Source organism: Sturnira hondurensis, unplaced genomic scaffold, assembly GCF_014824575.4.
Source record: "Sturnira hondurensis isolate 20B ecotype Veracruz unplaced genomic scaffold, ASM1482457v3 Scaffold0021632, whole genome shotgun sequence".
Classification (NCBI taxonomy): Eukaryota; Metazoa; Chordata; class Mammalia; order Chiroptera; family Phyllostomidae; genus Sturnira; species Sturnira hondurensis.
The window spans coordinates 883,317-1,009,681 of record NW_028094263.1 but is presented as its reverse complement, the minus strand read 5'-3'; the positions used below and the strand labels follow the sequence as shown (position 1 = coordinate 1,009,681).

The 126,365-nt window shown below is 54.6% G+C and overlaps 7 protein-coding genes and 1 non-coding gene across 21 annotated transcripts; 2 read left to right on the top strand and 6 right to left on the bottom strand.

The window, feature by feature from the left end:
• Positions 1–8,248: 8,248 nt before the first annotated feature.
• Positions 8,249–29,826, bottom strand: JUP (junction plakoglobin). Of its 6 annotated transcripts, none has more exons than XM_037033284.1 (15): positions 29,690–29,826; positions 19,810–20,025; positions 18,068–18,327; positions 17,560–17,798; positions 16,604–16,805; positions 15,706–15,850; positions 15,476–15,579; positions 13,896–14,234; positions 11,635–11,790; positions 11,303–11,422; positions 10,690–10,840; positions 10,428–10,549; positions 9,811–9,850; positions 9,373–9,538; positions 8,249–9,042 (listed from the first exon to the last, which is right to left on the bottom strand). In XM_037033284.1, exons 2-14 carry the CDS (start codon positions 20,015–20,017, stop codon positions 9,387–9,389), a joined length of 2,238 nt encoding a protein of 745 aa, XP_036889179.1. In that variant the 5' UTR covers positions 20,018–20,025; positions 29,690–29,826; the 3' UTR covers positions 8,249–9,042; positions 9,373–9,386. The 6 variants fall into 6 exon arrangements, with proteins under 6 accessions (XP_036889179.1, XP_036889180.1, XP_036889181.1 ...); XM_037033285.1 differs by having other exon boundaries at positions 19,810–20,022; XM_037033286.1 differs by having other exon boundaries at positions 29,607–29,690.
• A 9,513-nt stretch (positions 29,827–39,339) lies between these two features.
• P3H4 (prolyl 3-hydroxylase family member 4 (inactive)) lies at positions 39,340–45,287 on the bottom strand. Its single transcript, XM_037033443.1, has 8 exons — positions 44,716–45,287; positions 44,379–44,531; positions 44,122–44,293; positions 43,339–43,467; positions 42,398–42,543; positions 41,665–41,748; positions 40,096–40,240; positions 39,340–39,775 (listed from the first exon to the last, which is right to left on the bottom strand). The coding sequence occupies exons 1-8, from the start codon at positions 45,193–45,195 to the stop codon at positions 39,753–39,755; spliced, it is 1,332 nt and encodes a 443-aa protein (XP_036889338.1). The 5' UTR covers positions 45,196–45,287; the 3' UTR covers positions 39,340–39,752.
• A 971-nt stretch (positions 45,288–46,258) lies between these two features.
• Positions 46,259–53,508, top strand: FKBP10 (FKBP prolyl isomerase 10). The gene is made up of 10 exons (XM_037033317.1): positions 46,259–46,569; positions 49,000–49,145; positions 49,447–49,636; positions 49,744–49,889; positions 50,244–50,433; positions 50,608–50,753; positions 51,263–51,455; positions 51,759–51,901; positions 52,101–52,264; positions 52,513–53,508. The coding sequence occupies exons 1-10, from the start codon at positions 46,325–46,327 to the stop codon at positions 52,696–52,698; spliced, it is 1,749 nt and encodes a 582-aa protein (XP_036889212.1). The 5' UTR covers positions 46,259–46,324; the 3' UTR covers positions 52,699–53,508.
• A 2,327-nt stretch (positions 53,509–55,835) lies between these two features.
• NT5C3B (5'-nucleotidase, cytosolic IIIB) lies at positions 55,836–64,657 on the bottom strand. Of its 7 annotated transcripts, none has more exons than XM_037033319.1 (9): positions 64,380–64,623; positions 63,616–63,685; positions 63,483–63,529; positions 61,713–61,920; positions 61,074–61,159; positions 60,411–60,500; positions 58,267–58,429; positions 57,167–57,367; positions 55,836–56,329 (listed from the first exon to the last, which is right to left on the bottom strand). In XM_037033319.1, exons 2-9 carry the CDS (start codon positions 63,640–63,642, stop codon positions 56,195–56,197), a joined length of 957 nt encoding a protein of 318 aa, XP_036889214.1. In that variant the 5' UTR covers positions 63,643–63,685; positions 64,380–64,623; the 3' UTR covers positions 55,836–56,194. The 7 variants fall into 7 exon arrangements, with proteins under 7 accessions (XP_036889214.1, XP_036889213.1, XP_036889216.1 ...); XM_037033318.1 differs by lacking the exon at positions 64,380–64,623 and adding an exon at positions 64,281–64,368; XM_037033320.1 differs by lacking the exon at positions 61,713–61,920 and adding an exon at positions 64,281–64,379 and having other exon boundaries at positions 56,195–56,329; positions 64,584–64,657.
• A 649-nt stretch (positions 64,658–65,306) lies between these two features.
• Positions 65,307–72,374, top strand: KLHL10 (kelch like family member 10). Its single transcript, XM_037033242.1, has 5 exons — positions 65,307–65,683; positions 68,830–69,319; positions 70,124–70,741; positions 71,324–71,473; positions 71,687–72,374. Exons 1-5 carry the CDS (start codon positions 65,382–65,384, stop codon positions 72,059–72,061), a joined length of 1,935 nt encoding a protein of 644 aa, XP_036889137.1. The 5' UTR covers positions 65,307–65,381; the 3' UTR covers positions 72,062–72,374.
• On the bottom strand, positions 67,489–67,623 carry LOC118978243 (small nucleolar RNA SNORA43). Its single transcript, XR_005064670.1, has one exon. It is a non-coding gene; the product is annotated as a small nucleolar RNA SNORA43 (small nucleolar RNA).
• On the bottom strand, positions 72,271–84,494 carry KLHL11 (kelch like family member 11). Its single transcript, XM_037033241.1, has 2 exons — positions 83,895–84,494; positions 72,271–77,942 (listed from the first exon to the last, which is right to left on the bottom strand). Exons 1-2 carry the CDS (start codon positions 84,437–84,439, stop codon positions 76,361–76,363), a joined length of 2,127 nt encoding a protein of 708 aa, XP_036889136.1. The 5' UTR covers positions 84,440–84,494; the 3' UTR covers positions 72,271–76,360.
• A 1,076-nt stretch (positions 84,495–85,570) lies between these two features.
• Positions 85,571–126,115, bottom strand: ACLY (ATP citrate lyase). Of its 3 annotated transcripts, none has more exons than XM_037033473.1 (29): positions 125,990–126,115; positions 121,748–121,938; positions 120,421–120,543; positions 118,429–118,491; positions 117,773–117,963; positions 117,241–117,320; positions 115,817–115,947; positions 114,916–115,034; positions 114,134–114,270; positions 113,435–113,496; positions 111,872–111,989; positions 110,084–110,238; positions 109,537–109,627; positions 108,421–108,450; positions 105,349–105,490; positions 104,905–105,073; positions 103,062–103,166; positions 101,955–102,151; positions 99,935–100,016; positions 99,174–99,284; positions 96,044–96,171; positions 95,393–95,486; positions 93,293–93,447; positions 92,061–92,211; positions 91,721–91,864; positions 89,539–89,652; positions 89,104–89,186; positions 86,947–87,023; positions 85,571–86,551 (listed from the first exon to the last, which is right to left on the bottom strand). In XM_037033473.1, exons 2-29 carry the CDS (start codon positions 121,904–121,906, stop codon positions 86,457–86,459), a joined length of 3,306 nt encoding a protein of 1,101 aa, XP_036889368.1. In that variant the 5' UTR covers positions 121,907–121,938; positions 125,990–126,115; the 3' UTR covers positions 85,571–86,456. The 3 variants fall into 3 exon arrangements, with proteins under 3 accessions (XP_036889368.1, XP_036889367.1, XP_036889369.1); XM_037033472.1 differs by having other exon boundaries at positions 121,748–121,929; positions 125,990–126,114; XM_037033474.1 differs by lacking the exon at positions 108,421–108,450 and having other exon boundaries at positions 121,748–121,929; positions 125,990–126,114.
• Positions 126,116–126,365: the final 250 nt, after the last annotated feature.

Genomic DNA, 126,365 nt, shown 5'->3' with positions numbered 1-126,365 from the left:
CCTGAGTGAACTGTAGGCGACAGAAGAGTCCAGTGGCCATTTCTAAGCCTTGGGACTGGGGCAACCTGCGGGCCCAAAAAGAGATGGCCGGACAATACTTCTTTGAAAACGTTGGGGTGGATCTTGGCGCCCCAGTTCCCTTCTCTTCAGTACCCAATCAGTCGCCAAGTCCGGCTCAATTTACCGCCTAGATAGTTCCGGTGCCTCCCCGCTAAAGTCCTCTGCGAGGAGGCCTCTCCCCAGACAGGGTGCTAACCTCCGCCCGGCACCCTCCATCGATGTGGCTCCATCTCTAGTCCACCCCTCCCACTCCCGTCGAGCCTAAGAAATTCCAGGAGCTCCTTCCCCAGACCCAGCCACCACTCCGAGCCTGAGCCCAGGCCAGGGCCCCGAGGTGCGTGTGGGGCGGAGGCTTGCTGACCCAGGTGCCTTCAGGGTCAGTCGCCCAGGTCACGGCAGGGACAAGAGACACAACCCAGAAAGGAGGATCAGAGTACCCTGCCCATCCGCCCACCCTCCGGGGGAGCGTTGTGGTCAGAACGTTTCCTTCTATCTGCGCTCATTTATTCATTCACGGATATTGATTACTCCATCAATATAAATACCAGGCTCTGAGCCTCAGTTCCTTCCAGCTGCTACAACAAAATGTTACAGACTGGGTGGCTCCCAAACCACAAAACTTTATTTCTCATGGTTCTGGAGGCTGGAAGTCCAAGACCCACTTCCCGGTTCATAGATGACCACCTTTTCCCGTGGGGTCTTCCCATAGCAGAAGGGGGGAGGGAGAGCTCTAGGGTCTTTTTAAGACCACAGTTCCTTTTCATGAGAGTTCATGACCTAATCACTCCCCAAAGGTCTCGCCTCCTAATACCATCACACAGGGGGTTAGGGTTTCAACACACCAACTTGGGGGACACAAACATTTAGTCCATAACAACCCTATCCCTCTTTTTTAAAAAAAGCTACAAGTGCCCTGGCTGGTGTGGCTCAGTGGACTGAGCGCAGCCTGCAAAGCAAAGGGTGGACAGTTCGATTCCCAGTCAGGGCACATGCCTGGGTTGCAGGCCAGGTCCCCAGTAGGGTGAAAAGCAAGCACACATTGATATTTCTCTCCCTCTCTTTCTCCTTCTCTTCCCCTCTCTCTAAAAATGAATAAATAAAATATGAAAAAAAATAAAACAGCTGTAATTTGCATACCATAAAGTTTAGCACTTAAAAGTGTCCAGTCAGTGGTTTTCAGTATACTCACAGAAATGTGCGGCCACCACCACCATCTGATTCGGAACCTTTCATCTCCCAGAATGAGACCCCCCACCCCACTGGCAGGGCTAAAAGTGGTTGAAGTACTAACACACAGACACCCGTCACCCCTGGCGACTCCCCATCTTCTACAAGAAGGACTGAAAATCAGCTGTCAGCCCTCCTTCCAATCTCCCATAGTTTTACCGTCACCATGCCAACAGGGGTCGACGTTCCGGCACCACATCCACACTCTCCCCGCTCGGGGTCCCACCTGCACCTCTGCCGTCCCCTCCCCTCCAGCCCCACAGGACTCCCGGCTCTTGGACAGTGTCATACTCTCATTCATTGTGAAGCAGGCGCTCCCCACTAGCCGGGCAGTCTCCCCGTGTCCGCGAGAGCTCTGCAGGCCAACTCCCGGTGCAGACAGAGAGGGCCATCCAGCGCCTGCTGAATGGACACGTTTGCTGAACCGATTTTCCCTCCTCGTGAGAAAGCAGTCCTGGGGCCCCTGGGAAGTTTGGGGTGAAGAAGGAGAAATGGAGTGGAGAAGACAGAGAGATGAAGAGGACCCGGCCCATCCCCAGAGGGCGGCATCGTCTGGGTCCAGGCACAGGCGCCCAGCCACTCCAGCTCCAGCCACCAGAGAGCAGTGCCACCCACATCATGCCACCACCTCCCAGCTCCCTCATGGACAAGGTCAGTCGGTCACCCCACGGAAGAGGCAGAGCAGGCAAAGCGGCCCATTTCACAGACAGAGAAACCAAGGCTCAGGCCCTGGGTTGCTCTTCCAGTAAAGGTTTTGGCCCAGCCGATGTCTGCCATAGCCCAGAAGGCCCCGCAGGCACTGCTGAAGTGGCGTCTTTGAGTCACGTGCCCCTTCCCATCCAGTCGCTGCTCTGACCCGAGAGGTCAGCAGGGCCAGTCCCTCAGCCTCCTGCCCTCCCTCCCCATACACACCCTCCAACTCCTGCTGGACCAGGTGCACCCCCCATGGAGCCATAAGCTTAGGGCACAGTCACTCTGACGCCCAGCCTTGGGCAGTGCACACCTGGCTCTGGCCACCTCCCAGGGCCCGACCTGGGAAAAAATCACCTGGGACAGGGTACCCCATGGCAAGAGTCTAGACCCCAGTGCCAGGGGTCTAGGCAGGGCCAGGCTCAAGAACTATCTTCCGTGCCCTACTGGGGAGCAGGACAGAGAGGGTGTCCTGGATGGGGGCACCCCCATCCAGGTGAGAACCGCCCCCACCACACACACACACACACACACACACTCCCACTCATCCCTGGCAGGCCCCAGGGCCCCCTCTCTCCTTTACACCCTCCGAGGCCCCTGGCCAGACCCCTGGGGCACTAAGATTCCAAGCCCTTCCTCTGGCCTGGGGCAAGGATAGGGAATATCCTGGGGACCTGAGCAGCCTGCTGTCTTGTTTTCTAGGACCCCCTGGCAGGGACAGGGGAGGGAGAGAGGCAGGGGGGTCACCTGGGTGACAGTGAGGGGTAGGGCTCGGGGGGGGGGCAGGATCTTAGGGAGAGAGCCATGTCCGCTGCTCTGACCCAGACACACTCTCTCCGGCCTGGAGGCTCTTGTCTTTACGGCACCCACACGGCCTTTAGACCCCCTCCTGCTCACCTCAGGCTGAGGTGCTGAGGTCGGGCCCCTCTGGGAAGCCCCCCTGCTCCCAGATCTCTGTGGCATCCTCTCCTGCTTCTCACTGTAAGATTCTATTACTTACAAGAGGATTGTTTATTATTTTATTTTATTTATTTATTTTTAGAAAGAGGGGAAGGGAGGGAGAAGAAAAAGGAAGAGAAACATCGATAGGCAAAAAATACCTGCATCCCAGGCATGTGCCCCAACTGGGAATCGAACCAGCGGCCTTTTGGTCTGCAGGACGGCACACAATCCAGAGTCACACCAGCCAGGGCACAAGAGGATCGTTTATGGAACATGGAGGGCAGTGTCTGTTCTGCATCCTTAGGACTCCAGTTTCAGTGGACACTCAGTTCTCGTCGAATGAACACAATGGATTTTTCTGGTGACTCTGAGGTGGGGGTAGTAACCAACAAAAGCTCCAGAGAAGGCTGACCTGCCTGCCCTCTCAGGGTGACAGCTTCGAGCTCTGGGCTCCAGGACCAGGACTCCTCCATCCCCAGGGCAGGTCAGCCCCACCGGGAAGGCTCCAGGGTGCACCGGGTGGGAGACGAAGAATTCCGGCAAGGACAGGAGCTGCAGGCCCTGGGTGGGGCACCCCCAGCACAATCAACTCCCCCCACTTCTCATTCAGAGCCCCCTCAGCTCAGCCCCCACTCGCTTTCTCAAGGAGCCAAAGGTGGAGGCCTCCGTGAGCTATGGAGCCTCGTCCCCCAGGCAGGCAGGTCACAGGGCCCGGCCTGACCTGGGAGGCTCCACTGGGAGCAGCTGGGAGTGAAGGGAAGGGACCCACAGCGCCCTCCGTGCGGGGGGCCGGGGCAGTTAGCAGTGTCCAGCTCGTGGGGAGGCAATGCCTGTGAGCCGTGGTGTTCTTTGGCCCTTGGGCCTCCTGAGCTACCTCCAGCCCCGGGGAGAAGACTGAGGGGCCCCTCACTCTCTGACTTCTGTCCCCGGAGTCAGCAGCTTCCTCTGGGTTCGTGCCCAGATGCTAAGCCTTTCCCAGGGCAATTCATGGGGTTGCAGGGAGTGAGGGAGGAACACAGTCACTGAGCCGCCCTAGGTCCATGCTTTGTGTTATTTTATTTTATTGCCCCTGGAAGGAGGTTACAGAGGACTAACAGGCCCAGAGAGGGCCAGTGGTTATCCTAGGCCACGTGACTTATCCAAGGTCACAGAACAGGAAGCATCAGGGACAAAGGATCACGAGGTCTGTCCGACCAAGACCTCCTGGGCCGCCACTCTCCAGTCTCCCAGTTCAGGGAAGGTGCAGGGGAGCCTGCGCCCCATCATCAGGGCTGGCTACACCTGCTGGACTTCCGTCCCTATAACGGTGGCGACAGGCCTGCTGTTAGACCTTATAAGGTGATGTATTAACAGGGGCACCCACGCACCACCATGGCCTCCCACATTTAAAATACTTCCATCACAGCCCTGGCTGGTGTAGCTCAGTGGATTGAGTGTGGGCCTGCAAAGTACATGATCGCGGTTCGATTCCCAGTCAGGGCACATGCCTGGGTTGCAGGCCAGTTCTTAGCAGGGGACTCACAAGAGGCAACCATACATTGATATTTCTCTCCTTCTCTCTCCTTCCCTTCCCCTCTAAAGATAAATAAATAAAATCTTTAAAAAAATATATAAAATACTTCCATTGCTGTATCTCAGTATAATAGATTTATATTGTGTATATGTGATAGGCTTCCTTTACCATCGTACACGTCTTATCTTGGGCATTTGAAAACGCTATTCCCAGAAGGGACCCGCAGACGTCCCCTGACACACAAAAGCAGTTCGAGACCCCTGGGCTACAGAAACCCCTGATGTACTTCCAAGTGACACCCCAGGTGTCTGATTTTGCTTAAACACACTTAACAAGATGAGGCTGGTGGAGGGGACGAGAAGGGGAGAAGGTTGGTGACGATTGAGGCTGGGTGACAGGGGCGTGGAGACTCTTGGTTCTACTTGTACGTATGTTTGGTCGTTTTCCCACAGAAAGATCTGGTGGAGGTATTCAGACATTCGTAAGGGACAAGATAGCATTCCTTAAAAGTAGATAAGCAAAACGGTTATAAGCCGCCTGTGGTTCTGCGGCCACCCGGAGTGACCGCTATTGAGTTTGCCAGCATATACTTTGAGTTTTGTTTCGGCTTTGTTTGTGTTGTGGGTGACACATTTTCCATGCTGATAAGTGGCTCTGAGTCTCAGTTCAGTGACCCCCAGGAAGTCAATAACCACTTGGTGAGTGACTCAGCCGATGAGGGGAGCCAGCCCGTGGACAGGCCGTGCGGATCGCTGACCCCAGGCTATTCCTCAAGGCCCAGGTCTCCCCAGAATCCTCGTCCAGGAAGCCAAGAGGGTTCTCTGCCTTCTCCACCTGCATCACTGTCACGGGACTCCAGGAGGGCCGTGGGCTGGGCATTTAAGTCTTGGGTGGTTAGTTAACTTTTCCTGTGTGAAGTGTTTGTGCGAGGGCTCTCCATGTGCTCGAGGTCACCCCACTGGAATGCCTTGCACCTGGCAGGGGCTCCAGAAAGGTGTGTGGGCGCCTTAGTCCTGTTAGAGGGCAGTCACAACACACATGGGGCATGGCAGTGCTGGGAATGCACAGGCAGGGCCAGGTCTGTGTGCCCAGAGAGGGTGGCGGTGCCCACACCTGCCCTGAGCGCTCAGCACCCACTCAACAAAGGACGTCACAGAGAGCCTTGGCAGAGAGAAAGCTCTGTCTGGACCTCAGGGCTCCTCATCTGTGAAATGGGCTTAATGGATCAAGGAACTGCTGAGCAGGGACTTCATGCCTTGTAGCAGGTGTTTCAGCAAGTGACCTCAGGGGTCACCTCTCAAGACCAGAAACAGGTGGCTCTGGGGGAGTGAGCCCAGGGAACAAAGACTCTCATCCCTTCCCCTCGGGGGCTGCAGAGAAAAGAGCAGGGACTTGTTTTTAGAATTTTCTAGTGCGGGCCTTACTTTAATAACTCGTTGTTTTTAGTAACTTACTCCTGTTTCACTGACAGGCTGTTTTTAAGAGAAGTTTTGGGTTCACAAATGATAACTCGTTTCTAAGACTTGTTTCAGTGACTGGTTACTGAAATCCCACCGTGCTGGACGCTGCCCCCCATCCCAGCTTGCCCCCAATTTTTCAGGCCTTGGTTGTGCCATCAAGAGAGGAAGCGCCCCTTGCCATCACCAGCGTGGCCCCTGCCATTGTGCCAGGTCAGTATCTGTCTCCACTGGCATTGCCGACACCCACAGAGAGGTGGACGTGTCGGTGGCAGAGACCCGCCCCCAGAGAGACAGAGGAATCGGGTGTGGCTCCTCAGCCAGGTCTGCCCACCCCACTGAGCCTGCCTACAAGGGTGAGGTTGCTCAGGTCTCATTCCTAGTCACTCCATGTCTACCCATGTCTCCTATGTCCCTTTTCACTCTACTATCAGAACCTGGGTTTTTATCAAGGGGGCAATGTGTGCAGCTGAAATATTTTCAATTTCCCAGCTTCCCAGGCAATAAGGGAGGGCCATGTGACAACTTCCAGCCAATACCCAGCTCTGTCCCTGGGTAGATGTTCTTCTTTTCCCTGGCATCCCTCTGTTTTCTCATCTCATCTTCACATTCAGTAGGCAGAGAAGTTATTATACCCATTTCATAGGTGAGGAAACTGAGGTTCAGATAAGTGAATTGAACTTTCTCAAGGTCACAAGTCTCAGACAGCTCCTACTTGAAAACTGAAGAATCAGCCAACTCACTCCATTGAGATGAACTTTGTTTCCCTTTTCGCCCAGGCTACCAGGATGCTCAGCCCCTAATATGAAGCTGCCATGGCTAGCACTAACCCCTAACATGGATGCTTTGCTGCCCTTCCCTCCTACTATTAAATTTTGGGGAGCAACCCTTCCTTATCGGTTGTCTCCAGTCCTCTTTTGGAAAGACTGGCCAGGGAGAGGGGAGGTCTTTCACCGGCCTCACCAGACCCTTTGCAATCTGTCTCTACCAAATCCTCCAAGCTGAGTGTTTTCTCCCAGGGTCCCCTGATGGACTGAAGGTTTGTGTTCCTCTAAACGCACATGTCGAAGCCTCAGTGTGATGGTATCTGGGGGCAGGGCCTTCGGGACATAGTTATGATGAAGTCATGAGGGTGGCCCCTCAATGATGGGCTCAGCGCCCTTATGAGAGACATTCCGCTCTCTTCGGAGCGTGCACCTCAGAAAGGCCACAGGAACACGCTGATCTGAAAGCCAGCGAGAGGGCTCCCGCCAGACCCTGAGTCTGCTGACACCCGGATCTTGAACTTCTAGCTTCCTGAACTGAGACATGTGTGTCATGTAAGCCATCAGCCTATGGTCATTTGTCATAGCAGCGAGAACAGACTAAGACAGGCCCTGAATGAAGTACAAAGTGCACCTTTCAAAGACCTCTGAAAACTCTGTCCCCTCCTGTCCCGTGGTTCCTCGAAGTGGTGCTCAGCTTGGCCACTTACCACCAGCTCCCTCTGCCTCCAAAGGGGCTCCCTGCCCTCCTCTAGGCAGCACATCTGGGCAACAAGGTCATGGCCTCCCTCCACTGCCCGAGCTCCAGGCAACAGAAATGCAGCAACAGGCCCAGCAGGAGCATGGGAGCCAGAGGTCTCAGGCTTGGCGGATGCTGTAACCTGCTGTTTCCAGGAGGGGGAATTTGGAGATGCGGGTGGGGGACTGTCACATCAGCTCAGTCACACCAGTGTGACAAGAGGGATGATGGCCTTGCACAGGGCACCCTGGAGCAGAGAAGGGGCAGCAGCTCCGTCTGGAGGGGAGCAGGGAGGTCCTGGAGCAAGAGCTAAATGGGATCCCAATGGGTGAGTAGGTGAGGGCATTCCAGGCAGAGGGAACAACACAGACAAAAATCAGGAGGCGAGAACCAATGTGGAGGATGCTGGCTGAGGGGGCAGGGCCAGTGGGCAGGGGCTGGGGTGCGCCCACCACAGACCACAGAGGGGCCTGGACTCCAAGCCACGGGACACAGGGAGTGTTATGCCCAGGGGAAATCCACCATATGTACATTCAGGCCAGAGGGGGCAGGGCTGGAGGCTGAGAGGCCAGGGAGGCGGTGGCCCATGGGAAACAATAAGGCCTGGTGTCCCTGAAGGTCATCTCTTAGCCCCTCTAAGCCTCCTAAGGCTCCAAGTTGGAGCCCTATGGGTTTGGATTAAACTAAATCGACTCTGTCTCCCTAAACGTTCCTTTCTCCAACCCTCCTCTCTCCGCGTGTCTTTCCTGCAAACAAGGTGGCCGTGAGGACACTTGGGATCAAGCCAAGGAGGTCACGAGGCTGCTAAGAAAGCCCCCATCTCCCCACCCCATGCCCCCAAATAGCCTCCTCTGGATCTGTGTGTTAGTTTTATTTTCATTGCTTTGGTTTATACAAAAAAACCAATAACCAAAAACATAAAGCGATAATAAAACTCCGCAGGGATCTCTCCCAGCCCCCTACCCATGTGCAAGAGGTTGGGGGTGGGGTGAAAGAGGAAGGGGAGGAGAAAGCCCCTCACCGCACACCAGAGGGGTCAGCCAAGAGCACTTCTCAGGTCAGGCAGGGCAGTCGTGTGGGCAGGGCGGGGTGTGAGGGATCTGTCCCCGGGGCACCCCCAGGAGGGGGCCAAAGCCAGCCGAGCATCCTGGGGACAGAGGCAGGCAGGGTCCTGGAGTGGGGGACTCACTCTCCACATCACCGTCCCCTTCTCCCTGGACAGCCCCGGAACTTCTCAAGGGGAGCTTTGGATTCTGGGGCTTTGGGCCTTGAACCTGGATCCTGGAGACCCTAGGGGTTCAGGACAGTTGGTCACGTGGAGTTCAGTGAGAAAACCAGACCCAGAGAAGGAACCAAAGCCCTGTGGGCCCCGGGCGGCTGGAGATCTAGGCAGCCAGGGCAGGGACGGGGCACTGCTGGGGGACAGAATCTAAAGCTTCAGTGGCAGGGCCACAGGGTTGGGGAGGGCCATCGGGCCGCCGTCGACCCACAGCCCAGAGGAGAAAAGCAGGAGCGTGTCACCATCCCAAGAAAGACCCTATGGAGGCACGGGGTTCGGCAGGAAGTCACGGCCCCGGCCCCCCAGGCTCAGGCACTTTTCTGTCTTGCCCCATCGTCTGCACCGAGAGTCTCTCAGATGAGGAGCTGCACCTGGGGGGCAGGACAGACACAGAGGGTTCAGGGCAGGCCTGTGTCCCCTAGAAGCTTGTGCCACTCCCACGACACCCACCCACCACCCAGGGAAGGGGCAGAACTCCGCGTCCCGGCAAAGATGAAAGAATCAAGGCAGGCCCAGGCACACCTCCCCTGGGGTGGGGGAGCTCAAAGCAACCGGCCCCACACTCCTTCTCTCCCACAAGGAACCAGAGTTTCAACAGACAGGTGAGGGGCCCTCCAGGAGGAGGAGGTCCGGGAGGCAAGGGGAAGGGTCCTCAGCAGGCCACAGGCACGAGGGAGGCTACAAAGCGGGAAGTGCCTTACTGAGGGGGAGCGGGCTAGGCCAGCATGTGGTCCGCAGTGGGGTAGGGGGGCCGGAGGCCATCACTGTAGGTGTCGATGGGATAGTCCCCGTCCATGTCCATGTGCATCTCCATGGGGTCCAGGGGCATGTCACTTGAGTACATGGGGCGGTAGGTGGCATCCATGTCTGGGAAGGAGAAGGGGGACTCTGTCCAGGGTCCGAAGGCCACCCGGTGGGGAGGCCCGGACAGCCCTCAGCCACCTCCTCTACCTCTGCCTGACCCGGTGGGCCTGACCCGCTCCCCTAAACTCCACGCCAGGGGACCTGGGCAGGAGCTCATGTGGACACTACATGGTAGCTGCCACGGGCCTTTGGCCCTGGAGACACAGGGCACCCCCCTCACACGCCCATGCCCCTCCCCCGCTCCCTGAGGCCCTGAGAACTCTGCACCCACTTACCATCTGCATAAGGTTCATTGATGGGGATCATGCTCTGGGCCTGAGGAAGGAGACAGAGAGACACTGAGGGTGGGGGAGGGTGGAAAACACGGGGACTGAGGCAGGCGGCTAGAGATGCTTCTATAAAGGGGCCAGGGGGGAAGCCAAGGCCCTGTGTGGGGACAGAAATGGGGCCACCCAGTATCCTGATCACCTCCTCTCCGCAGGCACCCCACCTCAGGGGGAAGGGTCCCACCAATCATGCTTGGGGCCACCCACAATAACAGCCCCGAGAAGGGGACTGGAAGGGAAAAGACTCAAGAATGGCTGCCAGGCCCTGGCTGGTGTGGCTCAGTGGATTGAGCACTGGCCTGCGCACCCAAAGGCTGCCGGTTCGATTCCTGGTCAGGGCACGTGCCTGGTTTGCAGGCCGGATCCTGCCTCAACACTTTATATTAGTGTGGGCAAAATTAAATTGCCATTTGGGTTGGTCAAAAACACATAGACGGTTCAACCTACTCTTTCCACCTCCTGAGAATCACCCTAAATGACCCAACTGAGAAATAAAAACCTACGACGCTACCAGATGTCAGGTCCCCCATGAAAGTGCTGTCCCCAGCCCACCCTGGGATACTCACGGCCTCCCAGGCGGCCGGGTCATGCTTGAAGAGGGAGTTGGTGAGCTCCACAGACACGCGCTTGCGGTAGTCTGGGTTCTTGTCCTCGGAGATTCGGAACAAGACAGCCGCGGCATAGGTGGCTGAGCAGAGGGGAAAGGCCCCGTCAGGCACCTGCCTCCGCCTAGGCTCGGTGGCGGGGGCCAGGGGGCGAGGGGACAAGGCCCCAAGGGACAAGGCCCAGCCCCTCCCTCGCCCCCCAACCCCCAGCGCAGCCTCTCACCAGTGCCCTCATTGCGGCAGTGAAGTAGCTCCATGAGTGGGGACGAGGCCCCCTCGGCATCAATGGCGTCAGCTGCCTCCTTGTCCTGGGCCAGCTCACACAGGACCCCAGCGGCCACACGCTGGATGTTCTCCACCGGCGAGTACAGGAGCTGGGGGAGGGGGTGCGGGGTCGGGTAAGGCAGGTGTCAACGCACCGCAGAGCCCTGCCCATCCCCGCCCCCCCTTTCTGGACGTAACCCAAGCTCAGCCTAGAAACCATAGAAAGTCTAAGAAAAGCAGGAATCACCAGAAAAGAAAGCCAGCCACAAATCCCCACCTAGACTGACACAGCCTCTGTTCACACGTTGGTGTATTTCAGGCATCTGTGCACCCTATCTTTCCACTCAACATAGCGTGGAGCATTTTCTATATTACTAAAAACTTTTCCTAAAGATCTGTGAGTTCACACGGATACAGAAGGAAGGAAGGAAGGAAGGAAGGAAGGAAGCTACAAAGCAAAACAATCGCCACAGCACATCCATCACCTGACCCGTGGCTGCCAACCTTCCCAGCTCAGGAGTGGGGACCAGCGGGGTCGGGGGGACCACTCCTGCCCACCTGCCCAGCCTCACCTGCACGAACAGGGGGATGGTGTTGAGCCGGAAGATCTCCATGCGGTTCATGGGGTCCCGGGCGAGGATGTGCAAGGCTCCAGTGCAGCCCTCCTCGATCTCTTCCATCCTCACACCATCCTGCACAAGAGGGGGCATTGAGGCACGGCAACAGGCGACCCTTGCATGTGACCTCACAGCCCCCAGCACTCTTGACAAGACCTCGCTGGTCCTTAGAGGGGCATCGGTTGTAACTTGCCTCCCTGAGTGTACATACTCACGTGCACACATGTGCACACAGAGGCCATCCTGCCCCCTGGGAGGGCAGACACAGGCACCACCAGCCCGCTCACCGTGTAGGGCTGCTGGGTGCCTGCAGCCACGTGGCGCTGGGCATCCTGATGGGCCTTGACCAGCAGCTGGACGAGGCGAGGAATGACCGCTGCCTCCTGCAGCGGGGCATGGTTGGCTGGGCACAGGGCCAGGTTCCTGATCAGGCCGATGGTTGCCTGGCAAGAAAAGGGACCACAACCAGGGTTGTTTCTTGGGTGCCTGGAGGACCCGTTTCCCAGCATCATCTCCTCCTGCCCCTCCTGTCATCTCTCCGTCCCCCAGGCCAGACATGAATGCACTGGAAGGTCTCCAGAGAATGAGCCCACCCCAGCCCATGTCCCTTATTCCATAGGATCTGTGAATTCTCACCTATCTCTACTAGCCCCTGCTAAAACGACACTGAATTCCAGAACATTCTGCCAGCCCCCCTGCCCTGACCCCAAACCCTGACTATCAGGAGACCTCGCTACAGTCGAGCCCAAAGCCTCCTCCCTTGGGGACGCCCACACAGAAATCCATCCCCAGCAGGACTGTGCTCTCCTCCCCAGGGTCCCCCGACTCCCGGGAGGCACTCTGGCTTCCAAGGGTCCCTCAGGGTCTTGCAAGGCAATTTATCACCTAATTTGATCCTCAAAACAAGAAGCCTGGGGGGCAGGGATGAAAGCCATGTGAGCGGTGGGAAGACGGGCACAGGGCAGACGAGCTGCCATAGTCGCCTGTCAGTTAGCTGCTGGGCCAGGGTGCAAACCCCTCCCCACCTTGGGCTTGTAGCAGGTGCCAAGCCCAGCGAGGGGCCACGAGCTGCCCTTTTCAGTCTCACTATGAACTTTTTAAAAATGCACATAATCAGCCCTGGCTGGTGTAGCTCAGTGGATTGAGCGTGGGCCTGCGAACCAGAGGATCGCAGTTCGAATCCCAGTCAGGGCACATGCCTGGGTTGCAGGCCAGTTCCCAGTAGGGGATGCAGTTCCCAGCAGGAGGCGCATGAGAGGCAACCATACATTGATATTTCTCTCTCTCTCTCTTTCCCTTCCCCTCTAAAGATAAATAAATAAAATCTTTAAAAAAAATGTACATAATCACTTATAGTCATTCTTGTCCTGTTAAATTGTCTAAAATACAGCGAGTGCCAGCTGGCTCTCCTGAGAAGGCCCTGCCCCTTCACACTCAGGATTGCTTGTGGCAGGTACCAGGTATCCCCCAGCATCCTCTCAATCCCTTGTCCTTTTTAGCATCACTAGCATCTGAGTTAACAGACAGACACATGGTCCTCTGACACATTGCTAGTCCCTTTGTGCTTACATGTAGCCAAATGACCGAGTTCCAGGGTGTGGGCTAAAGTAACGTGTCCCACTTCCTGGTCACTGCTCGTCTCCCACGTTTCTGGGACCAGAATGCATTGGGTGGAACGACACAGCCCAACCACTGCTGTGAGCACGACTCTCTTGTTCAGACCTTCTCCAGTAAGAAGTGAGCTCTGGCCCTGGCTGGTGCAGCTCAGTGGATTGAGCGCGGGCTGTGAACCAAAGGGTAGTGGTTCGATTCCCAGTCAGGGCATATGCTAGGGTTGCGGGCAGTCCCCAGTGGGGGGCATGTGAGAGGCAACCACACATTGATATTTCTCTCCTTCTCTTTCTCCTTCCCTTCCCCTCTCTCTAAAAATAAAAAATAAAAAATAAAAATAATTTTAAAAAAAAGAAGTGAGCTCTGTGGACAGGCAGCAACACCCAGGAGCTTGTTAGAAAATGCAGAATCTGCCCTAGCGGCTGTGGCCTGGTGGATTGAGCACTGCCCTATGAACCAAAGGGCTGCTGGTTCAATTCCCAGTCAGGGCACATGCTTGGGTTGCGAGTCAGGTCACCAGTAGGGGGTGCTTGAGAGGCAACCACACATTGATGTTTCGCTCCCTCTCTTTCTCCCTCCCTTTTCCTCTCTAAAAATAAATAAAAATATTTTTTAAAAAAAGAAAATGCAGACCCTCCCTTCCCCTCCCCTCCTTCCCTTAAAAAAAAGAAAGAAAATGCAGAATCTCACCAAAGCCTACCAAATCAAAACCTGCTGTTTAATGACAAAGCCCACAAGCCAATGGGGGTGGCCAAGCTACAAGAAAAAAGATTCTGGCTCCCAGGAGCAGAGCCTCTGTGTAGGTCTAACCATTCCATGAGAAAGGGACAAATTTCTTGCTCAGGGCCTCTCTGTCACAGCAGCTTTGTCTAGGCACCTAATCCTGGCTGCGGAGCGCTCTCTCCCCGCACTACCCGCCCCACAGCAGCGGCTGTACCTTGACCAGTGGCCACTGGTTGGGCTGATTGAGCAGCTTGACAATGGCTGGGATGCCATAGTTGAGGCGCACAGAGTTCTGGGCCATCTCGGCCTCAGGGTGGCGGCTGGTGAGGTGGCGCAGGGCGCAGACGGCAGGCTCCGTGATGTCGTCCTTGTCGCCGGCGCGCAGGATGGCATGAACGAGAGCCTCCACACCGCTATTCTGCGTCACCAGTGTCTTGTTCTTGCTGTTGTTGCATGTCAGGTTGGACAGCGTGCCCGTGGCACAGGTGAGGACGTTGACATCGTCCACGCTCAGCTGGTTCACCAGAATCTTCAGCACGCTCTCCAGTCCCTCCTAGGGTCGGGGGAAGGCAGTGATACGTGAGAGGGACTCCCAATGGCTCCCATGTATGGCCCAGGGGAGAGAGATGACCTGACGGGGTTGGGGGTGTGGAGAGAGAGCGGTCCGAAGCCCTCTCAGCTGATAGGCAAGGGGCCCCGCCTCTGCTCTGGGCCAGGGCACCTTCATCTCTGCGATCCTGCTGACGCCTGTGAGAACAGCGCCCCCTTGTGGGCGAGTGAGACAGAGAGATTGTGTGGCTTGCCCCGGGACCCACGGTGGGCCAGCTGGATCTGAACCCAGGCCTATCTCTAAGCTCCAGGCTCTTTCCTCCAGGCCCCTGCTCCTCCCTCTGAATGCTCAGACGCAGGCAAAGTCCCACTCAGGCCAAGGGTGGCAGCCCCCAGGCCAGGAGGAGACTGAGGAGGAGGCCACAGGAGCAGAGCCATTGGGAGCCACAGGAGCAGGCTTCAATGGCCCAGCCGACCCATTTTATATGCTTCTACCTTTCTGGGTCCGGCTGCCTCCTCAGTGATCCCCAAGCCAAATCTGCTTTCAGGAAACCTAGCTTCTCCTAGGGGGTGGGGAGCATGTGGGCTATGTGGTGGAGCAGGAAGACCCCGGGCTCTGGGGACAGGCAGTCCTGAGTTCACATCCCACCCTGCCGTTTCTTAGCCGTGACCAAGGGCCTTAGTTAACTCCCCGAGCCTCTGTTTCTCCATCTGAACAACCCATCCCACCCTCTGCCTCCAGTCCTGGGAGGGGCAACGGAGACTATGTCTGAGAGTCCAGCATGCGGCTGGTGCTCACGAAACAGCCTGTGGACAGGGCTCTTAGGAACGATAGTCAGGTTGTAAGGAGGGACCAAGAGACTTGTCCTGAAACTGTTTTGGGGTTTTTTCCCCCTTAAACTGCGTTTTGGCCACTGGGGCTTCCAAGCTGTCTCTTAGCGCCCTGCTGCTCCCTGTCCCGGGGTCCTGGTCAAAGCTGTTCCCCTGGTGCCACAAGAAACCCAGCTTAGAGAAGCAGCCCCCTTCACTGATTCCCCTTCCTGGGTTCCTGATAGACAGCAGAGCCTCAAGCTAAAGGGGTGAAGCACTCCGGGCCACTTCCAGCCTCCGCCATAACAGGGCAAGATTTAGAGGCCTGAGGCCTCCCAGGGCTCCTAGGCTCAAACCTAGCCTGGAGGCTGGACTCAGTAAGACAGGAGGACGAGGGGGCCGCAGGGCTAACCCAGGCCCGAGCCGTTTCCTCACCTGCTTGGTGGCCACATCTGAGAGGTTGCGCAGGGTCCAGAGGCAGTTCTGCACGAGGCGGGGGCTGTTGCTCGTCAGGTGTTTGCCCAGAGCCTGCATCCCACCTGTGGTGGGGGACAAGGGTCACGTCAGCCACAGGGGAGCACGGCTAACTGAGCCGGGCCACTAGACCAGGACCCGCCCTGCCCCTCCCAGCCACACAGGCCTCTGTCACAGGCCACGTTCCTCACCAGCTTCCACGATGGCAGGCTTATTGCTGGGACACACCGATAGCACCTTAAGCACGCGGCTGGTGGTCCAGAGCAGCTTCTCATAACTGTAGTTGCGCATGATCTGCACGAGGGCCTGGGGTCCTCCGTTGGCCAAGATGATGAGCTTTGAGGAGAGGGGGAGAAGGAGTGAGTGGCAGACAGGGAGTATGACAACGAACAAGACAGGGAAAGGGGGCTGACTGCGCTGCCATTACCGGACTTCAGCTAAGACCTGAAGAGACTGTGACTATTAAATAAGTCCAAACCTTGAAAACAGGATAATACACAATGCCGGCAAGGATGAGGTGAAAGTGTACAAATAAACATTGCCACTGATGACACTGTGAAGAACACAATCACTTTAGAAAGCAATCTGCCAATCGGAAGAAAAGCCCAGAAATACTAAAAAACAGCCCTGGCTGGTGTAGCTCAGTGGATTGAGCATGGGCCTGCGAACCACATGATCGCGGTTCGATTCCCAGTCAGGGCACATGCCTGGGTTGCAGGCCGGTTCCCTGCAGGCCAGTTCCCAGCAGGGGATGCACGAAAGGCAACCGTACATTGACGTTTCTCTCCCTCTCTCCTTCCCTTCCCCTCTAAAGGTAAATAAATAAAATCTAAAAAATTAAAAATAAAATAAATAAAATAAAGCGCCCACAGGACAGCACCGGAGGAAGCCCATCAAAATAACAACGGCTGTGGGAGGATAATGGGTTTTCCTTCTCCTTATCCCCAAAACAGCTATGTAGTAAAATAACTGCACGTGCATATCTGTTTAACCTAAAAGCGGTCAGGAGGCGGCGGTCTGAGGCCGCAGAGGGACGGAAGGGATGGAGTGGGGAATCGTGAGCCCTGGCTGGGGGCGGGGAGGGCCCACCTTGCTCTCCTGGTTGCCATAGGCCAGCAGCTGCAGGCAGTCGGTGGTGATGGCCAGGAACTTGGGGTTGTTCTTGTTGAGCAGGGGCACCATCTTCTGCAGCCCGTCGGCCAGGCGCACCGCCATCTTGGCGCCCTCCTGGTTGAGCAGCAGGTTGTGCAGCGTGGTGATGGCGTAGAACAGGACCGACTCCACGGGGGAGCTGGGGTGGAGGGCAGGGGGCTCGGGTCAGTCGGGTCCCAGGGCCCTGACGTGATGTAGGCAGCCCCCAGCACGAGCCTTCTCCGGTGCCGACACCCCCTGGGAACCGCCCTTTGCTAACGTCTGATCGTCCCTGAACCCAGCCCACGTTTACGCACAGGGCACACAGCACCTGTCCTCTCCCCACGGGGACCATGACCATCCCTGCTCCCAGGCTCCCAGCCTGTAGCTGGACAGAGGCTAGGTCCCCTTGACACCTGTCCCTACCATGTAGAGTAACTACTACATGGAAACCACATGCCAGACAGGCCTGCAAGGGGCTCAGAAAGGAGTGAGACCACAGTCTACCCTCGAGGAACTCGCCACCCGGCACAGGGAAGAGGGAAGAGGAAAGAGGCCAATCAACATTTCGAGGCCAGAAAGATAAAGGTGGCGCGGGAACACGCTGTTCCCTCCCCTGGAACACTCTTCCCTTCACTCCCAACAGCCGAACCGCACTCGTCCACCAGCCTTGCTGGTGGAGTCAGCAGCTTCCCAGAGGTCTGAACAGTGTCAGACACCCGCTGCCCCAGAACGCGCTGTGGCCTCATCACTAACCTGCTCGTGACATGACCAGCTACGCACCAAGACTGGCTGTGGTTCTGCACCTGGCCCATAGTAGGTGCTCAATGAATGTCGTATGGCAGCCCAGGGACGGGAGGGGGAGGCCAGGTCAGGGAGGCCCTGGGCCCCCGCCATGAGCACAGCGCAGGTACCTGAGCATGCGAACCAGGGCAGGGATGCCGCCAGACTTGAAGATGGCAAGTAGCCCCTCACGGTGGTGGGAGAGGTTGTGCAGGATGCTGGTGGTACAGCGGGCCGTGTCCAGGTCGCTGGTGTTCTGCATGGTACGCACGACGGCAGCCACCAGCTGGGGTGAGCTCATCAGAGCCCGCCGAGACGCCTCCTTCTTTGACAGCTGATTCACGATCATGGCCGCCTTGGTCACCACCACCTGGAGGGGCAGACGCAAGGATGGAAGTGAGCAGACCCGCCAGGTCCAGCTGCCACCGTGAGAGGGAGGTGACCAGGGGACCCCTGCACAAAGCTCATGGGGACCTAGGTCAAGCTCTCCCTGCTGATGGGGCTCTGGGTCAATGACCTCCCTCTGTCCCAGGTAGGACCCCTCTGTGGGCGCCTCTGTGGACGCCTCTGCCCCCTCTGTGGATGCCTGTCCTCTCCCTCCCCTGTCTGCCCCCAACCCCAGCTAGGCCCCTCACGGACCGGGTCCTCATCGTTGAGCAGTTTGGTGAGCTCCGGCAGGGCCCGGGTGGCCAGTTCGGCATCATCCTGGTAGTTGATCAGATGTACGATGGCCGACTTCAGCAGCTGGGACGGCTCGGCCAGCCGCTGCAGGTTGGTGGTCTGCCCCTCCACCTGGGTGGTCAGCAGTAGTGAGCTGTCCTCCCCTGCCATGCCAGGACACATGGCCTCCCGTACCCGCTTGGCTCGGGCCGTGGTGGACATCTGGTACTCCAGGTCACCTAGGGACCAAAGGACATGGACTGAGCTGCCGAAGCCTGAGAAGAGGCCAAGAAGGAGAGCGGGGTGGGCTGTGCAAAGAGCCCCCAGGGATTCTCCGGGCTGCCTCCCAATCCGACCGAAGGCCCAGCACGCCACCTAAAACGCTGCCTGTAACCAGTGCCCTTGGGCATCACCTCAGTTAGGTCATCTGTGAGAACACCATCTGTTCTGTTGACCGCAGGGAATTCTTATGGGAATTAAATGAGATAATAGTCGTGAACTGCCCTGGAAAGGATTCGTGGGTCTGGCACATCCCACTGCAAACACGTTGGTGATTGCTGTTATTAGTAGGCACAGCTAACACTTTCGGAGGATTTATTATGTACCTGGCAGTGAATTACACATTTTTTCTTGTATTTTCTCATTTAATCTTACAACTCTACAAGATAAGTACTATTATTATCTCCACTTTATAGATGGAAGAACTGAGTCACAGAGGTTACAGGAACCCAGCCTGGAATCTGAACTCAGACAATCTGACTCCAGAGCCCAAACCTCGACTCCGGGGCCCCTCCCTTAACAACCGGGTCAAGGTCAAGCGAGACAACCTGCTTCCCTTCAGCCCTGAAATCTCCTGATTCTAATTATACTCCCACCACCCCCAAAGGAGGCAACTCCCCCATTACACAGACAGGCAAATCAAGCCTCAGAGGCAGGAGACACCCAGTGACAGACAGCTGATCGGAGGCAAAGTCAGGACAGCCGGTTTCAGAAAGCCGAAAATGGGTCCTTAGCTCAGACTCCAGGTTCCGCCTCCGGGTGGACCTGGGAGTCCCACAAACAGCTACCCAGGCTTCCCAGGCAGCCCTGCCCTGGCCAGCGCCCTGGGGAGAGGGAGGCAGAGTCTCCACCCTCCAATTAATTGGGGAGGAGACCCCGACCTGGCTCTCCCACCTGCATGCCAGTGGGGGCATCCGTGTCCCTAACCCCCGGGGCTGGCTCGGTCACTTCGCCCCCTGGCCCTGGCCCCTTTCCATGTCGGAATGCTCCACATGCCGGGCCTGATGCCTCCCCGCCCCCACCCCAGGAGCTCTCAGGCTTGAGAACTGCACCTCCTCTTCCAGACTGGGGGCTCCCTGAGGGCTGGGGCTTGGCCTCCCCATCAACCTTGACGGTCCTAGAACAGAAGGCCGATGCATTTCTACAGCCCCTGGGTTTCGGAGGGTGAAGGTGACACCCCCCACCATTCTGTAAACGGGCAGAAGCCAAAGGCGGTGTCACCCCCTTCAGACGGGTGGGCAGGGCCTGTCCCTCCCCTCCATTTCTGAGGCTCACAAGGTGGAACTTGCCTCTCTCCCAGGTCGGGGGGGGGGGGGGGACCGAAGGCAGCTGTGCCTCTTCCTTCAGACTGGGAGGCCCTAAAGTCCTTTCCCCTCAAACCCCCTGCAGGGCCCAAGACTCTGCTGGAGTATTCCCAAGGCACCGTGCCCGGGGCTCCCGACCTTGGCTCTGAGGCACGCCCTGGGTGTACGTGGTGGTCTTCTTGACTGTGTACTGGCGCCCGCAGGCCTCCTCCTCCTCCATGATGCCCTTGCTGCTGATCGAGGGCACGCAGGTGTTGGCACCCGAGTGGATGCCCGAGTCATAGGTATAGGTCTGCTGCCACTCCGTCACCTTGATGGGCTGTTCGATCAGGTTCATCACATCCATGGTAGCTGCTGGGGACACAAAGAAGGGGCAAGAAATCAGTTGGCCCCACTGGGGCATCCCGTTAACCGGCCCAGCCCCCAGCTTGCCCACTGCCCCTTCCTCCCAAGGCACGCCCAAGGGCCTCAGTGGGCTGCGGTGAGGAGCTGGGGGCCAGAAGGGCACCAGGCCCAGGGAGGGACATCCCCACGTGTGTGAGTTCTGGGCTTGCGTCTCTGACCTCCAGCCAGGGTGGGGGGAACCCCAAGGATGGTAGGGCAGTAAAAAGCCAGATGCCCCAACCCAGCCCTGGTCTCCCCCACCTTGCTTGACCCTTCCCAACACCCCCAGAGGGGAAGCACTCAAGGCCTCCAACAGCTCCTGGGGTCCCGCAGACCCCATCCACCCACTGGGGCCCCCTGGGAAGGCTGCTGGAGGTGAGGTCACTGCACCAGGAGCCGGCTGGTCGGACAGGGAAGCAGTGAGAAGGCTTTCTCTGGGGAGCTGGGGAGGCTGCTGAAAGCAGCAGAGGCGCCAGGACCCCTCAGGGTCTCACTTCTGCAGCCGGTTCAGGACGGCAAGAGGCCCCGGAGGCCCAGGCCCAACAGTCCCCGTCTCTCTAGCAGCCTAGTCCCCGAAACCTTCTCCAGAATTCTGAGTCCCACCGACAGCTTCAAATTTCAGCCACTCACCACCAGGCCGATCCACCTGCCTGCTGAGCCTCAGTGTCCCCACCCATAAAGTGGGGTAGCACCACCTCCCCAGCAGGTTGTCATGAGGACCATGTTTGTAAAGGACCCAGCATGGTGCCCGGCTCACAGTGGGGACAGAGTTGGGGACAGTGGCCGTGTATCGGCACCGCCTCCACCCTACAGGTGTTTGCACACCTTCTGGCCTCCTCCAGCCCAGGCCAGGGATGAGGAGCGAGGCAGGCACCCCTCCTTCTGTCTGCAGAGACTTGGGCCACTTGAGGGCAGTGAAGAGCTGGGCCCTACTCAGTCCCAGGGGGGCGAATCCCCACCTGCTGTCTGGCTCCCTGTCAGGGAAGCCAGGCTCAAGTGAGGGCTGACCCGGTGTCAGACCTTCCACCAACGCGCCATCCTCACAAGCGGTCTCGAAACACACACTCTGCTTCCTCACTCACAGATGTGGGAACTGAGGCCCCCCACCCGGCAAGGGGGCACAGCACGGAAATGGCAGAGCTGGGACCAGGCGCAAGCATGAGTGACACCCGAGTCTGCAGCCTTGCAGACCCAGGGTGGCCTCCATCAGCAAAAAGACTACAGGCTGGTCCACCCCTGTGGCTGGGCAGCACCCAGCACCTTAAACCCACTGTGTGGGGAGACCAGCCCACTGTGTGAGAACGAGGGATGGATGGCCGGTGCAGCCTGGCCCCACCCCAGCAGCCAAGATCACGAGGGATCTGACCTCCCAGGGATGCCTGGCTGGTGCCACCCTCTCAGAGAAAAGATGACAAAGGGCCCTTCAGGTTTCACTGCCTTTTATGGTGACGCCTGGCTCCTCCCCTGGCCCAGAGCACACCTGGAACAGGCAGCAGCGGGAGCCAGAGCCGCCCCTCCCCTCCCCCATCACATCACTGCGTGACTCAGAGTTTCGGGCTGCTGAACAGAAGCAGGCCCAGATCCCCAGGCAGCCGGCTCGGCTCGGTGCCACCAGATGTGCCAGCCGCTTCCCAGGCACTGACGAGTGTGGCCTTCACGGGGAGCCCCTGCCCCTCCACCACCACACCGCCCTGCCAGCACTCCTGCCTTCCCTGGAGAGAGGGAACACAGGAGAGCTGGGGAGGCGCATGCCTGTCATGGAACCAGGAGACGGAAGGTGAAGCTGCCTCGGGAAATAAGCTGCATTAGCGCTGTAAATAAACACCCCTCGGCCAGGAGGACGGCTGAGCCAACGCCAAGTCCACTTGGGGACAAGCTGGGCATCTCTGGGCCTGATCGTCAAAACACCCACCACTACAGCTGGAAAAGCCCCCCGCCCCTGCAGAGGCAACTGCCTACCCCTGGTGCTTCCAGCCAGAAGCTGGCAGGCTTCACCCAGCACCACAGGCACCATCCCTTCACCTGCCTGCTGCCCAAACCTGGCACAGGAGGGGTGCTTCCTCAGCATGCCCCCCACCAGCCCAAGGGGACCAGAGTCCTCACAGAGATCAGAGGGTCCCTAAGACAGAGGGCATCTCCCTGCCTTTACTAAGTTCAAATGAACCTCATTCTTCCCCCCATGCAACCCCGGCAGGCATTTTATTACTCCCAGTTTCCAGGTGACGAAATTGAGGCTGGACCAGGAGGACGCAGGGGTCGCTCTGCTCAAACTCAGGTCAGCCTCACTGCAGACCAGCCTCCATCACTAACCAGAGCTGCTCCCCTGGCTCCTGTTGGGGGATCAGGGAAAGAAGGACCCCTGCGGTCGAGGAGAGAGGGCCAGACCCACAGCTGCAGGAGAGGGGAGGGGCCGAGCCCCTCACCAAAGGGAGAAGCAGCAGCTGAGGTCAAGGGTTGGAGGCAGCGCACTGGCTGGGAAAACAGGCATCCCAGGTTTAGTCCCAGCTCCTCCACCAACTCCCTGAGCGTCCTTGGCCAATTATTTTTCCTCTCTGTGCTTCTGTCTCAGGGGGATGCTGGTGTCCAGGATTCTAGGAATAAGAAGCCAGGATTGCTGTGGCAGGCAAGAGGAGGCTGAGGATGGGCAGAACCAAAAAGCAATTCAGAAAGGTCACACACCAGATCACGGGAGAGCTATTCCCACAACAGGAAGGCTAGAAAGACAGACATCATACCTCAGGCGGGGACGGACAACCAGCCCCACCTTCCCCCACCTACTTCCCAGGAGAGCCAGGGAAATTCTCCCATAAGAAACAAAAGTGCTGTTTTTGCAGTTCCCAGGGTGGAGAGGGCCGCACCCAGCTCGGTCTCACCGCTCTCCACCCTGGACCTGGAGGAGACGGGCCAGTGCCCCTGGACAGCGCCAGGGTGGAAGTGGGCGAGACAGACGCAGGCCCTGCCCTCGAGCCCTGGACAGAGACGGGCAGAGCCAGACACAGGGCGGTTTTCTGAGCTGAATGGGGGGCCTTTGTTTCCAGTAGCATGCGCTATTCTTGGCATCTCAGGAGGAAGAGGCCAGCTCAGAGATCACAGGGTGGGGTGGGGGACAGCACAAGGGAAGGAAGAGAGGAGACAGGGCCCTGGGGAGGGTGTGTGAAGGAGCCTTCCCCCACCAGCCCACACTGGGGAGGAATCCGCGAGGAAGCAACCAGGCTGCGGTGGTCGTCCTCTTGCCCTTCATTTTTGCTGCCTCCTCGGCACGGCCTATCCAGCAGGCTGGCACTGGGCACCCTGAATCCCTGACATTAAAAATAACTCCCACCAGAGCTACATCAGGCTCCTGCTCCTACCAGCACCCACTGTCTGTGACAGGCATCGCTGGACTGCGCTGCAGGTGCCAAGTGTCAGTGAGACACCTGGAAACAAGGCCAGGCGCAGGCCACCCAGCGGGGCGGGAACCAGGCTGGAGAAGCAGGCTGGGCGAGCCCCAGAGGCTCCTCGGGCCAGAGGCTGGGCCCTTTGCAGACTCAAATCATGGGCTCAGAAGGAGAGAGAAAGGGAGCTGTGGGCAGGGTGGGAGAGCGTGGAGTCAGGCGAGGGGCTCCAGCCCCCCACTGGGTGGGTGCCCACGGGCCATCACGCCATGTCCCTAAACCTCATGCCCCTCACCTACAAAGTGGAGATGATTGTGCTTCTTCAGACTACTGTGTGGACCAAACACAGTAGTGACTGTGGAAGCCCTCTGTGGACCGGAAAGACGCAGGCAAGCATCCTTCCATTAAGGAAGCAAAGAAATGGTGGAGGAGGAGGCCAGCAGAGACAGCAGGCTGGGCAAGGTGGCTGGCAGCCAGCCTGCTCTTTGGGACCCAGACCCTGAGCCCTCTGATGAGGGTCCCAGGGGTGAGGTGGGGCATGGCTGGGGACTAAGTGCCGTATCTACATCCCGGGAAGGGAGGCCAGGTGGGGTCGCCGTGCAGCCCGCCTCCCCAGTCACATGCACTGCCTTCTGCAGCCAGGGTGGTCAGCCGTCAGGCATGGACATTCTCCACATAGCAGCCCCGGGGCAGAGGCTGGGCTCGGCAGGTCACCAGCCCCCACCCTCCCCCACTCTGTCTCTGGCTCCAGCTGAGATCTGGCCAGCAGCATGGACGGAAACAGACTCTGGAGAGGTGCAGAGACAGACAGGACTGCTTCACTCGAGAGCCCTGCCTCCCTCATCGGGCCGGGGCTTCCCAGCCAGGCCTCTCCCCGCAGACTAGTGGCCCCGGGAGGAAACCCCCGGCAGATTCGATGTCCTGGGCACCATAATCTTCCCCATCAAGGTGGTCATGCCAAGTGGACAGAGACTGAAGCAGGGGCTAGGTATGGCCAGGGCGGCCCTGGGGACAGGAGAAGGCAGGAGCCCATCTGGAGCTTCCGGAGCAACACCCTCATTTCCTGTCTGGAGGGCACCCAAGCAGTGGCCACAGGACCAGCTCGGGTCAGGCTGACCCGGCTGCTGGCTGCTTTATACCTTCTGGGCTCCTGCCCAAAGCAAACACCCAGGGTAGGAAGATGCAGGGGGACCCGGAGGACAGGGAAATGCCAGGCCAGGTGGCGCGACCCGGCAGCCTCGACTCCCCCCGGAAAGGACTCCAGCTGGGGCTCCATTCCCTGCTGGTGACCTGAGTGGGCACAATCCCGAACCGGCAGGCGACCCCAAACCTGGACTCTGGGGAGTGCAAAAACACTTCACCCAGCCTCAGGAAACAGCAACATGCCAGCGATGTATCTCCATGCACAAGGGCTGGCTGCCCCCTCTGCCCACCCCCACCGCACCCACCCGGGGGCTTGGACTGCCCGACGGCCCCAGCTGGGGTCACTCCTCAGGTGTGACTCACCAGGGTTCATCCTACAAGGCTGGTGGCCTGGCCCTCTCCTGGGAGGGCAGGAAAGACCCCCACTGTCAACCCCTGTTCAGCCTTTGCTGGCAAAAATGAGGATTTGGAAAACAATTGCGTTGAAATTCGGTATTTTAAACAGAGCATGAGATCCCCAAGACGAAGGCTGTGACACACGAGGGTGCTAAGAAGAGAGAAGGGAAAAATATTTCCAGTGGCCGCCTCGGTTTCTTTTCTTCCCCCGTAGACTTTTCTAACTCTCCAGTCGTTTTTATTGCAATGATCAGATGGGGTCCTGTTTCAGTCAAGAAGGAGGGGAGTCCAACCTCCTCCTCGCCCCCAAACAAGCAGCACATCCATTGCCCAGCGGGGCCCAACTCTCCCCTCGGCCTGCCAACCCATGCTTCAGGGCTGCAACCCACACTTCACAGGTCACAGGAAGCTGAGCTCTCTGCCCTGAGGGCTTTAAAGGCTGAGGTGCCGGAGGCTGGGCAAAGGGGAGTGGTCAACCAACTTTCTCTTCAGGCCTGGCCAAGGAAGTTGCTGGAAACTGGGGCAGCCCATGTCCCCGCCCCTCAGACCTCCACCAGATGCAATCATGTCCCAGGAGAGAGGCCTCAAGGTCTCGCTTGCAGGGACACAAACCCCGATGACCTGCCCCAGACACGCTTCCCCTTCTCTTCACGGGGGTGACTGGGCCAGCTGGCGGCGCAGGGACACCTGCCCGTCTCACGGACACCTGCCCGTCTCACGGACAGGTCTCTTCTCCTGGAAGGCACGAGACTGAGAGTTTCCCCAGGGACCCCAACAGACCTCAGACTCACCCCAAAGGCTCGTGACAGCTGCCTGCCCTCCTGGTCCTCCCCCGGCACACAGGGCCCTGCTTCATCTTCTTCAGAGAATAGTCAACTCTGAGCCTCCATCTCTCTCTCTCTCCTGTTCTTCAACTCACAATCTCATCTCTAACGCACAGGAATTCCTTCCTCCTGTCTAGCCACATCCGTTCCGTGAAAGCTTCGGTCGGCCTTGTATGCTCACGGGTGAGGAAAAACGGCAAGGCCCTCACCCTCTTTATAGCTAACAGCCAGGACTAAGTTCCTTCTCTCTCACTTCAAGTCTCCTCAGCCTTCTCTCCTCCAGCATCAATACTTCCCATGCCTGGGGTCCCCCCTGCCCTCAAGGGATGCAGAAGCCCAGTGCTGATAGGCTTTTACAGAAACCCCTATTTCCCAGGCCCATTCTGGAGTCAGGTGCCCTGTTGGCATAGGTGCCAGAGCTGGGCAGGTCTGAAAGGACAGTGTCACCAGCCCCTCCCTCAAGCCCCACCAGCCCCGTCACCAGAAAGGCCCTCCAGCAGCCCAAACAATCCCACACTGCAGTCCCCCAGACCCCTGGGCCCCAAAGCAAAGGATAGATAGCCGGCTCCACGCCCAAAAGCAGTCTGGCAGGACTGCCCAGTGCAATCCAGCAAGACGTGGGCCCAGTCCTAAACCTGACTCTCATTTCTCCCCACTCTCCAGGGAGTAGCACCCTCCCCCTTGTCTTGGCAGAGGCCCAGCCCCCAGCAAAGCTGGCAGCTCCCACTTCCTATACAGGGACAAGCCCAGAACAACCCACAGCTCTGGCCAGGAGGCAGCAGCAGCTTTGACCATTGCTCTCCTCCTCCCTCCCCCAACCTCCTCCACACACCCTCAACAGACCCCGGGCCTGGAGGAGACTCCGCTGCCACCGCCAGGAACTCAAAACCAAGTCACGCGGGAGGTTTCAGAAAGCTGGAGGCTACAACGTGAGTCACCCCTATCTGACAAAGCTGCCCCTACCTGCACCACCCATCTGTAGTTTCCTGGGCCCTTCCGGTGTCTCTCCTTCCCAAACCCCTGAGCAAAGGCTCTCAAAGGGAGTAGCAGAAAACCTCTTCCCAGAACCTCACCGGGGCGATACACCAGGACGGGCTCTGGGTTTGGAGCCAGAGAACCTAAATGCCCGCCTTGGCTCTGCTTCAGTCTCGAGGCGCAGCCAGGAAGTTAGTTAACTTCCTCGAGTTTCAGGTCCTCGTCTGTAGAATGGGATCCTGACACCTGCCACTTGGCCAGTCATGAGGATTAGGTGAGAAGAGTTCATGGAAGTTCTGGGCATCTGCAGAGTCCTCCCTTGCTTAAGTTACCATTTATCAGTACTTTACTGGGCAGGTAGATATCATTATCCCCATTTTACCCAGGGGGTCACGAAGGCTCAGGAGGTACAGTGCCGGGACCAAGGCCCCAGAGTTACATGAGTGACATAGCTAGGATTCAAACCCTGCTCAGTCCAGCCCCATGGTCACACCTCTCCAAGTAAATAGCCCTTTTGTTGAGGAGTCTATCACCCCATCTCATTCTCAGGTGGCCCCTCTCCTCATCCTTTCCAGGCCAGGGAGTGACCGCCTCACTGGTACCTTCCCCACGGGCCTCCAGGAGGGATGCAGACAGCAGCCCCAGCCTCCTCTGCCTTCATTCCTGCAGGCTGCCTTCTCAGAGCCTCAGCCCTGGCAGCCCAAACAGCCTCCAAAAGGAATGGGGTGGAGCTGAGGGGGGAGGGGGAGAAGACTCTTGTCACCCAAGCTAGGGCTTGATCTAGCAAGAAATGACTAATTGGATCCAACCTTCCCCCCTCCCCACTTCCATCCAGGAAGTAGCCAGTTTTCACCAGGCACTTCCTAGCAATCCCTCCTCAGCATTATCTTTTCATCAGAGCCGCAAACCAGATTAGCTAAACTAATCATTTAACCAATGTGATTACCATGCCTTCCCCTCCTCTACTTTGGCACTGAGAAGGAAAACAGATGACTTGGGCCCAAATTCCATGCCCTGCTGGCTCCCCACAGGTACACCACCGGCTAGAGCAGAAGGGGAGATGGGGAGGAAGCCGGATCCTTCCGGGTGTGGGGCACTCCGTGGGGTCTGACCCCAGCCCCGACTGTCTCATCCACCGACAGGAGGCCCTTGAGTTCCGACAAGCAGCCCTGATCCCCCCAAACTTCCCTTCACCCTAGGATGGAGGGAGAACCTGACTCACATTTCCCCCTCTGTTCCCCAAAGAGCTGGGCCCCAGGTCCCTGCAAAAAGACCACTTCAGACTTTTAAAAACCACTGCTGGAAGCTTGGTGGAGATCCCCAACTCTGGCCAGGGGACGGGCTCTCAGAAAGTTGGGCGCACCGAGGCGCTAATGCAGCTCTGCCTGAAAAACCTTCCCCCAGCAGCCTTCCTTCTGCCCCACTTTCCCCATCAGACTCCCTGAGGACAAGGGGTGGGAGGGGAACGGACAGCGAAAGCCTCCAGAAGGAATGCACCTTCAAAATCCAGAAATCGACTGGCAATCAACCTCCGCTGCTCCGTGTTTTTTGCCCTCAATTCCCAGCCTGCTACATAACGTGGGGAACCAGGTAAGGGGGGGGGGGGAAAGACCTGAACAGTCGCTTCCACCACGATAGTCATTTGGCCCGGCCCTGCCCCACCCCCATTCCTGGGGAGGGGGCAGAGCTTGGGCGAGAGCCAGCAGCGCAGGCTTCTAGTGAGGGGGTGTGGTGGTCCCCAGAGGCAGGAAGAGAAGGAAGAAGCTGCTTCCCCTTCGGCCCACCCCACCCCCACCTCAAGCCCCAGAGGCCCAGCCAACAGGACGGAGGTGGAGGCAGGGAGGACAGGGTCAGAGCGCAAGCACTGGCCCTGGATCAGCCTGGCCAGCTGGGGGATGGGGTTTTGCTCCCAGAAGGACCCTACAAACCTGGGGTAAACCCTGGGGAAGGAGGCAGGAAAATCCCCAGAAAAAGCTACCACGAATACTTCTGGAAAGTTTGTTTTGGGTGATTCCCCGCCCCCCTGCCATAAGAGGTTAGGAGAGATGGTAGTCCTATCCCCATATGAACGCTCTGGAAGCCGCAGCTACTGGAAATTGGGCGGGTGAATTCTCCACCCGTGCACGACGCCTCCGCCCAGACCCCAGTTCGAGCCACGGGTGCCAGACACCCGCTGGGCGCAGCGCCGGCCCTGCACGAGTGCCACTGTCATCCCATCCCACATCCGCTGGTGAGCCCTCGCCCGGCACCCCCCAGAGCCGGAACCCCCCGGAGCGGAAAGAGGCGCTGCAGGTACAGTGCTGGTGAGGCTCCGGGAGCTAGAGGACTGGGCCTCTGGACTCCGAGTGCTCACCTGCTGGGCAGGTAGGGCCCGCATCCCTGGGAAAATGTGCGCTCGGCCCGACAGCTGGGCAAACCGGGCGCAGACAATAGGGCCCCACCCAGGCCTGGGGGAGTAGAGAGGGAGGGAAAGCAAGGATGACGCGTGAGGTGGGGTGAGGGTGGCCCCAAAGAGACCAGCTGCAGCAAGTTTCCCAAACAGTGAATTCCTAACCAGATGAGCCCTGGGACGCAGGCGAAACAGGTCAAAGTCTCCCACGCAAGAGTCAGGCGAGAGTCAGGGACGCGGCGTCGGGCGAGCTACGCGGGCCCTGGGGAAGGAGCAATTCCCGAGGCACCTGCCCTGACCACTTCCCGCCCTTCGCAGATCACCGGCTCGCGGGGCCAGCAAGCACACTCTGCCCGAGCCTTGTGCCCCCTTATAAGGTCGCCGCGCCCAGGACCCCGGCGCGCCCCCTGCCGCCGGTGCAGGGTGAGGTTTCTCGGCTCCCACCCTCACCTGCCCTAAAACGGAGGTTTCGGCCTCTCCGCCGCTTGCAGCCCTTCCCTCGCCCCAGCGATACTAGCCGCGATCGTCCGCACCTGCGTTGGGAGCCTGGCCGGGCTGGGTAGGGGTCAGGCCGGGCTGGGAGCCGGCGCGGGCAGCGAACTAAGCTCGGCGCGTTCGGGCGGCGGCTGCTCCGGACTCTGGCCAAGGAAGCAACTCAGTAACTGAACAAAAGGCGAAGGGACCTGACAGCCAAGCCACGCCCCTCGCCCCCTCAAAGCTCCGCCCCTGGAGGACACGCCCACCCTCTGATGCGGGTTCACTGGCTGCCTCGCCTGACTGTCCCGTCGAGGGGCGGAGCCTCGCCCACAATCTTCTTTCACCGCCTCCTCTGTTTATCCACTAGCCATTGGCCCCAAGGACTGCCATTCGGCTCTGGGGACGGCCTCCAATTTAAGGTTCCATCGTAACTCTGTACCTATTGGCAAATATAAGGTTACTTCCCCCTGATTGGGCAAGCCACTGTCAGTAAGCCTAAGGAAAGAACCAATGGGAATAATGGGGTGTGTCTTGTCCCACCCTACGTCTGAGCAGGTGAGACTCAGTACTATCCCCTTCCCCCTACCTGTCCAACAGGTGAGTCAGAGGGCGCCAAAGGAAAGGACAGATACCTTCACAGGCCAGCCAACTCAGCGTCAGGTATGATGCTTTTCTGGGCTTATTCACCTTTGCCACAAAGTCGTAATAACATTTGTACAGCATTTCATAGGCTTTTTCTGGGTTGGGATTTTCCCTCCAAAGGTGGAGTGTCCATGAGATTTAGAATAAAACGCCAGGGTTTGAGTTCAGCCCTTCAGTAGTTGCATCATCTTAGGCACATTACTTCATCTTTCATCGTTTCTCCTCATCTGTATAATGGGTACATTAGCTATATCTTTCACAGGACTGTGTGTGGGAATCACTTGGACAACTGCTCAATGTTAGAATTTAAATAAATGATACCAGGTTTTAAAAATTCTTACGACGACTCTGAAAAATCATTACCACAACAAAATGACCTGCATTTCAAAGAAGAGGAAACTGAGGGTCAGAGAGTTCACCAAACTGGAAAATGGCACATCCTACATGAGAACCCCTTCTAATTTCAAGGCCTGCTAAGCCACATGCTCTCCTGGGAGAATCGGGACATAGGTGTAAAATGTCAGAGTACTGGGGAGGGGAGGAGCGGGGGGAGGGGAAAGGCGAAAACAAATATTCTGGGTAGAGACAGAAGAGCAGTGATTTGGAGAAAACCGTTTGTGCGAAATCAGGCCGCGGATCTAAAGGAACTCAGCGCTGGCATAAAAGGAAGTGGGGGGGCTTGTTAGAGGGAGACTCTGGGTTACTTATCAGAAAGAACTCCCCAATAGGCAACTTAAGAAGACAACGGTCTTTCCTTTGTGTGGTTGACGGACTGAATGCCTGCTGGTGGCCGTACAGCATGCCAAGGTTGCTCCATTCATTCACCAACACTTAAGAATTGAGTGCCAAGTGTATGCTAAGCACTGGGTTAGACCCTGATGACATGGAAAATCAAAACAATCCCGACCTTCAAAGGACTTCCAAAGGGCTAAATGTGAACAGGTAGCCTGGGCCCCTCTGTGTATGGGAATGTTGGGGCGTGGTTGTTCTGGAAAGGGGCCTTCCTCCGAAGAGCTTTGTAACCCCCACGCTAGCACCCAGGACGGGCTCAGTGAAGATGCCCCAGCAGCGTTCTTGACCATTTTCCCCACCAGAGAAAGCAAGGGTGGCTAAACAGTCACTTCCAAAGGCCTGTGCCACCCAAGAAGTCTTCTGGGAGGGGACCAGGGGACGTCAACGTTCCCAACTAGTTACCACCCCACACGCCATGGCCGGGACCACTGCCCTTTGCCTTGTCTCCCTCACTCCCCCTCCTCCAGCCTACCTCAGTGTCTTGCCCCCTCCCTTACCCCTGCCCCACCTGCTGCTTGCCATCCTGCCCCAGCTCAGTGGCCAGTCCCCTGCTGGGGAGGAAAAGAGCTCACAACCCTAGGCTGCTGCACACTTCCTCCCTCCCACCTCTTACCCTCCCCTGCCCACCGCCCCACCCCCAACCCTGTACACTGACACACTTCCCATGCCCAGCACTGGCTGAACCCGACTTTCTCCTGACTTCGGCGCTGCAGGCAGGGCAGAACTCATGGATGGCAGAAGGGTGGAGGAGCTGGAATGGAGTGGAGTGGAGGGGTAGAAATAAGGCTTCAAACAAGCCTCTGTGTGTATGTGTGTGTGTGTGTGTGCGTGTTCCCAGAATGCTCCCTGCCTGTCAGCCTGGGACCTGCTGCAACACGATGGTCTGGGAGCCAAGCACTTGGGCTGGGGCTGGGTGGACGCACCATCCCAGCAGCAGGAAAGACCGGAATAAGAGTTGACTCTCCTCCCAGCTCAAGAAGCCTCTGCACTTTTATTAAGTGCCTATAATGCGCCTGCCGGGCATGGAGGGTACAGAAAGGGATCAGAAACTGATGTCTACTATCATCAGCTGTCTGCATGGGGCACGTGGTCTCACGGGGTGAGGAGGGGCCTAGGGTTAAGGATAAGGGGTCAGACGAGAGTTGCTGTGGCCACAGTCCCCTGTGTAGCTTGAACTTGAAGGAAGGGCCACAAGACCACCTTACCCAGTCCCCAGCCTCCAAGCCTTCAAAGGCGGGAATTTCTGTTGGCCAGATCTCCAGAAAAGGGGACTCTCCATCCCCCCTTATGGGGGGGGGGTGTCTCCTCATTCTGACACAGGTCAGTTCCTTCTGGTGTTTGGCCTCCATTCACATTTCTGCAGTTTAAACTCATTTCTCTTGCCCAAAGCCTAGCGGAAGCAGAGTTCTTGGGCTGCTAAGAACACATCTGGTTTATTCAACCTTGCAGTTTTCTGAGGCCTCAGAGTAAAGAAGGAAAGAGCATTGAGTGGCCCACCCCCAGCTGCTCCACAGACAGAATTTACTGGCAAACAGGGGTCGTCGGATGAGGGGCTGATTGGGGAGGGAGGGGAGGTGGGGAAAGATGGGAGGAGGCACTGCCCTGGGGGAAGATGAGCGACAGCCAGGGGCTTCCTCCACTCGTCTGCTTCCCTGGTCCTCCCCAGGCCTCTGGGCCATATAAGGACGTGGAAGGGATTCTGTGCTCTGTTCAGACCCAGCCCTTTTTCTGCGGGGACCCCTTCCCCAGACAGGCAGGCAGAGGTGTAGGTCTGTACACATCACACACACATCCGCCCACAGCATCCGTGCCCCGGCCTTGGGGATATACACTCAGGGGCACAGATTCAGATACACGCACGCCAGCCCTGTCAGCTCCCTCCCCAACATACACACACACACACACACTTCCCTCCTCTTGGGCCTAAGCTGGCCTCAGGAACGGCAACCTCTACCATGAAAGACTGGGTGAGCTGATGGGCTGATAAACTTCAGGCTGATGGCGGTCCCTTTTCATCACACAGCAGCTCTCCCTGGCATCACAGCAGTGGGAAGGAGACAGACGGCTGGACTGTCCCCACGGCAGGCTGGAATCAAAGGCAATGCAAAAATTCAAGAGGCATCTTTAAGAAATATATATCTTATTAATTTATTTTTACAGAGAAGTCAAGGGAGGAAGAGAGGGAGAGAAACATTGGGGTGAGAGAGAGACATCGATCACCTGCCTCTCACATGTCCCCAACATGGCCCACAACCCAGGCAGGTGCCCCAACAGAGAATCGAACCAGTGAACTCTCGGTTTGCAGCCTGGTGCTCAATCCACTGAGCCACACCAGCCAGGGCAAGAGGCACCTGAAGGACGGGCTTGCTCTCAGCCAGGGGAGAGCCCTCTGCAGACCCGGGAAGGGGCTTCTGCCCTGGCTCCTGCCCTTGGGACACCCCCGCACTGGTCCTCCTGGGCTTGCACCCTCCACGTGGGGCCAGGAAAAACAAGCCTACACAGAGTTCATGCATCTCCCCTTCGAGACCACATTCTGGGTACCCGACACTCTTGGGAATTCCTTGCCCAGCACCCACCCTTCCTTGTGTAGGCCCCACAGGCCCCTTACACTAGCCCTGCCTCCCGCAGATGGAGAGAGGCACCACGCACTGTACGGGCAAAGGGTGACGAGGGACAATGATGGGGGAGGGATGGACGCAGCACAGACCTGCGAGTGGGGGAATCTGCATGTGTGTCCTGGAGGCCCTCCGCAGTGGGGGGGGGCCAGGACGCGAAGGGAAGGGGAGACGGTTCGGGGGGGGGGGCAGGAGACCATCATCCCCGACTGCCATGTTCCAAGGTCAGAATTTTAGTTCCGTCCTGGCCCTTCCGTTCCTTGTGGATGTCCATCTTCTTCACCAGTCTGTTAGCCTTGCTCTGCAAGGCGTTTAGATCTCTGGGTATGAGACTCCCTTTACACTCCTGCCCCTGCCCTCGGAGTCAGGCTAGGAAGACTTGCTCAGAGTGACCCCTGAGCCGGGACAGGACGCTGGCTGTTGCAGGAGAGCCTCTGAACCCCCAGACTCTTCTGGCAGGAGGGGTACCAGCTTCCCCCAGAGCAGGAGAAGGGTAGAAGGGTACCGGGCCCTGAGGTAGGGGTACCAGGCTCCTGCCTTTTTGCCGCCCTTTGTCCAGGGGAGGAGCCTGGAGGCCAGAGGCTGCCCAGAGCCAGGGTCTGGTCCTTTGGGTGTGTGCCCATCCAGGGGTGGGGTTGGGGGCTTAATTATAGAGGTAACTCCAGCAACACTTCACTCACTGTAAGATGGGTAGGCGGGGATGGAATGTTGAAGGGAAAACAGGGAGACAAGAAAACGGAGATAAGGACGGGCCAGAAATAGCGCAGGCCAGCGGGAGATACCAGGGGCTGGTGGTGGCGAGGGGGCGCTGGGGGAAGGTCAGGACCTCCCCAGGGAAGGTCTGTCCTGGGTTTGCTCTCCCTGGCCCACCCCAGCGCCCCCACAGTGCCATTCCAGGACCTCAGGAGCCCAATGGGGTGGGCCGAAACATCAGGATTGCATTCTGGTCCTGGGTCTCCCCATCTCTCCGAGCACCCCTCCCCCTCCTGAGTGATTGAGTCGGGGGAGGAACAGGGAAGGCCTTTCCACCTGAGTCACCCCCTTTCCTGCTCCTGGCTGGGCAACTCCACGCACAGGCTGACGCTGCAGGGCCCCACCCACCCCGCCAGCCTGCCGGCCCCTCCCTCCCCCACAAGCCAGGAGAGATGCCTGCCCTGACAGGCGCCCTTGCCCAGAGAGGCACCCCTCCACACACACACACACACACACACACACACACACACACACACGCACGAACGCACGCACGCAGGATCACGGCAGGAATGTCTTTTCTCCCCCACCTGCCCCACCTCTTCGGGAAGAAAAAGAAGGAATAGTCTAATCAGCCTCCTTCCTTTCCATATGTGGGGAAACTGAGACTGGAGTCAGGAGACAAAGGAACTTCCCTGAAAACCACACCAGCACGTTCCTGGCTGGGCCGGGACCTGGAGCTTTGTCACCCGCCCGCCAGCTCTGCCCTCCAGCTCCCCTCAGGGGTCTGAATCAGCAACCTCCCTTCACTTCCTCTAAACCCTCTAAGGCCTGAGCAGGTGCCGCCCAGAGCCCCAGCAGCCGTCGGTTTGCACAGAGACCCTTCCCGCAGCTCCCTGGCCTCTCCAACCCCCATGCCCCGCTCCAACCCCAGGTTCCAACCCCTCCACAGCGGGAACTGGAGTCAGGACTTCCCCTGGCCTCATACAATTATCCCGTCTGCCCCCGCCCCTCCCTGGGCCGCCAGGGAATTTGAGAGTTGAGGTCCTTGAATATTTCATCAGCACTTCAACCTCCAGTTTAAGAAGCAGACGACTCAGAGCTCATAGTTAATTGATGGCCCCAGCAGAGAACCTGGGAGTCATGAGGGGGAGGGGCAGGGAGCATGGGGTGGGGGTCTGGTGGAGGCTAGACCCATCTGTGAAGTGGGTGCTGGGGAGAAGCCAGCTCCGTTCAAAGTGTGTGTGAGGGGGTTTGGGGGAGAAACCAGGGACATTTCCTCTTTTGAGTATATCAGTATATTATAAAAAATAAACAAGTTTATCAAAATAATTGTGCTAAAGGTTGAGGTCATATGACAAGCATTTCCTGACTTCATTCCTGTCCCTGTGTCTCTGTAACTTGGTCTACAACCACATTTGGAGATAATAACGGGAAGTTCCCCTACACCCACCCAGACCGCTTAGAGGTGGCTAAACCTTGAGCCTTCCCAATCTCCTCCTCCAGGAAGGCCACAAGGATTTAGCCAAGAGGACTCTCCAGTGACCACCTCTTACTTTGCTCCAGGAACATAACATCACACTTCTAAAAGAAAAATGGACAGATGGAAAAGGTGACCTGAAAGGGAAAATGTTAAGTTCTCTTGGTCTCTTCTTTGGGGGTGACTTATCTTAGTGAGTTCTTTCATGGATTCAGAGAACCAAGTATATGTGTGTGTATGTGGTAGTGGGGAGGTGGGTAAGCCAGCCTGTGTGTCCTCCCCCTTACCTCAGTTTCCCCATCTGAGTCATGGGCATGACAGATGCTTCCACACCGAGGGCTGTTTGGGGGACAAACAAGATGCTATCCAGGCACCTGGCGCCAGGTGGGTCCTGGGCCAGTGGTGATTATGGGGTGATGAGGCTGGCCTGGGGTTTAGGTTGGGGCTGATTGGGGTGAGTGGCCCCAGCCCCTAGAATACCCCAATGTAACCCCCAGGCACCTTGGAGCTTGGGCTGGGCAGGGCTGCACCAGCCTTACAGTGAGCCCTGGCCCAATCTAGCCTCTCAGGGCCTCAGTTTCCCCATCTGTGAAATGGGGGACCTATACCAGTGCTATCCACAGAGACATTGCAAAGGAGGCCTGGATGAAGCCCTCAGTGTGGGTGAGCTGGGGGTGGGGTGGGGCTGAAGCTCGCCACTGCCAGGACTCCTCTGGTCAGGCTCTGCGGTTGGCCCCAGCCTTCCGACACAGGAGGATGCCATCCTTTGTCCCCAGAGGACTCTACTCTCCCGGAGAAGGGGGACAAGAGGGGAAGACTTCAAGAACTCTTTCTCAAACCTAAGGGGGGAGTTTCTCCCATTGGAATATACTAGAAGTGGGGGGAAGACCATGGGACTCCTCCCACCTCACTTGACCCTCACTTCTTAGGATTCAAGAAGAGGCCAGTCTAAGTGACTCCAGCCAGTCTGTCCCCAGGCCCCCTAACACCCCACCCAATCTCAGGGGGCTGACAGTGGGGCTGGACTGCCTCTGGGAGCAGGCCCGAGAGGGGCCCCTACCTGCCCTTCCTCTCCCCCCCCTTCTGAAACTCCTGTCTCCTGAGGTGAGCGGTGGCTGTGTGGGTCTTTTGTCTCCACGTCTGGCCTTCGCCTTCCTCTTCTTGGCCCCTGCTGACAGCTGAAAAGGACAAGGCCAACGCCAGAGACGCGGGCGGTATTCCCATCTTTCCCTCCCTTCTCTGAGCAGCATGATTCGGGGAGAAGAGGTTCGAAGGCAGCTCAGCCACCACCCTCCTTGAGGAACCCTGGACAAACTGCTTCTCACTTCTCTCTGTTGCAAAACTGTTTGGGGTGTTATAAATAAGTTGCCAAGTGTCTGGCCCATAGTAGGCACTCAGCACATTGTAGGAGAGACACTGTCCTCAGGAGGGTCTTTCTGGGTCTGGGACACCTCCGTGGCACCTGAGTCTGGCCTTTTTGGCCTCTCCCTAACCTCCTACCCATTTTACTACGGATGTCATGACTGATGAGGTGCTGGGTGGGTACAAAGTGAGGCATGGTGCAGGCAGGAGCGTCTGGGCTGGGTGGGGTCGGAGATGGGCTGGAGGGCCCGAGAGCGCCCACGCTGCGACTTGCTGGGACTCCGTCTCACCGGTTTGGGGAGCTGGCCCAGCTCGGGGAGAGGCTGGCATGGGGGAAAGGGAGGAGGGGCTGGCACTGCCTGGGAAAGAGGCAGAGTACGGCACTTTGGCTGGGAAGGCCTGGGCTGATGGCCTGTTTGGGGAACTGGTGCCTGGAGAGGGGCCAGACGTGTGCTCCCAGGGGGCACCCTTGTCACACACACTGAGATGCCATTCTCAGATGCACGCTTGGACATACGCATCAACACACTTCTAAAACTGCATCCCTGCACCTTCCCCCATCCTTTTACTTAGCTCTATTTCTCCATCCTATGCATCTAATGTATCTTTTAACATTGTTTGTTTACTGCCTGTCTCCCCACTGGAATGCAAGCTCCACCAGGGCAGGGTGCTTGGCCGGCTTTGCCCACTACTGCACGCCCAGCACCAGGGGGTGCTCAATAAATGCATTCTGAGTGAATGAACCCCCCAGATTCATATTCACAAATGCACAGGGACACGAGTACAGAGACACACTTAGTCACATTGCCACGGAAGGCATTCTGACACAGGCAACACTCTCACACCAAGCCTCGCACAGCCACAAACACGCAAACATGCAGACCTTTGCACTCCCGCACACCAGCACTTTCAGATTCCACCCATCCGCTCAGATTCCGAGGCTCCTCATCACACAGGCAGGCTCCAGCACATCCCCGCTCCCCACCTGCTGAAGTGCCAGCTCCGGAGGACAGCCCCTCCCAGCAGGAGGGGGCAGAGCCTTGCAGGGAGCTAACGCAGCAGCTCCAAAGGGGTGGGGTTGGGCTGGGCCACCCTGGCACCTGAGAGCTCTCGGGAGACACTACCGTTGCAGACCAGACCACAGGAGGGAGGGAGGGAGGGAGGGAGGGAGGGGTAGGAGGGAGGAGTGAGGTCACCTTCACCCTGTTGACCCCACCCACAAGACTCTGGCCTTCCCACCCTCATCTGGGGTGGGGTAGGGAGTTCTCTGGGGCCAGAGATGGGCGGGGCCCAGGCCAGGTCACCTGGCACCTCTGGGGAAGTAGGGGTGTGGCAGCTGAGAACTAGGCCTCTCCGCTTTCGCTCCACCCTAGTTCCCGAGAAGGCTCCTCCCCCAGCCCGCCCGGCTTGTAGGAAGCCAGAAACTGGGATGGGGCAGCACGGCCACCTGGCAGGCCTTGGCCCAGGGCCCCTTCCCAAAGAGCCCCCTTTGCCCCCCTTCCCCATTGTGGAGCATGGAGGGGACACTGGTGAGTCACAGGGCCAGGTGACAGCCACCAGACACCCCTCTCACCCCCACATCTCTGGACTCTCTGCCCCACTAGAGTCAAGGCTGGGTAAGACAGTCTGGCAGTCCCACTGGCACTGGGAAGTCTCGTCACCACACCGCAGTCCCAGGGCCCCTCTGGCCGCAGAGAGGCCGCATTGCGGAGAATTGGCATAGTGGGCAGGGCGTGCCCACTCTGATCCCAAGGAACCTGGGCCAGTGCCTGGAATGTCAAAACCGAAAGTAATTGTCCTTGGCCCCTTCCACTCACTCGCCACATTCCACGAGGGAAGTGATGCTGAATGAACTAGGAAAATGCAGAACCCATCTGAGAAATCTGAACTACTCTTCCCAGGATTCAAGGTGGGACTTGCAGCCTTACGCCCCCTGGTGGCCAATTTTGCAATGACAAGGTGCGGCTCCTCACCGTCGCAGCCGCCCAGGGTCAGCAGAGGGCAGACTGTGCCCCCTCACCTGCCTCTGCATTTACAGATGAGGGGAGATGGGGGCAGAGGAAGGGAGGGAAGGATCTGCACCCCCACCACGCAGCCCAGGGGAGAGTGGACCCCAGGCCTTGTCATTCATTCAACAAGAAACATTTATTGAGCACCCATGGCCAGTATGCCAGGAACCACTGGACTAGGGGCCCAGCGTTCTTCATGATGCTGGCTGCCCCTCCGCTGTCTCTGCAGTTCAGGCTGAGACCCCTGACGAGGAGGAGCTGGAATCGGCTCCCCGAGGAAAAACCACTGGGAGGAGGACGGGCTGCCAGTTGCCCGCAACACCACCATCCTGGGGTCCAGGGACCCGGCGAGGAGGCCGGAGGGGTCAGTGGAGAGGCGCTCACAGGTGGGACCAGAGGGCACCTGGTCAGCTATGTCCATTTTACACTTTTAATAAATAGTTCTTGCTGCTGCCCAGGCTGGTGAGGGTGGTCCCCCGTCGGACCCAGGATTCCTGAGCTCTTAAGAGGTGCAGGGATGGCCCTCTTTTCATGCGAGTTCAGGCTCCGGCTCTGCAAAGGCGAGAGCATTGGGGTGAGCCCCAACCCGCTCCCAACAGGTGTCTCGGTGCTGTCCTGTGGGGAGGTGGGGCAGGCAGGAGTAAGGCTCCCCAGGATCAGGTCTCAGCTGGTTCCTGCTCCCAGGAAGGATGCCACTCTCTACCAAGAGGGTCAGGGGTTGTCAACAGCCTGGAAGCCCTAGAGGAAGGCGGTCCCAGCATCCAACATACATGTTCCCCAGCCTCTGTAGCCCACTGCCCAGATCCTGCTGTCCCCCACCTCCACCCAGGCTGCCTCCCCACACCACCACCATAGCTCACAGCAGCACTGACCTGCCTCAGCCTCATCACCCTTGGCGTCCAGCTCCTGCCACCAGTCAGCATAAATGCCCTCCTCGTAGTCGCCCTCCCCCTCAAACTCAGCATCAGATGGGTGGTCCTCAAGCTCCAAGGGCGCTTCTGTCTCCTCCAGCTCCATCTAGAGCAGCCCCGGGTGTGGGGGAGAAACCAGATCACAGAAGGCACGAACCTGGGTCAGCTCCCACTCTGGCCAAGAGGCCCTCCCTGTTGGCCTCTGTCTCAAGATCTCTTGCAGGAACCGTGTGAGGGTTTCACCCACGAAGTCCTCCTCCCAAGCTGCCCCCTCCCTGAATGGGGCCCAACCAGCAAAGATTCAGCATCAGCATAGCATCACCCCCTCCCCAGCCCACCTTTAAGTATAGAGACCCCTGTGAGAACACTGCTAGTCCGTGCATAGTCTGCTCATGCTCTTCCCAGCCAGGGACGCCTTTACTGGCCAGTGCCTGGATAGCTCCCGTGTATACCTCTGGCCCCAGATACCAGCTCTAGGATTCGGCCCTTGTTATGGCCCTGGCTGGGTGAGGGGGTTCTCTGGGTCTCTGGGGTCCCATGCTGACCTCTCCCACGGGATTTTGTGCCCCCCCCAGGCCTCCACTTAGGAGAGGGACTGTGCCTCTCACCAATTTACCCCAGCCCCAAACACAATGTCTGGCAAACAGCATGCAACGCATCACAGAAGCTGAAATGGCAACTACTTGCTGAGCGCCTACCACAGGCCAGCTCTAGACTACGTGCTTTACCAACGTGATCTCATTTCATTCTAACCACATGACTCGAGATGGGCATTATTCTCTTTGGTCGATGGATGAAGAAATGGAAATCTGAGGGTTATCTGAGACTTGGCCCACTTGGGAAGTGGTGGAGCCAAGCTCGGAGAGCACCAACCTGGATGCTAAGAGTGCAGACCCGGCCCCCACGTTCGGAGAGGGGAGGGTGGGTGCTGGAACAAGGGAGGGGGTGGATAAAGACGCCCTGAGCAGGACCAGCTGAGAGAATTCAGATTCCCAAACCCTCACTCAGAATCAGAGTGACCCGCTGAGTTCCTTCCTTCCTGGTGTCCTGCACTCATTCCCTCACTCAAACTCGGCTTCTGAGCGCCAGCCCTGTTGTGCCAGGTGCTGTGCCAGAGCCGGGAGTAACCTGGTCCCCGATCCAGGAGCACAGCTCTCTTGGAGCCAGGCTGGAGAAAGGGGCCACAGTGGGATGGGCCAGGACTGCGAGTAAGTCCAGGTCCAGGGAGGCACGGAGGGTCAGAGTTGGCACTGCAAGCCCAGAAAACACAGCCAGGGCATACAGTAAGGGCTTCCTGGAGGAGGCACCCCCTGAGTTGGGCCCAGGGGAGGCACAATTCAGACACACAGAGAACGGGCACGTGAGAACACTGAGCCAGGAGACAAGAGGAGGTGTAGACAAGGGACAGAAGAATCTCTCCTGCTTCACAATGGCTGACCGCCAGGCTGACCTTTGCCAAAGGGACCCAAGGGAGACCAAGCAGCCTCCATCACCGCTGCCCAGCCCTAGAGGGTGGGGGAGGGCACTTACCTCATCATCTGACTGCAGGTACATGTGCGCAAACTCCAGCAGCTCCCGCAGCTCAGCCGTCTGGTTGTGGTAGGACGTGGCCTCCTGGGAGGAGGGAAGGACAGTGAGGTGAGCTGGACCCTGCTGCCAGATGGTGGAAGAGCCGGAGCTCCTACGATGTGCGTCCTCTGGCCCTTTCCCAGATCAAGGAGCCTGGAACAGGTATCAGCTCTCACGCCAACTGAAAAATCAGAGCTGCTTGGAGAGCTGGGTTAAGGAGGATTCTGAGGACTCGGTGAGAAAAGGGTGCCTCAAATGATGAGCAACGTCTGCCACTGACAAAGAAACAGGCGAGAGCACCACGTGTGCCCTATTTGCCAGTGTTGCCCTGGACCTCCAAGGGGGTTTCTCGGTTGGTCTAGGTTGGGGTTCCCCAGAGAAGAAGGGCAAAGTCCAGTAGTGAGGAGGATGAGGGTAGAGGTGAGCAGGCAGGAACAGGTATTTTGATACCTCCCACATCCCAGCTGTGCTGGCAAGGTAGGTAGTACCATCTCCATTTTGCACACGAGGCAACAGATTCAGAAAGCGTCAGCAGTGTGCCCAGGACCACGCAGCCGGTAGGGCTGGGTTTGAACCCAGGGCTAGAAGCACAGCCCACATTTTCTCTTTTCACTTCCCATCTCGCCTTCTGAGGAAGCCAGGGGTTTTTGCCAAACCACAGGGTCCCAAGAGCGCCTCGAAAGGCGATGCCCACCTCCCGGGGCTGGAAGTCCTCCTCCTCCAGGCCCCAGCGAGCCCGGTGGAAGCGGTAATACACCAGGTTCTGCTGCATGACACTGTCCTCCGGGTCGAAGAGCATGTAGCTGGCGGCGCTGCGGGCAGCCTGGCGGACGTCATTCACTGCAGACAGACGAGGGCTGAGGGGCAGCCCTGGCACTGCCCCGCCTTCACCTCACCCACCCCTACCTCCCCATGCAGTGCAGCGCCCCCGCCTCCCTAGCCGTCCTCCAGACTACCTGTGGGCGTCCCATCCCACCCAAGGGTAATACGAGCGAGGATGTACCGGGCACTTCCTGTGTGCCAGGCCCTCATTTAAGACAACATCACTGTCATCCTCGTTTTACAGACAAAAAATTCAAGGCCCAGAGAGGGTGGGTGAGCTGCTCAAGCTCACACAGCTGGAGCATAATGTCCCTCGGGAATTAGAGGCTAGTGGAAGCCCTCAACTGGGGGTTGAGTCCTGGTGCTCCTTTTTATTAGCTACATGACTAATGGGCCTTTGCCCTCTATGAGCCTCAGTTTCCTCATCCGGAGAATGGGTCCAGTAATGGCAGCTTTGTGGTCAGCAGTGAGGATGATAAGGGTGGTGAGTGGATCGAGTGAGAGAAACAGATGTGGCAAAGCTTTGTAAACTGCCGAGTGCTTGCCGCTACTGGCTATCCAGTCAGATGGGGCAGTCCAGGGCGTCCAAGAGGCCCTGAAATCTCCCCTGAGGCTGCTCTCCATTCTCTCCCACAAGCCTCTCGCCTGCCCCACTAGCGCTGGATGGCTGGGTGGGTCTCTCCCATCACCCTCCCACTCCTCAGGGGCCTCAATTCTGAAGGACAGCGGCCTATGGCTGTGATACTTCCAGTGCAGTGCTCTCTGCTCCCCCAGCCCTGCCTGCCCCCACCCCAAGCCCACCAGGAAGCTCACACTTATAGTAGGCAAATTGCAGGTAGTGATACATGGTGGCCACGAACTTCTCCACGAAGAAGCCACCCACATTGGGGGTCAAGTCGGCCTCACAGTCCACCTTGCACTGCAGAGATTCTGCAAAGAGATCTGTGGGGTGGGAAGCAGCGGTGAGAAGCCGAACAACCCGGATGGGGTGGTGGAGATGCTCCGGGCCCAGCTCGGCCTGCAAAGCCTGTTTCGATCACAGGACAGCAGGAGGGCAGGATAAGCAGCGTTGAGGACAGGGCTGACTCACCGCCCCAGCTCAGCTCTCTGAAGAGTGGTGGGTGAGGTTTGGATGCAGGACCGAGGTCCAGATGGAAAAGCTCAGCACAGCCCTTCCCCTCCTCCGAGGGACCCCAGCAGTTAGAAACCCCCGGACTATGTGATTTCTGGCCACAGACTGCTTTTGCTGCACACGTGCTGGGCGGCTTCCCACCTCAGCTAGGCACCTTTGCACCTGCATTGACCTCTGCCTGGGAAGTTTGTGAACCCACCTCCCTGGATGCTTCTTGGGATGTCACTGCCTCTCTCCATCGATGCCCAGAACCTTGGACACCCCTGACTCAGCCCTTCTGCACCCAGTGGCTGGGGATCTGTTCCACTGTCACGCTGCATGCTCCCAGAGGTGGGGTGACACTGATTTCTTACTACCTCCAAAGCTCTTTGTAGGGGCTCCATAAATGCTATGAGGCCCGAGTGGCTCTGAGCAGAGCCCAGGGGTGGCTGGGAGGGATGCTCCGTGGGTTTGGATGGGGGTACCTGCTATGGCAGGGTAGAAATCCTTGAAGTCCACCTGCTCGTGGGCACCCTCGCAGCCGGCCAGACACCAGGCGAAGACAGCCAGGTACTCAGCCAGGGCCCGCTCCATGTCCTCTGCGCTACTGCGGAAATCCCCGCTGTTGTAGAGCTTGACGGCCCGCAGGAACACCGCCTGGAGGGGAGCGTGGTGGGGGTCAGGGGAACCCAACACTCCTCTCCTCTTCAAGTCCTATGGGGGAATTAGGGGGGCACCCCACCTCGTAGGGCTGCGCCTCCAAGTCGGTGAGGGGCTCTTCAGTCGCGTCCAGCAGCCCCCGGTAGTAGTTCAGATACTTGGCGGTTAGCTCGTGCTTGGGGTTCTTCTGAAGGAAGGTGTAGGCCGCGGCCAATGCCTTCTCCAGCCGATTAGCCTGTGGGGTGAAGACACAGTGAGTCAGTAGGGCCAGAGCCCACTGCCCTGAGCGCATAAGCAGGCTTGGGGATCAATGGAAGCACCCGATCCGTCGTAACGGACGGGAAACCCGACGCCAGCTGGGAGCGACGAGGCCCAGCAGGGCCCGGGAGCGCGTGGGGCACTCGGGGGTGGGAGCCCACCTTGAACTGCGCGTAGTGCAGATACTGGTAGGGCAGGCGGCTCTGGAAGTCACGTAGCAGCTGGCGCGGCGGGTAGGGCACCTGGAAGGCGGGCAGCGTCCTCTTGCAGCGCCGCAGGCAGGCGGCGCGCTCCAGGACGTGGCCGAAGAGTCGCAGCTCGCTGGCCCACTCGTCCCCGTGGCCGCCGTCAGGGCTGGGCGCGGGCCCGTGGGCCGAGGCGGCGGGCGGCGCGGTCCCGCTGCAGTTCGCGTGGCAGAAGGCCTCGCTGTCCCGCAGCAGCCGGTGCAGCCGCAGCGCCGCTTCCAGGTAGCGCGCGCTCTCGCGCCAGCTCTCGCCCTCGTACTGTTCCAGCGCGTGCCCGTAGGCCGCGGCCAGCGGCATCAGGTCCTCGGGCGGGAAGCCCCGGAAACTGTACTTCTCGTACTGCGCCTCGGAGCTGCCCAGCAGCAGCCACAGCAGCACCCAAGCCGTCCTCCCCATGCCCCCACCGCGCCGGCCGGCCGGCTCACGGAGCGGAGAAAGCGTCGGCGCCGGGCCGGCAGGCGGGCCGACGGGGCAGGGGCCGAGCCGGTGTGCCCGCTGGGTCTTAGCGCCGGGCGCTGGGGCGGACAGGCTCGTAGTGGTCTTGGTCAGGTCCCCAGAGGGGCGCAGGGCTGCGTCTCCCCTTTTCAGAGGGCGCTATGGTATGTTCAGTTCCCTGCGTTGGTCCGGCCCCCTGTGCTTGCGGCTTCCCCTCAACAGATTTGAGGTGGGGGACGCTTCCCGCAAGGTTGGGGAGCCTAGAAAACCCCACACACAAAGACAGTACCCCCGCAACCTTAAGGTCGTGAAAGAAGTGCCACCTCCTGCTGTTCTACCCAAGCCTTGAGACCTAGTTTTCCGTTCACTACAGCGCCCCTTCTGCACACGCCCCACACCCAGTTCTGGAGGGGTCGCTCCGGGTGCTCCCCTCGCCTGCACCGGGGGGCGCACACCTGATTCCGTCGGGCACACCGTCCCCTCGCCACCTCCTCCTACTGGATCTCCATCCCACCTCAGAAAGTCCAGCTTCTGCAGAAGAAAGCGGCTCCTCGTCCCTGGCTGAAGAGGCCGTCCGTGGGACAGTAGGGATGCGGGACAGCCTCAGATTGCAAAGCCTCGCCAGCCCTCTGAAGGGTTCTGATTACGGGGTGCCAAAAAAAAAAAAAAAAAAAAAAACAAGAGATGCCTCGGCCTAGCTTTAGGACCCCGGGGGTTCCGGAGGATTTTTTAATTTTTTTGGTAGGGAGTCAGGTCGGACTTCTCATCTTTCTGGAACCTCCCTCCCCGGCTAGGCCCCAGGACTCTCAGGCCGGGCGGGGGGAAGAGGAGGGAATCTGGAGTTTTTGCGATACATTCCTCGGTCTTCAAAACTCTGGGCCTGGCCCTCTCTTCCTATTCCACCCCCGCCCTCACCCCGCCAGCTCAGTCTCCCCAGCCCCCATTCCACGTGGACTGGCCAGGGCGAGGGTGGGGAAAGAGGACAGGAAGAGGGGGAGCCAGCTCGGAGAGTAGGGGAGGGGGGAAAGGAGGTTGGTGGCGGCCCTTCTTTCTCTCGCCCTCACTGTCCGCCGTCGCAACTCCAGGCACCATGATCCCGGCGTGGCCCCCCAGCCACACCTTCCTCTGGCCCCCACTGCTGCAGGCGTTGCTGCTGCTCTCGCACGCTGTGGGGAGGGGGCTGGGCCGCGCCAGCCCGGCCGGGGGCCCCCTGGAAGACGTGGTCATCGAGAGGTACCACATCCCCAGGGCCTGCCCCAGGGAGGTGCAGATGGGGGATTTTGTGCGCTACCACTACAACGGCACTTTCCAGGATGGCAAGAAGTTTGATTCGAGGTAATGGGTTGGGTGGCCGCAGACTCACCACTCCTCCCCCGGGAGCATTCTTAGGCCCCGAGGGTTTCGTTGCTCTTATAAGCAGTGTCTGCATTTGGGTATTCCCTCCAAATACAGCTCTCAATTTCAAACTTTTGCCTCTCCAAGGACCCCAATTTCTTTCACACGAGCTCCTCATATTCCCCAGGATGTGTGATAATCAGGGTGAACTGCTCTACTTACCATTCCTTTACTTAAAGACACCGGGAGGGGGACATTCTGGTTCACAGGGTTGGGGGGGAAGAGCGTGATCTCTGATACATGTGAATCCTCCAGTGGTCTCAGCCTGGGACCACCCCCCCATGCCCACCCACCCTGCCTCCCTTCAGGTTCCAGCCCCAGGTTTCAGTGCCTTTGTCATCAGGGAACAGGGAGTGGAGCTTGCTTTTGGAGGGTGGGGTGGGGGTGCAGTGAGCCTCAGCCTTTGGTTAAGTGGCCTGGATTTTAACAAGACAGTGGGTTGGATCTGGACATGTAGGGACCCTGTCTGTCTACGTGTCATTGGGTTGGACCTGCCACCCTCAGAGGGTTTGCACACCTCTCTCTTCGGGTTTCCCCGCACCCCCACCTCCCTCCATCTTACTTAACTCTCAGGCCAGGGCTGCTGCCCATCTTGCCAGCCTTGGGGTTTGAGAGACCAGCTTCTGGGCTGGTCCAGAAGCTCTGGCAAGTCCACTTTTGTTGGGGGTGGGCAGGGCAGGGCTGAACCTTGGGTCTCGATGATACACACAAACCCCCATACCACACCCCAAGAAATGAGTTCCTCTAGAGCCTTCCCTGAAACACACAAGTCAGCCCAGGGGAAATCAGGGGCCGTGGCTTTGGGCACAGGCAGTCTATTGGGTAAGAACACAAATTCCAGAGTCCAGGACCTTGGGTTCAAATTCAGACTGTGACTATGGATAAGAAATTTTGCCTCTTGAAGCTTCACTTTTTTTTTAAATCTGAAAAATAGAGATTATTATAAACAAGCGGAAAAAAAGCGAGTCCCTGCTGCCTAAGGCTGACGATAGGACTCAAACAAGCTGATGAATGAAAGTGGACCTGACACAGTGCCCGGAAGTCCAAAGGGGTTCAATGCACATTAGCCTTGACCCTGGGGAGGACCAGATGCCCTGAAAGCATTCGATGGGCACTTGGGCCCTCACAGGGCACAATGAAGGAAGCAGGCCAGCGGTAAAACCAGCTCAGTGGGCAAAATGAGGGGTAGGCAGCTGCCAGCAGTACAGTCGGTACAGTCCCGAGTCTTCGACTGCCAGGAGTGGGGGGAAGGGTGGGGCTTTGGAGGATGGTGTCCCTGGTGGGGGCCCTGGGAGCCAGGCTGGGCCCAACTGATACAGAGCTGAGCCTGGAAAACTTCCTCTATCCATGGCCCCCTTTGATCAGCCTCCCAGCCTCCCTTAACTTCTGAAAACTTAAAATAAATGAAAACTGTAACTACAAACAAATAAAGCCATGGCAGTTTTAGAATAGGCTCTTTCAGAGCTGAAATCCAGTCCCGGTCCCCCACCAGCCCTGCTTCCCCTTCCTGTCCTCCTTGGCTCATCCCTGGTGCAGCGGCGGCACCCAGGGGCTTTGGTGTCATGCAGACCACATGGGAGCTGTGACCTTGAGTGCGGCAAGTCTCGGTTTTTCTCATAAGAAAAAGGAAAACAACTTTTCTCTTAAAAAAAGGAGAACGGTGTCTCAATTTTTTTTCTTATAAGAAAAATGAAAACCATCACGTCCACCTCACACGGGAAAGAATTAAATAAGATCATGAATGCAAAATGCCAAGCATTTAGCCCTGGCTGGAGTGGCTCAGTGGATTGAGCACAGGCCTGCAAACCAGAGAGTCGCAGGTTCAATTCCCAGTCAGGGCACGTGCCAGGGCTGTGGGCCAGGACCCCAGTAGGGGACACATGAGAGGCAACCACACATTGATGTTTCTCTCCCCCTCTTTCTCCTTTCTCCTCTCTCTAAAAATAAATAATTAAACATTAAAAAAATAAAAATGAACAAAACATCTAAAAATAAAATGCCAAGCATTTAATCAGCATATCCTAAATGCTTGATGAATGTCCCTTTTCTCCTCCATGAGGTACTTGGCCTTCCTGTGCTGTCAGCGGATAGTAGCAGCAGACAGGCAGGCCTGCACCCACCCCTAGCCTAGAGTTCTCGGGGACTTCCTTTTTGTAACAGCCCAGCCTCTTAAGTTGGAGGTCACGGCTGACCTTGCAGGGGAGGTGAGGAATGTGTGGATCCACGCTTGTGTATAGAGAGGGGTTGCGTATGCAGGTGCGTGCGTGTGCGTGCTTATACGTGTACCTGACCAGGGCAGAGGGAAGCATCTGGCTGCGTGTACCGTCCTCTGAATTCATGGTATCCCATCCGTCCCCTCTGTCCCCCCAGCTATGACCGAAGCACTCTGGTGGCCATCGTGGTGGGTGTGGGGCGTCTCATCACTGGCATGGACCGAGGCCTCATGGGCATGTGCGTCAACGAGCGTCGGCGCCTCATCGTGCCTCCCCACCTGGCCTACGGCAGCATCGGCTTGGGTGAGAGGGGCCAGCACGGCGGCGGGGGCAAGAAGGGCGCCAGGGGGCGGAGCCAAGGGCCACACGGAGGAAACAACTGAAGCTCAGAGAGGGAGAGTGACTTGCCAATGGTCAACTGCCTACACAGTGGGAACCACGGCAGGCCTGGGACTACAGTGTCCGTCTCCCACCACCCCCGCCCTCCGTGGGAGGAAAGGAAATAACAATAACGGGGCCCTGGGTGGGATCACAGCTGGATCAGGAAGAAGGGGAACCAGAGGGGTGGAGAGGGGGCTAAGCTCCTGCTGCCTGGCCCTCGCAGCGGGGCTCATTCCCCCGGACGCCACGCTCTACTTTGATGTGGTCCTGCTGGACGTGTGGAACAAGGCGGACACTGTGCAGGTGAGCACCCTGCTGCGCCCGGCCCTCTGCCCCCGCATGGTCCAGGACGGCGACTTCGTCCGCTACCACTACAACGGCACGCTGCTGGCCGGCACCACCTTTGACACTAGGTAAGGGCTGGAGGGAGCCCTGGGGTGTGGGGGGCTGTGGCGTGGGAGGGAGTCCAGGGCCCATCCCACCGCCTCCAGCAGCATCAGGGCTGCCTGGTTCTCTGCAGCTACAGCAAAGGCGGCACGTACGACACGTATGTGGGCTCCGGCTGGCTGATCAAGGGCATGGACCAGGGGCTGCTGGGCATGTGTCCTGGAGAGAGAAGGAAGATCACCATCCCTCCATTCCTGGCCTATGGCGAGAAAGGCTATGGTAAGGGCAGGCGAGGACTCCCGGGGACGTTCCGGAAGCGGGCTGCCCCATGCAGTTGTCTGGGCTGTGTGTTGTGCCAGGGCGCCCAGCCAAGGAGGCCCGTAGGCATGAAACCTAGCCCTTGGTGATCATCTCATTAAGATGGGGTGCCTCCTTCTGATTCATGCGAAGGCCAAGGGACAATCCAGCTCAGGCTTCAGAGAGGAAGAAACAGGGCTGCTGAGGGCAAGGAAGGGGGGCCCTGGTGAGCAGGGTTAGAACCTCTGGGCGGGCTTCCCACAGAGGCCTTCCAGAGGCAAGAAGGAACCAGGCTCTGCTCTCCACCTGTATGGTTCAAGCCTGTCCCTTCCCCAGGGACTGTGATCCCCCCGCAGGCCTCCCTGGTCTTCCATGTCCTACTAATCGACGTCCACAACCCGAAGGACACGGTTCAGCTGGAGACCCTGGAGCTACCACCCGGCTGTGTCCGCAGAGCCGTGGCCGGCGACTTCATGCGTTACCACTACAACGGCTCGCTGATGGATGGCACCCTCTTCGATTCCAGGTCAGGGGGCTCCCGAAGGGGGTGGGGTGGGGCTGGGGGTAGGCAAGAAGCTGTCAGGAAGGAAAGTGCCAGGAGCTGGGGTCACCTAGGCAGCAGCCGGGGGTGGCCCTGAGCTGCCTGCAAGGACAGGGCCCCTGCTGACCTCCTCACTGGCCTCCCCGCCTTGTCCTGCAGCTACTCCCGAAACCACACATACAACACCTACGTGGGACAGGGCTACATCATCCCAGGGATGGACCAGGGGCTGCAGGGCGCCTGCGTGGGGGAGCGCCGGAGGATCACCGTCCCCCCACACCTGGCCTACGGGGAGAACGGGACTGGTAGGCCTGTGGTACCTCAGCTCCGCTGCTGACCCACTCAGTGACCTTCCCCTGCTCTGCCCTTCTCGTCACAAAAACCGGTCACCCACTCCATTCCTGCCATGCAGACTCCATCCTTTTCTCTAGGGCAGTCTCCCACTTCCCCTTTTCCACGCTGGGTTTGGGGAGGGGGGGGTTGTGGAAAAACAGAAACGGCATAGCCCTAGGAAGCAGAGAGATCCGGATTGAGACCCAGCCTTGCTGGAAGCCTCAGCGTCCTCACCTGTAAAATGGGACTGATCACCTTGATCAGCTGGGTAAGTTCCTGGGAGGCTGCAAGATGGTGTGAAGGGCTTTCTCACTGGCAGGTCCCGCCCTCCCCCGCTCCCTAGAAGAACTGATCATGTGGACACACACCCTGTCCCATCCCATCCCATCCCATCCTTGCTGGAAACCCCAGAGCGGTTTCCTGGAGACCTCGAGTGGCGTTCTGAGACTCCCAGCTGACCCACCCCCCATTCTGGTCCCAGGAGACAAGATCCCTGGCTCAGCTGTGCTGATCTTTGACGTGCACGTCATCGACTTCCACAACCCTGCGGATCCGGTGGAAATCAAGACACTGTCGCGGCCCCCAGAGGCCTGCAACGAGACCTCCAAAACTGGGGACTTCGTTCGCTACCACTACAACTGCTCTCTGCTAGATGGCACCAGGCTCTTCTCCTCGTGGGTCTGGGGCTGGGCAGGGGGTGGGCCAGGTGAGGGGAGTCCTCATAGCACCCCCTTCTCTGTAAGCTCCCATCTGTGAGGAGCATACGGGGCAGAAAGGGGGAGAGGGTGAGGCTGGCAGCAGGGGAGCTGAGCCCTCGAGGCCACACTTTCGGGGCAATGGCAAGACAAGAAGGGTGTTCCATCTCTGAGCCACTCGGCCCAGCACTCTGGGTCGGGCACTGGGACGAGTGACCCGTGGGGGTAGGGAATGGAGGGGACAAGGAGGGGCACTGACCCGGGAATCTGCTGTTTTCCCAGGCATGACTATGGGGCTGCCCAGGAGGCCACTCTTGGGGCCAAGAAGGTGATCGAAGGCCTGGACACGGGCCTGCAGGGCATGTGTGTGGGAGAGAGGCGGCAGCTTGTGGTCCCCCCGCACCTGGCACATGGGGAGAGTGGAGGTGAGAGGCGGAGACAGGCCTGATCCACCCCTTTGCCCCTGACAGATGGCTCTGTGAACACCTCACGGCCCCCTGTCCAGCCCCCAGGATGGGAACGGAGGCCTGCGAGTTGGGAAGCATGCTGGGCAGGCTGCAGAGCCAGGCCCAGCCTCTGGCCCCATCGGGACTGTTTCCTTCTCTTGTCTCTTCCTCCCTCCAGCCCGGGGCGTCCCTGGCAGCGCTGTGCTGCTGTTTGAGGTGGAGCTGGTGTCCCGGGAGGAGGGGCTGCCTGAGGGCTACCTGTTCGTGTGGCACGAGGACCCTCCCGCCAACCTGTTCGAAGACCTGGACCTCAATAAAGATGGCGAGGTCCCCCCAGAGGAGGTGGGTGAGGAGTTCAGTCCTTAAAGTAACCATCCCCATACTCTCGCTCCCAAAGCAGCTCCACCTGGCAAGAACATCTCGCATCTGGCAAGAACAAGGTGCGTGTCCACCCTCCTGCCTGCACCCGTGTTCCTGCCCCTCGGCTGGGTCCTGTGCTCAGGTTCCTTGTGCCTGCCTTCTCCACTGGCACACATGCAGCCCTGGCCCTGCTCCTCACGCCCACCCTCCCTGGCTCTCCCCCTCCCCAGTTCTCCACCTTCATCAAGGCTCAAGTCAGTGAGGGCAAAGGACGCCTCTTGCCGGGGCAGGACTCGGAGAAAACCATAGGCGACATGTTCCAGAACCAGGACCGCAACCAGGACGGCAAGATCACGGCTGAGGAGCTCAAGCTGAAGTCGGATGAGGACCAGGAGCTGGTTCATGAGGAGCTCTGAGGGTGGAGCTGGGGCCCCACTTCGGGGGGACAGTGGCGGGGGCATCAACTTGCAGTGGTCACCCGCCCCTTCTGGGATGAGGTCTGAGAGCGTCGCAGAGTGGTCAGAGGCCACGACTCTGGTCTCCCTGCCAGCCCGGGAGAGACATCCACCGGCCAGACCTCTCCTCGGTTTTCCTCGTCTGACCCACACCGCTTCCTTCACGGGTTTTGGAGTCCCAAGGCCAACCTGGGGACTGGTGGAGGTTGGGGTTGGACCAGGCCGTTGCTGGCCCCTGCCCCACACGGCCACGTCACCACCGGGCTGGGCGGAGCTCAGCATTTATTTCCCTGAACTTCCCTCTAGTTGTCCTTCTCACTGTCCCCAGTCCTGCCCCCTCTCCTCCGTCAGGGCAGCTCCCAGAAGCATGAACCAGGGCTGGCAGAACCCCCACCCTCCCCCCACAGCTCTGGCTGGTGCCATGGGAAGGTTGGCACCAGGAGAGCAGCCCTAACACACTGTAGGGTCCCCACCCACCTGGCCCATTCCCCCTCTCGTCCGGGCTGGCCTTCGTGTGACCTTTCATCCCTGAGGAAGGCTGCCTTCACTAAGGGGCTGAGGAAGAGGAGGAAAATTAAAAAATGGGGGTGAGGAAACCCACGTAGCTGGGTCCTAGGGCTACGGAATGAAGGCCTTGATTTGGAGCTGAGTTCAGCGCGTGCACCAGGGGCTGCCGGGGGCTGGGCTGGGCAGGCAGAGTTCGCGCTCCCAAAAGGCTAAACTGGTGCTGGATCTTTCTCCTTTGTGACAAATAAAAGACTAAACCGGAGGCCTCGGGAAGTGGTCTTTCACTGGGGGAGGCTCCCGGACCCGAGGACTGGGAAGAAAGAGGAACGGCAGGTTGTCCCCACGACCCTCCATTCAAGACACTGTGTCCCCAAGTCTCAGTTTCCTCCCTCCACAGGTTCCTGCCTCCCTGACGCCCAGCTCTGGGTCCTCACCTTGGGCCAGGAGCCCCAGTCCACCAGAGGGAGGGTAGGGAGCAGGTGACCACAGAGGAGAAGGGGCTGCAGGGCAGGTGACCCCTGTCTCCTACGTGTCCCACGTGAATGGGAAGACCGCAGACACGATGTAGGAAGCTCAAAGGTCCAGCTGCACAGGATGGACTTGCCCTTCCCGGGGATCCTTCTGGGGACCCTCCCCAATGCGGTGCCGTTCCCACCTCCCCTGCTCCTGGCTGCCGGGCACCACCACCTGCCCCTCCTGCCCCGTCCTCCCACTTGTCAGAGGAAAGGTCAGAGTTCAAATCTCTGGTGTGTGGGGGAAGCCTTGGCACCAGGCACCAGCTAGGCCGTCTGCCATCACCTGTCCTGCTGGCCTCTGGCCAGTGCAATGGGGATGACTGTCGGGAGCCGACCGGCAGCTGTCCCTTGGCACAGTCAGGACGCATGAGATGCATCCGCACAGCAGAGGCAACTGTGGCTGGATTTCCTGTCTATCTCCCCCTGCGTGTCTGTCTTTGCGATTAGTAGGTGGTGGGATTTTAGACACCTGCATTTCAGGTCCAATGATCTGCATAATTCCAATGAAGTTGTAGCAAATAATTTGTTGGCCAGAGGACAAAGTCCCCCTTTAATGAAGTAGCCCCTGAATATCTAAAAGTTGATGAAGTAACAGCCCCTCCTCCACCTTAGACAAAAATATTTATCAAGTAGAATTAGAGAAAAAAAACAGGACAACAAAAGCTCTATTCATACAGCTAGCTCTAATTGTCTGATTTATGACTCTCCTGGTCAAAATAACCTTTGTTTAACATAACTTCATGCCATGCGCCTTTAATGTTATATATCAATCTCTATAAAAATAAAGCCTAAATCAAACTATGCGAGTTCGGTCAGACCCACAGAGGCTGGCTGTTCTCCGGCATCCAACCAGGTGTCTGACTCGTCATTCCTCACCTGTGCCACCCATCCTTCGGGGACTCTGAACCCTGCCAAGTCTGGACCCCGGCAGATGACCCGAACTATTCTGGGAAGGGGTGAAGGCGCTCGGGAAAGCGGACAGAGCCAGTCACTGAGCAGCTCTCACAAGCACCACTTCCTTGCCCAGGATGCCCTGAGAGATGTGACCTGTCCCCATGGCCACACCTTGGTCCCAAAGCATCCCAGAGGTGCCTCAGGGTCTGACCATGGTTACAGGCCCAGCCTTAAGTGGCAACCACTCCCTAAGACTTAATGGGGTGGCCCAGGTGCAGGCCACAGGGGACAGGCCCAGCTCTGCTCAGGAACCCCCGACTGAGCTCTGGCTCCCAGCTGTGGGGTTTGGGCAGGTTTGGGGTCTGGCCTTTCTAAGCCGCCTGTGAACTGGACCTGCCTGCAAGGGTGCTGTGAGGACTGACTGGCCCACATCTGAGCACCACAGCAGGACTCAGTCCACACTCCAGAGACCTCCCCACTCAGGTCTATGGATAAACACTAGTTTCCAACAGCCAGGCATCCTTGGGAAGGATAAGGGACTGATTTCTCTGAGGACAGGCTAAGAAAATGCCAAGTAAATGGTTGGTCTACATTTTTTTTCTTCAAAAGGTACCCCAGAGAGAATTCAGCTAGTTCTTGACCATAAGTTAATAGGGAGGGGAGAAGGGGGGAAAAAAAACCCTGAAGAACGCCCAACAATGCAAAACAACAGAGCAGAAAACACTTCTAGTTTACTTCACTACAGGTTCCCGGTCCCACCAGGAACTCACCTCAAGCCACCCATTTCAGTGGCCCTGGACCCACGAGGGGAGGAAGGATGGGAGCCGAGGGCACCAGAGAAAGGCGACACCCAAATAGACGATCCCTTTGGGGACCTCTGAAGAAGGGGCTCTGCAGACAAGGTTGGTCAGACCCAGCTGATCCCAACTGAATTTTAGGTTCAACGGCTGCATCAGAATAAAGCCAAATGATTCCGGGTCAGAAACACACCCCTCCTCGCCCCCCTGCTCACCCCGACCCCCACAGACATGCCGGGGCTGTGCTCAGGGGGCCTTCTGGGCTGGTTTGGTGGTTTTCCAATTGTGTTCCTCGGAGCCCTAGTGGCTCCTGGGAGGGTCTTGCACCTCCAGGACCAAAGGATCCAGGCTCTGTGCCCCCAAACCCCAAATCAGAACAGCTCTGGTTTTAACTTTTTTTTATTTTGACCTGCTTTCACACATCCGATTTGTTGAGAACAGCTTTCCCTGATAAGCAATTCTGAAAAGAATCCTGGACCAAATGGTCCCCAGAACGTGAACACCCTGCAGGTCCGATTCATCGGGAATGACTTTTGCTACCTTCCACCGGCAGAGCCTCCCTCAGGCCTTGAAGAACCCAAAGGGAAGGCAGAATGCGTCAGGGAAAGGAGGAGGGGAGGGGGAGGGGCCCACAGCTCGTGGATGCTGTGGACTGCCCTCCGTACACACCAGGCTCACAGCGGAGCAGCCCGGTGCTGGGGCGCCCCTCCCCCTCACGGCCGCAGGGGACTGGCGCCTGCGCACTCAGGAGCCCTGCGTCTCCAGCCAGTCCCCCTGGTGCAGGATGTGCTGCAGCAGCCCGTTGACCACGTCCAGCGTCTCGTCCTTCTCCAGCACGATGTCATAGGAATCCATGTAGCGCTCCCGCCGCTCCTCCACCTACCAGGGGGTGGGGAGACTGAGCCCACGGTCTGCCCTCTGGCCTCTCGCGCACCTGGGGCTGGGGGAGGGGTGCATTCAAGCCACAATCCCCTAGAGGAGTTCAAGGTCACAGGGCCTGCCTTTTGGAAACACAGATTGGCAATGGGCATAGGCTGCCACAATGAACCCTGGGGTTAGTGTCAAAGGACAGTAACCAGGATTAACGCGTGAAAACCAGACTTTAGCTCTAATGTATCTGGACTGAATTTTCACAAGGGTCAAGCGTTCTGGGGGTCAGGCAGGTGCTGGCTGAGGGTGAGGGCTGGCGGCCATCCAGCCTGACTCCACACTGTTTTCCGCCGTGGGCTGCTGCTCTGTTCTTGCATTTTTCATCTCTAAATTAGAGACCCTCGTCCTAAAACACTGGCGTCTCCCACCTCAACCGTGCGGTGCAGGTACACTTCAGGAGGGCTGGTAGTCAGCCCCATCCTAAATAAGGTGGCCTTGGGCAAGTTACTTGACCTCCTTGCCTGTCTCCTCATCTGTCAAATGGCACAGCGGTCACGGCCTCAAAAGGCTGTCGTAAGGCGTAAGTGGGTCCATGTTGCCCGCACACAGCGAGCACTCGGCCCATGTGGGCTCCGATGAAATGGCTGGCATCGCCCTGTCTCCCAACTCGCTAACCGCTGGGTATCTCCTGTTTCCCTCCGAGGACACAGACCGCGCTCCTGAAGAGCGGGACTAGTGCCTCACCTCGGAACCTCCCCCACTCGGTGTGCTGTCTGGGGCTCAGGTGTTCGATGAGCATTTGTGGATGGGAACTGGAGGAGGAGGAAGCCCTGGCCCCCAGCTCACCTTGTCATTTAGGAAGCCAATCTTGAGAATGTTCTCCACACCCGGAACCCCATCGGCCATTGTGAGGTCCCCCATGGAGTCTCCCAGCAGGAGGATGTTGGTTTTACCCTGAAGTTGCTGGAAATAACTGGAGTTCTCACACACGGAGCTGTTCTTGTTGTACGTGTGTATGAGCTGGCCCTTGAATCCCTGCAGGAAACCCTAGACGGTCAGGAAAAGAGACAGATGGGAGGGCTACAGGGACCCACCCAGCGCCGGTTTACCGCCGTCCCTGCCGCGGAGGAAAGGAAATCCTGAAAGACGTAGATAATACCGAAACCTCACCGCAGTCTACACTCTGGGTCGGCAAAGTGGAGCCCATGGGCCAGACCTGGACTATGTTTGCAAGTTAAGTGTTATTGGCACCTGCCCCGCCCATTTATTTACATCTGGCCTGTGGGTGCTTTTCGGCAGGGCAGAGCCCAGCAGTTGCACCAGAGGTCGGATAGCCCATAAAGCTTACGATACCTGGCCTTTTACAGAAAAAGTTTGTAACCCCTGGTTGAAACTTGTAAACTAACAGGAGCCATCAAATGCTGTCCGTCACCTACTCCGGTGGAAGCACGAAGCTTATGACACAAGCACTGTTTAGGCGACAAGGGCGCTAAGCTCCGCTTCGGGCATGTCCTTAACCACAGCGCACAGGCGTGGACGTTCCAGCCACTGGTGTTAAGGGGAAGCAGTTAGAACGTGGGTGAGTTAGAGCGGCCCACCTCTGGCTCTAGAAAACCAAGTCCAAGTCCACGCCCTTCAAGGGCCTAGAATAGCATGGGACCCATGACAGTGACATGGGGCGTAGATGAGCGCTAGACTAGGTCCCCCATGACAGAGAGCTGACTGCTGGCCCAACATCAAAGAGCAGGTCCTCTCAAAGTGACTGGTGTGACCAGCTAAAGTGTCTTTAGCTGGTGTGAATACATAAATAGCTACCCAGGGACAAAGAAGCCAGCATGCCTTCCTCCCCCTCTTCCCCAGGGTGGGCTTAAAGTTTGGGGGGAAGTACTTCGGCGGGAGGTTCCCGCCCCTTCGCCCATGTCCAGTTTGAAAGAGGCAGGGCTCACGTCCTCATCGAAATCCATGTAGTTAGACACAATGCGAATGTTGGGGTGCAGCACTCTCATCTGGCGGATGATTTCCTCCAGGACATCCCCGATGCCCGCGGAGAAGATGAAAAGGGGGATGTCGTTTTGGTAGAGGGTGTTGAAGAACGTCTGGTAGCCCTCCCTGGAAAGAGAGGGACGGGTTCTGAAATGCCATCGCCTCTGCCACTGTTCTTTATCTCCTACTCGGGTTATATACGTTCAGGTTTCTTTAAAAATGCTGTAAACTGAGGTATAAAATACAGCATGTGGTTAAAGGGGACTTACTTTTTAAAGATTTTTATTTATTTATTTTTAGAGAGAGGGGAAGGGTGAGAGAAGAGGGGGAGAGAAACATCGATGCAAGAGAGAAACATGGATCGAGGTTGCCTCTCGTACACCGCACAACCACGGATGGAAACTGCAGCTTGGGCATATACCCTGACCGGGAATCGAACCGGTGACCTTTCGGTTTGTGGGACAACACCCAATCCACTGAGCCACACTGGTCAATGCTAAAGTATACTAATCTTAAGTGTTCAGCTCAATTAATATTGACATATGCATATACCCATGGAATCGGCAACCAGAACAATGTCCCCTCATGTCCCTTTCCAGTCAATGCCATCCTCCTCTATTTTGAATTCACATCACCACTGATTAACCTTGCCTGTCCTTGAACTTCATATGAATGGGCTTATCCATTTTTGTTGTTTCTGTTCTACAGTTGACTATTGAATAACACAGTGGTAAGAGGTACTGACCCCCAATGCAGTTGAAAATCCATGTATATTTTTTGGGGGGGCCTGGAAATTTCCCTAGTTTAATCATTCAATTAATTAGGCACATTTTCTATTTTACACATTACTGCAGGTGACCATGTTGCTAAATTTTCTGTGACTAAATAATCACTTTTCCCAGCCTCTAGTCCAGGTACAACTTTTGACTTCCCCCAAACTTAACTACAGTCGTCCCTCGGTATCCGCAGGGAGACTGGTTCCAAAACCCCCACAGATACCCATATCCAAGGCTGCTCAAGCCCCTTAGATAAAATGGCACAGCTCAAGGCATACAGTCGGCCCCCTGCGTCTGCGGACTCCTAACTGCCGGTGGGAAACACTGTTTTCGGGATGTGAGAGTTATCTGGCTGTGAAAAACAGAAGAGAAAATACTGTTGTTGGTCTGCAGCTGGGTGAAAGTACAGATGGGAAATTCAGAGGGCCAACCGTTTCTAGGTACTGAAAAACCCACGTGAGCGGGCCCACACGCTCACACTCTGTTGTTCAAGGTCAGCGGCAGAACACAGCCAGACAGCCATCCCGGGGCAGGTTCCACCGAGGAACCTACCCAGCCTGGCGCTTACTGGGTCCACACACATCTCTGCTCTCTTAACTTTTCATGAGCTAGCTTGTCCCCACAGTTAGGACACACAATCTTTAGGGACCCATGCCTTCCCCTCCATGTGCCCCCATCGCTTCTCCAATCAAGATGCTCTAGCAGAGACTGCTGCTCTGTGAAGGCCACCAAGGACTGAGGGTCCCCGGCCAGCCAGCTCCCGTGCCTGGAAAAAGAACACCAGTCACCATGGTGACCCCAAAAGTCTTTTTTTTAATTTTTAAAGATTATTTATTTACTTACTTACTTACTTACTTATAGACAGAGGGGAAGGGAGGGAAAAAGAAAGGGAGAAACATCAATGTGTGGTTGCCTCTCGAGCACCCCCTACTGGGGACCTGCCCCACAACCCAGGCATGTGCCCTGACTGGGAATTGAACCAGCAACCCTTTGGTTCACAGGCCAGCAGTCAATCCACTGACCCACACCAGCCAGGGCTAAAAGTCTTCTTACCATTGGGAAAAATGAGCAAGGTGCTGTTTGTTCTAGGAGAGGCAGCCCTGGTCACATTTACACCACACCCACTACGGGCAGACTGCTTCCGAGGAAGCACCCAAGGGCAGAAAATCCTTCAACTGCATCCAGGGAGGAAAAGCAAGACCTTCCCCACTTCGGGGGCTCATGGTGCTAGGTCTCCTCTAACTCTCCCAGCAGCTAATTCCTCTCTGACCCTCCCAGCCTCTTTGTGTGGGCAAACCAGCCTCACACATTTCCCAGAGCAAGCAGCTTACCGAAGCATCGCATTGGACTCTTTCACCACCTGGGCGATCTGACACTTTTGAATCTTCTGCTGACACAGGAGATTGTGCACCTTGGTCCACCTAGCAACAAACACCCCACAAAACCCCAAATTCAATCGTGAAGAAACGAAAGGGACCTTTCCCTTTCCAGGGCCAAGTCCCCTCTGGAAGTACTGACAATGGAGGTGGCCTCGTCCTGTTCCACAGAGCCATGCCCTGGAGGACCCTGGTTGTCCATCCAAAAGAAAAAAAAAAAAAGCAACACAACCGAGAAACGACAGGTGGGTTGTCTCACTGCTAAAGTCAAAGCTCGCTGAATCCCCTCTCCATGGTCCCACTCTGCAGAGCCCGGACCCTGTCCAGTGACGCTGCTTTCTACAGAAAGATTGTCTCCCCAACACACTCACTCCCCCAGAGAAAGGGGCTTCTAACTCAGCCCCAGGATTTTTGGTGGGCCCCCGCACCAGCAGCAGCCACAGCCACAGCCACAGCCACAGCCACAGTGGCTGGGCCCATGGCAGTCTGTTAAGCATCCAGGAAGGTAAGGAAGGTAACCTGATCCCACTGAAGCTCAGGAAAAGTACGCCCCCTTCTGGACCAGGCCACCCACCGCAAGGGCCAGGAGCCTCCACCACCAGCACCACCACGGCTTACCATTCCACCATGTGAGGTAACTTCTCTTTGATGGTCCGGTGTGGGTCAATTTCAATCGGGTAGTAGTGGTGAAGGAGCACATTCAGCTGGGGCAACCAAAGGAGAAGAGCCATTAGTGTCCTTGAGCTTTCCCCAGCGAAGTCCTACAGTTCAGCGTGAGAAAAAAAATCACCTAGGCGGTGCAACTTCGTGTCAGGGAGAGGCTGGATCTGCAGCACTAGTCACCCCTTGGCCCTCACCCAGCAGAGAGGTGGAAGGATCGACCACGTGAAGAGCTTTGCTATCAGGTAAGAGGGCGCCTGGATCTTGTTGTTAGTGACTAGCTCATTCATCAGGCTTAACCAGTAGGAACTGATTTAATGCTGTGTTTCCCACAAGGCGGTGCGCTCTCTCAGTCGGGAGGCGAGCTTGCTTCAGAGAATACATGGACACTTTGCTTTGTTAGTTGTGGATTTATTTTCATGTGTGTTAGAAAAAAGCTAGCATATCACACTCATGCATTCACGATTATTTGTTTCTTTTGTAAGTTAATCGCATTCAGATTTTTTAAAGCAGATCAATTTTTAAAAGATACTTAGTAAAAGTAATTCATAGATATGGCAAATAAAAAAACAACACACAGAAAACAAAAAAACCCACCAAAATCACAAAAGTGGAACTAGAGGACTGTAGTTTGGGACACAGCACGTCAGTGGGTGCCTCCATCTCTCTGCCACCAGCAAGTGAACATAGGTGCCTCCTCTGGCTTCGGTTCCCTTCCACACGCCAGGGCCTTTGACCTCCTGGAGAGGGACCGTGTCTCATGCAGGGCCAGTCAGCGGCAGTGCCCGATAAAGATGGGAATCGACTGGGTATAGAATTTTAATTTTCATATGTGTATGGTCTCAGAGGATTATGAGATCAAATATTGTCCCTGACCATGGGTCCAAAGAGGGTTAATGCAAAGATCGCACACTCACCAGGGCAGACAGCTCCTGAAATGTATTCTCAGTGCGTGGGGGGGTTTAATTTGGAGAGAGGGGAGTGAAAGAACATTTCTCTAAAAGTATAATAGAACTCAACAGAACATAATTTTTTTAAAAAGAAGAAAACGGTCTTATATATAAAGTTTGCTTTAGTAATTTTTTCAGGAGTCTATCAACACCAAAAAAAAAAAAACCCCACAGAAAAAGTCTTACTTTTCTCTGGCTTTCTTAGCTGGGAGAGGGCAATCACACCTGCTGTTTTTATCTGTGAACACAGCTTCCTGGAAGCTGATAAATCACGACTGCTAGGAACCAAAAGAAGTGACCTGCTGAAAGCTATCAGTGGTGGAGCCAGAACCCACCTTACGCTGGAAGTGGCTTTCCGGAAAACAGGTTTTAGAAATGTAAGAACAATCTATAACCCACTGCCCATCTCAGTACCAAGTACCGTAATCATGACAGAGTATCCAAGGGGCTCACCAATAAGACACACTACCAGACCATTTAATATGCCATTTAGTGAATTTCATAACACAGTGGAACTGAATGATGCAGCTACTCAGCAGAAAGAGCCCAGCAACCTCCAGAGAACCGCCAGCTAGCAGGCTCTGCCCTGGCAAAGGGGCCTCTGATGGGAAGCGTGCGAAGCAAAGGAAAATGAACTCCAAGGTCACAGGGAACGCTTTACAATATCTGCATGCATCTTACGGAAACAGAGTTATCGTAAACAGGCTGACATTAATTCAGAAGTTGTTCTAGATGCTGGTTGCCTAACCAAGAAAACTAATATATATTATTAAGGAAAGACCATAGCGTAGTGGAAAGAGTTCGGGACAGAATCAGATCCAGGGGAAAGCCTAGCTCTGCGTCTTGCTGTGTGACCTTAGGTAAGAGGCCCAACTTCTCCCAACCTGTTTTCTCAATTGTCAGATGGAGGCAATACTGGTTCTGTTTGCCTCTCAGAGTTGTGGGAGGGTTAAAAAACAAACACTGAAGTCTCTTGTAAACTCTGTAACTAGCAGTGAGCATAATGCCCAGACTGCAGTGAGTAACTATTGGTCTTGCCAACCAGGAAAAGATGTCCCCGTGTGTCAAGACTAGAGGCTCATTGGAGGCCATAAAATTTTTTAAAAAATAATCTTCTGCCCTGGCTGGTGTAGCTCAGTGAGTTGAGCACAGGCCTGTGAACCAGAGGATGGCGGTTCGATTCCCAGGCAGGGCACATTGCCTGGGTTGCAGGCGGGTTCCCTGCAGGCCAACTCCCAGCAGGGGACGCACAAAAGGCAACCATACATTGATGTTTCTCTCCCTCTCCCCTTCCCCTCTAAAGGTAAATAAATAAATAAAATCTTAAAAATAATCTTCTAAGTTCTCTATCCTGAAATCTTTGGTTCTAACCAAGAGCCATTTGAATAATATACGAGCAAAGAAGGGGGTAACTTGCCTCTTTCCTGCACTCCTCACTGACGATCTTGCTGTTATCCAGAATATCTGCAAAAACACAAAGCACCTTTCACTCGCCCCTTACAAGCCGTCCCCTTGGCAAGCCCAGCAAAGCAAGCTAGTATGTGACTTACTGTAGGAAGAAGGACATCGCTTTCCATCACATGCAAACCTGCTCAAGGTCATGTCAAAATCAGAAATGACCTAGAACGCAAAAGAGAGATGATGCCCAGGCAGGCTCCTTCCCGTGGGGCCCCGTGTCAGCCTGGGGAAGAAGGTTCGGAGGGCTCAGTGCCCAGACTGCGGGCAGAGCCCTGGAGGAGTTAGGGAGGGCCGCCGAGGGAGGGAAGAACTAGTCCTACTTAACACAGTGCCAACCGCGAGGAGGGCCACCGCTGGGGTGGGGGACGCTGAAGAATCAAGACCCCTTTGGCTCTTTCGATAGCACCCATTTCCATGCCCTGGGTCCTTCCTCTATCACCTATCTCCACACCTGCAACTTCTTGGGGAGCCTGCTGACCGGGCTAGTGTGGAAAATGAGGTCTCAGGGCGTGGTGTGGGGTGCCGCCTGTCTAATTAGAGGAAGCAGCATGACCTTACTGAGAAATATGAAATGTAGGTGTTTGGGGCAGGCGGGCTCTCCCCCAAGGCAAAACGGGCGAACCGAGGGCTTGTTCTCAGCCTCCGGTCCATTTCTGAAAGCTGTGGGCTTGCAGGTGCCCGCCAGCCACGCGGGAAAGCACATATGCAGGACGCCTCCACAGCCGCCCCGACCTGCAGGCCCTCGCCCCTGCGGTACCTGCAAGCGGTCGCCTCCGCCCCTGCGGAGGGCGCTCACGATCTCCTGGACCCGCCTGGGCTGCCGCATCAGGACCGTGGCCTTCATCAGGGCGCTCACCTGTCCCGAGACCCGAGAGAACGGCTGACCCCGGCACCTCGCAGGGCCCAAGGGAAGCCCGGGACTCGCCTGGGCAACCCTGCGAGGCCCGGCCTGGGGCGCAGTGGCTCTGGCCGGGCCGGGGGACGCCTACTGGCCGGGGTGGCGCGGCGCCCCGCTGGGGGTCGGGGCCCGCGCCACGCCGGACGGTGCCTCCAGCCTCACCTCCTCCACCATGACGCTCGCACCTGGCGGAGCCGCGCCGGGACAAGGACCGCCCCCGGGGCCGCACTGCGCAGGCGTCGTCGCTGCCGCCGGCGGAGTGCCCTTGGGACCCCGACACCGGCGGGCCGGGGGTGGCCGGCGGCCCTGGGCGAGCTGTCACACGCTGGGCTGTGTTGAGGAGGGCGACGGTCCCACGGAATTGGAGTTACTGGATGCTGCTCTTTCTAGACCAAAACCGCAACAACCATGATCATTTCCGGGCTTATAGTTTGCACGACAAAAAATAAAAATAAAAGCCGCAGGGTGGGAGCGGGTGTGAAGGAGCCATAAAGTGAATTGTTAAAAATCCGGGAGGTATTTCTGGTCCCTCTCCTCTTCAGGAGAATATGAGTGACTACGTCATGTCCAGAGGTCAGGAAGGCCCTGGACACATGGTGCAAGAATGAGATTCTAATAGCTTTTATTTTTCCTTCCTGCCTCCTCTGTTGGTTTCCTTGAACTTCGGGTTGGAGAGCCAAGCTGTGGAGCTGCAGAAGAGGGCGGATGGACGACGCTGCGGGGATGGAACTGGGCCGCAGGAATCAGAATTAACAAAAACTCGTATCTTGTTGGTAGTCCCAGTCCCACTCTGGGTACAATGGAAGTGTGGGGTGATTGTCAACCTAACAGTGTGGTGGGGGAGGGGAGGAGGAAAGGGACAGGGACAGGAGAGTGTTCCAGAACCTGAGAGCACAATCCTGAGGGTGATCTCACCGCAGGCCCAGGATTCTGGAACTTGGGCTGCCCGATAGACCCTACATGAAAAATGTAGTAGGGACAAGGAGCGACAGCTGGCTAAAGGGGCCCCCCCAGAACCCTCCCGACCCCCTGGGGAGCACAGCCTGTCTCAGCTGGTCCCAGGGTGCCATGGAGATGGAGAGCGGCGCAGCCTCCACCCGGTTCCACCAACCTCACATGGAGAGGAAGATGAGTGCAATGACCTGCGAGATCTTCAATGAGCTCAGGCTGGAGGGCAAGCTCTGCGATGTGGTCATCAAGGTCAATGGCTTTGAGTTCAACGCCCACAAGAACATCCTCTGTAGCTGCAGTTCCTACTTTAGGTATAACAGGGTGGCTGGACCAGGCCAAAGCAGGGGTTGGGTGCTTTTGGAGACTTCTTGCTTTATTTCAGGTTTCCCTGCTCAGCCATCTTAAGTTTAGGGACACCGTCAAAGCTCTGGGTTCCTTGTAGCCTTTGTCACCCGAAAAGAGGCCTGACAAGGGCCAGACCCTCTTCCAATGAACGCCAGACCCCTCTCTGGGGTTCAATGGATTTCAACCACCTGTTGGTGGGCCACCTGCTTTCCCCCACTTTGGTTCTCGCTCAAACCAACCTTTGGGAGAGTAAGCACCTGTTCTGGGTTTCCTGCTTGAACCTAGATGGTAACGCCACTTCGGCCGCCCCCGGGCTCCGATCCCGGCACAGACAAGCCTAGACAGGGTGGTCAGGTAACAAGGATTGAGGGCATGGGAAGGGGGATGCAGGGAAAAAGGGGGTTCGGGCACAAACCATTGTAACCCAGGAAATGAAAGGGCTGTTTTGCTCATGAGCTTGAAATGTTTGAGTAATCCACTCCTATCCAGATACGATGTGTCCCGCCTGTTGCTAAATGCTCCCATCTAGATCCACAGCAGAGGGCACAGAAAGCCCAGACAGCCATGCTGTAGCGTTGCGGGCCACGCTGTCTCTGTGTCGTGCAACTGCTCCACTCTGCCCCTGGAAAGAGCCCCAGTTGGCACTGAATGAGAGCGTGGCTGTGTTCCAGTAACATTACTTATGGGCACTGAATCTGACCTTATTCTAATTTCCAGGTGCTGGGAAACACCCTTTTCATTTCCCCCCATTTAAAAATGTAAAAAACCACTTTTACCTCATGGGCAGTACAAAAAGAGGGGGGTGGGGTCTGGCCCAATGGCTATTATTTACAGACCCTGCTCTAGAGAAGACTCTGACCTCTAACCTATGAGTTAGAAGATCAGAAGACTCTGACCTCTATCCCCATATTTTCTTCAACCCCCTAGAAGAGGGGAGCAAAATATATACTAGGGCAGGGCAAAATATGTACTAGCAAAATATATACTCTGTCTGGTTCAACACCTGGAAAAGTGGTCAGCTGTATAGCAGTCCCTTATTTAGTCATTAATTATTTATTGAGTGTCTACTTTGTGACTGGGACTCTAGTGGGTCCTGGAAATAAAACAATGACTAGAGATACACATTCCCATTCTCATGAAGCTTACCTTCGGGTAGGGAGAATGGGCATTAAACTAGTCAGATACATACCAGATTGTAAGGGCTAAGGAAAAAAAGAAGATAGGGAGCGATAGATGGTAATCCTAAACAGGATTATCACTGTGCTGACAAAGTTATATTTGAGCTAAGACTTCAAGGGAATGGAGTGAGAAATACAGAAGTCCAGGCAGCCTTCCAGACAGAAGGAATAGCAGGGAAAGGACCCAAAACGGATGCATTTCTGGTGCATCTAAGGAAGGGACGGAGTGAGGGGGCCGGTGGGAGGAAATACCGTTGCAGAGGTGTGACTGGTAGAGATCTCATCTCATGGGACTTCTGTAGACCCTGGTAAGGACTTTGTATTTACTCTGCATAAGAGGGGAAGTCAATGGAAGATTTTAAATTTTATTTATTTTATTTTTTAAGTATATTTATTTATTTTTAGAGAGAGGCGAAGGGAAGGAGAGAGGGAGAGGAACCTCAATGTGTGGTTGCCTCTCGTGCGTCCCCTGCTGGGAACTGGCCCGCAACCCAGGCATGTGCCCCAACTGGGAATCGAACCAGTGACCCTTGGCTTCACAGGCCTGTACTCAATCCACTGAGCTACACTAGCCAGGGCTTTTTTTCCCTCAGGGCTGCTAGGCTACAAACCATTCTTAGTGCCCACGGTTCTGAGCACTGAGCGTAGAAATAGCCACTTCCTCGCTGCCCTGGCGTCACAGGGGCAGCACAGCAGCCGCATCTGTGGTGCCGGAGGTCCCGTACCTGCAGGGCAGCTATTTTACTTTTTTAAACATTTTATTTATTGATTTTTAGAAAGAGGGGAGGGAGAAAGAGAGGGAAAGAAACACCAGTGTGTGGTTGACTCTCAAGTGGCCCCCACTGGGGACCTGGCCTGCAACCCAGGCATGTGCCCTGACTGGGAATTGAACCAGTGACCCTTTGGTTCGCAGCCCACGCTCAATCACTGAGCTATGCCAGCCAGGTAGATGGAAGGTTTTGACTTGCTGGGGTGTCCGACCTTTTGGCGTCTCTGGGCTATGCTGGTCCAAGAAGTTGTCTTGGACCACACATTAAATACACAGACACTACTGAAAACTGATGAGTAAAAAAAAGGTTTTTAGTAAATTTACGACTTTGTGTTGGGCCGCATCCATAGCCATCCTGGGCCGCATGCAGCCCAAGGGCCGCGGGCTGGACACCCCCATTGAGTTTAGGAGGAACACTGGTGGTTGGATACGGCTAAGGTCTGGAGCTGTTGAGAGAAAACCTGTTAGGAAGTTACTCCCAGTCTAGGCATGAGACGGTGCTGGCTTGGCCCAAGGAGGTAGCAACAGAAGTGATTAGGTTATGGGCATGTGGTGATTGAAGATTACTTATTTTGTTTTTGAAATAAAAAAGATTTTATTTATTTTAAGATAGAAGGGAATGGAGAGAATTAAAAAAGGGAGAGAAACATCAGTGTGTGGTTGCCTCTGGTGCACCCCCCAACCCCCACTGGGGACCTGGCCCACAACCCAGGCATGTGCCCTGACCGGGGTTCGAACTGGTGACCCTTTGGTTTGCAGGCTGGCACTCAATCCACTGAGCCACACCAGCCAGGGTGAAGATTACTTATTTGAAACATAAATTGCTCAAGTTTCATTTCCTTAAGCAAGGTAGCGTTTGATGGGCATTGGGCTGGGACAGCGCAGGTCTTACTCCCAGCTCTGGATCCCGATTTCTCCGCCTGCAAAATTGGAAAGGGCCCTGGTTAGCATGAGGATGATGGATGTGACCAAAGTTCCTGGACAAATTCTCCTGCCCACTGTGCAAAGCGCAGTCTGCTCTCCCCTCTCCTTCCTCAGGCCACTTTGTTTCTGATGTGCTCTTTAGAAAACGTCCAAACTCTCCTCAACAAGAAAAGGTGGGGGAAATAAACGATGGCAAACTGGAGAGAAATGTTCCAGTGACCGCTCGTTTGTTTTTCCCCAGAGCTTTGTTTACGAGTGGGTGGAACAACACTGAAAAGAAGGTGTACAACATTCCAGGCATTTCCCCTGACATGATGAAGCTAATTATCGAATACGCGTACACCAGGACGGTCCCCATCACACCGGACAATGTGGAGAAGCTGCTGGCTGCTGCAGACCAGTTTAACATCATGGGTATCGTAAGGGGTTGCTGTGAGTTCCTCAAGTCAGAGCTGTGTCTGGATAACTGTATCGGCATCTGCAAGTTCACAGACTACTACTACTGCCCGGAGCTCAGGCAGAAAGCCTACATGTTCATACTGCACAACTTTGAGGAGATGGTGAAGGTCTCGGCCGAGTTTTTAGAGCTCTCGGTCACCGAACTAAAGGATATCATTGAGAAAGACGAGCTAAACGTCAAACAAGAAGACGCTGTTTTTGAGGCCATTTTAAAATGGATTGCTCATGACCCCCAAAATAGGAAGCAGCATATTTCAGCGTTGCTGCCCAAGGTCAAGTTTAATTCTTTTTTCTGTCTGTGTGGGATGTTGAATTGCTGACTTTTTATTTATTTATCCGGGGGAGATTGTCCTAAGAGCCATATTCAGTTACACTTATTTATTTTTTAAGTTTTATTTATTATTTTTAGAGAGAGGGGAAGGGAGGGAGAAAGAGGGGGAGAGAAGCATTGATTGATTGCCCTCTGCACCACCCGGCCTTTAACGCATGTGCCCTACATGGGAATAGAACCAGCAACCTTTCCCGTAGCAGGGCGGTGCCCCATCCACTGAGCCACACCAGCCAGGGCCTACATACAATTATATCGAAGGCATCACGCCCTAGTTTTTGGAACTGTGCAATTCTTTGTCCTTGGCATTGCTAGTTCCTTTTATCCAAGCCAAAATTCTCCCTGGCAGTGGGGGAAGGAGAGGGAAGGCCTTCAAAAAAAAAAAAATTCTAATGGGTCTTCTTTTTCCAAAACCAAGAGAGAAACTGAACTCATAGTCATTTGGTGCTAATCCGTGTTATTTTACATATAGAGACAAATACTGATTTATGGAACAATTTACTACAGCTTTTTTGGGGTCTAGGAGGACTGGGCAGTGGCCACTGAATGGGCTAGCTTGCTGATCATTTTCTAGCTCATTCTCAGCATCCAAATGTATACCACCTCTTAAAAACAAATCTTTAAATTGAGTTGGGGCGGGGAACAAGGGGCCCTACTGCAATTGCAATTGTAGAACAGGGGGTTAAGGGTGGGGGTGTTCCAGCCGCCCTCACCTCACTGTAAATCACTCGCTTAATTTCCTTCTTAGGTCCGCCTGGCTCTGATGCATGCTGAGTACTTCATGAACAATGTTAAGATGAACGACTATGTCAAAGACAGCGAGGAATGCAAGCCAGTCATCATTAACGCCCTCAAGGCCATGTATGACCTGAACATGAATGGACCCTCCAACTCGGACTTCACCAACCCCCTGACCCGGCCCCGCCTGCCCTACGCCATCCTGTTCGCGATTGGTGGCTGGAGTGGGGGGAGCCCCACCAATGCCATTGAGGCGTATGATGCTCGGGCAGACAGATGGGTGAACGTCACGTGTGAGGAAGAGAGCCCCCGCGCCTACCACGGGGCAGCCTACCTGAAAGGCTACGTGTACATCATTGGGGGGTTTGATAGCGTGGACTATTTCAATAGCGTTAAGCGGTTTGACCCAGTTAAGAAAACTTGGCACCAGGTGGCCCCGATGCACTCCAGACGCTGCTATGTCAGCGTGACGGTCCTCAGCAACTTCATTTACGCCATGGGAGGGTTTGATGGCTACGTGCGTCTCAACACGGCGGAGCGTTACGAGCCGGAGACCAACCAGTGGACACTCATCGCCCCCATGCACGAGCAGAGGAGTGACGCGAGCGCCACCACACTCTACGGGAAGGTAAACCTGGGGCCCGGTGCGAGGGGCGTGAAAGCAAACGAGCCCTGACACAGCACTCTTCTTCGGATTTGGGGGTGGGCGGGAAACAAGCGGCAGCGCTCTTTGCAGTTTAACTCCTTCATCAGGTGGGCGAGTCGCCCTTTGTAACGGTCTTTTCTTACTTTGCTTATTAAAAAGCAATGCATGAACAGGGCAGGCACTTGGGCAGCCCCCTCCGGGAAACTTGAACACAGGCCTCGGGCGAGCTCCCTGGATGGTGGTTCCCCTGTGTAGCGCCCTTCGGTCCTGCTGCTCCCAACTCCGCGGGGACACACTGACCGGAAGCTCCTCCTTTGGGACACCTTTGCACTCTGCCCCGTGACTCTCTTCCCGTGTGCCGAGCTTTTATTTGCATCCTTTCACACTAATAAACGCTGAGTATGACCATAAAAACTAAAACTAGAAAGCGATCCAGCACACATGAACAAAAGAAACTCAGTGTGTACGGATGGGCATCAAAATGCACGCCCCCCCCCCCCATGTACACACCCTCCCAGAGCCCAGCAGTGGCAGCTGGGGTCACCTGGGACTGCCGTCACACAGGTCTACATATGTGGCGGCTTTAACGGAAACGAGTGCCTGTTCACAGCAGAGGTGTACAACACTGAGAGCAACCAGTGGACCGTCATAGCGCCCATGAGGAGCAGGAGGAGTGGGATAGGCGTGATTGCTTACGGAGAGCACGTGTACGCAGTGAGTACACCTCCTGCCCAGGCAAGAACGCTACCTCGTGCTTCTGTGTCAGTGAGTAGGTTTGCACTCTTGTGGGTGAGCACTTGGAAAGGTTTTCTCCCGGAGGAAGACAATGGAAGGAGGAGGCGTGGAATCCCTAGTCCCCCCTGAAAGGGCCTCCCAGGTGATCAGAACAAGGGTTAACAGTTGGCCGTGCCTGGTTGCTGCCCGCAGGTAGGCGGCTTCGACGGAGCGAACCGACTCAGGAGTGCAGAGGCCTACAGCCCTGTGGCTAACACCTGGCGCACGATCCCCACGATGTTTAATCCTCGCAGCAACTTTGGCATCGAGGTGGTCGACGACCTCTTGTTCGTGGTGGGCGGCTTCAACGGCTTCACCACCACCTTCAACGTGGAGTGCTACGACGAGAAGACCGACGAGTGGTACGACGCCCACGACATGAGCATCTACCGCAGTGCCCTGAGCTGCTGCGTGGTCCCGGGGCTGGCCAACGTCGGGGAGTACGCGGCTAGAAGGGACAACTTCACGGGACTGGCGCTGCGGGACGAAGTAAAGTACTCCGCTTCAACAAGCACCCTGCCTGTATGAGTCTCTTCATTTAGCTAATAAAAAGTCTAAGCAATAAGATTTAATTCTTTTTTAAAAATAAATTCAGTGTTTAAACTTGTAAGAGTACTGGAAAATGTTCAACTTAAGGGAGCCAAGGGCTGAACAAATGAGGGAGTAAGAGGGAAGGAAGAAAAGGATATTCAAAGTGCACGCTGAAAAAGGAAAAATCACACGGGGCACAAACCAGCTCTAGTGAAATACGTTTATTTAGCACTTACAGTGAGACCGTTAGTACTTGAACACAGAACAAGAGAGCTTTAGGAACACAAAACAAGCTACTTTACAATGCGATGTCTCAAAGTGCCCTAAATTCCACATCTGACTCACAGATCATCATCAAGGCTATACTTGCGGCAGAATAGGGGCTTGGGTACCGCTGGCCCCCCAAACCCACTGTGCCTCAGCCTGAACTAAGTGTGCCTGTTACACACAACTCAATGAGCTGGGCCTGGCACAGGGATGCTAGGGTCTGCAGACATCTAGCAGGCGCTACTTTCCGGGAGTGCGTTAAGCAGGGGGATTAAGTTCATAAGTGCTCTATCGTATGTGCTTCACTGTCACACAGAGCAAGACAAAAGCCCCACAAAGGTGAGCGACAAACAGCAGGTACTGGGCTACCTAAATTCCTTGAAGCAAAAACAATCACCACGGGATGTTGCTGTTTCTGAACTGCATCACTAGGCAATGAGCTCCGTTGTTTCCAGTGGCCAGAACATGTTACAATGTTAGCATTATAACAACAACGAAAATGACTTGTCTCAACAAAGTAACAAACTGGAGTGATGAACTGTGCCAAAAGGTTTGACAATTAAAAGACGACTGAATTGTTTCTCAAATATTCTACAGTTACACAGCAACCGATAGGCACCCCATTTTTACAGTGTAGGCAGATGGACATGCTTCACAATTCTTTGTTTTCAAAAGACATGAAATGCGACCAATATGCCCTTTTATTTATTTATTTAAGCTTAATTTAAGAAAAGCACAAAAAGTCCCTTTGGTTATGCTTGATTAGGCCAAGTAACTAAAACACACAATTTAGCTTACCTGTCTACCAACAGTATAGTGTTCATATAGAATAATGAGGCAGAGAGTAATGTATTTAAACATACCACATGCTACACTAATCAAGAAACATGAAGTGTGCCCTAGAAACTGCCTTACCAGCAGCCTAAAGAGCTTAAAATACATAAACACACAAATTTCCCATAAACACCATCTTTCCAGCACCAAACTGTTCTATATTTTTAAAGTTAATATTTAAAAATGTTTTGGTCCCAGAAGTACTATACAAAACCAGCTGATCAAAACAAAATTGATGTCAATGAATTTTGAGATTTTTTTTAGCAAAATATTTTTGAATTGGCACAGCAAAAGCCAAGATACACAAGACCAGTCATGCAAATAACCGCAAATGAGATACTTAAACACTAAGCTCATGACTGACATTCTCAATACACACCACTGATTTTTTTTTAAGAAACCATGGTTGGAAGGTATAGTTAAAAGACATCCATTCTGAGATAGAAGTAGCTTCACTCAAAGTTATGTAGAGTTGTTACTTTTTATATAATCAATTACTCTTTTCCTTCCACAAAACCAAAACAAAAAAAAGGTTTGCTTAAATACACACTGGATTTTTAAAGCTGTAGTTTTAACAGCTTAAATTGCAAAACACAATCTTTACGTTTTCATCGAAAAGGACATTTGCACCCCCAAAGAGCCACTTCAGACCCTTCAGAATCGGGACCTTTCCAAAAATGCCAGGAAGTTTATTTCCAGTTTAGGATTTCAGAATGTCAGCCTTGAACAGATTTAAGCAAATCTGGTTTCTTTCCTGATTAAGGAGTTAGTTAGGATATTTCAGAAACACAGGTTATTGACGTGAAACCACACGTGTGAACTCAAATATGAAAATCAGAAGGTCAGCAGTCAGGAAAGCCTGCACGCGTCGTCATGCACGGAAGGACTTACCCGCTCCACCCATGGCCTAGGCCGCCTGCCTGCTAAGTTAAAAGACAACAATTTCAATCAAGTTTTCAAAATCACATTACACCTCAGTCTTATGAGTTATAATTTCTGCCATATCATGTGAAAGACATCCCTCCACATAACTTGGTAATGACTGTCTCAGAAAACCAGACAAAACACAAAAAAACACAGCCCCAAACCCTTATATCATACCTTCTAGAAGGAAACTGGCATCCTAGTGAGCTACTGAATTATTTAAACCACCAAGAAAAGGAAGTTTGCTAGCACAGTCCACCAGAGAGAAATGAGAACTTCACTCAACGAGCTTTTCTGTCTTACTTGCATAGACCTCTACTAAGAATTTGCATTTTTCAGGATCCAATGGCTTTTATTAAAATAACTACAAATACAGAGTAATTGAGAAAATGGCTGAGGTTGGGTAGGATACTATATTCTCACATAGAAATATGGCTTGCTGTTTCCTACCTCCAATCTAAATTGTTTTTATTCTTTTTAAAATATAATAATCACTCAAGGATATGTTTGTCAATTTTAGAGAGAGAGAGGAAGGGCAAGAGAGAGAGGAAGGGAGAGAGAAACATTGATCCACTGTCTCCCGACTGGGGATCAAGCAACCTGGGTCCACGCCCTGACCAGGAGCCCACAGCCTACCAGTGCACTGGACTGACCACACCAGCCGGCCAGGGCTAAATCAAATGGTTTTAAAGCTGATTTCCAATGTGTTTATTGAAAAACTGTACTAGGCAGGGATATCCATTTGGAAACTTCAGGAAAGGTCTTGCAAACTGAGATCCGAATTTCTGGTTGTATTTTTTTTCATTTTTTGATGTTTGATATGACTAGTAAGGAGGTTAACCGTAATGGAGTAGGGAACAAAAAAATCACTTAGAATTTAATTTCTAGGACAGTGTTCCGGAATGTCTAAGAAAATAGAGACATTCTAAAAGAAACAAGAAAAATACACTGGACCCCACTGCAAACAGTAAGAGCAGAAGTCACTAAGTGCTAAAACAGTCAACCTGAGTGTTAATTTATATAAAGCTTGGGAGTGTGTAAGAGAATCAGAAGAATGCATAAAAACAAATAAAAGATAACTACAGCAATAAATTTTGAAGAGCCAGAATTATGCCCTTAAATTTTATATCCTAGGCTCAGGGTAAGCCTCACTGACAGTCTAGGGCAACTGGGGCGCAGCTGAGGTCTTGCTCCAGCCTCTGCAGTCAGTTAGACTCAAACGCACTCTCGTTAGAAAAGTCTAGGGCAACTGGATATAACATAACAACCCGGGCTGAGAAACAGCAAGGCTTCTCTTTAGCAACATTTCTCCAAATTGGTATTTCTTTCCCATTAAAAAAATCTTTTAGAAAGAAACGAGGATTCTATTAAATATTAGGGCAAATTTAAAATTGAAGGCATTGAGTATCGATTGTCATAGGCATTACTTATTTACACTCATTAACTTATCCTCGAATAAGCCTGCAACTCCTGAAAAAACTACTTAAAAAATTTTAATGCCTTTTTTTCTTGGTGTACACTAATAATTGTCAGAGAAATGAATTTCATATATATAATGTCCTCTGTATTCAGTCAAAGATCAATACTTTTGCCAACTACCATCACCTCAGAGTGACAGCTTGAAGTTGATAACTCAGTTGCTAAAGAAATGAAAATATTTAAAAAATGCATGAGCCAATCACAAATTCCTCATCAGTCATCTCTTCTGGAAGGAAAACTAAGGAACATTTCTGGATAAACAAAATGTCAATGCAAACATTCTAAAGCCACCTTGCTGAAATATTGTGCTTTTCCCTTCGATGATCAGTCTGTAAGAGGCAGATGAGGGCTCAATGCGCAGTTCCGATCTTGTCAAAACCAACCATTCAGGACAAAATGAAAAGAAGTATCAAGGTAAATGTGCAAATAAAACTGGTGCTTAAAGCATGTTCAACACCTAAGTCCCTAGGACAAAGGGGTCGGAACTTCTTGGCAGAAAACAGGCCGAGTAACTGCACCAGGTTTTCCCACTTGTCTTTAATGAGCTCTTGTTTATTAGCTAGCACGTACACACACACCAGAGACAGGACCGGAGACAGAAAGGCTGCTAGCTAACAGAAATCACCACGTACTGAGTTTCCCAGTCTTCCGGTTTCAACTGTTTCCTTTCTAGGAGGCAACAATCAATTCCTGTAGAAAATAAGTTATCGACACACTTTTCAAGTAACAGTCTGGATACCTTCACCCTCACGAAACAGGCATAACTGTCTTAGGCTGCGCGTGTGAGAGAACCTAGCACTCAATCTGAGAGCTTGGCACTCGCCTCATGTTTAGGGCGTGCCGATGTATTTCTTGCATCTGTCTGATCCGGTCTTTTTGCCACATTAAGTTTTGAGGCATAGGGTACCGCTGGGTGCCGTGCAGGTACCGGTACGGGATCCTCACGTGGCAGGCCGTGGCTCGACAGCGAGGCTGCGGCATGGGAGGGAGCAGCATCCACCTCTTCCTCTCCGCGCAGTACCGGTAGGCTTCTTTCCGGTACTGCTTGTCGATATCATCACTGTTTTTCCAGCCTCCAATAATGAAAACGTCATCCTTGTAATAGCAAATGGCGGCTCCTTCAATGCTTAGGACTTCTGGAGGTAAGCTTTCAAGGATCTCATCGGAAACTTGACTGGTGATTTTTCTGACTGCTTCTTCATTTTCTAAAGAGTAACTCTTGGGACAGCATGATGCTGTCTGATAAAAGTTGGAATTGACCACGGACATTTGGAAAAAGCAGTAATTGTCAATAAGCGGCAGAGATTCCACATCTTGCCACTGCCGAGTCTCTGTATCATAGCAAGTAATCACAGCCTTTAATCCATCTTCGGTGTCCCGGTCCACAGGAGTGCGGGCGGCAATGTACACAAACCTGTCTTCAATGGCTAGTGCTTTGACGTCTCGAAGAATCTTTGGCGCCGATTCCAAGTTGTGCCACTTATCGAGCTCAGGATTATAAACAGTAACATCTTTAAAGCCAGGACTAAAGTTGCCATGTCCTCCAATGCTATAGAGCTTCCCTCTGACTTGCGTTAGTCCAAAAGAATGCTTCCTTGTCATCAGACTACAAACATGTTCCCATATATTAAAATTTGGGTTATACCTTTCCACAGTTTTTGCAAACCCTGGTTCCATTGATCCAGCAACATACACGTGGCAGTCTGTTACTGCAACCGCGTGTCCATCCAGGTGGTTATGAATATGGGGCAGGTTGACCCATCTGTCTTCATCAACAAAATACCCTACGCATTCACTTAAATAGTCTCCTCCTTCTGACACACCCCCAATGACCATGATCACGTCCATGTTCTGCCCATAGCGGGGCAGCAACGAGACGTGAGAAGTGGGGTGCTGGAACGTGCCCGACTGTATGTTCTCAGCTCTCAGGGCATGCCTCTCCACTGCGTCGGCCACCAACTTGACACAAACTTCATTGTTGGCCACCAGCCTCTCCGGTTTGACATGCCGAGTAAGGTAAGTAGGTTTCATCTGGGACAATCTGAGCAATTTAAAAAGTTCTTCAAAGTATCGCTCCCTCTCTTCAGGGTTTCTCTGAACCCACTTCAAAACCGTTTCAAAAAGAACCTCTTCGGAATCAACCGTAATTTCCAAGTCTGACAGCCAGTCTCGAATAAGGTGGAAAGGTAAAGTATAAAACTCCTCATCCTGGATCACTCTGTGGAAATTTCTCCGTATCATGTCGGCAGCTTTCAGAGCAAGCTGGCTCAGGGTATACATGTGAGCTAAGCTATGAATGGCCACGCAATTAGAGAGATGAAGTTTTTTCTTAAGAAATTCTCCACAAAATTCTTTTAAACGAATTAACAGGAACCTAAAATCAAGAAAAAGAAAGCTTAATTTTCAAATGTGCATAAATATAGTGGCTGCATTTTGAGAGCATCTGAGTTATACAAACTGAAATGGTCAGCTTCATTCCACTTTATGTACAATATCTGAATGAAAGCAAATCCTCCCAAATTAAAATGGATTATGCTGAAAAGTATGTTTACAAGCATATATAAAACCATCTTTATATACGATCTGTTTTAAGATATTTGTATTACGTAGTTTGCATAAAATTATATATTATACATAATATATCTAATACTCATACAGTGGAGTTTTTAAATTATGTAAGGTTTTCCAGAACATACCTTTTAATAAAGTACAACAGTTCCATACTTTATTTTCACTTTAATTTGCCCATGGCAAAGGCAAATCCCAATTCAAACCTGCCTATGCCATCCTGCCTTAAGCCCTAGCCAGTTACCAGACTCTTCCTGGATGAGGCAGGGTCTCAGTGGAGAGACTTTATCAAGCACTGACTGCATCATATAGGAACTGTGGCTCGGAGGTTGTTTGCTCAAGTATCAGAAGCGACAGCAGTGCAGGTTTCAGGTCAGAGGTTTAAATCAGTGCTCCACTTGACCTTTCTTCTGGGTCAGCAAATGAAGGGAGGGTGCTAGGGGTGTGGGAGCACTTTGGGCCAAGCTGCATTCCATTAAACGCAGGGGTGAAAAACCAATTCAAACATCTGAAGAAGCCAGGAAATAAAACTACAACAATAAAAACATATGTCTGGGGTTTGTACGTGTGCGCGTGCGTAGGACACACAGGTTTAAAAAAAGAAAAGAAAATGGTTTGGCATGTAACTGACTAGAAATTGCCTACCTAAATTTGTTTGAAATTTTATTTACTTACTTACTTACTTACTTACTTACTTACTTATTTTACTATGTAGGAGGCTTTTCAGAGGAAAAGACGACTCTGTCTTCTCAGGAGACAAAGCCTCTGCTTTGCTTTACGAGGTGGATAGCAACCTTAAGCCACAGCTAGGCTGGGATCTGAGCGGGCCTCAATTAAATTTTATTTTATTTTTTAAAATATTTTATTTATTTATTTTTAGAGAGGAGAGAAGGAGAAAGAGAAACATCGATGTGTGGTTGCCTCTCATGCGCCCCCCCTTTGGGGACCTGGCCCACAACCCAGGCATGTGTCCTGACTGGGAATCGAACCAGTGGCCCTTTGGTTTGCAGGCCAGCACACTGTACCAAGGCTGAAGTTTAAAAAAACTCCACCAACAGTTTTGGCCAAATCCTTAAACATGGCAGAATTCAGCCCCAACTGTAGTCAATCTGTGAGCACATCTTCAAAAAGAGAAAGTCCCCAGCCCTGAGAACCTTAACAATATGAGGATGACTTCATCAGTTCAGGCCTCTCTAATTCAGTAACCATTTCTTATTATGGTTATCACAACTATTGTGAACCCAGAAGCAGACAATACACATTAAAAGAAGGTTCCTGGTGGCTAACTGGGCTAAAAATTTCAAAACAGAGCCTAGCAGCCATTTCTACACAGGAGCCTCTCACACAAACCGCACTTTAGGGAGAGGCCTGCCCAGTGTTTCTGCCATCTAAGCCAGCCATTACAAAGGAGTTCCTGGAATCCTCTTTCAACCAATAGAACTGAAGCTTTCCCCATCCGATCAGAACCCTGCAGCTCCAACCAGCCAGGATGGCTCCATTCTGACCAATCAGAACAGTGTCTTTTGGACCAATTAAACTGTGAAGATTTGAAGCCCTCATTTGCATGAGGACAGACCAATCAGGGTCCAGAGACAGGGACTGCTGTCCATATAAGCCAGCTTCTTTCCGCTCTAAGCGCAAACTTTCCTTTCTCACTAGAACCTGTGTGTCCTTGGCTGAGCTGAAACACCAAAGCTGTCTCACTAAACAGCAAGCAGCTCAGAAAGGATCAGAATAGATAGAGCAGCACAAAGCAGACCATCAGGGAGCAGAGCTGTCTATCTGGAAAGGGGCCTGGCCGCATGGCTGACTCACAGCCGCGTTGTAAGCTGTTGCACAGCCTGTGCTGTTTTCACAGCTGTGCTGTATCACGGTCGAGCTGTTTAGCACTGAACAGTTTTCTTCTTCACCGGACCCCAAACTGGGGATTCCTGTTGGCTTTGAATTCCTGCCAATGACCATGAATGATGCTATCTAACAATGATATAAAAGTGGTTAAGATAGGCCCCCTTCCTCCTCTTCAGGGAAGATACCATCTTAGACATAAGACATGGTGGAGTGGGAAGAGCTCTAGTAGCTCCTAAACATGCCTGGGCGCCTCGGTCATTGGGTTCCCAGGCTCCCCCCTCCTCCAGCTCAGGTATTTGTCAGGCACTCCAGGTAATTCTAACACATATTCCATTGGATCAGTGTTTGGAAACAATGCTCACGGAAACAACAGCATATAAAAGGTACCTGCCATGTGATGGGCATCGTACGCTGCACTTCCTGTTACTTTCGCTGTGAGTGCTCTACAAGGTAGGTACGACCAACAGAGTAACTGGGGGGAGAAGCAGGGAGGGAGAGGGATCCTGCCTCAGAGCCCATCGGATCAGATGTGACGGTGGCAGGGCGCTGTGAACAGTACAGCACAAGGCAGCTGCTCAGCAGCTGACAGATGGAGAGGAGTTAGAATTTTAAGTAAAGTGCCTGGGGTGTTTTCTCCTTCCCCTTACCCCGGACTCCCCAGTAAAGCAAGGAAAAATCTGAAAAACACACGCTCACTGACAGAAGCAAACACAACATGAGTGAATGTGATGAGCCTTGGATACCCATTTTTATTCCCCCTCCTCCCCAGCCCCCTCAGATCTGTACCTGCCCACCCCGTTCCACCGACTAATGGACTCCACCCACTAGAAGTGATGGCCCAGTCCAACACTTCTTTGAGGAAAGGGAAGCCCGTCAGGAGGAACCTTCATCCTCCCACCACCCAAGTGGACTACAGCTTTACCCTAACTCTGCCTCCCCAGTCCAACTTGTCCACTTTTAATATCGCTTCTATTCCCTTCTTGGTTTCAAGGACTTTGCTCCTACAATTATTTCCCCGCTCCTGTAACATCAATTTCTCCTCTTTACTGATTCATTTTTCATCAGCGCACGAACATGCTCTAATACCCTCTATCCTTGAGAGGGGGAAAAAGATCTCCCTGGACTCCACCCCAAACATTTCCATGCATATCATTTTTCTGATCCTCTTTGCAGCAAGACTTAATTTAAATGGCTCTTATCCCTGCCTGGGTAGGTCAGTTGGTTGGTGTCCTCCCGAAAAGCCAAGGTTTGGGGTTTGAGCCCCATCAGGGCACATACAAGAATCAACCAATGAATGTATAAATAAGTTGAATAACAAACTGATGTTTCTCTGTCCCTCTCTTAAACCAATTTTTAAAAAATGTATTTTAAAAAAGCCCTGACAGGGTAGCTCACTTGGTTAGAAGTGTTGTCCTGGTATGCCAAAGTTGTAGGTTTGATCCCAGGTCAAGGCACATACAAGAATCAACCAATGGCCCTGGCTGGTATGGCTCAGTGGGTTGAGTGCTGGCCTGCAAACTGAGGGCTCACCGGTTCAATTCCTGGCCAGGGCACATGCCTCCGTTGCGGGCCAGGTCCCCCCTCATTGGAGGCATGCAAAAGATAACCGATAACTAATGTTACTCTCCCTTCCCCTCTCTAAAAAATAAATAAAATCTTTTAAAAAAACCAATGAATGCATAAATAAGTGAAACAAATTAATGTCTATCCCTTCTTCTAAAAAAACACACAACAATAAATTTTTAAAAATTTTAAAATGGTTCTTGTCAACGAATGCCATCAAGGACCCATCGCGAATTTCGATGACCACTTACAACAGATAGAGCTGACATGACTGGCTCCTCCCTCCCAGACAGCCTTTCTTTCCAGGCCTCCATGAGCTGAGTCTTCTCTGCTGGTTCCTCTTTAACATTTGGGAGAACCCAGGGGCTCAGTTCCGCCCTTTCGCTTCTTTACATACACTCTCTTCCTAAGTAATTCCATCCAGTCCCATAGCTTTAATCATCTTCTATCTGCTCATTTCCCCTCATCTCTAGCTCCCATGCTCTGATACCCAACCGCCTACTCAGATCTCTGGACCCACACCAAACTCCTGATCTTTCTCCCAAACTTGCTTTCCTGCAGTCTTCCACATGTTAATAAATAACAACTCCAACTTTCCAATTTCTTTGGCCAAAAATGAGCAGTTTTTCCCTCACACCCCACATCAAATCCATCAGCAAATTCATCTCCTCTTGTCTTCAAAATGTTGACAGAACTGAAGGACTTCTTATCACCTTTACTCCTCCCTTCTCAATCCAAGTCTCCGCCATCAATGCAATAATCTCCTGAACTGAGCTCTATGCGTCTAGCCCCTTCCCTATGGCCCCTTCTTTTTTCAACAAGCAGAATCCTTCAAATTGTACTGCATCATCCCTTTGCCTCAAACCTTCCCATCTCATGCAAAGTAAGAGTTCAAGTCCTGCCACAGGCCGACAAGGCCCTATGAGATCTGGGTCCATTCCCATCACCACGCAGAGGCCCCTCCTACTCTCCTTCAGCATCCCTTTGATCCGGCCAGAACAGGCCTCCTGCTATTTCCCACCACCCAGACAAGCTCCACCTCAGGGCCTTTACACCTCTGTCCCCACCTGAAACACTGATTCACCTTGCCTCCTTCGTTTTTTTTTTGCAAAATGTCCTCTTCGTAAGGATTCTCTATTCACTGTAAAAAAAGTTTCTTTCCACCAAAAGCTTTTCTTCTTCCTTTTTTTAAAGAAGATTTTATTCATTTATTTTTTGAGAAAAGGGAAGGGAGAGAAACACCAATGTGTGGTTGCCTCTTACGTGCCTCCTACTGGGGACCTGGCCTGCAACCCAGGCATGTGCCCTGACTGGAAATCTAACTAGTGATCCCTTGGTTTGCAGGCCCAAATTCAATCCACTAAGCCACACCAGCCAGGGCTCCACCAGCACTTTCTATATGTCACGTTTTATTTTTCATCATAGCCATGACAATCACCCAACGTGCTGTCTCATTTATTTGTTGTCTGTCTCCCACTGTGAGCACAATGAGGAAAGGGCCTTTCTGTCTGTTTTGTTCAGGGCTAAATTCCCAGCACCTTAGAACCCAGCGTCTGATCGGGTGTATAATATGTACTCAACAGGTATTTGTTAAAATACTGTATCTGAAACATAACACTGCCCAAGCAGGCTCCTCCCATCTCTATAAATGGCATTCAGCAGCCTCCTAACCAGCCTCTGGGGCATTTCTCCCTGCCCCCTACAATCCATTTTCCACAACAGCAGAATAATCTTTTAAAAAATTTAAATCAAATAACTTCTTTACTCAGCTTCCCATCACCCAGAAAATCCAAACCCCTTATACCAACGCATTTCACACCCTTCTCTCCCTCACCCACTATATCCAACTCCACTGAATTTTCCTTTTTTAGAACTGGATCTTGCCTGAGGGCCTCTGCGCTACTTGCCTGGAATGTTCATTCCCCACCTTTGTTGTTCAGAGGTCAGTTTAAATGTCACCTATTCAGAAAGGTATTTCCTCTAACCAATCACTATCCTTTCATCCCCCTCCCCCACCTTTCATCCCTTTTTAACGTCAACACCACACTTAGAAGATGAGGGGCTTTGCTTTCTATTGCCTTTGTCCCTGCACCTGGAATCTGAGCTCCGCCTGGGCAAGTAGCCCTCCCCGGACTGGTCAGCCACATCCTCAGCGCCCAGCGCTGAAGCCGCCACACAGCAAGCAGTCACGCAGGATCAAACGATTCCATTTTCTCAGGGTTCACTCAAGCCCACCTGTAGTCACTGCCTTCCCCATCTGCGCTGTGGTCGCTGGATGCGGGCCTCCGCAGGGAGGCCAGCGTCACCACCTCTCACCTCCCCTGCGTCACTTGAGTCCCCTGCCTACCTGTCGGCCAACTCCAGCACCTCGTGCACACTGCCCGTGCTGACGCGGATGCGCCCGGTGTACATGTATTCGATAACGGCTTCCACCGTGTCAGGTTCGGGCCCGGGCTCGGAGCTCCACTTGCGCATCTCCACTCGGCCTGAGCGGGACTCGGAGAACTGACCCGAGAGCAGGGGCGTGAAGTACTCGGTGGCGGCGGCCAGCACCGAACGGTGGGCACGGAACTCGCGGCCTCCGGCACCGCCGAAGCACAAGGTAATATCGCAGAAGAGGCCCTGGCGCCGCTGCTCGTTCTGCCTCCACGACAGCTCCGAGCAGTGAGAGCTGCACTCGAAATCCTCGGCCTCCGGGCCCGGATCGCCCCCGCTTGCCTCCATGGCAGATAAGCAGGGCCCGTGCCCGAAGTCCACCGTGCCGCTGCCCCTGACTTCAGTGGCCAGCCCCGCTGAGCCGGCGGCAGCTGTTTCCATGCTCTCCATTTCCAGGACCTGCAGAGATGCTGCTGCGGCTGCTGCGGCCGCCGCCGCTACTGCCGCAGCCGCCATCTTGACGCCGCCGCGCCGGGCCGCCGCAGTCTCTGAACGGTCCAGCCGTTGTGGGGCGACACAGAGGAATTCTGGGAATAAATAGTGGACGGTGGGCGGAGCCAGTTGGTAGAGGGTCTGCGCAGGCGCCACCGCGCCGGCCCGGCTTCGTCCCACGTCGGGTAGGCTTAACGCCACTGGTCTGGTCCTGAGGTCTGCTGCCCACCGTAGGTGGGGAATGGCCTGTCTTGTTTCCGTTATTGACTAGCATTCTCTTCATCATGGGCATTTTGTAAAAAGCCTCCTTAGACCATCACCTATTGTTCGTGTCTTGGTGGCAACATAGAATTTTTATGTAAAGGTTTAAATGGCTTTGGAGTAAATTTTTAAAGACTTGAGACGGAACCCTAACTTTTGCATACACTGGGCATACAACTCATGAATGAGGGTGTGCAGGTTACCTATTACCTGTGAACTCATTATCTTCTAAGAACGGTAATATTATGTACCTCCGAAGATGGCTGTGAGAATTAAATGAGGTGCTTGATGTGGTTTGCAGTGCTTGACCCATAGCTACACTGTTCCCTGTTTACTCCTTAAAAAGATGACCAAAAGCCACTTTTGGGTTTTAAGCAAGGGCATCAGATGTTTTAAAAAATATCACTGGTGGCTGCATGGAGAATGGACTGTGAGAGGCACAAGTTAGCACACCTGATAAGGACCCATCAGAGGGTTAAAGGGGACACTGAATGACAACTAGGATTTACTGTGGTGATTATTTCACTATAACAAATAACAAATAATTTACTATTTCATAATAATAAATTATTATGTCATATGCTGGAAACTAATGCCAATTATACTTAAAATTATTTTTAAACAGGACAGATTGCCAGGATTTGTCAACCAGGACTCCTGTACTTCTCGAGTTGTTGGCTTGAGTGTCTGGGTGGGTAGAGCTTTGGTTCTCATTCACTAAGAAAGAGGGAGGTGCAGATTTAGAGGTGGGTGTTTGTTTTGGGAAATAGTATTTTAATTCCTTAAAAATAAAGAGGTAGATTAACTTTTTTAAAATGACACGTAGTAAAGTTAGAAAGTACAGTTCAGAGGAACAGAGATGAAGGAGTATGCATGACATGAGACAGCAGTCAATATTATTGTTACTGTATAGTTTATTCAAACCAAACTATGATAATACAGAGAAGAGACTGAGGTGGCAGCTGCCCAGAATCTTTGTGGATTACAGACGCAATCTGGCTGGAGGGGAGTCCTTGGACCCACAACTTCAGAAAGGGACAGAAGTCAGTTGCATGAACACACAGAACATAAGACTCAAGACATTTCACAGCTTTTTGCTTTGTGTTTCCATTTTAAACATATGTATGTTACAACTTTACACTTTAAATTACTACTCCACATATTTTGTGACAATAGCTAAGGATTCAATGGTCTCAACCCCCTGACATAAGCAGACTTTGGTCTGCAACATGGAACATTTCAATGAGATACCAAACAAACCCTTAACACAGAACATACAAAAAGATCCTTAAAAGATCAGATTAATACAATGTTCTTTATGTTATATGAGCAGGAAGAAAGGGAAGTGGAAAAACAAGATATCAGGGGTGCTTTAAGTGTATAATTATCTCGAGGTCTTAAAAGTTTCATTCCCTTCTGTCAAGGAAAAAAAATTTTTAACTGACGGGAAAAAAGAAAGCAACATCAGAAAGCCCTACAACGAGGAAAAACACTATCCTGACAGAGATTAGATGCTTTATGTAACAAATACAGCAAGTAGAGGAGCAGATGTCACAAGTATTGGCTTGGTTTTTATTTCTATGCTTAAAAAAAATAGCAAGCTTCTTCGTGTGTGGATTGAACAGTGTTAGCCTGTAGGTGCCGGGCTCCAGAGCCTGCCCACCAGCGGCTGTTTACATGCCAGGCCCACCCTACAGTAAGCTCCAGTGCCAGCTGTCTGCACGCCACTCCCCCAGGGAGGAGATGCTGTCACTTTACCGCGGCAGGGTCCCTGGCTCAGTTACATGCTCATGTGTTCCGGGAGAACATACGAAATATCATCCCATGGGTGACGATACAGCCCCTGCTTCAGCCTCTTCTGATCGAGATAGTGCCCTGAAATGGAGCAAATGCATTTTTCTTACTAAGAGTTCATGAATTTGTTCAAGTTTGGTGAAGGAAAAAGGACAAGAAAGGGAAATCTTTCTCAATACCAAAGGCAGGTACAAAGAAGGGAGGAAGTAAATCCAGATCCGCTCCGCAGGCAGATGCCATGCTTGGTGAAAAGGGAAGTGTGGGAAGCAGTTGGGTTTGCAATCGAAGTCACTTCCAAGGACAAAGGAACCAAGTTAAGGGGGGAAGTGGAAGTAAGAAAGGAAGGATTAGGAATAAAGAATAAGTCAATGTGATGTCTCGTTTGAAGAAACCACATGGGTTAAGTGGTGTAGCTGGACCACGGGGTTAAAAAAAAAACCCTAAAACTCCCCCGAAAACAGTAACAATGAACTCACCGATGAAGCCCATACTCCTTCCCAGCACAAAGATGCCGTTGAGGGCTCCAATGTCAATATACTCATCAGCTTCCTCCCTGCAACACACAACCAACGTGCCGTTTTAAAATGGCTCACAGGGCTGCCCTCTCCCCGAGACAGTACAACCAAACTGGCACTCTCTGACTTCAAAGTGGAGAAAAGAGGGGTGCTCTGGGTGGTAGGAGAGGCAATTTTTTTTAAATTATTTTTTTTATTTTTTAAATATATTTTATTGATTATACCATTACAGTTGTTCTATTCCCCCCTTCATTCCCCTCCACCCGCACCCTCCCTCCCCCACCATTCTGCCCCCCTTAGTTTATAACCACGTGTCTCAAGTTCTTTGGATTCTATATTTCCCCCACTATTCTTGCCCTCCCCCCTGTCTATTTTCTACCTACCATCTATGCTATTTTCTGTGCCTTCTCCCCCCTTCTCCCCCTCCCACTCCCCTGTTTCTAACCCTCCATGTGTTCTTCATTTCTATGGTTCCACTCCTGATCTAGCTGTCCTCTTGGTTTGCTTTTGTTTTAGGTGTGGTTGTTAATAACTGTGTGTTTGCTGTCCTTTCACTGTTCATATTTTTCATCTTCTTTTTCTTATATAAGTCCCTTTAGCATTTCATATAATAAGGGCTTGGTGATGATGAACTCCTTGAACTTGACCTTATCTGAGAAGCACTTTATCTGTCCTTCCATTCTAAATGAAAGTTTTGCTGGATAAAGCAATCTTGGCTGTAGGTCTTTGGATTTCATGACTTGGAATACTTCTTTCCAGCCCCTTCTTGCCTGTAAGGTCTCTTTTGAGAAATCCGCTGACAGTCTGATGGGTACTCCTTTGTAGGTGACTGTCCCCTTATCCCTTGATGCTTCTAGGATTCTCTCCTTCATTTTGGTCTTGGCTAATGTAATTATGATGTGCCTTGGTGTGTTCCTTCTTGGGTCCAACTTCTTTGGCACTCTCTGAGCTTCCTGGATTTCCTGGAAGTCTATTTCCTTTGCCAGACTGGGGAAGTTCTCCTTTATTATTTGTTCAAATATGTTTTCCACTCGTGGCTGTTTCTTTCCCCCTTCTGGTACCCCTATAATTCGGATGTTGGAACGTTTAAAGATGTCCTGGAGGTTCCTAAGCCTCTCCTCATTTTTTTGAATTCTCATTTCTTCATTCCTTTCTGGTGGGATGTTTTGTTCTTCCTTCTGGTCCATTCCATTGATTTGAGTCCCCGTTTCCTTTCCATCACTATTGGTTTCCTGTGCATCTCCCTTCATTTCAATTAGTTTAGCCTTCATATATTCCTCTAATTTGTGACTTTGTTCCTCTAATTTGTGACTATAATCTACCAGTTCTGTGAGCATCCTGATAAATAGTGTCCTGAATTGTGCTTCTGAGAGGCTGGCAATTTCTTGGTCGCTGAGAGTTATTGGCTCTTGGACTTTGAGTTCTTCTTGTGCCATCTTTCGGGTTGTTCGTGCCTGTTCCATAGCAGGATCAGAGCCCTAAAATGTTCACTAGAACAGGGCAACTAAGTCACTGGGTTGTGACGCTGTATGTGGGGGCAGGGTCAACGAGGGACTATGGCGTCCTGTCTGCCACCTGCCACCACGGCCCTCACCGGTGCCGCAGTTGCTGCCTTCACCTGGCCCACGCGTTTCGTCCCACTGCTCGCGAGTGTGCCACCGCCGTCACCCCTCGCCCCCTGGGGCCTGCGTGGTCTGTCTCACTGTGCGCGAATATGCGCCCGCGGTCTGCCCCGCACCCCAGCTGGTTCCCGTCTGCCTGCGCACCTGGGTCGGGGGCCCTGTCCTGCCCGACCCTGCTCGCTGCTGGCTCCGCTCCTCTTACCGTCCCCGTTGAACGGTTAGATGTAGTCGGACTTCCGTATAATTCAATTTTCTGTCCTTTGGTTGTGTCTTTGTTTCTCCAAACCTTTGTTGTATTCAAACTTGGTTGTGGGAGAAGGCACAGAGTTTCCACCTATGCCTCCATCTTGGCGGAAGTACTGAGAGGCAATTTTTGTTCTCTTTATACCTCTCCCAATTTTCTAAATGCTCTATAGTGCACCGCCCTGAGAGATGGGAGGGAACAACAAAAACCCGTCAAAGTTATGGAGAAGTGTGACAGGCCCACAGAGCTCACCGAGTGAAGGACCCGCAGTTTCGAAGCATGTCTACAAATGCAGCTCCGATGACACCATCTACGTTCAAGATAAGATTTGGTTTCTGGGAAGACAAAAATATTCAAAACATTTATCATTATTTCTCATTTTTCTCCTTGCAATTTATCACTAGTACTATTACGCTCCACATTCTGATCAGCTTTAAAAATCTCCCACCAAAACGTCCCAGTCGGTTAGCAGAGACTGTCTTACTGAGTTCAATCCTTCAATGTCTAGCGAAGGATCGGACAACTGGGTGACCTTTAGCATTTATCTGCTGAACTTAGTTATGTAACAGAAATAAAATGTCCAGAAAACCAGGTTTAATTTTAGCTACACAACCGCTAAGTTGGCTGTCTCATTTCCCCCTAGAAAATCACCTGAAGCTATGACTCAGGAGTCAGGGACATTTTTACCTTGGAGGTGGTGATCTTTTCCACTTCCAGCGCATAGTCAAGCAGCGGGGTGGCGGGGAAGTGCTGTTTGACGTAATCTTTGAGGATCTGCACGCGCATGTCCGGGTTGTTTATCTGGAAAGTGACTCGGAGTTAGAGGAACCCACCCTGGCACTGCCGTTGAGAGGCTGGTCTTACTCATGTCGCAGGCAGACACAACCGCACATTTCATGTCCAGGTGTGTTCCAGGGACCAGGTCCACACGTGTGACTCCATGGAACCACAGACTACGACACGGGGGCTTAAGGTTTTTAAAGGCCTCTCACATTTCATTTGGGCCTCAAAACAGCCTTTTAGGTTCTCTCTTTTTTAAAAAACTTAAAAAAAAAAATAGTCACCCGAGGATATGTTTATTGATTTTAGAGAGAAAGAGGGACGTGGGGAGGGGAGTAGAGGAAGAAAGAAAGAGAGAGAGAAACATCAGTGTGAGAAACATCGATTGATTGCCTCCTTCAGGTGTCCCAACTGGGGATCGAATCTGCAACTTTCTGATGCACAGAACAACGCTCCAACCAACTTAGCCACCCAGCTGGGGCTAGGCTCTCTCTTTTGAGCTACAAAGAACTGAAAGACTTGGAGATGCTGAGTTGGCCATGGGTCCTACTATGTTAGGTAGCAGGGGGCTCTCTAACCAGAGTCCTGAAGTTCTGGCCACTAGCCATGTTGCCTATCAGCTCAGCAGCCTGGTCAAGCATAACCAAGTTCCACACTAAGCAAGCACCATTTTAGAAAAAATTCTGGACCTGCACTGGATAGAAATGAACCACCTGTTCAGAGACCCACACTGAACACTGATGTATCAGTGAGGGAGTGAGACGGACTGCGCACGCACCTGAACCCAGTGCCACCATGACCCTCTCCCTCGGCAAACACACCCTAGATCGGTATGGACTCCAGAAAGGAAGGAGCCTGAAAGACGGACTGAGGCAGTGCGGGTGCGACGTTATCTCAGAAAGAGGCCCCACACCATTCGGACTGGAGAGATGCTATCTGCTTGGGAACTGGGGGTGGCCGAGCAAAGTTCTGAAGAGCCTGGATGGAAAGCCTCTCTGAACTAACCGCCTCCCCTGGCTCTAGCGCAGCCCTTGCTGGTCTCACAGCCTCTGGAGGGCTGCCCGGAGCTGGCCAAGCATGCAGACACCTGGCAGGGGGTGTTCTTATCGACCAGAGGCATGGCCCCCTTGTTTTCTTCTTTATGCTTCTCCACGTTTTCTAAGTCCTCTGCAGCAAGCACGCGCTGCTTTCAGGGCTGGGAGGGGGGACGCCGTCAGTGAGCATCAGGAGGAGGAATGCTGCCAAGGTGGCTGAGTCAAGGACCCCGAGGTGTGGATGTGAGTCATGCGTCCTGTCTAGACCGGCAGAGTGACCGGCTGCATGACATTGCTAGAGCCACAGAGCCAAGGACTCCACGGCAAAGGGTTCTGTGACGAGCTGTCCCTGTAAGGCCCCAAGCAGCTGTCCCTACCTCTTCTCTATCCCTTTGTTTTCTGAACACAACTCGCTTCTAGGACACACGGACAACTACCTGCCCTGTGGGAGTCTCTATCAACTGGTTACAATATTCACCGCCTGATCTCTACCAACCAAGCCCCCCCTGATATTATTGCTCTTCCTACCCCGGTCACGTCAGACTTAACCACGAGACTTCCTTTCATCAATGAAATTCTAGCGAGGTTGCAGCTCCCAAGCAGAAGCTTTAAGAGCTTCACGTGGCTCTGCCACGACCGTTTTCCAAGATAGGGACTGCAGCTTCCGTGCAGACGACAGAGAACAGGGCCGCAGGCCACCTAGAGTGGGCGGGCGGCGGGTGAGGAAGAAACAAACCTTTTCCGTTGGAAGCCGCTGAGATTTCTGGAGCCGTGTGTCACCGCAGCAGGCAGCGAGCCTCAGGTGAGTCATATGTCCCCCTAACCCTGACCTCAGTCCCTTTTCCCATAAGGTTCATAGGATGAGTTTTTAGCTTCTAGTTTCACACAACAGAACACAACAAAAACTGTTTAGAGACTGTATTACAACATTGGCATCTGTCAACACATCCGAAGCTTTGCATGTGGAGGTCGAGGGCCTGTGTGTCCTTGACCAAACTGATGCTCGCTCGTCCCCCGCAAGCCCGTAGACACCATCCTTGAGGAGAACCACCTACCGACTTCACCCGGTGGCCAATGCCCATGATCAGCTTCCCTTCCTTCTTCATCTTGTTCACAAACTCCATGGGGATGATGCCACTGTCAAAGGCTTTGCTGAACATCTTGGCTGCTGCATCCAGGGCACCCCCAAACCGATCCCCCTGTAGGAGAAGCAAGCCCAAGTTGCCCTGAGCTGTGAGCCCTCTTCCGCTTTGCAGACCGGTCTGGCATGCCCTGAACAGCCTCAGCATGGGCTTTCCCTCTCCAGGGCTCCTCCCAGGACCCTGCTGTGGCCAAGCAGCATGGTGCCAAAGCCCAGCGTCCCTGCCGCGCACCTCCCAGAATGACAGTACTCACGATGGTGAGCAGCCCCGAGGTGAGGCTGGAGACCAGGTCCTTCCCAGCCCGGGCACAGATGATGGTGTTGTGAGCTCCAGACACGGCGGGCCCGTGATCAGCCGTCACCATCAGGCACATCTCAATGAACTGGCAGGAGTACTTGGGCAGCCTGCGGGGGTGACGAAAGTGATGGGGTGGGGGTGGGGCAGAAACAGCGGTGGGCTGCTGAGCAGGAGGCCCACGGACAAGGACCTGCTGCTCCTCTCGCCCACCTCCCTCAACAAGGGCAGCAGCGACCTGCCAAAGCAGGTCTAACGCTGTCACACAACTCCAGGGCTGGAGAAGCCCTGGACTCTGCTGATAACAAATACTGCTTTCAAATACAGAGTCGGCAGCCAGGGTTTGAACCCTCTCCTTCGGTCAGCAGCTGTCGGCACAAGTTGCTGTGCCAGGACCTGACCTGTACGTGTGGCTCTCTACGGACCAGACTGAGGGGGGGGGTCCCCACCCTTTCACAGCGCAGGAGGCCCTCGGCCTCCCCCAGTGTCCATCCTACCAACTAGTGATGAAGAATGTAGTCTGGAGACAGAGATGCAAGAGCAGAATGAAACCTGCTCAGGTGTTACAGCTCACGAACACTTCCCAGGAAGAGCCCAGAGCAGGACTAAGCCCACCTCTCTGCAGGTGAGGGCATGGCACAAACCAAGACTTAGACCTGCCAATCCCAAGCCAGGGCTCTGTGAAACATGTTCCCATTGGCCTCCTTGCCCAGCTGTCAGTCCCAGGGGAGGGCTAAGCTTGGGAGCGGAGAAAATCAATCTTTTCTCACATTCAGGCTAATGACACAAGGTACTTTATGGCTGCTTGGCGATTCTACCAGCCCCACACTCGCTAAGCTGCCAGATCCGCCCAGAACTCCCCCGTTAACCCTCACCTCTCTCTCCCCGCCCCTCTCTCTCAGCCTACATCTACTCCATCCCATGTCTTTATGAGTTCCCCACAGAAAGAGGCTGACCCAAGATTCCTGGCTGAGCCATGCTTTCTCCTTCTCTTGGTTTAGACTGGCTTTTCTGTCCTGGAAGACACAGCAGCCCGAACTTCTTTCCTCTAGCCTCACACTGATCTGTGGCCAGAAAGACTGGCTGACCCCGGACATGCTCCCTAAGGCCGCCCGTCCCCCACTCCCACCAGGGGAAAATCATTACCTCTGAGCCGCAGGGCCCTACCAACTTCTTCCTTGCACACCTCACCTTCTCTGGAACCAGAGGAGGCCGAGGACTCCGCCGATGCCCATCTCCTCCTTGAAGACCTCGGTGATGGGCATGCCGGCGTAGATGAGCTCCTGTCCCCGCTCATCGCAGATGCTGGTCATGAACGAGGCGGGTTTGCGGATCAAGCCCAGCTCCTGAGCAGGAACGGGGGCAGAAGCAAGCAGTGCTGAGGTGACCGGAGACTTCTCCTGGGCCTCCCCACTGTCCGAGCCCCAAGAACCAGCGGCCTGGGAATGCCTTACACTCCGGTGGCCACAAGTTCGGCCACGGCTTCCAGCATGCGGGGCTCGTGGGTCCACTTGCACCTCTCCACCCAGCCTAACAGACAAACTCCAACCCAGGAAGAATCGCACAGCCCCTCCTTGGGTCGCTTAAGGTGCGGAAACCAGGAGTGCCACGCTTCGGCACTGCTCTGTTCTTCCCTGAGCGCGCCAGGCCATCTACGGCTGTTGGTCCACTCCAGCCTCACAAAGGACAATCGTCCCCTGTGCTGCAGCAGTGGCAGTGAGGCCCAGAGCGGCTCAGTGAGCAGCCCCAGGCTGCCTGGCCACGAAATGGAAGAAGGAATCTAAAGGAAAAAATGGCAACACTTCACATACAGCGGCCAACTCACCACCAAAATGTGACAAGGCACATGGCCGTGGATATGGGGATCCCCTCAAGATGTCTTCTACTGGGGTGGGGTGGAGGGGAACTGAGCTCCTGAATCCCCCACTTCCCGAGTTTCAGCACCCAGGGTACCGTCAACCAATGCTGCCCCAGCCCATTTCTTCAACTGTCCCCCCCATGAGCTTTAAAAAAGGCTCTTAACTTACACATAAGTTACGTGTGTACCTTCTCCTTTTTAAAAGTTTCAAACAGAACGGATAAAGTTTTGTTGCCTTTGACCTCCACCCCTTTCTCGGTTTTCGCCTTCGCGTTTGTTAGTTTAGTGGACATCTTTCTGGACTGTTCTCCACTCTTACGCACACACACACAGAATCACGTGGAGAACAGACTGCACTGTTCGGTGTGCGTACCACGGGCACACCGCCCTGTGCTGCGTGTGCCCGATGGGCCGGAGCTCTGCAACATCAGCGCACACAGGCCTGGCTCCTTCCCTCCCCTGCTGGGCCCTGTCCCGCCCACGGGGCGATACCGCCACTTAGCGACTCCTTCACTGCCAACTGTCACCTAGAAAAATATTCTCGAATGTTTCTTTATTCGTATGTGTTAGCATTTCTCTGAAGCAGTTTTCTAGACATGGAATCACTGGGCCACAAGGTAGGCACCCTTTTAAATTTGCTTCCCGTCACCGACTGCCCGTCAAAAAGGCTGTCGCAGTTTCCGGGCGCACCGCCCCCTCACAGCCACACAGACGCAACATGCTGCGGAAGGAGGTCTCTGTATCCCTGCTGGCCTGAGAGGGAAAAGTTGGGATCACAGTTTTTACTTTGGTTCCTTTTATAACGAGTGAAGCTGAGCATTTTTTCCTGTTGAAAGGCCCTTCCTTTCCTACCCGTTTTTCTATTTGGGTCTTTCCCCTGCTGGGAACTGGCCTGCAACCCAGGCATGTGCCCTGACTGGGAATCGAACCGTGATCCTCTGATTCACAGGCCCGTGCTCAATCCACTGAGCTATACCAGCCAGGGCTAACTGGGACTTTAAAAAAAATGATTTCTAAGAGTTCTTACATATCAAGAAAATGAGCTCTTTATCCACCCTCCTCAAACAAAAAGGTCGAGTGGACACTCTGCTTCACCCTGAAGTCTCTTAGGAAGCACAAACAACTACAGGGGACATGGTCTGTCCCAGCCCCCGTTTCCAGGTCAGGCCAGCTGCCTGTGGGAAGCACGCACTGCCCCTGCCCTCTGGGACCCTGCCCACAAGCTCCAGCACAGGAGGAGGTGGATCCCAGAGTCAGTAACCCACTTTCTCCTTAGTCCTCGGAGAAGCCTCCCCTAGGGGGCGTGGTCTAGAGCCCAGACCAGTGGTCACACGGTTGCTCCAACTAGTAGGGCAGGTCTGGTTTCCAAGGGTTCAAGGCAATCAGCCCACGTCTCCCTTGCCCACACTCTTAGGGACGCACATGGCACCTACCCTGGCCCAGGAGTAGTCCATCGGCACCGTGGGGGGAGGCACCTCCTGTGCAGGTACGATGGCCCCTTTGGCCACGAGATCCTCGTACACAGACCTGGGGGGTGGGGGAAGGGCATGAGAAAAGACACCCATGTGGACCCTCGTCTTCTCAGCTCCTTTATGCCGTCCCAGAAACGCTCCCCCATCTAACCCAAACACTTCCGTTTTCCTCCTCGGCGCTCCCTTCCTGCCAGTGGCTTGCTTCTCCCAGTTACATTCCCAAGAACTAAATGAAAACAGGTTCTGGCCAAGACTCTCCTGAATGGGGCTCTAGAGAAAGCTGAACCTGGAGGTCAGGTAAGGACAGAGAGGAGGAACGGGAAGAAACAACAGGATATTCACTAACTCCACCCAGCAGGTAGAGGTGACACTTTCTAAATGCTTCTACGTTCACCTCTCATTTACGGCTAACCAAGCAGAAAGGTTAAGAAACCAGACATGTTTTGTTTAACACTGGCCTGAATGGCCTGTAACTGCGGCTTCTGCAAACAAAATAGCAGCTGCTGAGAGGGACCAGGAACATCGGACACCTCCATGTTACAGAGGCCGCTGCCCACAGGAGGGGTGTGGAAAGGGAGGGCGTGGCTGGCATCCCACCCAAGTTCCACTTACTGGATGATTTCTCCAAGTTCATCGAAGCTCCGAGGCACAAACACTCCTGCCTCCTTCAAAGCCTGGTTCTTGGCTACTGCAGTTTCAGAAGCCTGGTTGGCACACGCTCCAGCGTGGCCAAACTGTACCTGGAGAGCAAAGGAGAGCGGCGTGACTGGGCTTGCTAATCCCTGAAATAGAACAAGGGCTCCTGGGAAATACCAGCACTCATCCCAGGCCGGACCCTGCTAAACACTCCTGTTACATCCCTTCATGCAGTCCCAAGCAGGCTCACCAAGCAGCTATCATGGAGGACTCCTTGTACAGATGAGGAAACTGAGGCACACAGACATTCACGGGCTCACTGAAGGTCACACAGCTGTGCACTGGAGCTGGGATATTTTCAAAGCCTGGCTGCCCAAACCCTCCATTTGGCTCCCCCTGGGGCAGCCGTCGGGGGAGGGAGGAGAGGGCTTAGTTCTGAGTAACAGGTGGGAAGTGCCGTTACAAACTGGCCACCTGAGGCCACAGTGAGCTCACAGACACGATCTGTCCATCCTACACACGCTTTTTGTGAAGTAGATACCAGTATTAAAGAGTAAAGAGATTTCACATATAAGTACTGATTCCCAGCTTCTTTGGAAGCCAGACTTTGCACCCATACAGCAACGTGACTTGGAGCCAATGAGTGACCGCCACCTTTTCTTCCTCAGAAGGAAGAAAAACCAATGTTTCTGACAAAGCCATGGGGGAAACCAGTTAACCCAGTGAGACCTCCGGTACAAAAACCCTGGCTTAGGAAGGGGGTGGCGGGTCATGAGAATCACATCTAACCCGTTTAAATACCACTCACTATATCCAGGCACCTTTCTGAGAGCTCTCTTCAGTACCTGTAACTGTTTCTTTAAAAAAAGAAAATGGAAAGCCAAGGAGTAAAGCAACCTGCCCAAGGCCACACAGACACGGTGCAGTAGCACATGAACCCAGGCACTTGGCCTCTGACCGTGCTCTTAACCAGGAGACTAAGGAGCCGTGAGTGTTATACATTCTCTGTAGGACTTAATCTGCGCGGTGAATGGGGTGGGAAGAGGTTCCGTATTCCAATAAACTTAGAAAATGCGTGGGCCAAGGCAGCGAAACAAACAAATTTCTTTAACTCAGAGATTTCTTACAACGCAAACACAAAATGCTGAAAGGGAGAGACAGGTTCCACGGCATGTTGACAATTTATAAAAGCCCTTCGCTTTCCTGTTTTTGGAGGACCACCGCACAGGGCTCACGCTTCATGGAGCAAACTTCTGAACAACGCCACCCACCTAATAAACCCCGATCTCTACTCCCACTCCCCAGTTTTTAATTCGGTTTTCCCCAAGGAATCGTCCCAGTGTGCCAATCGGTGGAGATTTATCTAATCTCCTCCACAGGGTGGAAAGTTCTGCAAGGTCATGTGAATTCAAACAGAAGCTAGGCAGTCGCTGTATTGTATTTGCTATGCTTAAGATTTGGTAAGTCTTAGCAATTCACTAAAAAGTGAAACCAAAACACCCCTTTAGCACCTGCCCACCCATGGGGGTGATGATCGGTGCCCAGCCAGAAACAGAGGAGCAAGGTCCCTGCCCTCCTGGAGGTGTCCCAGGTGGGGGGGCGGGGGCGGTGGCGGCAACGCAAAGGGGTTAGGAGAAACAATGGAGGGGGAGGCAGGAATTATTTTTGGCTGCTGGGGTGGAGGAGAAAGTGGTCGAGAAGAAAGTCAGAACCCTGGCTGGTGTGACTCAGTGCTTAACTGTGTGAACCAAAGGGTCGCCGGTTTGATTCCCAGTCAGGGCACGTGCCTGAGCTGCAGGCCAGGTCCCCAGTGGGGGGTACAGCGGAAGGCAACCGCACATGGATGTTTCTCTCCCTCTCTTCCCCACTCGCTAAGATAAATAAATAATCTTACAAAGAAAAAAAGAGAAGAAACAGCTTCATGAAATAAGAACTAAAAGGGAATAGTTGCTAAGACCTGTATGTGCTAAGCATTTACAATTACTTATTTAATCAACCATTCCTATTTGGCAGCTCATTGTAAAGGTCCAGAAAGGCCGCATGGCCTGCCCACGCCACCCGGGCCCACCAACACCTGGCGCCAAAGCCTGGGAAAGCAGAGCTCACCCCTGAAGGGCAAGCAGGGTTCCACCATCTACCCACTCCTGCTTCATCTACTTGAAAAGAACAAACACACGCACAGAGCTGATACCTATCAAAACGGGTATTGTAAATATTTACCCCACCCTGCCCTTTATTGGACTGAACAAATCTTAAACTTCTCCTGTATCAACACATGGAAACCCCCTCCCCCTTTTCCGACCCACCCGCTTCCCCCGAGTGCCTGGGCCGTGGTGGCCCAGCGCCTTCCCCGCGGGCATGCAGGCCGTTCCGACACTGCGGTGAAGCCTTATACGCTACTTTGAACTGCTCTTTGCACGCACACCCATACGGAAATGCATAGGGATGGAACTGCCGGTTCAAAGGACACGTAACTTTCCAACGGGACAAACGTTGCCACTCTGAGGTGGGCAGGGATCTGACGGGGAAAGGCAAGCATTCTGGGGCTTGCTAGCAGGAAGAACCGAGGGTGTCGGCACCGGGATGGTCACTGTTGCCAAAGCCTTGAAGGCCAGGTTTGATCGTCTCGTACACACAACACAAGGACGAGGCCTCTCGCTCAGAGCCTGCTCGGGGACATGCCGGACGCACTCCATGCCAGCGCACACGCGCCCTACACCATATCATGTCATGTGTGGAACAAACCTTTCCGTCTACGGTCTCTGCCTGCATAGTCCATCTCACCAGGCGCCTTCCCAGCTCCGCAGGAGCAGCAAGTCCACTCCCTCCCCAGCCTCCTTTTGGCCCAGCCAAATTCTTCTCAGTGAAGCCACCTCAACTCTCCAGACAGCAGGTCACTCCCGCTCCAGTAGGTACTCCAAGACTGGTTCTTGCCTTCATCTGCCACTGAGTTAGTCCCCTCCCATTGCATTTAAGCTCCTAGAGAGCAGGGCCCCAGCTAGACCTTGCAGTAACCCAGCGAGCAATAGGCGTGTGTGGGAGAAGCTAGCTGCCCGTAAGATGCCGGTTTGCCTCCCCACCCGGAGGTGATGTGTACTGGCCGTACCTCAGAGGAGAACATGGTGGCACAGGTCCCGATGCACCAGCAGACCACGGGCTTGGTGATGCGGCCCTCCTTGACGCTCCGGCAGATCTTATACTCCTCCGTACCCCCTATCTGCCGAGGAACGGGAAACATGGAAAAGCCTGTGAGCTGCAGGCACCCACTCTGCACGGCTGCGGCACCGCAGCTGGAAAATCTGCCCTCCTGCTATCACCGCGGCAGGCAAATCTGCCCCGGGGCAGGCAGGAGCCAGAGCCTCATCTCAGCTAGAAAATGAGGGCACTTGGGCTTGGCCCAAACATCCTGGAAGAGGGAGAGGCTGCATGGAAGAATTGCGAAGGGACAGAGGGGCCTACGACAGTCCCTGGGTCTCCTCCTTCCTAACTTAAGGTAAGGTGATTTAGGACAAGCCCGGTCAGAGGCACAGCCACGGCACAGGATGGGGTTACAGGACTCTCCCAAAATGACACTTTTCACTTCTTCCTCCAGCTACCCACTGCCCAGCAGGCAAGTCCATGGTCAGCCATACAAAGCTTCCTTTCCTACTGGCACTAAGACGCCTTGTGCCACCGAGAGGCAAAAACCCCTTTCTTAGGAAAAAGCAGTGTTAAAAGCAACCACCCCTGGGTCCCATAGGCTAAGGGGTGCGATTATCAGGGACAGTCACCTTAAGTTACATGCAACCAAAATGTAGGAATTTTTAAATCACTGGTGTCATATGTAACTTTACCTACCAAACTAAAGAGCTTTTTTCTGTAACTCACCTCTCCAAGAACCACAATCATTTTGACTCCTGGAGTGTCCTGGTACCGCAACACGTGATCCATGAACGTGGAGCCAGGGTACCTGGTGAGGGCAGGGAGGGCACACGGGATCAGCAGGTGGCTTGGGGAAGTGTGTGCTCAGGTGTGCAGGTATGCGAGGCACGTAAACACTGTGGGGTTTTCATGGGGGTGGATGCCCACGGAGGGTCCAGAGATGCCTTAGGAATAATGGGCGTTGGCTGGGGGAAGGAGCACACGGATCACAAGGGAAGAGAAGAAAAGAGAAGGAAGAAGAGTTGATAAGCCCGGAGAGGTTTGTCTGGTGGTAAGGGTACCTGGAGAGCACATATGTGGTGGTTTTAAAACATGTCCACAAATTCTTTTCAAAAGGTGGAACCTCACGCCTCTCCTCTGACACCAGGATGGATTTAATTTATGAACAAAACATGGCCAGCGTGACTCTACGATACTGACTTCCAAGGCTGGGTCACAAAAAAGAACAGATTTTTCTGACCCTTTCTCTTGAATTGCTCCCTCTGGGGCAAGCCCTGAGCCACGTCACCTGGACACTAAGCAGCCTGTGGAGAGGGCACAGACAAGAGCCACCTGGCCAGCCACGTGGATAAGCCCCTCTGGCCTCGGGCCTCCCTCCAGCTGACTGCAATCTGGAGGACCAAGGTTTAGTCACTCCCCTAAAGAACTGGACAGGAAGTCCTTCCTCAGCCAGGTGACCCACCTGAAATGATGTGGAAGAGCCAGAGACTGACAAGGTGACTCTGTCTCCCCGCAGCTTTCTGCTTGCAGCCTAAACAGTAGCAGCAGTAACAGTCACAGTCATAGTGCCAACCGGCAATGGCTGGCGTCCACGAAGGTGCTAGGGACTACTGACCACTGTTCCCTCGGACAAAAATGGGACGACGTGTAAAACGGGAAATGCACACGTTGCTCTCTGCCCCTGGCTCCAGACCCAGAGCTTCCCCACCCTCGGGATCTCTCCTGAGTGTGCTGGGGCTGCTGAGCGCCTCTTGTCCCAGAGTTTGATCTTTGACTTGGTTCCTGACACCGGGCTCCTACATTTTCATTTCCTGAGCAACGTGTGTGGTGGAAGGCCCTAAATCCCTTAGAATTTACTGGGTGACAGAAGTATCTTCTACTCTAATGAGGCAACTCTTGGTGGGCTCCTTGCAGGTCCTGGATGGGAGCTGGTCACCAGAAAGACCGGGCCATGATTAGAAGCCTGGAACTTTCAGCCCCACCCTGCATCCAGCGGAGAGGGAAGAGGGGCTGACGACTGAATTAATCAGAAATCATACCTACACGATGAAGCCTCCATAAAAGTCCCCGAATAAGCGGACTGAAACTTGTGGGCTGCTGGCCAGACATGGGAATGTGATAGTAGCAGAGAGTAAAGGAATAGTGTTTTTCCTTTCGCTATTATTAGCTACAGTACACACTTACTGAGTACTCATGAAGTGCCAGCCCATAATACGTTAGCCTCTTTATAATATATGACCTCACTTAATCCTCCCACCAACTCCACGAAGTGGGCACTATTATTTTACCCATTGAGGATGGAGGTTTGGGGGTACAGGGTAAGTAACCCGTCCGGGGAAACTGGGATTGGAACCCCTTTCGTCTGATCTCAGAATCAGTCCTGCTCATCACAGCACTCTGCTGCCCCCCTATGGCCACCTCAGGCAGTAAACAGATCTACCCCACAGGCCCAGATGCCTTTGAAACTCCTTTCCCTCTATTTTCTAGTCTTTATGCCCATGTTGGTCCTGAGACAAGAGTGGATATGCCCCATTTTATGGACTTAAGATAACATTCCTACCTGAAACTAAGATAATATTGAATGTCGACTGCCATTGGAAAAACAAACAAGACAATAAAAAACAACAACAGAGAAAGAAAGAAAGAAAGAAACAAACAAACAAAGAAAAAGAAACATCATTATGTGCCAGGAGGAACTTGGCGGCAGCAGGCAGTATGGAGGCCCCCTTGGCCCTTAGCTGATCACCTGTCCCCGCCTATGGCCACGCCCTCATAGACGCCATCTGTGGTCCTGGAGATGATGTTGTTGAGCTCGTTGGACATGCCCCCGGAACGCGAGACATAGGCCACGCTGCCAGGACGGTAGAGCTTGGAGGCCAGGATGTTGTCCAGCATCCCGCCTGTATTCCCGATCTTAAAGCACCCGGGCTTGATGCCTCCAACCTGCAGGGGCAGAAACGGCGGTCGGGGGGGAAGGGGGCACACAGCTGAGCACACAGCTCCGGGGACTCGCCGAGCCCGGCACTGCCAGCCCACCCCGCTCTCGCGTGGGGAGGAAACGGCCGGGGGAGCTGGCATCGGTCTCCTGCTTCAGCAGGACCTCTTCTCTCCCTCAACAGACACTACACAGAAAACAGCAAGCTTCGTTCGTAAAACATGGCTTACTGCCGATGGGTACACTCAGGGTTATGTCACCTTCTCTGCTCCACAAGAGTGACAACCCCCAGTATAGGGGTCCGACAGGTGTGTACCTCTGCTCAAAACCACCCGCTGCCTCTGAGACAGGAGGCCCTTCTGTTTTCACGTCACATAAATGTCAACGAGACAACTAAGTAGAAACTGCTGCCACACTCGGGCCAGACAGTGGGCTGGAGAGAAAGCCCGGGGACTGGGGAGTGGGCAGGGAAGACGGAGCCATCTCCGACTCTCATCTAGGGGCCAGCCAACTTTCCTATAAAGGATCAAACAGCATGTTAGGCTCTGTCAAAACAGTCGCAGAGCAATCGCACCCTATAGGAAGAGCTTTAGGTCCAAAATAAAGCCTCCAAAGAGAGGCCTCACCTTCTCCTTCGGGTCACAGTCAAAGGAACAATCAAAGACTGAGATGCCGAACGAGAGGAGGCAAACACTTAAGCCAAGAATCCGCATGTCAGCCCCTGACACTGTAAAGGCGACACGAGCTGGAGAGAGAGCCCTTCAAAAACTAACTGGAAATGGACAGACTGGCTTTCAGGAGGTGCCCCTAAACCTTTTCAACTCAGGAGACAGAAGAATCCACATGGGAGTCTCCTGAGAGCCCAGACCTTCGAAAAACAGCCTTGAATGCAGAAGGCGTTCTGGAGGGGACACTCACGGTGGCGGGTCCGATGATGGTCACGCCCTTCTGGTCCGCCTTCTTGATCAGCTTCCTCGTGAGGGCCTCCGGGATGCCTTCGGCTATAATGGCGATGGTCCGGATCTAAAGGGAAAAAAGCAGTGCCTCCTCGCTAACTTCTCTCCTCGGGTGGGACAAGGACGCAGCAACTGCACAAGAAAGAACCCTCCACACTCCTCCCATGTGCCGTTCCAGGCTCTAAGAACAAAGGGACATTAACGACACACACCCCTTCTTCCCACAGGTCTCGGTTCCTATGCTGATCGCACCAGCCCTCCTAGAGTCAGAGCTGCGGTATACTCTCCCATCCCCAATGCACAGGACTCAGGTACCTGTGCCCACCCGCTCACAACGTAGCTGTCTATGGCTTTCTCCGTGGCGCCCTCCGAGTCCCTAACTCTATGTCCCCAGAACACAGAGCCCATGACAGAAACGAGCTGCTGCCACACTCGGGCCAGAGAGTGGGCTGGAGAGAAAGCCCGGGGACTGGGGAGTGGGCAGGGAAGACCGAGCCATCTCCGACTCTCATCTAGGGGCCAGCCAACTTTCCTATAAAGGATCAAACTGCATGTTAGGCTCTGTCAATCCTGTGGTGTCTGTGGCAACTAAACTGCCTTTGTAGCATGAAAGGGCCATGGACAACACATAAATGAATGAGCATAGCCACATTCTGACCAAATTTTATTCGCAGGAGGAAGTGGAGGACTAGTCTGGCCCTTGAGCTGCGCTTTGCCAACCTCTGACCTGGACTAAAAAACCCAGCTCATTTCCAGCACAGGTGCCTGCACCTTCGCCTCATCAGATACCCAAACCGGTTTATCTTCTCCAGCCTGGCACTGAACCACGCCGGTCCGGGACCAGACAGTAATTCTGGGAAAAGAATCAATATCCTATTCTATCCGGGGAGTGGAGTGGGGGGGTGTGTGTCTTAGAAATCAGTAACAAAGAAGACAAACATCTCAATAGAAAAAAAAATAGGGGAAGCCAAATCATAGACTAAAAATGGCCAATAAATGTTTTTAAAAGCTCATTGTAATGATTAGTGTGACAATGAAACAGAACGCCTCTCAGTTGGCCAACCGCACGTGTGTAAAATCTGAGCACGCAGTGTGGGCACGAGCACTGAGAAACAGGCGCCTCACACCCCTGATGGGGTCCGTCTCCGCGCAGCTTTTCCAGGGGCGCCCGGCCGGCACGGACCAGGGGCGTTGGAATCTGCCCGCTCTGATGCAGCGGTCTGATTTCTAGACATTTATTCTGGGGAAGTAACTGGGACATATCCAAATTACTCCAAGATGCTCATCACCAGACTTGACAAAGCAAAGCTGCTGCTACCAATAAATATTGATTGCCGTGGAAACAGTAACCGAAGAAAATGGATAGTTCTGTAAAATATTACTCCATTTGGTTGACTCCAGGAAAAGGTACGGATAAGAAAGTACTCAAAAAGAGCAGCTGTGTTTCGGGCAATGGGGCTTGAGGTATTTCTTTCTTACATTTATCAGTAATTACATTTGCCCTATAACATGTAACGATTATATGAGGAAGTACTTCCGAGTCTGTTCTTAAAGCCGGGCGAGGACAGCACAGAGAGACGAGGGCAGCTGACCCTGACCCGGCTCTTTGCTGGCCCAGGCGCGCGGCCAGCCCACCCCCAGGTTACCGCCCCGCCTTCTGAAGATCAAGTGTCTCCAGCCATTTTCACCCAGATCAGCGGCCAGTCCCAAGTCCTGGCCATTTGTCCCAGGTGGCAGTGACCCTGGATGCCCCTCAGGAGCTCTCCCCAACGCCCCCTCTGCCCCACCGGGGCCCCGCAACCTACCTGTGCGTAGCTCATGGTCTCAATGGTGCTGTCGTAGGCAGAGCGGAGGGAGGCGAAGTTGATCAGCACATCTACCTCCGGGTGCTTCTTCATGGCATCAGCCATGTTCTTGAAGACGGGGATCAGGATCTCCTTGTGACCCCAGTAAAACTTCTGCTTGTGGTCCCCACTGTGAGAAAGGTGAGGGGGGTCAGAACAACCTGTCAGGGCTGGGGAGGGGGGTCAGGGCAAGGAGCCTCATCTAGAAGGTGGAAAGCAGGGCTCTGCCCTCTCAGTGTTTCATCTACTGGAAAAGAGCTTTTCCAGGACCGGGGCCTGCCCCCCTCCGCGATGGGCAGTCGCTTCCCCAGCAACAGGGACCACCCAGCTGCTCCCCCAGCTCCGTCTTGGCGAGGAAGGAGATGGGACCAGACGAGGCAGCCTCGCTGCTGGGGCATGACTCACGTGAAGGGGTAGACCATGGCGGCCACCGAGGGCTCGTCCCGGGAGCAGATGTAGTCGAAGTCCAGCATGCCTTGCACGGCCCTGGTCTGCATGCCCCACACGATGGCCTTGGTATGGCGGCTGAAGAGGGTGGCACTCTTTCCTGGGGGGCAAAGACACAGCCAGTGCACCCAGGACACGCACTCCTGTGCGACTCGTAGGGGCAGGGCCACCTGCCAGACCCCTCCGTGTCCCAAGTCCAGGGAGGGCGGCTAATCAGAGCCACAAAGGGACATTAGGAGGGGGGATTCTGAGAACTTCGGGAGGAAGTGCTTCAGTTTCTTCTGGAAAGAGGTGGCAGGAGGCAAAAAGAGCTCGGAAGATCTGTCTGGCCAGTAAACAGCTCAGCAACGAGCAGAGAAAGGACTCCCAATGCAAAGAGCAGGTCTCTTAGGGCCTTTTCAGTTTCATAGAAAAGGCGAATAGTAATCAGCCTCCTGGTTACATGCAAATGGACAGTTGGTAAATTACTTTTAAAGTCACTGGGAAAAGGTGTTAAGCTCTCCCAACTCTGGTGACCACAGGATATTATATGAGAAGAGACCCCCGCCCCTCAAAGCAGAATTATCTTCTGGAGGGCGAGCTCCTTGTAGTACAGGCTTCCCAGCTAAGTGAGTGTTCTAGGAACCCATCTGTAGCAGTGTATACCAGCTGGTGGTGTTGTGAGAGGCTGTGTTCAGCTTCAGTGAATTATTTTTTGAAGGCCCAACACATTTGCCCATTTCACGACGGGTGATTTACGAGCGCACCTGCTCACAGGGCACTGAGTGTTCCGCAGTTTTTGACCCCCCACAGCCTGACCCCTGTACCCCACCCACCCCATTCACCGGATCTCTCTCGAGGGACATTTTTTATTTCCCAGGATGAAAAAAATCATCAAAGGGAAACATTTTACAGTTGTAGAAGAGGTAAAACAAAAAATGGCAGAAGCACTAAAAGGCAACAAAATCAGTGAGTTCAAGAACTGTTCTGACCAGAGGAAAATCGCCTCAGCAGGTGTTTTACATCAAACGGAGAGCACTCTGAAGGTGACCGTAGTGTAAAAATGTAAGAATAAATACACATTTTTTTATAAATAAGTTCTGTTTGGGGGGCATCCTTCCCTCGTACAACTCTCCAACAACCCCTATCACCCATCGACATCCGGACATAAACCATCTCAGGTCAGGCTCTGAATCCTCAGGACTCTAGGTCAGAGAGGGTCCCATGGAAAGGTTTGCTCGGCTTTTTCTTTAACGGAGGTTTGGGCCCAGGCTCGGCCCGGGCAAGGTGCACTACTCAGCACGCTGCTCCTCCTGGCCTCCTCCCTCGATCAGGTGGCTCTTTCCCACTCAGGGCAATGCTCTTGGATGGGCTCTCCAGCCAGCAGGAGAGGGGTAAGGGGCAAAAGAAAGGAACAAGAATATCTGGCAGAAGTGGATTCCTCAGCCTTGAAGGGAAAGGCTCTTTCGCCACCCTGCAGGCGGCGAGCTCACCCTCCCTCCGCTGCAAGTCCCAAGCAGGAGGGTGGCCCTCAGGGGAGGTTCTCAGCTCCTGGGGAAAACAGCACCAAACCGGTGGCATCTGACATTCATTACCCTACTGTACTAACACAGATTTGGCTAACCGAGTTCAAGGTCTGATTAAATGATTTTAGGAGATCACTTTCCCAAGGCAGATAGGCCCGCCTCTTCCATCCCAGCCGTGAGCTTCTCCTGAGCAGGCTCCTGATGTTGCAGACACCCAGGATTTACTGTCACTGGGCCCATCTGGGCTCTCATGAGGCATGAGATCATGGAAGAAGGGAAGCCACCCAAGCAAGTAGGACATTGAAGCCCAGAGTCGCCAGATGACTGAGATCCTAGGCCATCTGGTGTCTGAGCCAGGATTACAGCTCGACTGTGCGTGAGTGGAGGAGGAATATAAACCCTGCCACTGCCCGTCCTCAGGGGAGCCCACGCCCGGGTCCGTGTGCGACCTGCGTACACACACACGTCTGTCCACCCAGGAGGCCACAGAAGTCAGAACTAAGCCTGCGGTGCCTATAAACCCCCCTCACCTCCTGCATGAAAGGGGCCCACTCTGACACCACCTGTCCTTTCCCACCCACCGCTCAGCGCGGCTGGGGAGGGGCAGCCCCCAGGCCGGAAGAGCTCCAGGAGAGCTGGAGCAGCCCCGTTCTCTGCCCAGGGCTCAGCCCCGGGTGGTGCCTTTCAGGAAACAATGAATCTTGCCAGATAGTCTAGGAGCTGCACTCCTGGCCTTTCTGGAGGGATATAAGCAAGCTAGTTATTCTTCCCCTTTCCCTGAGCAGGAAAGGGATCAAATATCATCAGAAGACTCCCATCCCCCAGAGCGAAATCTCCCCTGCTGTGAATGTCAAGTTAAACAAAGCCCTGATGCTTTGAAAAGGTGAACAGGCGTGTTCTGTGTGCGAGGGTGCACAGAAAACTGTCCTCCACAGTGACTTCAGGCACCAAAGCCCAGACCCCTTCTACTGCACACCTTTCCGGGTCTCTCTCTCTCTCTCCCTCCTCCTCTATCCCATCTTCCACCCAAATCCCAGAGAAATCTGAACTTGCCCCTGGTACTGGGGGCTTTGGGACAAAGTCAGGAGGTGGGGAAAGTGAACGAAACCTTCATGAGATGCAGATGAGAATCAGTGGTCCCTGGCTGTCCTCCTCCCCCACTGTGCTCTGCCACTTCCCCTTCCGTTTCGATGGCTCCCTCCTTCCCGGGAAGGAGGACCCTCCCTCCTCGGCACCACTCCACTCTCCAAGGCTGTGGGCCTGGCTCTTCACCCCTTCACCCCCAAGTCTGGAGCCAGAGACTGCCACATGGCCAGGAGATCACTCAGTGGGGGCTTGAACTAAGCAGGGGTGGGAAGGGAGGGAGCGCGAAGACTAAGACTTAGGAGCAAGGCCACACCGAGGCAGGAGCGAAATATACCAGACAACACTGCAACCCACTAGGGAGGGGAAAACAAAGCAAACGGTAAGACTGAAACCCACTAACAAGCCACACGCAGATTTGGGAATGGCAGGGGCATCCTACCTTGCAGGGATCTTGGACTTGGGACTGAATCTGTCAAAGAAAATGACCAAGCCAACTGAGTGACCTACTGATGGCCCGAGGCTTTGGAGGGAGAGGGTGGGAATAGGGAAGGGTCCCATGGACAAGCCTGGCAGAGCTGATGCCCTCACCGTCTCTCGTCTATTCCACAATAGACAGGAGTCAAGCCAGCAAAAGAAGACAGCACCAATCAGCAGAGCAAAAGCAAGAAAGAGCAAAGGACCAAAGCGGGCAGAGAGAGGGGCAACAGGAAAAAAGAAGGCTTGGGGGGTGCTCTCAACACCAAACTGCCCCAGGCCCTCTGAAGGGACAGCCAGCCTGGTCCCAGCCTCTTACCACCAACCCTTGTTCCCACAAAAGTCACAAGGATCAGGCTGAGATGGGCTGGACTTGTCATTGTGTGCTGTGGGTTTGGGGACTACATGGCAGTGGCTTTCAACTTGGATACCTGGAGCCAAGGTGATACTTGTATACCTTTGTCACTCCTTCACAAAACGCCTCAGGCATGTTCTGCCTGTACCAGGAGGAGGATGCACAGGCCACGCCAGCCAGCCCAGCAATGACTAAAGCTGCTTACTGCACGCTGGCCGCCAGGGCTGGCTGAATCAGAGGAGGGGGAGACAAAGCAGGTGAAGTACAAACGGGCTGGTAGACAGCGCGTGTCCTTACAGGGGGCTCCAGAAGGCAGTGTCTTTGTAGCAGCCCCAGGATGATGGGGTGGGCAGGAACTACCGCTACACAGGAGCTTGCTCTGCCCTCCACTTAGGAGCAGAGTCTGGGAGACCGGCCTACCCACCTCCTGGAATGTCTGTAACCCTGTCTCCTCCGCAACCTCCCTGTCCTGCTCATCCTCACCCATACACAGGAGGTAAGGGGGTAAAAGAGAAGGCGAGGAGTGAGATGACCCGGGCCCGGCTGGGTTCTCAGCACCAGGAAGAGCCTGTGGGGAAGACTCAGCACATCCTCGTGTCTGTTCCCGTCCCATGCCCCATGCCCACACTCGCAGCAAAGCCCAAATGCCTACCATCACCTCTGCTGGCCCCATGAGGCCCAGAAAGGGGAGGGGGACAGGGAAGGTCCAAAACCACTGGGAGTTACCTTGGAGCACAGCAGGCTTGGCCTTCTTTGCAGGTGCCACCTCATCGGCCCTGGACTCAGAAAAAGATGCAGTCCTGCTGGGCACTGGAGTCTGGGGTAAGACAAGGAGAGGGAGTAAAAGTCACAGGTAGTAGCTGGCCACAAAAGCCACTGGTTCTTGAGGCACCAAAGAAACCAGGTAACAAGAGCCAAGTACTGCACTGTTCTTTACAAGCTGCTTCCAAAGGCACTATTCCAACAGCCTCCTGAAGCAAGAATTAACGTTGTCTCCCTGCTCTAGGTGAGCAAACTGGGGCTCTGGGCAGGTACGGCAACTGCCGAGGTACCTCCTTCGGCAGGATTTGAACTCAGGTCTCACTTAACCCCGGGCTTTCCATTATTCTACCTGGACTGGCACAGAAAAAAAAAATCGGCAGAGATCATGAAACCAACCATGTATTAATTACCTCCTCCCCATTTCCCCAAATGGCTAGGGACAGAAGATGGGCACCATGTCCCGAATGGGATGGGGTGTGAGGGGCTGACAAGGTGGCCAGCGAGCACCTACCGACGTGCTCCCACTGGCGTTGAGGAGAAAGTTTGCGGTGTGGGCGGCTGTGGGCGGCTGATTGGGGATGGGACGGTGGCCCAGGGCCATGCCTACAATGGCTGTCATGTGAGTCTCGGTGCCAAACACGTGGATGGGGATCCCAGTGGTCTTGCCTGTGGAGGAGGGGAAAGAGTCCGTCACCCAAGCGCTCAGATCAGTGCCTGAGCCCGAGTGACTCTGAAAAGGTCCTCTAGGGTCCTGCCTAACGCCTGGCACTTCTGTGCAAGCCTGATGACCCACGTCAGCTGTCGAACCTTCATCACCCAAGGATTCCTGCCTGCTGAGTAAGAGCGAGGACAGCTCTGCTGCCACACCCGAGGGACCCAGAAGCATCCTCGGTCCGCGCGCCTCAGCCTGGGTCCCGGCTCTCCAACCCCTCGACCCCACGCTCCAGCCCCTGGCCTGGCCACTGTCCCTAAGAACTGGCCCTGCTCCTGCTCCACATGGAGCTCCCTCGCCCGGGTCTCAGCCAGTTGTTCCCGTCATTCAGCCCAAGCGCCACCTCCAGGCGACCTTGACGGCCGCTCTCCCCCACCCCTCCCTGCTTGCTTTGCCCTGTGTGCAGCCCTTTCTGACAGCGTCCTGCTCCAACAGCGGTTTGCTGGTTTGATGCTCCAACCACGACCAAGAGACACCCACTGCACGGTACCAGGGGCCGGGCCTGCGGCGGGTACTCACTTTTGGAGGGGACTAGAATTTGGCAGTGCTTCAACTGACTGAGGCAGGTTTGGTGTTCACCATGGACACCAGACTTGGGAAAATGAACAGGTTTTGCCTCTCCAGTCAGAGAACACACTCAGTGAGCACAAGCACCTCACGCCTGTCACCCTCTGGCACTTCCCTCAAACCCTTGCCGCACACACACTGAGCCGTGGGGTCCGCGTTCTGCTTAAGACCAAAGCTGCTGGTCACGGAGTCCATGTATTTCAGTATTTCAGGCTCAGTCTGGTCAGCTCAGGGAGGCCTGATGCCAGTCCTGACTATGGGCCCAGACCTCTCGAAAGCTCAGGTTTGCTGACTTATGAACCTGCAGGTTCACGCTCCGAACGTGGAAAGGACAAAGGAAACCAAAACAGAGGTCACGCCCTCTCCTCCCTCAGCTCTCCCATTCCACCAGCGCCCTGCCCTCTTCTCCACACCCGGGCCGCCACTGTGCTGGACTCTGCTGCAGCCTCTTGAGAGCACTCCCTGCTTCTACCCTGGCTGCCCTCTGGTCTGCTACGCACCCAGCAGCTCAAATAAGCAAACCAAGTCACTCCTCCGGCCGGGTCTCCCATGACTGCCGACCCGGGGTCTTGCACTAGCCCACACGCCTGCGCCGGCCACTTCAGTGCCCCGTCTCCCACACCCTGCCCCTTGTCCCCTTGTCCCCTGCCTGGGTCACCCCTGACCGACTCCCCCCCCCATACACTATCCTTTCACCAGGTCTGTCCTTCATACGCACTCAGCACAGCCCGACATCGCAGTCAACGTTCTCAACCGCACGAGGGCTGGGCTGGCTGTCCCGTGCCGGGTGTGTGGCTACAAGCCCCGTGCTGGACACAAAGCAGGTGTTCTGCAAGTGTCTGTGACACGAACGTGCTTTCCTGCCCACTATGAAGCTTACACCCTGTCCACACCAGAGGGCAGGAAGTGGAAGCAGGAGCAGGCTGCGCATCCAGAGAGTGGTGGGAGAACACGGAAGGACCCCCAAGGAGGCAGGCCATGACGCTCGGGGTCGGGGGGAGAGAAAAGTCCCTGTCTTACCAACTTCTCCCATCACCCGCAAGCCCTCCTGATAGTTGGGGCCACCTCTTCGGACAAAGATGGTGACCTCATGCTCCTTCAGGGGGCCTTGGTAATCTCGAATCGCTCTCACGATGCCCTGGAAGCACAAAGGGACAAACAGGTGACTAAAAATGAGGCAGCCATGAATCAATGACTTATAACCGTGATCAACAAACATACCCAGGTGTGTGTAACAAGGCGGCTTCTGGTGATGTGGGGCAAGTCCCAGCAGCCGAGTTTTACATGTGTGGACTGGGCTATGCACAAGTGACCAAAAAGCCTGGCATCTGGGATCACTTGTAAAGATGCTGAGATGAGAATCCGGAGTACCCGGGAGGGCAGCCCCTCAATGAACGGGGTGCCGGGCCCCCAGTATCAGTGACATGTGCTGCTCTCTCTCTTGTCCCATCTACAGTCACTGTTATCTCACTGCAATTTAGGGAGGGGGGAATAATCTACGCTGGGGCCCCACCCAAGAGTTTTCATGGGTAGCAAGCAAGGCACACACGACTTATATGTCAATGTCCCATAGGAGTTTCTTTCAGATTTAGGGAGCAGCCCTCACACTGAGGATCAACTTTGGAAACTTCAGGGAATACACAGGTGCGCACTGAGTTCGTCTCTGCAGACGCGGGACAGCTGACGGAGCCCCGAGCCGACCCTCTGCCACCCTCTACCCGGTCCCTGCTCCGGACCCAACCCGCTGGCTTTATTGAAGAGCTGCTTGAGTTACAACAAAGCTTGGAGATTTGACCTATTTCAGATTTGTCTGCGGAGTCAGGTCCAATTAAGGGCACCCTGTTTTCGGCAGGACTGACGAGGCCTGGTCCTCCACTTCTTGAGAGTGCAGATTTACAAGGTTGAGGTTTATTTATTCATTATCCTCACCACCTACTTGAAAGCACCAGACAGGGCACATTCCAACAAATGGCTTCAATGAGCCCCTGGCAGTGGGGAATAATAAATGGCCTCCTGAGGTGGCTGCTTGAGGGGACCAATTCCTGAAATACGTCAGTTCGGCCATCCTAGTTGACCAGCAGTCACATTTAGAAGCCGTGTGCCCGTGGCCCTGACCATGTTACAGGGACCCTGGCTGACGGCCCTGGGCTGGGTGAGCAGGAGCCCCCAGACCATCAGAACGGTTGCCTCATTCTGACCTGTTGGAGAAGGGGCTGGAGGCTGAGAGATGCAAGACCAGCAGCAGCTGCAGGGAACTCGGAGCCGCACAATGGAGGGTCGAAAGTGAGGGTGCACTGAGACAGCTCTTCAAGAACTGGTCCCGAAAGGGGGATGGCAGAACTCCGCCTGCTCCCCACACCTCAGATGGAGAATTTCGGCCCAGTGAGCGTCAGCTGCCTGCCCCCAGACACAGCCTCAGGTCCAAATCTGTCCCAGGGTTCTGTGCTTCCTCTACGAGGGACCTCTCTATCTGGACCAGGCAATTCACGGGAACTTGCTTCTTCTTAAGCCTTGCTTGTGAGAACCTCCCTCCCCTGGTTCCCCATGTTCCCCAGAAACCGCATAGCCACTGCAGCTCATTACCTTGAATGTGGCGGCCACATTGGTGAAGTTCGCGATGCTGCCTCCGATGATGAGGATCTTGCCTGGAGTTAAGAGAGATGTTAGAAGGGTTAGAAAGGTGGACCTGAGCATCTTACCAGACAGCCGACTGCGAGTTCTCTCCTCTGAGCAAGGGTCCGCCAGCTGTTAGGAGGTGTCAGTACAGAGGTGGGGGACACTGGATGGTCTCTCCTGATGACGCTCAGGCTTATCAGCTCTACTCTCCATCCCCCACACCACAGAGCAGGTGGTTAATCCAAACCCGCAGAATCTCTATGTAATTCCCAGATGGCCGTCCAGAGACCTAGCCTGGTTTCTGGACACGACTGACGGGAACCTCGCTCCACCCGGTCCTGGGTAGGGTGACTGGTATGCGTAGTCACCAACAGTGGAACAGCACAGCCGGGGAACAAACGTCCACAAACCGAGTTTACAGCAGCCAGAGAGAGAGAGCACGCCTCGCCTCCTCCCTCGCACCCTGCTCGCTCACAGGGCTGTAAGTCACCTCCCCAGCTTCTCGAGACCCCCTCTGAGAGACGCTGTCACTGCCCATTTAACTTCTGAAGTTAAATGACCAGCCCTCGGTTGCAAAGGACCGGGCCCAACCTCAGTGCCTGCCAGCCCAAAGCTGCTCCCTGTAGCGCACGGGGCTGTCCTCAGACAGAAGTGCGTGCGTCTCACCTTCTGGGTGCTTCTCTCGGGTCATGAGGGACAGGATTGTCTTGGCGTAGTCATAGGTCTGCTGCTCGCTGGGGGCGCCAGAGTACTCCCCGTAGTTCGCCAGCTCATTGACACCCCCGAGATCGCAGATGGTGTCACTGCCAGGGAGACACAGAAGTCAGTGCTGGGTCTGACTTGAGTGGCAGAGGGTGACGGCCTAGTGACTGGGAGGACACGCGGACACCCCCAAAGCCCTGAAGTCCGACTATGGACCTGACTCCTCAGATCTTGGACCCCGAGCCCCACACAAGCCACACTCAAAGGCTAACGGTGCTGCATCAGGCTCCCCTGGGCAGCGTGTTCTGCCAGCGCTGGGCTGCCACCACGGGCCCCAGACTGACGGCCAATGGTGAGTGACGTGACCAAAGGGCACCTCCCAACACAAAGAAACAATGCGCCTTCCCAGAGTCTCCGCCAGACTGCCCCACGGAGAAGGAGAACTGTAGCCAGAGGGAAGCCTAGCTAAGCATTCAGTTACCAAAGGGTGTGGACTACGACCCCAATATTTCTATGAAGTGTGAAACGACACACACTTTCATAGGCGCTGAAATGCCTGGAAGTACACACAGCAAAGTGCTCACCGTGGTGACCTGGTATGTGTGGGGAGGTGCAGTGACACCAAGGTGCACGGTTCCTTGCTCTGCACCAAGCAAGGAACTAGAGACGTCCAGAGGTGAAGCACGTGACCCAGGCTACACACCTGTGGACCTGACTGGCACCCTGGCAGCAGCCCCCTCAGTCACCTGTACACGACAGAGGCACCACCTCCCGCCACCATGGTCCAGATCCTCCCTTTGGGGTTCAGCAGGGTCAGCTTCAGGCTCGCCCCACTTTTGGCATCCAGGTCTGCAATGTAGGCTTCCTAGGGACCAGACCACAAGCACAGGTGAGCCCCGGAGGCGCCCCCTTTGCCAACGCCCCAGGTCCTCGAGCCCCTCCGCTCCCCTTTCCCTGGAGACATATGAAGAGGCGCTCGGCTGCTTTAAGAGGGCCGGGGAGGGGAGGCTGTGTGGGGACCCTACGCGCCTGGGACGAAACGTGATGGCATCTTCACGCCCTACAACCACCCACTGCCACTGTCCCCACCTGGGGACAAACTCTCCAATTCCTTTCTAGGACTGCAAGTCCTGGGCTCTCTGCCCCATCCCAAGCCTTGCTGTGTCACCGTTTCCTCACCAGCACCCCCTCCGAGTGTCTGTCGCCTAGATCACACAATCCCCTCGCCTCCCCCGAGCCTAGCCGCTTTCCTTGGCCGGAGTTACATCGTGTCATGCAGGCCTCATTCTGCTATGAGGACCTCAGAGAAGATGGGGTGGAAAGGAGCAATTAAAATTCTCAGCAAGTGGCAGACAGAACTACGTCCCTAACAGATTAGGGGGAGCCATTCGGAATTACCAAACAGCAACAAATCAAGTTAAGAGCCCAGGGAGGTTGATTGAGAGAGACGTCTAAAAGGATTTCTGGCCAGGATTCAGAGCCTTGGCCAACTCCTACCCCCGGCCCCCTTGGGGTTTTAAGAAAATTAAATGGCTCTCGACCTTCCTTTCCCTGCCAAATATACCGCCCGCGAGGGGGCCCAGTGCTCATCTGAGACTGGTTCCCTGCTCCCATTGCTCTCCACCTCCCACCCCGAGCCAGCCTCACCTCCGGATAAGCCTCTCGCCCGAAGGGCGGGGGGAACTCTATATCGCCCCACTTCACTTTGCAGATGTAGTCCGCAGTGGCATCCACCTTGGCCGCCAAGTCAAGGACATAGACGCCACCTTTGGTCACCACTGCGAGAAAGGTGGAGGCACTCAGACCCCTGCCCCAGGCAGAGGTGACCACCAACTGCCAACCGCGCCCCCCCAGACTTCCCGCACGCCACTCCCATGGGGTCCGGGTCCCACACAGGCCTAATGGCTTCCTTGCTGAGCGAGGAATCGGAACAATTCTCAAGGAGACACAGCTTTCTCCCATCAAAGGGAAAACAAATCCTTTAAGACCAGTTTCCTCCACCCTTACCTACAGGTAACATGATAGGAAAGTCTGTTTTACTTGCTATGCAATTTTTAAACATTTCATAAAACGATACACAATGTGCCTTAAATATCTAACTAACCATTTACCCATCCACAACCCTGCCATTAAAAAAAATGTTTAGCCCTGGCTGGTGTAGCTCAGTGGATTGAGCACCGGCCTGAGAACCATAGGATCGCAGTTCGATTCCCAGTCAGGGCACATGCCTGGGTTGCAGGCCAGTTCCCAGCAGGGGATTCAAGAGAGGCAACCACACATTGATATTTCTCTCCCTCTTTCTTCTTCCCTTCCCCTCTAAAGATAAATAAATAAAATCTTCTTAAAAATGTTTAAAGGTACAGGCTGGGGGAAGCTACACTGTCAGGTGGTAGGTGGGGGAGTTGGAGGCTGCGCCGGGGGGATGGGGGGCCTGGCCAGCAGGGTGCCTTTACTGCCGCCTCACCAGACATCCATCTTCTCTTTCCCCCAGGGCCATTTAGCTAATTAAGTCAGCACAGAACCATCTGGCACATTAGAGCGGCTTATCCCCAGCTGGCTCTGGAATCAGGACTTTGCCCTGAGAAGCCCTGGCCAGAGCCAGATCACACCACCGACCTCCTTCCCGGCCTGATAGGCTTGGCCAAGGCTTCCAGACCTTGGGGATCAATGATTGACCAACTTCTGGAGGGGGGGCCTCCAAGAACACAGAGAGGAAAGGAGGAGGGCCTGAAGGGTCAGGCGAGTGCAGAGGCGGCCCCGCTGCTGGGCGAACAGCATAGCTCACAGGCAGAAACAGCCTCAGAGCACACAGGACTGCCCCATCACAGAACAAGTCAGGCCAGAGGAAGAAGCTGGAGCTGGTGAAAGGGGACCAATCACAGTCTTCCGAGAGCTCACAAACAGAAGCCTGCACTCAGTGAGCCCGGAGATCCCTCTACCCACGCACACCTGCCTGCCCTGCCCTCTGCACACGAGGCCTGGTACTCTGCTCGTCCACGCCACGTCCCCACCAGCACTGGCACCCTGCTGTAACCGACCCATGCCCATCCCACCCCCGCAGAGCCAGTTACCCAGGGGGTTGATCTCGAGGTACGTGAAGTAGAGATCCTCGTAGAAATTGAAGAGGCCGGAGATAAAACTGACCAGAATTCTAAACAGGGAGGGAGAGAGAGACGACCAACCCATCAATGAGCAGGCTCGGCAGCAACGGTGCTGTCACTGACAGCTCCACTCCCCGCCACACTGACACCCCGCCACCCCACCACCCCGCTGATGCCCCTGCTTTCCTCTGCCAAGCCTGCTCCTTGGGCATCACTCTTCAGCTACTGAGGCGGAAAGGAGCTGTCAGGCAGGGAGCCAGCGGAGGAGGCACCAGACAGACAGGGGCAAGGTGAGGGATGCGGATGGCATACTTCAATGCGAGCCAGCCAGCTCCCCTCCTCGGGACGGTGGGGGGTGGGGGCGGAGGCCTGTGTGCCTACCACCTGCTCCCCACCTCCCACCCAGACAGGGAAGTCCACTCTGCTTTCCCTGCTGTGCCCAGAGACCCCCGCCTTCCCTACCCCCACCCCAACCATGTCCCTACAGACCCTCTCACTCAACTCTTTTTTGTCTTCGGGGGCGTGGACCAACAGGTGTTTCTTGATGTCCTCAGGATTCAGCTTCTGGTCCACCCCGACCAGCAGTTTCTTCGCTTTGGCGTCCACATCGCCCACGTCCACCCCTCCTTCGTGGTGGAACAGGATGAAGTCCCCTTCTCGGGTGGCATAGATGCAGACGTAGAACTCCTCCGCCTTTCGGGGGCAAGGGCACCGTGTGGACGGGGCACGGGGCGGGGAGGCGGGGAGCCCGATCCCTGTGGTCTCACTTGTAAAACCCAGGGACAGCATTCACCGGGGAGAGCTGTTTACCACCTCCCTCTGGGGCACGAGGGGGGAGAAGAGGCCACTGCCTTACTGGGTGACAGTCCAGACTGAGCCAGCACAACCTGGTCTGGGGAGGGGCCCTGTCTTCAAGTCCTTCTAATCTCATCACTGGGAAGCCACCAGCGCTGCCTCCTCCAGCTACACAGTAGTCCTTTCCTGCATCTTTGGACCCCCTGCTCCGTGGGCCCCTCAGGCCCTCAGTGCCGCTTGCTAGACTCTGGTGCCTTTGACTTTTCTGCAGCAGTGTGAGCTCCCCTTTTATCATTCGGGGGTGGGTAAGCCCAAGGCTCCGGGAGAGAGGAGACCCAGCCTTCTGAGCCGCCTCACACCTACCTGACTGTGCGGAACAAAGGGCTCGATCAGGAAGCTCTTGAGGAAGCCTCTGGCCTTGCCCACCTGCAGAGACGGGGGAGGCAAAGCTCAGGTGGAGTCTTCCTCCCGGGGCACAGGGAGGCGGCACCTCTGCTCCCCGCACCCCACCTTCTCATCAGAGGTGGGGCCCGAGCACTGCCACCATGACACTCAGCAAAGAGAGACTTTTCTGGAAAACGGGGCCATCGGGCCACAGACCCTGGCCGGCAACTTTCAACTACTGCACGGCAGGAATGTTTACAACACACAACACCTGACTGTTTCCTCAGGGACACTGACCTCTTTTCCCTGAGGCTGTCAAATGAAAAAATGTCAATATCCAATACAACGAACAATAGCCATCTGGTGTGAATGAATCAAAACGACACCTATTTTTTTGGTCAGATCAGCAAAGAAGTATATTTGGGTGTGCTTCAGAGTTTTAGTAGTTTGTGTGTGCCACAAGATGAAAAGGGCAAAAAAAACCACTGCCCTCAGCCACGGAAGTCCTCATGAGATCCCCTCTCCCATCCGCTTGTCCTTGTGCCGGCCACACGTACTGACCTTGCAGTCTTGCCCTGCCGCCTCTGAAGGGTGATAAATGAGCTGCCACACTGCCCCAGCCCCAAAAGCACACAGATTAGGAGTCATCTCCCTCCCTGCAGGCACATAAATTAAAGAGCTCAGACAAATCAAGGCCCTCTATCTTAGAGCTCAGGCTGGGAGAGTCAGGCTGGGAGAGTCAGGCTGGGAGAGTCAGGCTGGGAGAGCCAGCCTGGGAGGAGAGGCCAGGCACGGGGCAGGGCGGGTGGGGGCAGGAAGAGGAGAGCGAGAGCTTGACCACGGACACTTTTCCGCACAGACTTTCACGGCTGACTGCAACAGGCCTGCAGAGCTAATCACTTTAAGTGGGTCCCTGGTGGCAGCTGAGGAGACAGCCTTCATCACAGTGTGTTCTGAAGCCCCACCTGCCTGGGCGTCACTGCTGAGTCAGAGACCAGACAGTGACCCATCGGAGGCAATGAGCCGATCCTGAGCCAAGCTGCTGCTGGCCCGCCCCGACCTCCTGACACCCCCTCACCAAGGCTGGAGGGGGAGAGGCGAGTGTGTTCCTGGGGATGCTGCTCAGCCCCCAGCCCTGCTGTCCTCTCCCCAAAGGCCTGGAAGCACAAAAGTCAGGATCCTTCAGCCCCCCAGGCTCGTGTACAATTTCAAGAACCCTCTTTACTATGAGGGCCGGAAGCTGGGAATGAACGCAAAGAGCCGGTTTAAGAAAGCCCGGTCAGAGAGGGAGATGGCCCCATCGCCACCTTCGCCCTACTTCCGAGTCAGCCGAGGAAGAAGACAGTCGCCCCCGGCCCAGCCACCCCGGTGGGGGCAAAGCCAGGTTCTAAGCCAGGCCTCTGCCCATCCCTGCCTTCAGTCCTCCAGTTCCCTGTGGTAGTGAGAAGAAATGCAGTGCTATTTCTGAGTAGCTCTTAGCCTTCCTAAGCCACGCTTCACTTTAGCTCTCTCATCTACGGAGCCGGGATTAGTCACCAAGCCAGAAGCCAGGAAGTCCCCTTAGTCTTCAGCAGCACTGTCACTTCCTAGGCCTGGGCCCAGTTGCATCTCTGCCTAAACGATTCTGCACGTCCCCTCTTTGCCTCTTCTCCCCACCCTCTCAGGGCTTGCCTGTCATGACAAGCTACCACACATCCGGAAACTAAAAAAAAGGCATTCCCATCTCAGAGTGCCAATAAAGAAGCCAATAAAGACCACTTCCGCCTGACTCTCGAATCGCGCCGGGGTTCCTCGGCCGTTCCCTGACCGGGGGAGCTGGGAGTGGGCACCAAGGCCGGCCCGGCTGACTCAGCCAGCCCCACAGGACTACTGCCTTCCCCAGGCTGCAGTCTGACCAGTGCACGGTGAGCCGCGGGATTACCAATCTAGTGGCTAGCACAGCAGAGCCCCCAGCCCTCCGCCCAGACTCACTGTGGCTTCCTGTCCCAGCCGTGGCTTCAGCCAGCTCTTGACTCCATCCAGAGTGAGGTTGACCCCAACCAGGCCCAGCTTCCCACGCCGTTTGATCAACTGGTCTGGCTTGACCACCAAGCTCTGGAACAGGAGGGGTTTGTATTCAGAACAAGGAAAGAGAGGGCAGAGTAAGAGGTGACGGTCTGGGGGCCCGAAGCACAGGATAGCCTAGGTGGCTTCCAATCTATCCCGCTCCCCGAAACGATCCCACCCCTCCTTTGGGGGCAGCTCTTGGAAGCCTCCCTCGCCTGACCCAGCCCACTTCTTCCTTTTGACAACCAGGAATCTAGAACCGTCTGTGCCCAGGATGGGACCTGGCACAGAGCAGGTGCTCCCCAAACACCTGCTGAATAAATGATTCCCTCTCCTCCCCCGTGTGGTGTCTTAACTTCAATAAACTGTAACCTTTAGGTTTAACCTACAGATTTCAACTCCCCCACACCAACCCATGCTCCAAAAGGAAGAATAGAGAGATACAGCCTTTGGCTGGCAAAGAACTTTAAAGGTCATCTGGTCAACCACACCCCTGGGCTTGAACCCTGTCTACAAGCCCAACAAGCAGCCCCCAGCCACTGTTCATATACTTCCAGTGCCGGGAAATTCACTGCGTTCAGAGGCAGCTCCCTCTTCAGTTGGGCTGCCTCCTAGTGGGAGGAAGCGTGCTCCCCTGAAACCCCGCCCTTGGTCCTGGTCCTGCTCTCTGGGCCCTGCCGAAGAAGTCTGAAGCTTCCGAGCCCTCCCAACAGGGGCCCTGCAAGGGTCTGAAGAAGAGCCTCTGCCCAGGCTGCCCCGCCCCAGGCCATCAGCCATTCTACATCAACTCCAACGCCCCACTTTCTCATGGCCCTGACATTCCTGATGTGCCCCACTTGAGCAGGTGGGGGGGCACACACCTATTTGTCACTGGGCATCACCCAGTGACAGGCAGCAGGCTAACTGCTTTCCAGACCTTGCTGCTCACCCCTACAGCTCACGTGGTGAGTGTTATGCCCATGAAACTCGGAGAGGTAGGATGGCTTGGTCCAGGACACACAGTTACTAAACAGACAGCTGCCACTGGGACTCACTTGGCCAGTTCCAAACCCACGCTTTCTGCATGCCTGGCCAGGGCACCTCAACACTCGGAGAGCTGAACCCAAAATCCTGCTCAGTCTACTGCATGCTGCCCACTGCTGTGGGCAGTCTGCCTTCACCTGACCCATGTGGACATCTCCAACAAACCAAGAGCTTTCTCTTCCTCGGACCCTGGGCCTGGATGAAGGGTCTAGGATGGGGACAAACTCACCTGGCTGAGCAGCCAGGGGTGGTCCTGCAGCAGGCGGGCCCAGTCTGTGTCAGGAGTGACCCGGGCGTACTTGAACCGGTTCTGGATGGCCGAGGTGGTGCAGATGTACTTGTAAAGGAGTTCCTTGCCCGTCTGCTCCGAAATCGCCTTGGCTGACATGGCTGCAGAGGGACCTACTCTGCCTGTTGGTCCTGTTGGGGGAAGAGGAGCTGGTCAGAAGGGGAGGAAAATGGAAGCCCTATGCTCTCCAGCAGGGCAGACACAGGCCCCCAGACAACAAAACCAGATCTCAGCACCTCTCAAGAGGGAGAAAAAGGGCTACCCAGCAGGAGGGATGGGATCTCAAACACAGAAGATCAGGGAGTGGTGGGAGAGGGAGGGCGGTATAGAAACATAAAGCTGGCACTTCCCCTAGCCTCCATCCTATGTCCACTCCCTCTAGGCAAATCAGCTCATCTGTGTCAACGTTCACCCCACAACAAAGGCAGGTGGATGGAGAGACCCGGCTTACCAGCAGTGTGACCCAAACCTATGCACTGGTCCCGCCCAAGGTGGGCACAGGCACTGAAACACACCCTTTGGTTACTGTGGGGAGCACAGCCAAATTGTGCAGTGCCAGCCTTACTCCCCCTACAGGTTTTGTCTCCCCCACACCCCGATTCTCCCCCTTTACACACTTATACACGCATCACCAAGCTGAAGGCCAGGCCAGCAAGTTTAACTAGCCTCTGGCCAGATTGAGCCCCCTAAGAAGCAAAGAGGAAGAGTCATCTCGAAGCTCATTTCTCCCGGCCAAGTTAAGAGCAAACACAGGGTGGGGGAACTATGACCTTCAGTGCAACCCACCCAGCCCACTGAGTCACCCAGCTGCTAATTTAGAGCAAAACAGAGGCCTCCCTGGGGACCACCTTGCACTGGTCACTTCTAACTGAACTGGGGCTGGGAAGAGGCAAAAACCATGCTCAGTCACATGTATACAGAAACTTGCCTTTTGTGAGGTGCACCAAGATTCCTAACTCTGTTTCTTAGATGAGAAATAGAAGCTCAGAGGAGTTAAAATAACTTGCCCCAAAAGCCTAACCAATTAGCAGGGGACACAAGATGTGAACCCAAAGCTGTGAACTCCTGGTCACTAGAAAACCCCACACCTCAACTCAAGAGACCATTTCTAAGGAGGGGGAGGGTCTGTGTGACAATGTCATTTCCCTTCCCACCACTCTGTCTTGATGCGCCCACTTTGCCCCGTGGGTAGTGACAGGAATGAGTTGGGGAGAAGAATAGGGGTGGGAAAGGAAATCAAGCCACTGTGCTAAAGCTTGGCCACATGAGGCAAAGTCAGTCCCGTCTCTCCCCCAAAGATGCAGAACTGAAGCTGTTTAATTTTCCGGAGGGAAAAGGCAAGTGAAAGTAAAGGAGAGCAGCGTTAGGGAGCTGGCTGGTTTATACACACAGGAAGGTTGGTCTCCATTTCCAGGAGCCACTCTGCACCTCCCTCCCAAATGGCCAGACTGGAGCTTCAGGTTCTAATCCTGGCTTGGCTGGTTCCCCCAGCCTCCCAGTGGGTACAATGTCTCCAGCTGGGCACAATGGGTGCATTCAGTCTCGTGTCTGGCCCAAAGTAGAGTAGCAGGGAAGGGGGTCAAAGCAGATATTCCCTTTTCTGCAACGCTGCCCCCTCCCCCCATTACTTCCAGCTCCATCTCAATGTGAGTTTCGGAAGGAGATGCCTCAGCCAACTGCACTGTCCTCCACCCCCTCCCACTCCAGCTCTGTTTCCCAACCTTCCTGGCTCAGACCAGAAAAACTGGTCCTGAAATCAGATGGGGACACCTGCTCCCCCCACCCCCAGAGTGCAGCCCAGGGCAGACCAAGCGGAGCAAGAAGGGGGCCCTTTCTGACCACCCTCAGTAGTTCAGACACACTGGATACAAGTGACCACAAAATCCAGAAGCAAGGAAGCCCCTCCAGCTGCCAAAACAGACAGCAACCCAACTTTGGAAAGGACAGGGTGAGAAAAGGGAACTTTGGTAGCTGAAAAGTCACAATTTTCTTGAGCACCAGGTCAAACCTCCAATTCAAGAGCTCATCTCCATAAGGTCCTCAGAAAAAGATGGGCGAGACGACAGGGGGACGATACAGGATGGATGTGCCAGCTTACCAGAGTAAGAGATTTGCCACCAGACCGTTTTGGCTTAGTTGGGCAAACCCTCTCAAAGCCAAGGCAGAGAATTTACAAGACAGAATAAAAGCAGAAAAAGAATCGCCTCTGCGTTTTCACCAATGCACTAAGGGCTCACAAAACCAGGAAGTGACCTAGGTGGACAACATAAGTGGCAAGTGTAAACATTCAGTGGGGTCTTGATGTCTCTCTGGGACAGCAGCCCTTAACGTGTCTGAGGACTCAGGCTTGTGAGCACCCAAAGAAAAGCCCATAAAAGCATGCAGGTCCCCGACTGTGCACACCATTTTAAGGTGCTGGCCTGAGATTAACATCCAATGGCCCCAGACCTGCAGTGAAAAACTGCTCTAGGGACAAGACTTAAGGTATATACCAATCTGGGTTGGAGGAACCCCCCTCCCCTGCCCTGGCCCCACGGTCTTCAGCCACCTCCTGAGAGGCTGAATGTGCTGTCAGACTGGCAGCAAATGGTTTCAGGGCAGAACTGAGACCCCAGGCATTGGCTTTGGGGACTAAGAAACGGTTACCTAATAACAGGTATATGCATAAGCCATTTGGGAGAAATCGTGCCAAGGAACCCAAAACACACACACACACACACACACACACACACACACTCTCTCTCTCTCTCTCTCTCTCTCCAAGGGAGGAACCTATGAGCTGAATGAGGGTGTTTTCTGCAGACAAGGTATGTGACCCAGGATTGAGTTCATGTACAGCAGCCACCGAGGGCAGAAGCAGCCCACAGGGAAGGCTGAATGAAAGAAAGGAGCCTGTTCCCCAGGCATGTACTGCTGGGACACAGCCAGTGGTGCAGAATCAGAGACAGAAAGTACTCATTCTAAGGTTAGTACCCCTAAGACTGCACTTTTTTTTGGACAAAACAGGCAATCCCTGGAGTACAGGAGAGGGCAGTTCTGCAAGTGTCCTCTACATAGTGTCCAAAGGGGGGGGTGGAGATACCAGCTGCCCAGTGTCTGAGGGATCTTTCCATCAAAGTCTCCTAAGCTGTTTAAGAAGCTCTTTAAGAGGTGAAAATCGCCCATCTGGTCAGCTGGGGTCTACCAGATAGCTGTCCCTTGCCCAGCATTTCAGAAATCCAGGGAACTGAGCTGGCTGAAACACGCAGCAAAGTTACTGTGCTATGCACTGCTCCTCACCATCCTTTCCAGAACCCTCTTCCCAGGCAGACTGCAGGGGACCACCTAATGGCTTAACTCCTTAGAACCGCACAGTATGTGCCAAGGTTGGAGAGGGCAGCAGGAACGGAGACTGGCCTTCTGCCAGGCCCAACAGGAGGGCGGCGGCAGCATCCTCTGGCCCTTTGAGGGGCTTGCTTCAGCCAAGCTCGGTGTCAGCGCCAGGGGTGGGGAGTCAGAGGGGCACTCCGGCCATCTGTCGCTTAGAGGTTTGGCCCGACGGCACCTCCAGAGCGAGGAGGGTCCTCCCGGCGTCGCCACTCTACGGCCAGGTCCTCGCGGAGAGGCCAGGCCTCGGGCAGCCTAGGGCAGGCCGACCCCGCGTGGCCCGCCGCGGCTCCATGCCCGGCTCGCTCCCTCCACTTCGGCGCGGGGTTCAGTGAACTCTACAAAACTAAGAGAAAGGGCCTGAGCCCGGCTTGGAGGTGTCGGATTGGGGTGAGTGGCCACCAATGTCTCTACTTCCCGTCCTCCGCATCCGGTGCGGGAACCGGATGGGGGCAAGAGGTGGCCCGATAAAGCCGGAGGAGGCTCGATAACTGGCCCCGAAAAGAGGTGAGGAGCGCCAGCATAGAGTAAATGCAATTCATAGGGAAGAGAAGCTAGGATGGCGGCAAGCCTGTGCAAACTCCCAGGAACTGGAAAGTGGAAGAGTTGGGAGTTAGTTGCACGTGGCTGCTGGCCGGGCTTACGGGCGAAGGCTAACCTAAGGCTAAGACCCCCCAAAACTTCCAAGTAGGTGCAGGAACGGCGCTTTAACACCCAGCCGGCACCGGTGGAGGCAGTTCCGAGCTGAGGGAGGGAGGCAAGAATTTCCTGGGCCAGGTGGGAGCCCTCCCACAAAAGCAGCCATCCGCTACTCACCTCTGCGAAAATCCGTGCGCGGCGCTCCCTAAATACAGGCCTTGTCCTAACGTACACTAGCCGTAGCGCGCCAGCCTCCCCGCAGCCGCCCGGGACCCGGCTTTTGTTCCGGCCCTGGAGGGCTTCTCCCCGCCCCCATCGGCACACGTCGAGAACCGCCTGGCTATTGGTCACACGCGTTCCCTAGCCTGAGAGCCAGAGCTCCTCCCAATTCGCTGCCCTGTATAGCTCCGCCCCAATGGGCGGACCCATAAGCTTCTGGGACTTGTAGTCCAGTCAGCGTACCCACCCCAGAAGCTCAAACAGTCCGCGGGTGCCGCCTTTCCGGAGCGTACTGAGCCAGGGAAGGATCGGGGGTGGAGCCTCGGATGGGGAG

Excerpts from the sequence above, each read along its gene's own strand:
- JUP (XM_037033284.1), bottom strand. The coding sequence starts at position 20,017 with ATGGATGTGATGAACCTGATCGAACAGCCCATCAAGGTGACGGAGTGG. Across the intron at positions 17,799-18,067 it reads TGCTCAACGATGAGGACCCG|GTGGTGGTGACCAAGGCGGC; the intron begins GTCCGTGAGGGG and ends CTGCCCCTCCAG. Across the intron at positions 15,851-16,603 it reads ATGGCAACCAGGAGAGCAAG|CTCATCATCTTGGCCAACGG; the intron begins GTGGGCCCTCCC and ends CTCTCCTCAAAG.
- P3H4 (XM_037033443.1), bottom strand. The coding sequence starts at position 45,195 with ATGGGGAGGACGGCTTGGGTGCTGCTGTGGCTGCTGCTGGGCAGCTCC. Across the intron at positions 41,749-42,397 it reads AGGACTTCCAGCCCCGGGAG|GAGGCCACGTCCTACCACAA; the intron begins GTGGGCATCGCC and ends CCCTCCTCCCAG. Across the intron at positions 40,241-41,664 it reads ACCTGCAGTCAGATGATGAG|ATGGAGCTGGAGGAGACAGA; the intron begins GTAAGTGCCCTC and ends GGGCTGCTCTAG.
- FKBP10 (XM_037033317.1), top strand. The coding sequence starts at position 46,325 with ATGATCCCGGCGTGGCCCCCCAGCCACACCTTCCTCTGGCCCCCACTG. Across the intron at positions 49,637-49,743 it reads GGCACCACCTTTGACACTAG|CTACAGCAAAGGCGGCACGT; the intron begins GTAAGGGCTGGA and ends GGTTCTCTGCAG. Across the intron at positions 51,456-51,758 it reads GGCACCAGGCTCTTCTCCTC|GCATGACTATGGGGCTGCCC; the intron begins GTGGGTCTGGGG and ends CTGTTTTCCCAG.
- NT5C3B (XM_037033319.1), bottom strand. The coding sequence starts at position 63,642 with ATGGAAAGCGATGTCCTTCTTCCTACA. Across the intron at positions 61,921-63,482 it reads GTGAGGAGTGCAGGAAAGAG|TCGATTCCCATCTTTATCGG; the intron begins GCAAGTTACCCC and ends TTCTATACCCAG. Across the intron at positions 60,501-61,073 it reads TTACCTCACATGGTGGAATG|GTGGACCAAGGTGCACAATC; the intron begins GTAAGCCGTGGT and ends GTTTGTTGCTAG.
- KLHL10 (XM_037033242.1), top strand. The coding sequence starts at position 65,382 with ATGAAAAATGTAGTAGGGACAAGGAGCGACAGCTGGCTAAAGGGGCCC. Across the intron at positions 65,684-68,829 it reads AGCTGCAGTTCCTACTTTAG|AGCTTTGTTTACGAGTGGGT; the intron begins GTATAACAGGGT and ends GTTTTTCCCCAG. Across the intron at positions 69,320-70,123 it reads TTTCAGCGTTGCTGCCCAAG|GTCCGCCTGGCTCTGATGCA; the intron begins GTCAAGTTTAAT and ends TTTCCTTCTTAG.
- KLHL11 (XM_037033241.1), bottom strand. The coding sequence starts at position 84,439 with ATGGCGGCTGCGGCAGTAGCGGCGGCGGCCGCAGCAGCCGCAGCAGCA. Across the intron at positions 77,943-83,894 it reads GTGCTGGAGTTGGCCGACAG|GTTCCTGTTAATTCGTTTAA; the intron begins GTAGGCAGGGGA and ends TCTTGATTTTAG.
- ACLY (XM_037033473.1), bottom strand. The coding sequence starts at position 121,906 with ATGTCAGCCAAGGCGATTTCGGAGCAGACGGGCAAGGAACTCCTTTAC. Across the intron at positions 99,285-99,934 it reads TGATTGTGGTTCTTGGAGAG|ATAGGGGGTACGGAGGAGTA; the intron begins GTGAGTTACAGA and ends GTTCCTCGGCAG. Across the intron at positions 96,172-99,173 it reads CCACCATGTTCTCCTCTGAG|GTACAGTTTGGCCACGCTGG; the intron begins GTACGGCCAGTA and ends TTTGCTCTCCAG.